Below are 144,179 nucleotides of genomic sequence, written 5' to 3' on the forward strand. Positions count from 1 at the left end.
TACAATAAATAATAAATCAAAAGCTACAAATGATGTACTTCACATCCATGCATTTCACTATATGTAAGCTGAACTACAATTTTTAAAAACCTACACACGATTTAACAATTATCTATTCTTAACAAAAATTGGATATGCAAAAATGAGAGATTAAAATTCCTAAATATTATCATTTATTAAGCATTCCCATTAAATACTTTAAAAATGATGGTCTGATTTCCTTGCAGCGTATGTCATTCTGAAATAATAAATTGAGACATTTGCTTGCAAAATAGCAATTACTGCGATTATTTTCATGGTGAGATTCAGGAATATAAGGACCTTTGTGATGTGGTACTTAACACCTCTCTAACTTCATTTTTCATGCCCTCTTTTGTGCTCCCATGTTACCAATTACATTCTTACATTCATTTATTCTTTTATTCTTTCTATATCATCACATGTCTTAACATCACAAAGGAACTTTCTATGCAATAACCTTGCCTTCCAACACTCACCTTCTAGGCACTCTCCATTCCCACAACTCTACTGAGATTGCAGCCCAACACTCTCTTTCTTGTCGCATTCAGGGGGATCCTTCTCATTCCGTACCTTGTTTTATCCCTCAGCAGAATTCAATGGGAATGGCTTCTCCCTCCTTTGAAAAATATTCATCCCTACTGTGACACCACTTTGTCTTGATTTTCCTTCTGCCCACTCCTTCTCATTCTTTTTTACTAGCTCCTCTACCTCTTCTGTCAGTTTTGGGTGACTTATACTTCCCAGTCATCTGATAGCTTTATCTTGGGACCTCTCTTATCTATTCATGGACTTTGGAGACAGATACCCTGTGTTCAAATTCCAGACTTAGCACTTACTAGCTGTGTGACTTTGGGCAAGTCTCTTCTTCTTTTTGTGTTTCAGTTTTGTCATCTCTAAAATGGGAGTAATAACAGTACCTACTTCATAGAGCTACTGTATTTAGTGAGATAATATAAACAAAATGCTTACAATAGTGCCTGGCACTTAATACTATCTCCATGTTGATAACAACCAAATTTATATTTATATTAAACATTGCACATGGATTTCCAACAAATATTTTAACTGCTAATTTGATATTTCCACTTGTATGTCTAAAAAGCATGTCAAAATTTACATGTACAAAATGAAAATCTTGATATCTTTCTTTCAAAACAATTTCACTCCCTGTTTTGACCTTACCATCATCAGTTCAATTGCTCCAGTAAAAAACCTTGGAGTAATTCTTCATTCTTTACTTTCTCTTACTTTCACATTCATTCCATCAGCAATTCCTATTTGTTCTACCCGAGTAAATAGTTTAAACCCATCCACTTTTCTGAATCTCCATTGTAATCAGCCTAGTCAGGGAGATCATCACTTCTCATCTGGTGTTATGGACTAGCAAGTCCTCCTGTCCCTCTCTTGCTCTTTTGCAATTCATCTTTATCTATTTGCTCAAATAATCCCTCTGAAACATAAACTATGTTACATATAACTTCATGTTGAGCGCACGGTAGCTTTTCAATAAATATTTGTTGAATGAATGAATAGGTATGATATTAATTGGGTGGCATAGAACCTTAGCAGTTTAAGAAAAGCAGATATTGTCTTAAGTTTATGAGCTTACTGTGAATTAAAAGAACAGGGTATTATGAGAGAGAATAACTAGGAAGTGATAGATACACAATACGTAAAACCAGATGGCTAAGGATGTCTACACTGTGTAGGTGTATTTTAAATTGACACTGGTAGACTGAGAAGGAGCTACTATGGTGAAGACTGTGTGCAAAGAATTCCAGACAGAGGATCTCTGGAAAGAAAAAGCTCTTGCCTGTTTCACAAAACTCAGATGGCCTGTGTGTCTAGAGCTTTAAAGGTAGCTGGGAAATTAAGCAGAGAACAGATCTTATTAGACCTTCATCTGATAATGGGTGGTGATTTTTTATTAGCTATAATGAGACGACTGGACAGTTTTAAGCAGGGGCATTATATAACCCAATTTATGTTTGCAAAGATAAGGACAGACTTCTTAGTGGAAGGACTGGAAGGAAATTGTGAAAACAAGGATGCTATTGAAGAAGGCCAGCAGAGAGGATAGTTGCAGTGGAGCTACGTTGTGGGGATAAAATCAGGTACCAAGATGATTTACTGATGAATGGCCACGGAGAATGGGGGAAAGGAAGCAATTAGGATGATTGCCTTTGGCTTGAGCTCCTGGGTGGATACTGATGCCAGTTTATGAACTGGGTGGTGAGATATTATAGATTCGACCCTGGAGTTTAAAAGGGAGGTTTGCATTAGAGATATAAATTTGAAAATAATCAAATGCCATCATTTTGCTGGCACTTATGACCAAGGGAATAATTGCAATGTTCTAGAAAAAAAATATGGAGAAAAATGAAGGGAGGAACTCCGGTTTTTCAAGTTTGACAGAAAGAAGAGGGCTATCAAGGGTGTCACCACATTTGCCATATTATTTTTCTACATCTATTTCTTGCACAGTAACTCCTCCACAATCTGTCTGGCAAGCTTCTATTCATCACCTGTAACATAACACTACCTCTATTTAACCAACATTTATCAAGCAATTATTAAATACCAAATGTACTTTAATATATGTATTGAATGCATTATTCCATTAACCCACATTATAACAGCTTTGAGGTAGATATACTATTTTACAGATGAGAAACCTAAAGTAACTTACAACTGATTACCAATGGAACTGGGAGTTGAGCCCAGACTGTTAGCAGTTATAGCCTATAGATGTAATTTCTACACTGTATTGTTTCATATATATCTAGTATTTTACTTTCACGGTATACTATATTTTACATATACATATAAGTATAACAAATAAAAGTAATCAGGAAGCTAAACAGAAATTTAAATTATATTTTTTTGTCTTTCTCCTTTACTAAAATATGAGCAAGTTGAAAGTAGAATTCATGGATTACTAAATTTGACCGCTTCCAGGCCAACCATAGTGTCTGATGTACAGCAGACCTAAACAAATACTTGTATGATTAAATGAATATAGGTCCTCAATTTTGACAGCCAATTATTATAAACTTTTAAGTTCTACTTATATCTTGTTTGTATATCTATATATTCACTTGCTCAGTGTTAAAGGCAGAATCCAGTTTTCATAAGTAGAATTTTGAATCTAAGCTCTCAGTGAGTTTATTAGACCTAAGCTTTGCTGTGTGCATCTTCTCCCTACCAAAATTACTTTTCCCAAGATTACATCACCAAAATATCATGCTGGTTGTTTATTGAATTATTTTATGTAATTTGTTCTAAGTTGTTATTTCATGCAATTTGTTCAAGCCTATCTCTTTTTTTCTGGATTCCCCACCATTTTGAAGTAGTCTTCTATTACTAAGAATTTAATTTCATGCTGCTCTCAAGTATCTTGAATGGAGACCAAAATGTGTGTGACTTCTGGAATGGTAAAATACTAATTTTGTATAATTCACCAAAGATAACTGTGTTAAATGTTCTTTGCTGTAAAAATGCAGTAGGAAAAAGATAAAGAAATATTCTTTTAAAGTAATATTAATTCAGCAAACTACCTTTTATTGTTAGAATTATGAAAGAATATAGCTTAAAATTGACTAGAATTGAATTAAAAGATAAATTGTCTCTATTTTAACAATGCCTGGGTTTTGCTTCAGAAAAGCTGACATCATTAAAATGTTTCACTTTGTCAGGCAGTTTCCAGTTTCTGTTATTAAGAAGCTTTCATTGCTTTGACACACTTTAAAAAATGCATACGGTTTTTGAAAATAATTGAAAAACACTCTAAAACAAAATGTTTCCATGCAATACAATATCACACAATCACCAGGCTGTATCTATTATTTCAAATGTATAGAGCAAGAACTTTTTCCACTTTATTTGCAGGACAGTTTTTCTTTCCTCCCCTTCCCCAGGTATTCGAAGATCTAAACTGGAATTCACACTTAGAAGGCTATTTTTGGATACAAGGAGAAATCTTTCAAGGCAATTTTATACTCTTTCAAATGGCTTTGATTTGGAAATAAATTTTAAGTTGAATAATCTCCTTATTTTTACCTAGTGTCCATTTTTGATACCTGAGAATATCTATTTGGCAGTCAAACTTCCACATAATCATTCATTCAAAAAACAAATCAACCATAACTTAACCATTTTCTAAGGACACTTTGTACCTGGCAGGAGGTGAGTTACTCCAGATTTTATGTAGCCTCTAAATAACTACACCTCAGCCATTTCTATCACTGGGGATATTGGAAGTCATTAAGTGATTTTACATTTTGCAGTTTAATGTGATTAATTTTTTATCCCACCATGTTGACTCTTTGCTTATCTTTAAACTAACTCTCCTATGCAATGCATAGAGGGCAAATGCCTCTATATTTATTGGTTGCTATCCCAGCTCCTTCATTTCTTTCACTTTTGTAGAACCTATTTCTCATCCTCACTATGAACTTCAGCTTCTCCATTTGCACAATCTGTTGCTCTACTTTTGCTTATCTGGAAACTTTATTATTATCAACTATTCAACAAAACTCAGCATTATAGAGTCTATTATCTCTTCTACCTACTTTATATGTTCATAATTCTTATTATTACCAACATTACCTCAAATAATATCCACCTTCCATGTGTTATACTCCATGTCCAAGGTGGACAGCTGTATTTAAGAATATTATTAACCATATACATAAAGTCTACTACAATGCATATTAGCTAATTTCATCATGATCCACATCAACACAATAACATTTTTATTTCTCAGAAAGTTTTTTATTCCCCATTAAATTTTCCACCACAGTGAACTCAGAAGTTTGTATAACCTTTAAAACCCAAACTTATTCTCGTCATACATAGACTACAAAGTATTTCATCTCCTATTTTTAAAATAAAAGGCACTTGAAGTATATTCTGCCCTATACTATCCTCCATTCACTAATTAGTAATTATTTTTATGTCTCCTTCTTTGTATCCTTTTCTATTGTTGCCCTGGTAAACAGATATTTATTCTGAATCTTGTTCTCAGCCTTCCTCTCTTTTCTTTTAATGCTTGCTACCTTCTCTCTGTATTTTCTCTATGTATAGTTATCATGCCTACATAGTCTCCAAATCACTATCTCCAGATCTAAATGTGATTCTTCAGTTATCTGCTGAATGTATTACTTATTTACTCAAAACCTTTAATTCATTAAAGCATTTAAGGCCTTCCACTATAACTTGAAGCCTATAACTTGAAGGCTATTCACATTTCACAGTAAGTAGCCCCTTTATGCCTTTGACACTCTTAGTTAAATTTAACAATTTTGTCTTTCTCTAAACGAGTCTTTTTCTTTACTTTCTATTTGCTCATACAACATCTTCTCTTTTTTAAACACTGTAGTACTCTTCTGGCTCTTCAAGGGTGAGTTCATGTGCCTCCTACCTTGAATTCTTCCTGAGCAGGATGCAATACCCCTTTCCTCTGAATTTTCAATATTCTTTTAGCTTTTTCATATTTGTGACCTACTTACAATGTCAGATCTCAAGGTTTAAGTAAAGAGAGATTATCAGCTTCACTTGCTGAATTCTATTGATATTTTAGCTATTTGTGTTCAGCCTCTGAACCACTGATTCCTAGAGTCTAGAATAGGAGTTTTTTCTTACCCAAGTTTATATCCCTCCAAAGCATCTGGCACAGTGCTTTTTCATCTCCTATAGAGACATTTAATATAAATATGCAGGATACATAAATATTCAGTTTGCCGCACATGAACTTCTTAGCATTTAGATTAGAAAAATTGAACTTGTTTTCTCTCTTCTCATTCCCACTCAGTGCTCTTTCTACATCTTCCTCCAAACTTGCTGTTCTTTATTCATTCTTTTTCCTCTTAGCAATGAGAATACTGTCAAAAATACATCAACACCTATTATCCTTTCCATTAAAAAATCCTGGGTATAAATACACAGTTAATTGATTGTGTTATCCAATCCCCAAATACATTCTCAACTAACTGCTTTTCACCTACTGAGTTCTGGACAGATATGGGTTATATCTGCACTCTGTTCAGTAGAACAACATAAGGATGGAGATACTATTTCTTTAGGTGAGGGCAGTATCATAATGTTTAATTTAAAGATTTAAAGAGTTTTGGTGAATGATGCCTTTAAACCAATAAATGCTTAAGAAATGTGGAGTTAACCATTATAGGCTACAGTATCAATGAGGCAATGGGAAAATTCCCATAGAGAACAATAATCACAAAGTTTATTATAGGCTTGAAAGAAAGTAATGATATAAGAAAGGACACAAAGAAATGAAAAGATATAGCATTTCTGGTTGAAATGGATATAGTAATAAATCTTCAGAGGAGGAATATTTAGGTCTCATACTGACAGAAATATATGTCTCCAAAGAAAGTGTGTGGAGATGCTTTTATAATTGTGACATGTTCTGTGGAAGGTACCCTTACAAATTTCTGAAGGTTACATGAGAGAAAATGCCAAATAAGCTGGTGTATGTACATTAGATATCAATGATGGAATAATTTTAATCTTAGATAAGTCACAAAGAAGAACTGATTTTTATGAACTTACTCTTGTATTTACCAGTAAGTATGAGCATTGCAATTATTATAAAGTTTATTTGGACTAATGCCTGGAGTCATTTATATTTCACTGAGAAATTAAAATATAATTCAGTGTACTCTTGCTGTGACAAAAACAAATCGTTCTTTATTTTTCCAACTGGATAATTTCTAGGAACTTTGATTATTTTTACATTGATATTATAACAAATATGTTTTATTTTTCTTATGACCCTCAAAGGTGAGGTTATAAAAACTGACAGTATTCTTTGGGATATTGTGCTAAGCACACAGTAGCATAGTAAATTGATGACATAGCTATTTTTAGGAGATTTTATTTCAGGTATTATATTTCCTAATACTTAAATGTTCCTAAGGTCCATTTCTTTCTCTGACCATCACTCTTGTAACATTGAAGGACACTCTGATTATTGCTATTTTGTAGACATGAATAGGGCTCCAGTATGGTACATTTAAATAAAGTCATATATCAAGGGAGTTGGAATGTTCCCTTTCTCCAGGATGAAAGTGTTTTAATGAAATGATTCAGAGTAACCTCCACTCATCATTTCACCTTGTCTGTGTAGATAAGGCCTATGTGAGAAGGTGTTCTAATGTATAAGCCCAGGGCAGTGATTAAGGAGGATAAGTCTATGTAGCATCATTTCTTGGTTCTGTCACTTACTGACTGTTAAGCCTTTTCTTATCTGCACTACTTTTCTTATTTGTACATTTGTAGTAGTGGTACCTACCTCACAGTATTGTTGTCAATGTGTTACTCAATGTGTCTGATACATTCTAGCCACTTGATATTTGTTAACCATGCTTGTTATAATCAAGAGGGAAGTTAATAAAATATTTGATTAATTCCTAATTAAAGAAATATTTATTGTGATTCTTCTTAATACCAGATGCCATTCTAGGCACTGTTCCTACCCTCAAGAAGATCATAGTTTGCAAGAAAAAAATGGCCAAGATAAAGAGTTATACCAAGGTGGAATTAAGTGCTAAATAAAATGTGCTCATCGTATTATGGCAGAACAAAGGAAATTTGACCACAAAAGCACTTACATTAATAGCAACAGGAAATAGACTATAAGATCAGAATTTCGCACAACTGACAAAAATAAATGAAAAAAGAAAGCACCAAAACAATTTTTTAAAGAGTAGTTTTGACAACTTATGTATATTTTCTTGTGAAAAAAACAGAGTAAGGGACTAAAAGTGTATAGCTTAATAATGGCTCTGATTAGTATTAATTTATGTAATATCTACTTTTTATTTACTAAAAGTTTTTAAAGAAATTTTTATAAATACTAAGCAAGTATTTTATATTCAAATCATATACTCCACATTCATACATATAGGAGTATATGTATAGTCATATATTGTGGCAGGTGGATAAAGATTATTCTGTTGAGTTTCTACCTATGGACACATAGCATCATAATGCAGATTTGTTTTTACTTCTTTCAAACACCCTCAAATTCCACGGGGCAGAACAAAACTTTCAGTAGTCATTATTGTACTTTATTTATAACCATTACCATTCACACTGTTTATTTACAGAAGTGATAATAAAGGACAATACATAAATATTAGAGTAGTTAAACATTTCATATTTTTAATAATTTACATTCATTTCTCCTTTCTTGGAAAAATAAACAACATGTCTGTTGTTTCTTAAGATCCTGGATGACTTGTTTCATGAACACACACATGCTGAAATAATCACTTTGATTATTTTTATATACATATATAATAAACACTATATGCATGAATATTTGCAGTCTTCATTAAACTCATTAAAAGGAGGCTAATTCAAAGATAAACAAATCACTTCTACTAGCCATTTCATTCCCTTCAAATATGACATTTGATTGGGGATCCAGCCTAATTATACCTCAATCCAAAATGAGACTCACAATTTTTGTTTTCTGGTTTATGATTGTGAAAAATGATCACAAATTTTGCCTCCCAAAAAACAGATGCCACATTTTGTTCCAGATCCCATTGGTTATTGGTTGTATGGCTTAGTTGTTTAAACTTAATTTTGACTTTAGATTTGGGCTCAGGCTATATTTTGTGGACCCCTGCTGTAGACAACTATCTGGCAAGTTGTTAGGTTTAAAAACAATAGTAGTAATCTTTATAAATTGCAAAAAAAAGTGAAATCATTTAACAGATAGAAAAGATAAATCATGTTTTTGATATTCATTAACTTTGAATAAAAGAATATGATAAGAGAAAACCTTAACGTTAAGAGAAGTGGGACTATCGACCACAAAACAGTACCCAGGAATACCGTTTTTCTTATTGAATTTAGAATAAAAATTAATTTGACAATTTAACATTAAAGTCTCACAGATTAAAGATCAGTAGAGAGACAATGGAATTCTTAAAATAAATGAGACATCTACAAGAGATAAAGGAATTATAACATTAATAAAAGAAAGATTAATGCAATAAAGTAAAATTAATTTTAATTTAGACTAAGTTTTAGGTGTTTAAATATTATATAAATATAAAAAGCTCAAAATGGGTTTTGAGGTGAATATGATAGATTCAAGATGCTAGATTCCTTATCTTTCTGGGGACAGAGTTCAAAGTTTTTTAAGTTAATAGAAATAAACTCTAAAATATTTGGAACTGCTGTCCTAAATATATAAATAGTAGGAGAACTTGAAAAATGGTAGGAAAAAATGAAATAAAGAGGGATAACAATATAAAACAATAGCTATGACGGAAGTGACATAAATGTATCTATTCCACTAAATATAAAGAGACAGTTCTCTTGGAAGAGAAAAATAATTGGCTGAATTGCAAACAAATTCCAGCAATCTTTTGCCTTTAAGGGATACTATTAAAATCAAATGGGAGAAATATTTTAGGATCATCTATTTTACCTATAAAAAATAATGGAGAGGGCTTCCCTGGTGGCGCAGTGGTTGGGAGTCCGCCTGCCGATGCAGGGGACACGGGTTCATGCCCCGGTCCGGGAGGATCCCACGTGCCGTGGAGCGGCTGGGCCCATGAGCCATGGCCACTGAGCCTGCGCGTCGGGAGCCTGTGCTCCGCAATGGGAGAGGCCACAGCAGTGAGAGGCCCGCGTAAGGAAAAAAAAAAAAAAAAAAAAAATGGAGAGAAGGAGTTATATATAATGCTGTATGGTATGGTAGATTTCATTGTTTTGAACATTAAAAGAAATCAAAAGTTGACTATATAATAGAGGTACAAATTAAAAAACCTAGCAATATTGAACTATATATTCCAAATAACAGTAACAAAAGACATAAAAGGAAAAACAAAAAACTACTAGAAGGAAACAGAAATATAATTTTTGAGATCTTTAATCCAAAATCAGTATGTCAGTTTATATAGTTGTAAATATAAGTAGAAACATTATAGAGAGCAGCAAACAAGAAAAATAAAAGCAAATAGTGGAAAATAAACCAAAACATTATGGAAAGAAACCAGACTATTTCTAAGGAATGTCTATATCGCTAAAGGACACCACTAATCACTAGGGAAATGCAAATCAAAACCACAATACGATACCACTTTACACCCAACAGAATAGCTATTACCAAAACAAAGAAAATATCCAGTGTTGGCAAGGATGTGGAGAAAATGGACCGCTTATGCAATGCTGGTGGGAATGTAAAAAAAGTACAGCTTAGATGGAAAACAGTATGATAGTTTCTCAAAATATAAAAAAATAGAATTATCACATGATTCAGCAATTCCACTCCTGGGTACATACATACACAAAAGAATTAAAGCAGACACTCATAAAAATACACACAGAAAAAGATGCCTGTTTCATTAGGTTACTGTAGGAATAAATGAAATAATTTAATATAGTGTTTGGCACATAGAAAATGCTTTACAACAGTTAATTTATTGATATAATAGTCTTTGAAATATCTAGTCCAATATACAGTTTACACATGAAGAGAGTTTAATTAATTGAATAGCTAGTTGTTTGCATTATCAAGACTAGTTCTATGATTATTGATCAAATGTTATTTCCACAGTATAACATGACTTAGCTATATATGAATATGAAAAGACGAAACTGTTAAAAATTTACAAAATACAACCAGAGCTTGCTAAGCTCTTTCTATTTCATGTTCTTACCCCATGTTATTCTCTCTCTTAGAAGGCCTTTTTCACATTTCTCTAGAAATCCAGACAGATTTCTATTCACCTTCCAGGTTTCAGCGTTCAAGTCGACTCAGTCAGTTTTTCTTCTTATATGTCCTTATAACAGGCTGTGATTTTCTTCTACAGCACTTAGTAAAAGCTTAATTACATAATTATTTGCCTAATTAGTTGTTTAATGTCTCTCTCACCCAAAGGTTGTAAGGTCCATTAGAACGCTTATTGTAGCAGTATGTGTAACATGATATGCTCTGAGTGAATACTGCCTAAATAAACGGATTGGGCACAATAAGAACAGATTAAACCAGTCATCTTGGATTCTTTTTGGAATGAAATAAAACAAACAATGGAACTTCTCAATGCACATGAAATGCTATTCTTCCTCTTTACCTTTCTGTTCCAGCCATCCTACTTGTCTTTTAAATCTTCAAATGCATCATATTCCATTGCCTTAATGTATTCAAGTATAGTGTTTTCTCCATCTGTAACCTCAACATCATCCCTGACCTGCCAAGTTCCACTCATTGTCAAGCAGACACTGGTTTTCCAGACTAGATTAAGTCTTCTTCTTATCATCCCATACTTTCTTATTTTAACATCCACAGTTGTATTTATTTAGTGTATGTCTTTTTTCCGCCACTATACTATAAGTCCAAAGGGGTTAGGGACCAAATACATCTTATTCAGTGACTCGTATTCCTAGTGCCTCATACGCTGCTTGGCACAGTTTCTGATGCATCCATTTACCTGGATGTTGAATTAAAGAATACATAAGGAGATGAGAAAGTCATCAGTTCTCAATGAAGTACCTCCTCATAAAAATTTGTAGCAAGAGGAATATAGAGACATTACAGACAAAACCATTAACATCTGAAGAGGTTAAGAGACTAGCCCTGTTAGTTATCTATTATTAACTAATAGAAATAGCTGCTACTAGTTGACAGTTAGTGAAAAAGTTTAGATTGGTCACTACATCATTTTGCACTTGAACCCCAGAAACTGCTTGTTCAAATGCACATTTCTGGCTCCTACACCTGAAGACTCTATCCAGTATGTGGGGCTCATGTACCTATTAGCCTCAAGAGGCACAGGGCCTAGGGCCCACACACTCTTAGGGGCCTATGGAAGTTTTTTTTTAAAAAATCAGAAGAGGGTGGAGCAGTGGTTAAGAGTCCGCCTGCTGATGCAGGGGACACGGGTTCGTGCCCCGGTCCGGGAAGATCCGACATGCCGTGGAGCGGCTGGGCCTGTGAGCCATGGCCGCTGAGCCTGCGCGTCTGGAGCCTGTGCTCCGCAACGGGAGAGGCCACAGCAGTGAGAGGCCCGCGTACCACAAAAAAAAAAAAAAAAAAAAAAATCAGAAGAAAAAGTTATGAACTATTAGGTCAAAGAAAAAGTTTAAAATATATAAATTATATAAAAATATAATATTTTATATATTAAAATATACAATATTAATATAATTATATATTAAAATATATAATATTAATATAATAATATTAATATACTTGTATTTAGACTAACACATAAGTGAAATATAAATTTTAATATTTCCTACGGAGAAAAGTGCCCACGAAGGAAAAAGTGCCTAAAGGCCACTCATGAAGTGGCCCTGTTAGTAAGACTGAGTTGGACATACTTAAGAACCTCCTGAAATGATTTTGAAGAAGGTGCCCCTTAGGACAACATTTGAGAAACTACGCTAGATGCTTCTGCTTTAGTCCTGACCCAAATAGATTTACTGAAGAATTGTTATTTAATTTTCCAAAGGAAAAATATCCTTTTATTAAGGACATTATTTCTGTAAACAGAAAATGATGCTAGTACATAGAAAGGATATATATCTTATCTTGATCACATTTAGAAATAAAAATATTAAATCACATAAAAAGACCAATCCAAAGAAAGCCACAGGTAACTTCACCTGTAAATAGAGATATTAAAATTATAAATAACACTTTAGCTCACTTCAAAGAGTAAAATAGGTTAAATTAAACCATATGTTTCCATTATGACTGAGTAGGATTTAGTGCAGCCAAGAAATTCTGGTATAGCACAGGAGAGGTTATTAATATAATTCATCACATTAGTAGGAAAGATGGTAAAAAATTATATAATTATCTCAATAGATGATAAGAAATGCTAAAATTCTGCATCTATTCTTGATTAAAACACTAAAAACTATGTTTGGAGTATTCCTCTCTTAGCATGACAAAGTACATATTTAAAACCTGGAGCTAACATTATACTTAATGGAAAAACATTATGGTTATTGTTATTCCTTTTAAAAATAGGAATTTACTTAACAACAACCAAAACATACTGAGCCATAGCTATTCAAAAAGGAAAATAGGGCTTCCCTGGTAGCGCAGTGGTTGAGAGTCCGTCTGCCGATGCAGGCGACACGGGTTCGTGCCCCGGTCCGGGAGGATCCCACATGCCGCGAAGAGGCTAGGCTCGTGAGCCATGGCCGCTGAGCCTGCGTGTCTGGAGCCTGTGCTCCGCAACAGGAGAGGCCACAACAGTGAGAGGCTCACGTACCACAAAAAAAAAAAAAAAAAGGAAAATAATTGATATAAATATAGAACAATAAAATATATATAGAGAGAAAAAGCTTCCTGCAAATAAAATTATTACATACCTAAACACAAGAAAATAAAAAATTATCCAAGGCAATAAAATTATAAAATAACAAGAATCTTTATAAACAACTAAATATCATGGTATACATGGAAACCAACAGTTTAGAGGCAGAAATACTGGAAGCTGGTAGCTCCACTTTTTCCTCATCCATTTCAAATTTATGGTGCATTTGTATGATGTACTTTGAACTAAATTCTGAAGCCAAGATACAGCTAATGCATGGGCATCTCCAAATTAACAGCACACAACTCACCATCTATACATGTGCTTTGTGGAAAGAAGGGTGACATTAGTTCCTCCTGAGTGCTCACTCAATCACACAAAAACACATGCATGCACATAAAACATATACATCCACTCACAAGTACACACATACAAACACACACAAACACATACATTTAAATACACATGAACACACACATATACTCATATGTTTGCACATGCACATAAAAAGATACACACACATACAAACACACACACCTGTCCTCTTTCAGAAGAAGAGCTGGCAAAGTCCAAAAGGATTAAAACCAGGATTTTCATAGAAGGTAAAGGGTGAGGTAAGTAGGGTTCATAGCCTGATAGTCTGGCTATGGAGCTCATGTTATTAACCACAGTATTTTGGGGCCACCTCTTTATTTTAAGAGTGAGAATATCTGCCTTAAAGGGGTTTATTGAGGATTACAAGTGATAATATACGAGAAGTGATTAACACAATTCCTAGCACATACTACACACTTATTGAATATTAGAAATTGTAGCTTTATTAATACTTTTTTCCCACAAAATGTCCAAAATCATTTAGGCTGAGTTGTAGTGAAAGAGAGGGTTCCAACATGGTAGTAAAGTTAATAAGTGAAAATGTAGAGGAGCAATTCACCAAAGGGACAGAGAAGAAGGTATTGAATGTAAGATCATAATAAAGGCAGTAGCATTTGCTACATTTGATTTGAGGAGAAGGTGAATGAAGAGGACTTCAAAGATGCTGTAGAGGTACTAAAAACAAGGAAACTATGGTTCTTCAAATAGTGAGGAAAAAATTTGATAAAGTTGTTATTCAAGTGTTGAGGTTGAAGAGACAGCAGTCTATTCAAAATCAATATTATCAAAAAGAATAAAAAACATTTGATATAGTACAACTGATTCACTTTGTTATAAAGCAGAAACTAACACACCATTGTAAAGCAATTATACTCCAATAAAAATGTTAAAAAAAAAGATTTGATATAGTGAAAAAAGTTCTGGACCTTGAATCAGAAGATTTGAGTTTACTGTAGAACATTTCACAAGTCATTTAACTTAAGAGTATCAATTTTCTCAAATTTAAAGTAAATAATTCTTCCTTATCTAAGAGGGTTGTTATAGGTCACAAATGATGTAATGTAGGTAAAATAATCTTAAAGTGTAAAAGCTCTTCAATGTAAGAAATTAATTACCCTCCATTCATATATTTCCATAATTAGACATTTATTACCTGTTTCCCAATTGTATATTGATGATATGGTTATATGTCTCAACAACTTGCCTAGAATCTAGTAAAAACAATAAATATTTGTCAAATGAACAAATGACTATAAAATGTAAAATAAATTTTAAAAATGGATGTTGACTTGTATCTACAGGAAATAAGAAAAACTTTTATAAAATAGTTAGATTTGTGGATGGATAGATGAATAAATAAGTAATTTTTATTACATGTATGCTTATTTTTCTGTCGTTGGTTTTATATTTTTCTTTCACATTCCCAGCCTAACACTTTTGCTTAACTCAAGACTCTTGATTATCAGGTTTACTCAATGTGGCATTATTTTTTATCCCAAGTGCAGTTGTATTAGCCTAATAAGAATGTTGCTGACTCTGTTTATTACCTTGACCTGCTCATTAATGAGACTCATGTGGGTTCCAGTGTGTAATTATCCACCTTAAGGGAGTGAGGTGGTTTCCTGCCTGGAAGTCAATCTGGCTACCTGAATGAAGAGTGGCATCATTTCACCCCAGCAGTTCAATTCTACTTAGATATGATAATATAAATGACCTAATATCATGCTTATAATTTTTAGTGCATTTTATCAACATTAACTGATTTATATTTAACAGTGTTGTTTGCTGATGTGACCATCCAGTCACTAATGTGAAAAAGTTGCTTTTTGACAGTAAAAGCCAGGGAAGTTAGAAGACTGCACTGGAATTAGAAACTGGATGAGGACTAGTGTAAACTATCCATGATGCCGTCTTATTTAAAGGAAACTTAAAAAATTATAGGTAGTTTTTGAATTGCAGTAGAGCTCTGTTATGAAAGTGTGGTTACTAGTCATTTGTAAGGAATCCAGTATTCATTTTCTTGGGAAATCTACTTAAAATGCTGTTTAGGTACTCAGGTCCACCAAAGCACATTTACTGTTTAATGGGCTGGAATGACAGTAATAAACCTACTTCATACAAACTAATTCCAGTTATTTTATGGAAAAATATATTCCAAATTTCAACTTTGATATCAGAATATATGCCACTGAGAAAAGAAACCCATTCCATACCCCCTTAACTCCCATCCAGAGAAGAGAATTATATTCTTTTCTGGTCCCTAGAGAGTAGTAACAGTTCTAGTCAGGAGGGCAAAGGTGTCAAATACTCTAGGGCACAGGTTGGCAAACTTTTTATGTAAAAGGACAGATAGTAAATATCTTGGCTTTGTGAGCCAAGAGGCAAAATGTAGGTACTATTATGTAGGTACTCATAAACAAGAGAAAACAAACTTCCACACTTTTATTGGCAAATATTAAAATATAAATATAAATAAAAATATAGTAATAATGATTGAGTACTTTTTGTAATTCAGGTCTACTAATGAGAAGAATGGAATTCAATTTAGGATATTATTTTGCTTGATTTTCAGTTCAGTTAGTATTCCCTATCACCAATATCAATTGCAAATATTCATCTGTTAAAGCTGATCTTTGAGGAGATTTTACATGTGTCGTCTTAAAAAATATCACCCAGAGAAATTAAGGAAACAATCCCATTTACCATCGCAACAAAAAGAATAAGATACCTAGGAATAAACCTACCTAAGGGGCAAAAGACCTGTACTCAGAAAACTATAAAACACTGATGAAAGAAATCAAAGATTACACAAACAGATGGAGAAATATACCATGTTCTTGGATTAGAAGAATCAATATTGTGAAAAGGACTATACCACCCAAAGCAATCTACAGATTCAATGCAATCACTATCAAATTACCAATGGCATTCTTCACAGAATCAGAAAAAAAAAAAATTTACAATTTGTATGGAAACACCAAAGACCCTGAATAGCCAAAGCAATCTTGAGAAAGAAAAACGGAGCTGGAAGACTCAGGCTTCCTGACTTCAAACTATAGTACAAAGCTACAGTAATCAAGACAGTATGGTACTGGCACAAAAACTGAAATATAGATCAATGGTACAGGATAGAAAGCCCAGAGATAAACCCACGCACTATGGTCACCTAATTCATGACAAAGGAGGCAAGAACATACAATGGAGAAAAGACAGTCTCTTCAATAAGTGGTGCTGGGAAAACTGGACAGCTACATGTAAAAGAATGAAATTTGAACACTCCCTAACACCATACACAAAAATAAACTCAAAATGGATTAAAGACCTAAAGGTAAGACAGGATACTATAAAACTCTTAAAGGAAAACATAGGAAAAACACTCTGACATAAACCACAGCAAGATCTTTTTTGACCCACCGCCTAGAGTAATGAAAATAAAAACAAAAATAAACAGATGGGACCTAATTAAACTTAAAAGCTTTTACACAGCAAAGGAAACCATAAAGAAGACAAAAAGATAACCCTCATAATGGGAGAAAATATTTGCAAACAAAGCAATAGACAAAGGATTAATCTCCAAAATATACAAACCGTTCATGGAGCTCAATAACAAAAAAACAAACAACCCAATCAAAAAATGGGCAGAAGACCTAAATAGACATTTCTCCAAAGAGGAAATACATAAGGCCAAGGGGCACATGAAGGGATGGTCAACATCACTAATTATTAGAGAAATGCAAATCAAAATTACAATGAGGTATCACCTCACACTGGTCAAAATGACCGTCATCAAAAAATCTACAAACAATAAATGCTGAAGAGGGTGTGGAGAAAAGGGAACCCTCTTTCACTATTGGTGGAAATGTAATTTGATACAGCCACTGTGGAGAACAGTATGGAGGTTAAAAAAACTAAAAATAGAACTACCATATGACCCAGCAATCCTACTACTGGGCATATACCCTGAAAAAAACATAATTCAAAAGGACACATGTGCCCCAATGTTCATTGCAGCACTACTTACAATAGCCAGGACATGGAAACAACCTAAATGTCCAATGACAGATGTGGCACGTGAATTGAGGTCTGAAAAATGCTACTGAAACTACAGTTGCATTCATAAAATAGGACCACTAGGGCTTCCCTGGTGGCGCAGTGGTTGAGAGTCCGCCTGCCGATGCAGGGGACGTGGGTTCGTGCCCTGGTCCGGGAGGATCCCACGTGCCGCGGAAAGGCTGGGCCCGTGAGCCACGGCCGCTGAGCCTGCACGTCCAGAGCCTGTGCTCCGCAACGGGAGAGGCCACGGCGGTGAGGGGCCCGCGTACCGCAAAAAATAAAAATATAAAAAAAAATAAAATAGAACCACTAAAATATTTTTTGGAAATGGATAATCTCACACCTTGTTTTAACTTTTGTTATTGCAAGAAGTGTATAAAGCAGCTTGATTTACCTGTAATCCAAATAATGTTAGTTGTCCTTGAATTAATTTTACCATACTATATGTTTCTCATGTAAAAACACTGTTGGCCTTGTAATTTTAAGTTGAATTCTGTAATAAACATTACCAAATCTCCAGCAATAGCTAATTCCAAACTCATTCAGTATTCAGTAACAGTAGTTGAGGGTGGTTCTTCTCATTCAGAAAAATTACATTTTGTCCCTCACCTAAATATATATATATATATATATATATATATATATATATATAAAACACAATAAAACTTTACCACTGCTAAGACATGGAAGCAATATACATTCACAAAAGAAGTGTTTGTGTGGATCTAAACATACAAAACACTTGGTAAATATTTAGGAGTGCAATTTCTGGGTTGTGTAGGAAGTCTATGTTTAATTTATAAGAAACTGCCAAATTGCCTTCTAAAGTGACTGTACTGTTTTCCTTCCTCACTAGAAATGAATGAGAGTTTCTATTGCTCCACATCCTAGTCAGCATTTGTTACTGTCAATTTTTCGGATTTTAGCGATTCTAATAGGTGTGTAGTGGAATCTCACTGTGGTTTTGATTTGCATGTGTATAATGACAGATGATGTTGAGAATCTTTTCATATGCTTATTTGCCATCCTTATATTATTTTCAGTAAAGTGTTCATATAACTTGGCATTTTAAAATTAGTTTTTATTATTAAATTTTTAAAATGTTTTATTATTGAAATTTAAAAGTTTTTATGTATTCTTGATGAAAGTCATTCATCAAGTATATCACTTGCAAATATTTTCTGTCAGTCCATGATCTGTCTTTTCATTTTTTTCATCTGTCTTTCACAGAGCAAAAATATTTAAGCTTGATAAAGTCCAAGAGTTTTTCAATTCAATCAATTATTTTTCTTTCATGAATTGTACTTTAGGTATTGTATCTAAAACTCTATTGCCAAACTCAAGGTCACACAGATTTTCTCCTATATCTTCTTCTAGAAATTTAAAATTTTTACGTTTTAAGTTAGGTCTATGATCTATTTTGATTCAACTTTTATTTAAGTTGTTAAATATGTGTCTATGTTCATTGTTTTTGCATATTCACATCCAATTTTCCCTGCAACATTTGTTGAAAAACTATCTTTAACCACCGAATTACATTTTACCCTTTGCCAAAAATCAATTGACTATATTTTTGTGGGCTCTTTATTCTGTTCCGTTGATTTATGTGTCTATCCTTTTGCCAGTACCACACTGTTTACATTAGTGTAGCCTTTTAATAAGTCTTGAAATCAGGTAATGTGAATATTCCAATTTTGTTCTTTTTCAGAATTGTCTTGGTTGTTTTAGTTCTTTGCTTTTTACTATGAATTTTAGAATCAGCTTATTGATGTCAGCAAAAAAGCTTGCTGGGATTTTGACTGGGGATTACATCGAATCAATAGACAAAATTGGGGAGAACTGCCATCTTAACAATATTGAGCCTTCCAATCTGTGCATGTGCAATATCTCTCCATTTGTTTAGATATTCTATGTTTTTTTTAATAGTGTTTTATAGTTTTCTGTATAGTAGGTGTATACCCAAGTATTTTTTGGGTGGGTGCTATTTTAAGGGTTTTTGGTTTTTAAATTTCAGATTCTAATTGTTCCCTTCTAGCATATAAGAGTAAAATTGACCTTTCATGTTGGTCTTTATTCTGTAACCTTGCTAAATTCATTTATCATATAGTTTTGTAGCTTCTATGAGATTTTCTATATAGACAATCATATCATCTGCAAATAAGGACCATTTTATTCCTTCCTTTCCGGTTTGCATGTCTTTTATTTCTTTTCTTGCATTTTATTCTTGCTAGAACTTCCAGTATGATGTTGATGCCTTATTAATTTGTTATTTATTGATCTAATTCAATAACAAAATAACCCATACTCTAGTATGTCTTAAAAATACAACATAAGAAGTCCACCTTTCTTCTTCTGTTTCAACATAATGCATATATACTGGTAATTTTAAAAAATAGTAAAAGGTCATAGGATGGAGACATTTGTGGCACTTGAAACACTGTGGATTTATAACTGCATCACTGTGATTGGTAGTGTCCTGAGTAGCAGTGTGAAGCGATGAGAGGGCCACATGTGGTCTCTGTAGCAACTACTCAGCTCTCCTGTTGTAGCCCAAACAGCCTTAGATAATCTGAGATAAATGAGTATGGCTGTGTTCCAAGAAAACTATTTATGGACACTAAAATATGAATTTCATACAATTTTAACATATCATGTTAAAATTTTTTCAAATGATTTAAAAATGTACACACCACTCTTAGCTCTCAGACCATATTACAACAGGTGGCAGACCATATTCCACTCATAGGCTGAGGTTTGCTGATTCTTGATCTTAGTGCTATGTAAAATCTAGAGAGGGTGGAAGGAGGAGAGGAATAAATGTTTCATAAAAGGTATAAACCTAGGGCCAGGCTGATATCCTGCCATATGTTCTTCTGAGAGAGAGCAAGTCTGTGTATACTTGTGTATGTGTGTGTGTGTGTGTGTATAGATGGGTGAGTGTACTGTGTACATATTTACGTGTGGTCAAATATATGCATATTTATGTGTGTATCTAGGTGTGTGTGTTAATATGTACATATGTGTGAGTGTGTATATGTGTTTGTTTATGCATGTTTGTGTGTTTATGTGCAATGGAGTAAAAACTCAGGAACAAATCTTGTCTTTTTCCCACAAGCTGTATGAACAAATAGTTGTGTGTTGAAAATTTAGGAGTGCCTTATGTTAGCAATATCTTGACTTCAGGATCTAGTTCAAAATTATGCTTTGTTACCCTAAGAGAGTCTAGATATGTCTCTTTCAACAGCATTATTCTTTTGACCAGCTAGCCAAAAACTGAATTGTCACATAATTATTCAGACAATTACACCACATTTAGTGCCATAATTTAAATGCCTCCAAGGCATTTCTCTATTTACTTACTCCTAGTCTTATTTAAAATCTTATATAAAAAGCTACTGCTCTTCCTGGAAGTTTATGTGACTTACTTTTGTCTTCTAGTTTCAATTTTGTTCTCTCTTTTGAATATGTTATTTAATTTTCTAAGTGTTTGGAGGCACTATGGATAAAGGAGGAAAACATCAAGTGTAAAATGTTTTTTCTCATTCTGTATGACTATATGCAGGGGATCGGGGGGAGGGTAGATAGGTCAGCACACATTTTGTTGCCAATTCCATATGTGAAATTCATGGGATACTCAGAAAATAGTATGTGCCTCAATCTACTCAGCTGGAAAGTTGGATTTCAAAAAATGGCGTGCAGAGAGAATATGGAAGGTATGGTGCCTGGCAATTGAAGTAGACTGTAGGAGATTCCCAACACATTACATCTCTCAAATGATGAACACTCCAAGTAAAATAACAAGGAGAGAAAGGTTATTATCAAACACTGCCTTAGTCAACAAGAGGGTTTCCTGCTGTCTGTGGACACAGAGGGATGAGAAAACACGAAGTCACAGTGAGTACTGTTTGCTCCAATATATTTAGAAGTAATTTTTATCATAAAATTTACTTCTATCCTACAAGCTGCCAAAATCCTCTAAAAAGGAAACAAAGCTTTGGGTAAAGGGAAGGTCCCTGAATCCATCATGTATAAATTGTCTTCTAATGATCCACTTTTCATTAATTCAACAGCTAATTATTTTCTATCTGTGGGCTAGCTTTTTTGGGGGAAACTTTTTGACTTGTTTAGATAAAAATATTTTATTCTTCTATTTTTAATAAATATTCTGATTGATTTTCACCCTTTTTTGAAATTATAGCATTTTTCTTATGCTGTACTTCCAACAATACGTAACAAAAGAAGATATCAGCTTGATAAATAATGTATCAACACTTTAATCTTTCACAAGTGTTATGCCTGGCTCAGAGGACAGATTTGTACCTATAATTAAATATTTAAAAAACTGCTGTTTCCCAAACATACGTATGAGCCTGTCCTCCCCAGGACAGGGAAAGAAGGTCAGCCTTACATAAATTAAGGGTGAATATATAAATTCATATATAAAGATATAATAAATCATTATTTGCAACTCTAAATAACTATAGTGGACACTTCACATTAGATCTTATATGGGAAAGATGGAAAATATAGATGTTCTGCAGTTATGATGTTGGTGAACTGTTTTTTTTTTTTTTTCCTGTTACCATTTTGCTGGTCTTTTATACTAATATTTTCAGTATTATTTGGTTAAGATTCAATGGATTTTGAGGTTTGGGGGGCTGTAAAAATATCAAAATAGTAAGTAAATAACATACTAGAAATGACTTTTTTTCTTGGAAGTTTGAATATTTTTAATAAACTTTTTGAAACCCAGCAAATCAGCTGTTTAGAAAACATTTGTTTTCTTTCTTTATTGAAGTTTGATTGGCACACAACATTATAGTAGTTTCAGATGTACAACATAATGATTCAACATTTGTATACGTTGTGAAATGATCACCACAATAAGTCTAGTTACCATCTGTCACCACACAGAGTTACAATTTTTTTCTTGTGAATGAGAACTTTTAAGATTTATTTTCTTAGTAACTTTCAAATTTGCAATACAATATTATTGACTATAGTTACCATGCTGTACATTACATCCCCATGCTTTATTTTATAGCTGTAAGTTTGTACCTCTTAATTCCCTTCACCTATTTCACCCACCCCCCAATCACCCACCTCTTCAGCAACCACCAATCTATTCTCTGTATCAGTGAGTTTAGTCTGGTTTAGTTAGTTTTGTTTATCAGATTCCACATATAACTGAAATCACACGGTATTTGTCTTTCTTAGTTTAACTTATTTCTCTTAGCATAGTACCCTAAAGATCTATCCATGTTATCACAAATGGCAGGAGTTCATTCTGTTTTATGGCTGAATAGTATTCCAGATGGGCACTTAGGTTGCTTCCATATCTTGGCTATGGTAAATAATGCTGCAATCAACATAGGGTGCATATATATTTCCAAGTTAGTGTTTTCACTTACTTCTGATAAATACCAAGAAGTGAAATTACTGGATCACATGGTAGCTCTATTTTTAATTGTTTTGAGAAACCTCCATACTGTTTTCCATAGTGATGGAACCAATTTACATTCCAAGCAACAGTACACTAGTGTTCTCTCTTTTTTTTTTTCTCACATCTTTATTGGAGTATAATTGCTTTACGTTGTTGTGTTAGTTTCTGCTGTACAACAAAGTTAATCAGCTATATGTATACATATATCTCCATATCCCTTCCCTCTTGAGCCTCCCTCCCACCCCTCTAGGTTGTCACAAAGCACCAAGTTGATGTCCCTGTGCTATGCAGCAGCTTCCCACTAGCCATCCATTTTACATTTGGTAGTGTATATATGTCAATGCTGCTTTCTCACTTCATCCCAGCTTCCCCCTCCTCCGCATGTCCTCAAGTCCGTTCTCTATGTCTGCATCTTTATTCCTGCCCTGGCACTAAGTTCATCAGTACCATTTTTTTTAGATTCCATATATACGTGTTAGCATACGGTATTTGTTTTTCTCTTTCTGACTTACTACACTCTGTATGACAGACTCTAGGTCCATCCACCTCACTACAAATAATGCAATTTCATTCCTTTTTATGGCTGAGTAATATTGTGTTGTATATATGTACCACATCTTCTTTATCCATTCATCTGTTGATGGACACTTAGGTTGCTTCCATGTCCTGGCTATTATAAATAGTGCTACAATGAACACTGTGGTACATGTATCTTTTTGAATTATGGTTTATCAGGATATATGCCCAGTAGTGGGATTGCTGGGTCATATGGTAGACATACAGATTGCCAACAAACACATGAAAAGATGCTCAACATCACTAATCATTAGAGAAATGCAAGTCGAAAATACAACGAGGTATCACCTCATACCGGTCAGAATGGCCATCATCAAAAAATCTAGAAACAATAAATGCTGGAGAGGGTGTGGAGAAAAGGGAATCCTCTTGCACTGTTGGTGGGAATGTAAACTGATACAGCCACTATGGAGAACAGTATGGAAGTTCCTTAAAAAACTAAAAATAGGGTTCTCTTTTCTCTACATCCTAGTCAACACTTGTTATTTCTTATATTTTTGATAATAGCTGTTCTGGGCAGGTGTGAGGTGATATCACACTGTGGTTTTGATTTGTATTTCCCTGATGATTAGTGCTCTTGAGAATCTTTAAATGTGTCTGTTGGCCATCTGTATGTCTTCTTTGAAAAAATGTTTATTCCGATCCTCTGTCCATTTTTAAAATTGGTTGTTTTTTTTTTTGATGTTGAGTTGGGTGAGTTCTTTATACATTTTGGTTATTAATCCTTGATTGGACATGACTTGCAAATTTCTTTTCCTACTCAGTATGTTGTCTTTTTACTTTGTCATTACCAAGAGCAATATCAAGGAGTTTACTGTCTTTTCTTCTGGGAGTTTTGTGGTTTAAGGTCTTACATTCAAGTCTTTAATGCATTTTGAGTTAATTTTTATGTATTGTTTAAGATAGTGGTCCAGTTTTATTCTTTGCATGTGGCTGTCCAGTTTTCCCAACACCGTCTATTGAATAGACTGTCTTTTGCTCAGTGTATATCCTTGCCTACTTTGTCATAAATTAATTGACCATATATACTTGGGTTTATTTCTGGGCTCTCTATTCTGTTCCATTGATCTATATGTCTGTTTTTATTCCAATACCATACTGTTTTGATTACTATAGCTCTGTAATATAGTTTGAAATCAGGCAACATGGTGCCTCCAGCTTTGTTTTTCTTTCTCAGTATTGCTTTGGCTTTTGGGGATCTTTTATGGTTCCACACAGGTTTTAGGATTGTTTGTTCTATTTCTGAGGAAAATGTCCTGGAATTTTGATAGAGATTGCCTATAGATGCCTTGGGTAACATGGACATTTTTATATTAATACTTCCAATCCATGAGCATGGAATATCTTTCCATGGTTGTGTGTCTTCTTCAATTTCTTTCATCAATGTCTTATAGTTTTTAGTGTACAAGTCTTTATCCTTCTTGGTGAAATTTATTCCTAGGTATTTTATTCTTTTTGATGCAATTTTAAATGGGATTGCTTTCTTAATTTCTCTTTCTGATAGTTCACTGTTAGTGTATAGAAATGCTACAGATTTTTGTATATTGATTTTGTACCCTGCAACTTTACTGCATTCATTTATTAGTTCTAACAGCTTTTTGGTGGAGCCTTTAGGGTTATCTATATATAAATTCATGTCAACGGCATAGTTATAGTTTTACTTCTTTCTGTCCCATGTGAATGCCTTTTATTTTTTGTTTCCAGGCTAATTGCTCTGGTTAGGACTTCCAATACTATGTTAAAATAGTGGCAGAGGGGGCATCTTTGCCTTGTTCCTAATCTTGAGGGAAAAGCTTTCAACTTTTCACTACTGAGTATAATATTAACTATGGACTTGTCATACATGGCCTTTATATGTTGAGGTACGTTCCCTCCATACCCATTTTGTTGAGAGTTTTTTTTTATCACAAATGGATATGTTTTGTCAAATGCTTTTTTCTGCATCTATTGAGGTGAGAATATGATTTTTATTCTTCAACTTTTTAATGTGGTGTATTGCAATTGATTTGCAGATGTTGAACTATCCTTCACCCCTGAAATAAATCCCACTTGATTGTGGTATACGAGCCTTTTAATGTATTGTCACATTCTGTCTGCTAATATTTTGTTGAGGATTTCTGCATCTATTTCATCAGAGACATTGGCCTATAATTTTCTCTTTTTTTGTGGTGTCTTTGTCTAGTTTTGGTATCAGCATAACGCTGAACTCATAAAATGAGTCTGAAAGAGTTCCCTTCTCTTCTTCTTTTTGGAAGAGTTTAAGAAGGACTGGTATTCTTTGAATGTTTGGTAGAATTAACCAGTGAAGACATTTGGTCCTGAACTTTTGTTTGTTGGGATTTTTAAATTACTGTTTCAACCTCCTTACTAGTAATCAATCTATTAAGATTTTTGATTTCTTACTGAGTCAGTCTTAGAAGATTGTATATTTCTAGGATTGTATGTTTCTGGGCGGGGCCATGGAAGCAGAACTGCGGAGGCAGGGTGCTCACCCCCTCCCTCATGTTGGGCCTTGTGAGCAGTATGGTGGGCAGGGGTGAACTGTCTTTAAATGTACACAATTTACACTGACCAAAATTATTTCTATGCTAAAATTATCAGTAATATGGGTCTTCACAATTCGTGGAAAACAGATTCTGAATTGCAACTGAAGGTGGATGTTGACTTCTATTCCTATTTAAATCTGAAGCCAATTCTGTTACAGGTCAGGTTTGCAAAGCTAAATGAAGTTAATATATGCTCCATCCAACCAAATTGTTCAAATATCTGTGATTCTATGTGCCTCAGTAGTGTATGAATATTGCACAACTCCAAGTTTTTGTCATGCTTGAGAATGAAAGAAACAGAAGCAGGAGATCCAGACAAAATCTACACAACATAATTAGCTTTTAGGTTGATTGGACATTTGCTCTTCTGAGTGACCTGTGGATAACTTACCCTACCTGTACCTAGATTGGACCTTAGTAATAAGCCTCAGTAATCTATTTCAGAAATGTGCATGACCTATGACTGCATCTCTGTGTCTGTCTCTTTAAATATCTCAGTCTGACCTGAAAAATAGTACAACAAAAATTAAATCAATATATAAATATTTAATGCTTGATCTGAGCTGAACCTAATTATGAGTTTTCTTTCTGTTTACAGATATGGTCATCTTCTCTTAAACTGTTAGATTTTATCATTTGTATGACATACATCTTTTTATTTCTATACTGTGAAAACATCCATATGGATATTCATCATTGCTTTTCAGGTGTCAAAATTTGTTGATAAATATATAGTTTATAAGAAGCATATAAGTGGCAAGTAACCAACTGTGACTATTAAACTAACATGAAATTCAAATAAAAAGTATGTGTGGTCTAATAAATAATGCTAATGGCCCAGGTTCAGATTAGAAATGAACTAGTTCTGTTGGTGAAGTCATTTTACCTAGCTATGCCTATAAGACAATAAAAAAGCAAAAAGCAAAAACTTATTGAAACCTATAAACTACATTTGGTTTTTGATAAATCAGTCCATATCCTTTGTATTGAAATTATCTCTTCTTCCTATACATGACTGTCTCCAGTTCATGTTATGTTCAGGGAGAATGGATTTTCATCACATATAATGGTTTAATTTGATCAATTGTGCTTCTTTCTCAATATACCATCTGTTTGAGTCAGAGTTAAATTGTACATAACTGAAACTACTCTGTCTATTTTAAGCAGGAGAGGATTTAATACAGGAATTAAGTTCATACAAACTTATTGGAAAGCCTGGAGGGCAGACTCCAGTGTCATAGAAGTAAATCACCAGGCAAATCTCTACCTTTGTTATAATTAAGAATCTATGGCACTGTCATTGCAACCATAGGGTCCAGGAATGTATTATTTAGCTGTTGCAATCCTTAGGTTGGAAAATTATGCACTGTTGACTCCAGAGCCACATTATACCTATCTATTGGCATAGGCAAAAATGGATGTCCTGAGCCCTCTCAATCGCACAAATTAATTATGAGACACTGGGATCCTTGCAAATGTTGATTGAGAAGAATCCAGGGCCTTTATGATTGTGATGACCAACAGAAATGTAGACCTGTGATCTCCACTATATTCCTCTTTCCAAATACCACATGAATTTGACTGACTGTCCAAATCTAAACCACATTCTGAGCCCTGTCTTCAAAAGAGACTTAGAAATGTAGATTTTGGCTTCTCAACCTCAGAAGTTTAAGTATACTAGAAAGAGGGTGAATGGTTATTGAGCAGCAATGCACAATAATTCTTGCTGTCCATCTGTTTGTCTGTTCCCTGACCATTCACGCCTATCTTCCCATACATGTTTCCCAAGAGTAGCAAGAGCAACAATTGATTTCCACCCAATAAAATGCAACAATTCCTCCATACAAATAAAAACATATTTACACTGTACCCAGGAGAAGAAACCCAAACTTCTGTTAGTCATAGAATCCTTTCTGAGGTGATTCCCATTTACATACCTTACAAAGTTATCAAAGAAAAATATACAGTACAAAATGAGAGAAATGGAGTAAAAAAAGGAAATATGTTTAAACAGAAATAAATACATAAAGAACAAGAGACTACTGCAGACTTTTTTTCTCCAAAATGTTATAAGACCCTATTTGTGTTTATAGCATCTTTTTTCTACTTTGAATTCCATGCTTTCGTTGGCTTCAGTTGTCTGGCGTTAAATGGTGGGTGGGTTAAAGCAAACCTTCATTCCTGTTGGACCAGAGCCATTGGTAGTCATGCTTGGATTGCTGGAATTGTACATGAACTTTTTGCTTCAGGATATGGGAATATAAGGACACATCTCAAAATATCCCCTCCATTCCAGACACATACATAATCCTCGCTGACAAACTTTTTAAGAGTAGCCCTATGTCCCCTTAAAAATCAAAACTAATCTTCTTATTCAACAGACAAAACTCTTTTTTTCCCCCATGACTTTTAGGTCATAAGGAGCCACAGATGGCCCCATGACAGTTTCAACTTCTACTTCTAGGAACCAGGGTGTCATCTGATAGAAGCATTGCTTTTTTGGATATTAAGGCCTCTAATGCAGGAAAGGTCAAAATGGTGAGAAGAATAAGGAAATTTTTATAAGAGGACTCACCCTCAAATTCCATATTATATATTCTTATCATAGGAGAAAATGTGCCAAAATGAATGCCCTATACCTTAGCTCTCAAGACCTGTGAAGTTGATAACGTAGCACTGAGACCTCTGCTAATGTTGCCACAGAGAAGTCCAATGTCATCATGACCATGCTTGTCAAAAACAAACAAACAAACAACCCCCCCCCCACAAGAAACCAGCAGATACAGTGGAAGCATAGCTCCACCTTGCTTCTGCCTTCAAATCTCATGTGAGTACCTCTGATTATTTGAAACCAGATCACAGCTAGACCTTATTTCGAGAAAGTCTGGAAAATATAATACAGTAGAAGGAATGTGAAATGGATGTTCCAATTAATCCTATCCACCACACCATCTAATTTTACCCCTGTAACGTTCTTTTAAATTCAGGTCATGGGCCATGGGTCGTCCAATTCCAAAAACCAAAATTGATGAATTATTTTTCTGCTTAATTTCAAAATGGCATAAAATCTTTTTCCCCCTTCTTTTCCCAAATTTGCTTCCCATTTATTCAACTGCCTTTATTTCTTGCTTTACTCTAGATCTTTTTTTTTTTTTTGCAGTACGCGGGCCTCTCACTATTGTGGCCTCTCCCGTTGCGGAGCACGGGCTCCACATGCGCAGGCTCAGTAGTTGTAGCTCACGGTCCCAGTTGCTCCGCGGCATATGGGATCTTCCCGGACCGGGGCACGAACCCGTGTCCCCTGCATCGGCAGGCAGACTCTCAACCACTGTGCCACCAGGGAAACCCCTACTCTAGATCTTAATTTTGCTCCTGCCAGCAAAGACTCTGTCATATTTGAATTTCTATATTTGACAACCAAGCTTTTAATATCATTCTGTCTGCAGTGGGTCACCTCAAGTTATCATGCCCCCATGGCCCTTACTTGCATCTTCCTCATTGTTCTCTATAAAAACTGTGCTTGTCTCTCAATTAATAACTTTCCAAATGAAGTTTTCCTAGGCCTACTCTCTGAGAGTTTGGCTACCTAATTCAACGAATAATCCTTTATATTGATAATTATCTTTAGCCAAATGTCGCATATATATTCGGTTCTAATTGGTATATTTTATTAAATATTCTTGACATCTTTATTCTTGAATATTTCATTTATATTAATCTTGTCTCCTTTATGTAAGTATAATAACTTCCCCTTATTTTTTTCATTCAACAATTATGTACTCAGTGCTATCACATGCATAGTCAATTAACTGGATCTATGGGGATAGGAAAATGTATAGCCTGATAAACATAGAACAGCACTCTACGTGTAAAAGTTCTCACAGTTATTATGATTCTCTTATATTATAAAAAAAGTTGCAGTTGAATGTTGGCTACAGAGACACAAATCATACAAACCTAACTCACACACTTATAAATTATACACCACACTGCAGATTGAAGCATAAATTTAAAGAAATAAAGTGAGGTTTTATGGGTTCAAATATATTTTACTTTGCCATCCAAGTATACGACCTTGTAAATGAAAATAAATACCAAATAGGTAAGTATTAAAAAAAAAATTTTCAGCTACTAACAACATTATTATACTTTATGTTGCCAGTTTCATTGTTTAGTTCTTTTGAATTCAAGGATTATTCCACAAAGGAAAAATTAGTTTTTTGGGTTTTTTTTTTTTGCGTTACGCGGGCCTCTCACCGCTGTGGCCTCTCACCGCTGTGGCCTCTCCCGCCGCGGAGCACAGGCTCCGGACGCGCAGGCTCAGCGGCCACGGCCACAGCACACGGGCCCAGCCACTCCACGGCATCTGGGATCCTCCCGGACCAGGGCACGAACCCGTGTCCCCTGCATCGGCAGGCAGACTCTCAACCACTGCGCCACCAGGGAAGCCCAAAAATTAGTTTTTTAAAGACTTTTTAAAAGCACATTTAGGTAGTAATTGATTCCTTTTTTTCTCTTTCCTGCTTAGTGGGCTTCAGGAAGTCAAATCCCTTCATAAAAGGGAGAGAAAAACAAATCATAATGTTACTTCCTTCCTAACACTGCTTCTAAAATATCTAGTAATATTTATTCCAAAATAATTTGAGTGAAAATTCTTTTTGTACATTACTATTTTCTTTATGCCTTTGTTGGTGACTGGGGCCAATCTGGCTCAAGATTTTTAAGAAAGAAACTGTTAGTGGTCCATATAAGATTATGTAGTCTATAAAATAATATATAATGATCAATATGACTATATATAATGTAATACTGTATATATCTAAATAGCCACACACATATGCAAATATGTTATATCTATATATCTATGTATCCACACACACACGCATTAAAATGTGTAGTTTATTTGGGGAAAACACTTTGGAATGTACTAGTTGATTCCTTATTTGCTGCCCACATCTATCCAGTTCTTCAAAGGAGAAATTGCCAGTAACTTCTCTTCTCCCAGAAATTAAATGAATAATTATGTACATACTGAACTGCTTTTTTCTTACTTCTCAGTCATACTTATTCATTTAACTTATCTAGACTGTAAGAAAATTTATTTTAACTTCTGCCAGGATACACATTTAGCCTATGGCTAGATACTGTTTATGTTTTAGGGGAAGTGGAATAGTAGCTGTAGATTTTCAAACTTACTTTAAAATAATTTAGGTCATCAACAGTAAGTATTCAAGCTCAATCTCATTAGAAATCCTGAAACAAAATCAGGATGGTATTAGCATATTCACACATAAATCAATTAACAACATAGAACTGTAAACCTATACTTCTATGTCTCTGCAATTGTCAATTTTTGATACAGGTAACAAGGTATAATTGGACCATTTCATAGTGTGAAGTGGTGATGTCTTCTTTTTTAGGTCCTTGTACCTGTAAAACAAAGGTGAGGTGGCAGGACTGATGAGTGCATTCACACACACTTGGTGTAAGCCTTCACACTACGTTCTATAGAGTCCTGTAATATTTGTCAATTAATATTACTTAAAAACTTTAAACATATTTTGTTTCCTCAAAATTACTTGCAGAAGTTTAGAGTCACAAATAAGAGTCACTTCTCGAGAGTCTTTGCCCATCCCTGTGTTTTAAAACTAATTTCAGAAAGGCCTAAGTACCTTAGTATATGGAGAAGGGAATGGTCTTTATGAAAATTCTTCTGAATTCTGCTCTTTCCTTCAGGTCCAGAGGCTCTGGTTCTCACCGTGGGACCACATGCCTTTCTGCAGCATTTCCTATTAGCTAGCTTATTCTGATCCTTGAGCAATGTGATCAAACTGTAGTTTAGTCTCACAAGATTCTGAACAAATTATGACTCATTTGCACATCCTCATAAAATGGATGTATTCCAGTAACAACCCTTTATCTTCTAGAGTATCAGGATATTTCTCAATGTGCTGAGCATTAATCATCTGTGTTGGCATTACACGACTCATTGGTAAAGATGCAGCTCCTGGACCTTACCCACAGACCTATGTATCAGAACGTCTGGCAGTGGAACTTGGTGATTCTTTCATACTCCACGGTTTGGTAATTACTAACAGAAAAATAAGAGGTGGTTAAAGTGTACATGATAGAATGCATTTAGATAGTGGGTGGGTATCAGTTTGAAGTTGCTGAGTTTGCTATTCATATTCTTTTGGATCTGGACTCTTGGCCCAATGGATGTGCATCTTTGACACAGTGCTCTTGGGTTTCCCAAGTCCAGGGGTTATGGTGCACCCAAGGGATCACTCACAAAATGAAAGCTGCAATAAGTGAGTCCTATTGCGATACCCCACTATCTGACAGTCAAGCTGTATCACTGCATTAAGATTAGAGTCAGACAAAAGATAAATAATATGCTGATGGGTCATGTTTGCAAAAGGAATGGACGCCAAAATAAAGAACATCTTAGGAGGAATAGTGAATGTGTTAGATTCTACATTTATAATGGGTGGCCATAACAGAGAGATGAATTATAGTAGTACTTAATTTTAGGAAGACCTCTAAGTTATATTGAAAAAAAACCACTAGAGAAGATAATTTATACTTGGTTAGATAGAGAATAGGATTAACTAAATGTATTCCAGTGGGAAAAAGATAATGCTCCTCTCCAAACACAAACTATTTTCTCTCTCCTCACTTATAAGATCAAAATTCAATTAATGATGGAATTCTGGTTCTAATTAGATGATAGAATGGCAAATTTCTAACTTTTTAAAAGTGTGAAGATACTTTAATATCTATATTAATTGGATAACAAAATAATATATTAATTTATAGGAAAGGTCTTGAAAGTATAAATGGACTTCTGTTTGGTAGACAAATTGCTAAGCATGGATGTCACTTTGCAATTTATGCCCTGAATATAGAATTACAATGGCATTTTATTTTAATGCTCTGGTAATTAATGCTGTTATGATGATAAAAGTACCAATAGCAGTGAATAGCAAATGAGCAAATACAATAAATAGCAAATGAATCAGTCCTGACAGACAACTTATCAGACTGATAAAGTTATAATTTTTAGTTACTTTGAGATATTCTCTGAATTTTAAAATTTTTACTATAAGCAGCAGCCTTTGAGGTAAGTGTGCAGTATAACTGTTATTACTTTTAAAGAGCCTGAATTTTGTGGTCTACTTCTGAGACACACATTCTCAGGCTAATCAAGATCCATCTTACTCTTTAATTTTTCTTTCTTTTTTTTTTAGTGACTCACAGATTCTTTGCCCTTACTGAATCTACCTCCTCAGAGCTCAGTCTTTCAGAGTGCACAGAATAAATAAAAGTTATTGTTAATCTGCTCATAGGATGAAAATGAACATTATGCCACATTCATTTCTGTAGCCAGTTCTATATTTTGCTCCTTGATTTTAAAACTACACTTGCATTTATTTCTATGTACACAGATCATATTACCTTATTCTTGCTTTATTTTCTTATTATCTAAATTATCTCTTTTGCAATTTCTCTATTTTTTATTTGAAAAACATTTTCTTCAAACACCCTATTTGTTGAAATTATTTCTTCTTAGATTGCCTTGTCTTCATTCACTTATTTTTCATGTAGCATTTATTAACTTCATAGATATCCTACAGAAGCCAGGTCACTGCTAAGAACTAGAGATACAAAATTGTCTAGGCTCATAGTTCCTCAAGCAATATTTGCTTTATTCTTCTTTCTACCTGAATTCAACCTGAGATAGATGCTGATCCTTTGCTATAGACTCAAAAATACAGCAATTAATCTAAAACATATATCATAAGTAGCTTTTTTATGGAAACGGAAGTCCTGTTGGTTGTCCCCTTTTTTTCTGCAGAACTTTTGCCCAGTGCCTCATATGCCATTTGCAGACAGTTATGACACATTTCCTCTCTATCAGCAAAGTATGTTTGAGTCACTGAAAATTCCTCAGGCTCTAATCAATTACCCACCACATATTCTGGCAGTGCTCCTGAGACAGCCCTTCATTTCACCTACAGCCCTCTACAGAGGGCTCCACCATGCTGAGAGCTACATGCATTTTTCTGCTCCTCTCTATCATAGGAAGGACCAGCTAGGACCAAGTTGAGGAACCACTGAACCAGTTCGGGCTGGAGAGGGCCCATAAGGAAGAAGTGAAAGGATGAGGAAGGATACAACCTCTCCTCTTGCCTATGATTAGGTTCATAAAGTCACCAGGTAGACCCTGGAAATCATGCCCTTCAGGGTGCTGAGATCTGCTAGGATAAGTAATTGAAATGACTTGGCCAAACCACAGGGTATGGGTGTGCAGGGACCAAGATCTAAGGGGTAAACTTAAGGGTGGAGAAACCAGGAAAGCCAACAGTGAGACTTAGTGGGACAGAGAAGTGGGAGACAGCATAAAGGAATTCTGGTGCCAAAAACTGGAGTGTCTTCTTGCAGTCCCCCCTGCAGCCTTGCTAGTGGAGGATTAGCTCACTAAAAGAACAGTTTCTTAAAGGCCATGACCATTTTACACATTTCACCGGGGTCCCTAACACAACTTTAAACATTTCATGTTCTACTGTTAGTTATTGATTAGTAAAATTTGGTTCCATTGTCTCCCTTTCTAATCTTATCTCTTGACTGCAAAAGGCTTGAATTTGCAAGAAAAATTCTAGCCAACAAAGGCATGTATTGATTAAGTATATTTCAAATATGGTGGTTTCCAAGTTCTTTTCATATTACAGAGCATTTTGTTATAGTTACATGAGTGGGAAGTACAAAAAGCTCCAAATTGGTAAGACATTTCCACTTTTATTATCAGCATTTTCATTAAAGGAAAACATTAAATGCCTGCTCTTTTTTGAATAATTCATATTCGTTCATTTTGTATTATTAAACTTTTGCTTCTCAGATTGATTTTCATTCACAAAAGCAAATTTATATAATGGCTTGGTTGGTGATATATAGTAATTTCAAAACCACTTTTCATAAGACGTTAAAAAGAGTTAACCAACTTCCCTTTCAAAATATATTTCTCCATGTACAGACTATGTTGACATTAAATGAACATGATAGGGCAGTTTTTCATGTAATATAGTAGTACTAGACAAAACAGTGTTTTATGTAATTAGTACTATATATTAATAACTGCTGCTCATGATGTATCTTTTCATTATTAGTGTCATTGCAAGAGCAGTTTAGACAAGGCTGAAAATCCACAAGATGACATCAGTTAATACAGTGAAGACAGCTGAAAATGTAGAGCATTCATACAGGAGACAATGTATTGTAATGGAGATTTCCGTTTCATCTCTCAGCAGAGAGCAGCCACTATCTTTTGTGTTTAGATAGACATATGGATATATGAAAAATTATAGAATAGGATAGAGGACATGATAATCAAATGAGTGTTCTGACCGAATGTTCTAACCTATGAAATTATCAGTCCATAACTACATGTGCAGAACTTATGAGCGACATTATCCTGCATTATATCAGTAAGTACATTAAAGGAAATAGCTAGAAGAATAAAATTAAGAAAAAAAGATTTTTACTTAAAAAGCTTCTTTTCAGGAATGGTAGGAGTTTTTCCCTAAGCCACCTTAATTTTAAAGAAGCTACATAAACCCAGAGAATGGTTTTAAAAGTAACTAAAAGTCTCTTAAGAGGTACTCACTTTTTGAAGCTTTGCTGAGATTCATGTTAAATTTAATGTGTGCAAAGAAAAATGTAAAGAATTATTTTAATAATCTTGCCTACTTGCTCTGATTTTGACCCTTAGATTTCTTTTTTCTCTCCCTAAGTTCACATTAAAGAAATGTTAAATATTAAACTAAGAAACATTAAAAGGAACACATATTTCACTGAATGTAAACTTTACTCCTATTAAGAAAGCAATAAATCCTAGTATATACTATAACAGTAAGTATTCTCTTTTAGCTTTGTGGTAGCACAGCTTGGGTAAATTAGAATCTACTTATGTTTTAAGGTCTTACAAGAGAGTGTCACACCATTGATTGCTGGATAATGGAGAGAATGTTAGCTACTCAACTGTGTTTACATTCTTTAACAAATTTATGAACATGTAATTATGCTGTATCACCCTCAAAAATTTGTTATTGGTGGATGATCTGTCCAAGTCAGCTGGACAGCAGGAAAATGTTACAAAAAAGAATACATGGATGTAAAATTAGTGGGTGGAAATTATGTAAATTAAAGTCAGTATCATTTTATAAGTATCCTTTAATCTTTCTACTTCTCTATCAACTCAAACCACAGATAAATTGGATTTATCTAGTGCTTTAGAATAACTATGCACAGGACTGACAATAAAGGTGGAATATTTTCTACACACCTGAATATTTGAGTTGGAAGCCTATACCACTCTAATGCCTGTGTAAGGATTAACCTACAAAGAACACACTTTCTAGTTCTCTCTTTTGCACATCTTTCTTTAAGCTTTGCCATTCTTTTAGTTATGCATTGGTTCATTCAATCAGCAGGTATTTTTTTGAGCTCCATGTGCCAGGCATAGGGTGAGGTACTGAGGGTGTCAGACAGATCCTTTTCCCAATATAGCTTCCATTCAGTAGGACAAGGCAGGCAAAGCAAAAGTAAGCAACTAAAGATAGTTTCAAAGAGCCATAGTGCTAAGGAGAAACAAGATAGAAGCCAGACACAGAGAGAAAAATACTGCATGATCTCACTTGTATGTAGAATCTACAAAAGTCAAATTCATAAAAGCAGAGAGTAGTACAGTGGTTACAAGGGGCGGGGAGGTGAGGGAAATGAGATGTTGGTAAAGGAGTACAAAGTTGCAATTATGTAGGAAGAATAAGTTCTAGAGATATAAGGTCCAACATGGTGATTATAGTTAATAACACTGCATTATGTACTGGAAATTTACTAAGAGACTAGATCTCAAGTGCTCTCATCACACAGGGACACACACAAATAGTAACCATGGGAGGAGATGGATATGTTAATTAGCTTGACTGTAGTAATCATTTCACCATGTATATCAAAACACCATGTTGTACACCTTAAATATACATAATTTTAATCTATAAAACAGTAAGATATAAATGATTGGCATAAAATTTTTTGAGAAAAGACTTTGATGTGATACTGGGGACTAAAGAGAAATATCACATCTACAAATCTTGAAATAATGTACTCATAGCAAATATAGTAAAATAACTTTTACTATATTTATTCCTATTTTTTTTTTTTTTTTTTTTTTTGCGGTATGCGGGCCTCTCACTGCCGTGGCCTCTTCCGCCGCGGAGCACAGGCTCCGGATGTGCAAGCTCAGCCGCCACGGCTCACGGGCCCAGCCGCTCCGCAGCACGCGGGATCCTCCCGGACCAGGGCACGAACCCGCGTCCCCTGCATCTGCAGGCGGACCCTCAACCACTGCGCCACCAGGGAAGCCCTTTACTCCTATGTTTTAACGTGAAGTGAATATATCAAAATTACTCCAATAAAACCTTAGTTTGGAACTGTTTTTTTTTTTCTTTAAAGCTAAGCTTACATGGTAGAAAATGTTTTATTTAGGGGAAGGAGTACAGTGGGAGCTTCTTTAGATAAGATGTTAAGGGAACGTCTTTCTTAAGAGGTGATATTTGAGCTGAGAACTGAACGATGAGAAATGGCTGACCATGAGAAAGTCGCAGGGAAGGATGTTCTGGGCAGACAGAACTGCAGGTGCAGAGACATAAGACAGCGGTGAGGAGGGCCCATGCAAGGAAGCAAAACAGTTCGATGAGGCTGGAGCCAAGAGGGCTAAAGAGAAAGAGGTATAAAAAGGGAAGAGAGGCAGACAGGTGACAAAATATCTGCAACTTTGTAGGCCATGGTCAAAGCTTGAATTCTATTTTAAAGCAGTGGAAGCTATTATATAGTTTTAAGCAGGAGAGTGAGGCAGTCTGAGTTATAAGGACCTCTATTTTGTTAATGAAGTATGGGGTTGAGTTGGGGAGGAATGCAGATGGTTTGAGGAGGAGAATACAAAATGGTTCTTTTGGAAACTGTGGAAAATGAGCATGCTCAAGCAAAACTGAAGTCTAGTTGAGACTCATGTGTACAGGATCAAATCACTGTCATTTCAAGCACACTATGAACTGTACTGTAACGAATAATTGTCTTGATCCTTTTGCTGACTCTTATTTTCTATAGTAGTTATTTGTACTACTTTACATTAAAATCTTTAAATGTATTTAACAATTTCTCTCCAATTTTTATAAGTTCCTTGAGGATACAGATGATGTCTTGTACGTCATCATATGCTCTGCTATCCCTAACAATGCCTTTAAATGGAAGGCATTCAATAACTATTTTGGGGAATGATTTATAGTCCAACTGACCTAGGCTCTGTATATAACACATTGCATCTAAGAAATGATAAGATCAATGCCAAAATACAAATTTCTCTTAGTGTCACCTGCAATATTTTCCTAAATAAATAGATGAATATGTATGCACAGATTGGAATGCTGTATTTGTCAGTACATTTTCAAATAAATCCGTAGCAAATTGGTTTCAGGAGGATGTTCCTCTTTGACAAACTCCAGCTTAATAACACATGTTTTGTGTTCAAACTGGAAGCTTTAAAACTCTATCTGTATTCCTTAAATAGATACTTTAATCCTTTCAGATTTACAATCTGACCAATTTCTGGACAGAAGAGATAACTAACCAACACAAGCTCAAAGAGCATATGTAGCTCTTACAGATTCATAAATTCGTGTTTTAACTTCAACATCTTTTTTCCCTCCCATATTTCATTGAGAGAAGGAGGAAAAGGGAGGGATAGGTTATCTTTGTATTTTAGAGTAATCATGGTTTCCTTAAATTGTCAGCTATTATTGACACGATGTTGCTTTTTCAAAGAGTGCAGCAAACCATTTTCTTGGACAGTATTTTTGTGAAACTTGATGTGGTGTCAGAGCATCATTGAAAGTTAGGACAGAAAGGGCCCCTGTTAAAGTCATCTAGCCCCTGCTGAATGACGAAGGATTCTAGTATGTGTGGAATGCATCCAATTAGTCTGAAAAACTACAAATTGAAAATTTTAAGTGTTTTCTTCCTTCCACATATATCAAAGTTCTTATATTCTGCAGTTGGCCTTTCTGCTAAAGTGCTTTCAATTATGTAAACTAGTGTTCTTTATCAATTTAAATCCAATATTTCTGATTATATCATTGCCAGGGAATAAAAATAATTTCCTTCCATCTGAGAAGCATTATTTTATATATTTTATGCTAACAATACATCCATCCCTCTTCCCCTTCAAATTATCTAGACTGCGTATTCAGTTCCCATGCATTCTTACATTCTATTTCCTTTCTCTCTGTTTGTAGTCTTCTTTGTTTACTGATTGGGTTATACAGCTGCATCTATTAGCATTTTGGGCCCAATTATGACTTTAATTTCATAATACTCTGTTGCTTTAGCAGGAAAATAAAATCACTGGCTTCTGATATCACATAAGGACTTCTTCCCAACAATTTCACACCTCCCTTTCCTTTTTGTTAATCCCAAACACGTTCCTGGTTTAGCATGTTTTTTTCCCCACCCCAACCCTGTTCCTCCCACCCTATCATAGATGGATAACAAGAGTAATGAAAAGGAAAGTTGAGTTAATGGAAGATCTGAAAATATCCCCCTAATTCTAGGATAGTTATTTATGGAGTAGTGGTCAAGAAGGTGGGCTCTAGAAGATAACAGACCTGAATCTGACCTCTGGCTCTGCTACTTGTTTCTTCTGCAACCTTGGCAAGTGACTAAACTTTCAAGATATTGGCTTTATTTGTGAAATGTCTGCCCACTGACTATAATTTAACATCAAGTTCTTTCCAAAGGCACGTACTATCTCTCAAGCATCTGATGTCAATTCACCTCCTCGGGTTCACCTCTCTCTTCTGCTCTCGTCCTTATGTTCTATGATACTTAACTTTTTGAACAGCGTGGTACACACAGTGCTGTCTGATGCTTTCGTGTATTACATCACCTACTTTCTCTGCCTGGTTTCCCCTTCCATCTTTGTTTGTCTATGTCTTATCCTCCTTTGAGACTCAAGTCAGACATCATGTGCTTTAAGACACCTTCCTCCCCTGATGCCTTCCTAGATGGGCTAATTGTCCTTCCTTCATGTTCACATTGCCCCCAATGCATCTTTCTATAATTGCACTTAACAGTTAATGTTGGAATTCCAGGTCAAATTCTAATCATCTTTCTATACCTAGTGCCAAGCTCAGAGTGACCTCTACCACTTTTCCTGACATTAGGGAATTGGTAGAAATCCACTTCCTATTAAGTGACAAACAGATTAATATCAAGTCCTTCAGAGATATCCTAGGTATTTTTACCTTTTAGAGTGAAGAATAACTACACCACCATCCACCTGAGAGGGAAATCTCTGTGGCCCCTCAGGGAGATATTCTGAAAGAACTAGTGAAGAAGGTATTAGAGGTCACGAATAAATACTCTTTCTCCTTGGAATGTATACCCTACTTTGTTCATTCTTTCAACTCCACTCAGAACCTACTTACTCTGTCTTCTCATTTGCCATCCCTGATTAGCTGCTCCCTACTCTGTGCTTCCATGGTACTTTGTTCATGCCTCTATTTTAGCCTTTACCATGTTGCATTTTAATGATCTATACATGTCTAACTTCTCCTCTGGAGTGTACCTTTCCTAGGAGCAGAGGGGGCATATCATCCTCATTTACACTTTGCAATTGTTACCATCCCTGGCACATCATAAGCACTCAGTAAATACTGAACAAATGATCCAAGTCAGCCAAGCGTTGTGTTTGGGTGAGGTGACTCAATATTACCCGCTGGTCAGGAGGAATAATAGTGTATCAAGATGCATTAAAGAGCAAATAAAAGACAAGCTCTTCACTGTGCTGAGTGTGTTTTCAGTGCCTTCTTAAATGTCAAAGGGTGAATCAAGTTCACAGTGTTCCTGAGAATCTAAGGTAGAAAAAAAATTCTGTGCATGCCTTAGAGATGCCAGGACTCTTATTTTACTTAGTTTGAATGTAATTTTTTGTAGAGTAAATAGACTCCACTCATCTGGATATAAGACAATTTTCTGAATATACTGGACCCTCCAGCTGCTGGTGGTGATTCTCTTATGACTGTGGTGCTTGCTTTCAGGTTCTTCCCGTTTTCACTTGCATTTTTTTTAAAGTAGAATTCACCTGAAGCCAGTTTTCACACTGCAGAGCTAATTTCTATGCAAAAGTGAATGATGTTTCACATTAAATATTCCTTAGAGCATAAAGCTGACATTAAATGTATAATTTTAAGCAGTTCAAGCAGTATTCACTAAACGGTTGACACAAGAACAAGGATCACAGGAATATGTAGGTGAGAAGGAAACGACAGGCATGCCAAGGCTTTTTCCATCACTTCACTACAGTCATATCTTCATTTATCTTGCTTTTTACATGGGGTTTAATTTTTATTTTTAAAAACTGGGTCAGATCCCTTAGGACAAGCTAAACCTAGGGATATCGAGAGTCATTAACCCTCCGAGGCCACCAGGAAGATGACGTTGTAAAAAGGGCAATAATATAATTTACTAGATGGTATCTTAATTGTCTGAAATCCAAATGATAGTTTTTAATTATAAAGGTGTAAATTTCAAAGTGACCACTTTGTGCTAAAGGTAAAGTTTACGCATCTCATTCTTAAGCAGACCTGTTAGCGAAGAGACATATTTCACACACTGCACTCTCAGGCCTGTGGAGTTCATAAGTGAGTATAACTGTAAGTATGTAGAGCTGGAGGGAATTCCACTTTTGATGGCACAGAAAGGTTAGACATCCTGTACCCAGGACAATTTTGGATTTAGGTCAGGCAAAGGAATGACTTATTTAAAAAGATGGTGTGAGACCGTTGACCTTTTGTTAAGTGTATTCACTGAAGAGTGTGCATTTGGCTAATTTCACAGGCAGCGAGCTATGTAAATGCACAGTGGAATGCAAAGGAAACTATGAATACTTTTAAATTCATATGTAGCACAATATATACATATAGATTGTCCTTTATTTGAAGGTGATGCTGCCATTATCGTCTCTGCTATTTTCTGTGTGTTCAGATCTGGCTGTTTGATTGGCAAGTCCTACTGTGTAGAGTCTGCATATGTGTCAACTAACAACTGCAGCCATTGCCTGGAGGGCTTGATTGCTGGGTTGTTCAATATTTATTAAGCACCCAGGAAGTGCTAGGTGCTGCATTGAACAGTGCAAGTGTAAGACTGCTGCCGTCCTCCAAAAATTCTATTCCAAGGTGACTAGTGGAATGCATATGCTTTTTATGTTTTATGCAAGTTGACTGGAACTATGCAATTAGGAAAGGGACCATCATTCACCAGATGTTGCTCCTCAGTAACATGGAAAGTAGGTGGCTAATGTCTTTCTCCTTCATTTGGAAGTGTTCAGGTTAGAAGGTCATGTTTGACTGAACCTATTATAATGATCTACTAAATGTGAACACCAAGGAAGAATGATGTGAAAATGTAATATTGTTAGGGCAGAAAAAGATGTGAAAACAACTCTGGGTCAGTGGACCTTTGCTTAAAGAAACCGGAGAGAAAAAAATCCAGTAATCTTTTCAAGGTTTGGTCACAGTAAGCTTTTGGGTCAAACTGAGCAACACTATCTTTGGCCACGGCTTACACTGAATTCTGATATAGTTTCTCCACATTTAACCATAGTATTTATGTTAATAATGACGTTATATAAGGTAATAATGGAAACCAGTAGACTCAAACAACAATATTTGTTTTTCAAGTTTGGGTGCACTCGTATTTCTTAAAGTATTTGACACAATTGTAGAGTTTCCTCTTAGTAACAACAGGATTTTTAAATAACTGAAATTAGGAACTAATGTGTAGGGTAGAGGTTTAAGAAGTTAGTTGAAGTCTTATGCGGTGATATCTACAGCCAGTGTTAACCCTAGCATGCCATTGTTAAGAAAAATAAATTACTCCAATGTATAACTAAAATCACTATGATCTTAAATGTACTTCTTAAATTAAACCTGAGAACTTTTATCTTCAGCTGAGTTATTTACAAGTAGCCAATATATTAAGCTGTGAAGTGTTTTTGTAGAAAACATGGTGAAAATTTTTGTGTATATTAAAAAATAATGTGTTGCATTTTCTTTGCAACTGAAGAAAAGAGCATATTTAAGTGTAAAGTTTAGGAATTTTTGTTTTCATACTTTCAAATGACAAAGATGTCATCTACATAACCAAACTAACTGATTTTTGCATTCAAACAATTTTAAGGCATTTAATTTAAAATACTCTTAAGATCTGATAAAGAGAGTGCTAATGCAATGTCTTTTCTCTAGTCATAATTATAACAAAGTGAATGTTATATAAAGAAGAGTTGGTCAGGACATGAGTAATAATATAGTATTGACAGTCAAACTGCTCTCTCTTTTGATGATTTTAATTTTCCAGGATTTAAGTAGAGAAGTGTAAAAATGCCAACACCCACTTTGCTGCTACTCATCTAATAGCTTCTTATCTAATGGAATATGCATTAATTCTTTTACCTGACTTATCCATTATCCCCATTTTAGTATATTATATGGCCGTAACTTATCCTGTAACTGTGTGGGCAAAATTAAGAAAAAGTCAACTGTAGGTTTGCAGAAAATCCAGAACCCAATTAAAGCTGTGATACATGAGCTGCAAAGTTCACTGAAGAAAATAAAGGTGGCAAGAGGAAGAGGGGGTGACTTGAGGGGCTGTGAGTCAGTGGAGAGTCAGAAGATGGTATGGAGGAACTGGTGAAAAATAACATATTAAAAATTTGAATACAGAATGAAATCTTATAACTTAAAATGTCTTCCCCTCAGATGTACAGGGATTCCAAGCACACTACTGTTCTCAGGTAAACTATTCTTGTTTCTTGCTTCACTTGATGGTCTTGTTTCTTTCAGTCAACAATAATGAATGCAAGAATCAGTCTTAGTTCAGAGAGGCATGGGGAATCTCCATATTAGAAATCTATTGGTAGAGAATAATGTATTTTTTTCTCTCCTTTTCTTTCTCCCATTGATAAAGGATTTGATCAAAATGCTATGTGCTTACTGAAATAACCAAAGAGGGCCTTGACTTTGCTAATCATTGTAACACTATCTCTATTAAGCCCATCTTTTGGATATGATTCCCATTTTACACAGGAGGAAATAGATTATATGAAGTTTTCAAAACTATATGGACAATAAATGAAGGAACTGGAGCTAGAATCCAGGAACACAGATCTTTCAATTATTAGTGTGGAGAGCTTTTACTGTCACTCAGCCTTTCTTTGAATTGACTTCCTTAAAAATAGGAATGCATGCCTGGAGATGTTTATTGTTTGGTCTTACCTAACAAATTGAAATATATTGAATTCAGGATTCAATAATTTTGTTTTGTACTTACCTTTTGATTGAGAAGAAAAACAGTGGAGATACTGAAGCTTGAATCTGTACAATGCCTTTTATAGTTTAATGTACTTTAAAATTATCATTCCATTAAAACCGTATACATGAGAAGCTGAATGAAAAGTGGAGAAAAAAACCAGCTCTTTATTTGAATCACCCCCGATATCTAGCTGGTAACATCATGAAGATGAGAATTTTTCAGCTGTGATCAACAGAGCTGTGGGATCTCTGGACTCCCTTTAGTAGCAGCCAGAGGGGAACAGATGAGGGTATAGAGGGTGAGAGGGTGGTGGTCTGCACATTCCTCAATTCCACAAGAGCAACTCGACTTTGATTTGTTTGATATACTGGAGCTTCCCTGGCCTTATTTTGAAGAAAGAGTAGCAGGACTAAATAAATTGGTACAAAGTATTTAGATAATCTTTTTTGCAAGTTTCTGCATATCTGAAATTGAACCAATATATCACATAGTATATTTTGGAGTTATATATAGTTAAGATTTTCATGGGCTCTGTTTTGCAGAGGAGACAACGGCAGCACTGAGAAATAAAGTGCCTTTCCCTGAGTCTCATGAAGAATCAGAGGCCCAGCTGAATATAATTTTCAAGGCCAGGCATTTCTAGCTCAATGCTCTACCCATTAGAGCACACTCACTACCTCTTTGCTTTCACAGTTGTTTATATGTGGTTTTAACAGCAGTTTTCATTAATGCCTCTTAAATGATTGAAATATAGTTTTAAAAACCTGAATTGTTACAACTGCATTGTTACCTTTGTCTTTATTAGTAAAACAATCTTTTTGCTTGTTTACTCTGTTAAGTGCTAATGTAAATACAGCTTTTATTTAGCATATTCTTGCTGACTGTTTTTACACTTTTTTGCTACCTCTAGCCTAACCATATTTGTCTCATTCTTTTGAAAATCTTCTAATTCTAAATTAAATGGAGCTGGGATCTATTCTAAAAGGAATGGTACAGCAGTGTTCCTGTTTTTCAATTCTAATTAAAGCCTTCAACTCCCCTGCACTTATACTTCTGCGAATCCCATCGCTGCTGCACAAATGCTATTGTAGCTCATACACGAGTTATTCTAATATAATTAAAACGATCTAATATCTCACTTGTTTGCTGAGAAACTAAGTGTATTCTCTTTCGACACTCATCAGTTTAACTTCTAGATAATATCAAAGAAAAAAATGTCATCTTTATAATCTCATGGCTGATAGAATATTTATTTTTATTCTTGATACGATCATTTAAATATTTTTTTCTCTAGCACTTCCTGATTGCTTGTTTAAAATTACAATTCAGGTGTTAATAAGCTGTATCGTTCTAAGAAAAGTCACTTAATCTCCTCTAGGCTTTTGTTTCTCTAAAGGAAGACATATTAGAGAAACACTCCTTGTAGTCTAGGGTCCACGGAGGAAGCGAAGGGGGCTTCAACCTTACCAACTCCCTCCATCTGGGTTACAGTCAGTGAGAGTCCCCACTCTTTTCCAGTGAAAGCTTGTACCCAGGCCACATCAGTACTGGAGTGGGGTTGTTTGTGCAGTTGATTTAGCTCACTCAGTGATCCCAGAAAAGTAGGTGTTCAACCATGAACACCCAGCTACTTTGGGCATAAAATTTGGTGTCCATATCTTGGGGCCAATGGTCATTCGGGGCAAAAAAAGAAAAACAAAAACACCTTCATCTGCTCTGTTGATAACAAGGTCTTTAAGTAGTCACAGTTCCAGCATAACTGAAAGGTAGAAGTGTCAGTTCCTGAACATACGACTACCTCCTTTCCTTTTCATAAATGAGAAGCACCCAGATTATTAACCTGAAGTAATAGCTACAAAAACCAAAGGTGAACCAAAGTGAAAATGCAAAGGAGATTGTTTTCCTATTCCCTCAGAAACAGTCGCAGGAACCACTTGAGGTCTGATTTCTCAGCTTCCCCTCAGGGCCTGCTATTTTGGTTCACACACAGGATCTCTCTCACAGGACAGGTGCTTCGTATCCTAAGGCTGGCATAGGAGAAGCTGGCTTTCTGTCATTCCACTGTTGCCATTAAGGACAGGACAGCACCCCATCCCTAGTCAGAGCTTTACTGACATTCCTCCTCTTCTTCGGCTCCTGTCATTTGTTCATTTACTCACAGGAACAGTTAAAAACAAGAGAAACAGGTGTTGAACTCATCAAACTGTGCACTTTTCTTCAGTTGAATCTCATCTAGCTTCAAATGGGAACAAGACGTTCTTTCTGCTATGGATGTTCTTCTACTGCTAATTTCTAATTCTTATGATTTTCTCAGGTCTCAGCTCAATGGTATTAAAAGGCATAAAATCCCCAGTAAACTATGTCTGTTGTAAGGGCATGACCCTGTTTTCATGAAGGAGAAGAGCCTTTAGGAATAAGTACTTATTTTGTAACAGCAATTTTGACTCTCCAGAAATAAAAATAATAGAAACATAGAACTGTATACCAGGAAAGAATCAATAATTTCCCCCAATTTTTTCCCATGAACCTCATTTTCCAGCAACTGCTGTACAGTGTAATTTGATGGATACTATCAATCTTTAGTTTTCTTTCTTACTGGTCTCACAGTTTTTCATGTAGTCATTCTGGTTTTCCTATTCTTTGCATGTCTGATAACCAGAGGAGATGTATTGTTTCCAAATCATGAAAATTTTAGAGCAAGCACCCTAGAGTGCTCTTTCTTATTGTCTAATTCAGTGACGTTATAGGTATTCAAATCTAACAGAAAAAGGAATAATAGGAATGACTATTAAAAAGCATATTCAAGAATGGATAATAGTAGCAATCATTTATTAAACACTAACTATGTGCAGATTCTGGATTAGGCTCACTAAGTCAATAAATATATACGGAAAACAAACTATTTTCTAGGCGTTTTTTATAAACTCTTGGAATATAACAGTGAACAAAAACAGACAAAATTCTCTACTTGCATGATGTGGTAGGCAGCCTCTAAAATGGCCTCCAATGATCCTCACTTCCCTGTGCTCACCTACCTGTGCAAAACCCTTCCCTTGAATGTTGGCTGGACCTAGTGACTTACTTTTAATAGAATATGGCAAAAGTGTCACTTCAGACATTAGGTTACAAACATACTGTGGCTTCCATCTTGGAATTCTTCTTCACTCTTTTGCTTGCACTCTTTGAGGAAAGCCAGCTACCACGTTGTGAGTTGCTTTATGGGAAGGTGTGCATGGCAAGGAACTGAGGGAGGCCTGTGGTCAACAGCCAGCAAAGAACTGAGGCCATCAGTCCAACGGTCCACAAGGAACTGAGTCCTGCTAAGAACCGTGTGCGTGAACTTGGAAATGTATTCTTCCTTGAGCAAACCTTTACAAAAGGCCATAACCGCAGCTATAAGCTTGACTGAATTCTCATGACAGACTTCAAAACACAGGCACCTAGCTAAGCTATGCCAGGAATCCTAACCCACAGAAAATGTGACAAAGTAAAGGTTTGTTGTTTTAAGCCACTATGTTTTGGGGTAAGTTGGTATGGTATACAATAATGGATAATTAATTAAAGAAGAGAGAAGAGAAAATAGGTAAAGAAGAGAGATAGTACTGGAAGGGTGAAGTGAGGAACACATGGCAAATTTAAATAGCAAGGTCACAAAAGGACTCACTCACATCATAAGGTTTAAGCAAAAACCTGAAGGAAGTGGGAGGGTAAACCGTATTAATGTCTGAAGGAAGAAGTTTGCAGGAAAGAGGAACAACAAGTTCAAATGCTCTGAGGTAGAAGTAATTCTGTAATATTAGAGAATGCAAGGTTGCCAGTGTGGCTAAAAAGGAACTAGTGAGAGAGAGAGAAATGGTCAAGAAATTAGATCAAAAAAATATAAGGAGAAGCCGCATATGTGTGTCTGTCTGTTTGTTTTTTTTCTTTTTCTTTTTTTGGAGAAGAGGTAGGTGAAATTTCAAGTGTTCGTGGTTCATTGTAAAGACCAGATTTTTATAAAGAGTGTACCAACTGGGGAAGCCAATCAAAAGCCTAGTTAGGCAAGGAGGTACAATGTATATCAAATATAATTTAATTGACTCCTTAGAACTACCCTGAGAAGCAGATATCACTAACTATACTTTAATTGCAAGGACACAGTTGAGAATAATGAAGTGACATGCCCAAGGCTATACAGCTAATTAAAAGGAGAATCAGAATTGGAACTCATGTGATTCTGTCTCCAAGTTGGAATCCTTATTTCAGAGTATTATCCAACATTACCTGCCCCATCCCCCATATGTAAAATACTGAAAGATACACAAACTGGAAGATAAAAAAGAAAGGACAAGTAAGAAACAGGCTGACATGGATGGGGGCGGGATTATCTAATTATTCCATACACAACAGAAATCGTCAAGAAGTACTTCTTTGACCTCTTTTAAAGCAAGAAACATATATGAAAAGCACAGTCTATGTTAGGTGACTTATCTAAAATCACTGAAGTCAATAGAAGGACCAGAAATAGAACTCAGTTCTCTGAACTCTCAATTTCTTGTTGAACAACCAGAGAACACTCCTTTCCTATTAGTTAACCTTTATAAGGTATTTTGCTGATGAAAAGTGCTATTATTACCTTGGAGCTTTTTTGAAAAAAAACATTAAGACAAAAACATTTCTAAAACAGTTATAATTGATTATGTCACCCTTGTACTTTAAGCTTCTGAAGTTCACCAAATTACAGTGCACTAATAAATGAAGATAGTACTTCATTAAAGACTTTAGGCATTTTCTGAAATGAACTGAAATTAACAAAAGGATCTACAGGGTAAAATGCAAATCTTCTGTAAAATTCTTCTCTACAAAACCGTTCAAAAGCTCAGGTGATTAATACAGCTGTAGATTAGTATGAATTTAAAACAACACATGAGTGAACTTTGAAATCAAACAAATGAAGAGTTTTCACATACTAATTTTTATGTCCAGCCACTGTTAACTTATTACACCATAGATTTTAGCTGATAAATTTATGTCTGTGTAGGAACAGGAAAAATAATCTCTTAGCTCTGCTGGATATATCCTGTTTCTCTAAGAAAATATTATTAGTTGGATGGATACCTTTTGTTTTATTAGATAAGACCTCTGGTCAAATAATAATTCCTAGGAGGTACAGGGACTGTGTATATCTTTCAACATACACTGCTTTTAATTCATGTAAACAATACTAAAAATACCATTAGCCTCATTTAGACAAATGAGGAAACTGGGGATCACAGAAAATTATCACATAATAAATGGGAAAGCAAGGTTTTCTACCCTGATGACTTAGCCTCCTAAATCCATATATTTTAACTAAGGGCTTTAGTTAGAGAACAAGAATTCTGGGTCATTTCCTATTTATTTTGTTTCTCATTTTTTTCTTGTGTGTGTGTGTGTGAGAGAGAGAGAGAGAGCGAGAGAGCGAGAGCGAGAGCGAGAGCGAGAGAGAGAGAGAGAGAGAGAGAGAGAGAGAGAGAGAGAGAGAGAGAGCGAGAGAGCGAGAGAGCGAGAGCGAGAGCGAGAGCGAGAGCGAGAGAGAGAGAGAGAGAGAGAGGGAGAGAGACAGCAAAATGTTTGAATTTTAAATAATTGATTGTTTACATCTTCTCTTTCTCAGTATAAAATATAAAGAAGAAAGCACAAGATGTTGCCTAGAGCTATCTATCTGGATTATTCACATCAGCTCCTTTCATGAAGTTTTGTTGCTGGATAGAAACCTCTTCAAAGTGACCTCCAAGAAAGCCTCCTAGGCAAATAACTTCAAGGTACCAGAAGTTGCATTCATGGCTGCAGATTTTAGCCCCAATCTTAATTGGTGGTGTTGCTTTGTTCACTTTGAAAACATTTACCCTTTAAGAATCTCCTTTTTTAGCGTTAACCTACTGTATTAGTATTATGGTTGCTATTATTTTTAAAATCAAAACAAGGCTATCAACCCAAAGAGAGTGACTCATTGGTTAGCCATGATCCTTGTATGCTGTTTTCTCTTCAAAGACTTCTTAGCATCCCCCAAATGAGCTTTCACTCTAGTCCTAGACACTCTTCTTAACTACATGGCTTCCATCCGAGAGGTGGCTGAATAAAAAGTAAAATCCCAAGTTAATGTTACTTTTAAAAATTAAAAAAGTTAACTTTATCTATAGAGCTCAAAAACTGTTTGCTGAATGAGAAAATGGAGTAATATGACTTTAATGCAAATAAAAAAAACATCAATTTGCTAGGAATCAAGGCTCTGTTTCCTTTGTGAAAATTTTCTCCATACACTAAGCTCAATCTCCCATCACTGGGGAAAAATAATAGAAAAGTGGTGCTTTTTCATATGCTGAGACAACCATCCTCTACATGAAGGTAACTAAACTTTTAAGAAGATTGTTTAATTTGCCTGATATTATATATCATTTCAACCTCTATAATCAAATCAGAATTCCTTTTACAATGCCCTATATCAATGTCCGAAAAAAACTCTATCTACTTACCTATCATCTATCTAACTTTGGCCCATGAAGACAATTCTTTAAAATAATCCCTAAAATTATTAGTTTAAAAAGAAGTTAAATAGTTTGAGATCATTTTTAGAACCAGTTTAAGATCACCAAAATCTTTTTGTACATATAATAAAAGAAAAAGAAGACTGCCTTTTATGGATTTGATGTACTTCAAAACAGGTCTTTTGGAATCTCTCTATTTATAAGTAAATAAACATATATATTTATAATATAAAAAGTTATTGTTTATACAATTAGACATATAATATATAATGTGTAATATATTTATGTATAAAATTATATATATTTTTATATTTACATATATGAAAACTCCTGTTATGTATGTATAACATATGTGTGTTATTATTATATGTATATTTATACATACATTTATATTTATTTATATATATTGAATAAAATATATTCACCTCTTTATGTTTTCTATTACCCAATTCCTATAATTTAATTATCCCCTGAGTACCACCTAGCTGAAAATCTTAATCTCAACATAGAATACAAGAAACCTTATTTTTCAAGTAGTCAGAAAGCTTGCTAGCTTACTCCCTTCTCTATTCACTTCCATGGAGCTGACAGAAAATCAATGTCAAAAGAGACAAGATAGCACCAGAAACTTCTTTTTCTAGCCCTATGGGGATGAACATACATGTATTCATGCATAAATATTTATTTAGCACTTACTATGTTCCAGACCCTGTTATAGGTTTTAGTTGTAAGTTGTCTTATTGTACCATTACTTATAAAGTTATCTAAAATCTTCACCACCAACATCCTCCATCATTGACATTTATTGAGAGCAGGGTGAAACTGGGAGTAGAGTAGGCAATTTAGCTTATAAAATTAAAAAAACCTCTCTCACTCTGAGTTGCGTTTGATTTGAGCCGATTTTAGATTCACATAGTATATTATAAAGCATGTGCAAAGTTATATTCTAAAATTCTGGCACTTAATAGTTTCTTCCTTCTTTTACCTTTTCTCAGAAAGGAAGGGCAATGACTACTTGAATGCCAAGTCCTGGAAAATTAACTCTCCCTGACGTTTGTGAACTTTCCCCCCAAGTTTCTTCTTAGTCTATGGCATTACTTAGATTGATTCTCACGTAGCTACAAACAGTAATCAATCTCTCTTTTCTGTTTACTTTACAAGCTTCAATTCCTGGGAAGAGCAGTCTAGGAAGCCAATAAGCCCTACTACTAGAAGAAAATGGATCCCCAAAGTATATGCTGTCTTGAATGAGTAAGGCTTAACCCAACTGCTACCACATTGGTTACATGGCAATTGTGGATGGACCTAGAGACTGTCATACAGAGTGAAGCAAGTCAGAAAGAGAAAAACAAATATCGTATAATATCGCTTATATGTGGAATCTAGAAACATGATACAGATGGCAACTGTGGTAGGACAGCATGTAAATCCTGAAAGGTTCATACAGATGAATGTAGTACAAGGAAGAGGCAATTAATTCTGTTCCCTGAGAAGACTGTAAGAATTGTTCCTTTTGCCTGACATGTTCACCTGGTGACATCTTTCAATGTCCAACTCATATTGGCTGCTTTTGCAGCCTCTCCTGGCCCTCCTTCAGACTCATTTAATAACCACTGTCTCCTCTGTGCAATCATTCTTCTTTGTAAACATATTATTTATATGTCTGTTATCTCTGATGAACTGTGAACATTCTATTGAAAGAATCTTATGTTATTCAACTTTATCCAGCAGAGGTTTGTGATAGCAAGTGTGAGAAGGATGGAAAGGAAGAGGTACAGAGCACAAAGAGATGAAGAAGGGAAAGAGGAAGGAATGAAAGAATGAGAGAAGGAAGGAAAATATATTGAGATTTGGGTTTAACACTTTGTGTTATCTGTTTGCAGGGCTTTGGGACATGTTTTTATGTGGTTCATCTCTATAGCCACAACAACTAATTAATCTTGGAAGAATATGTATTTCAAAAGGTCCACCTATTTCTCACTGATTCTAATTCACTGATTAAGGATTATTAGAGCTCAAACAAACAAACAAACTTTCTCTTTTTTGTTCTATAATAGCCCTTATATTATGATGGATAATGCCAGCACTGAAAAATGTTAGGTAAATTTTAAAAAAGCCTTTACATTAAAAACTCACAACAACAAATTTGAAAAGTAAAAAATATTGGAATTAGTTGGAGTAAAAATGATGCCTTATGTATCTATACTGGAAATTTACATTGTAAAGTTTATTCTCCCTATTTGGATAGGAGTAAAATATTTTGATCTAACCAGAAATGATTTATCAAATAGTGGCTATAAGGAATGAACATTAATTATTGGTACAGTCATGGGGAGCATGAATCCTTGTCCTTCCATCTATCTATCCATCAACCTATTGGTAATAGATTGACTGCTTAATGGATTCTCTCCTGTTCAGGTGCCCTCATTTTGTTCCAACCTCGGAGTCTGCTTGAGCTTTTAAATCATACTTTTCTCTATCAAGCTCATTAGGTTGCCTCCCCAATCCAGTTACATCCCAATTTATAATCCAATGAAAATGCTATTCATCTAAAGCCTGAACACTAATATTGTAATGTACATTCATTCTGACATGTACCACATTCAAGATATTCACAATCCTTTTAATGCCTGTGCTAATTTTTCTACTAAAAATTTACTTTTATTGTAAAATCTACATTCTATCTATCTTTTTATTAATCAAGTGTATCATTCATGAATTTACTTTTCTTCAAACTAGAATGTGTTATAATCTGTTTCTACTTAATATGTGATGATAATACAGAATGCAGCATTAGATAAAAGAATGAAATGAAGGAGAAACTTGGCAGTTATCCAGATTATTTGATTACTCTGGTCTGTATAATTTAATCTCCACAGTTTTATCTTTGTGAACTTGATTTATATGGTTCAATCATTTGCTAATTGTTAAGCAGATAATCATCCTTTATTTTAAAGCAACTGAGGTTTTCAAAGCACTGAGTTTCATTTTTATGAGGATATATTGTGATAGTTTATAATATTTAAACAGCAACAAAATCATTGAAGGTGTCATAGAAAGAATCAAAGCCCTGGGGAAGCTATTAACAATTTAGATTTTCCAATGCATGTGGGAATATTAATTCTACTTTCCTAAGATAATTTTATAGATGTGTTTAATAATATGAGAATATCTCAGCTGCCAGTGGGCATCTCTGCTGGCTGTTTTTAACCCCACCATCTGACATCATTAACACAAGCACAGGTCTTTCACAAGAAATAGTAAATTGTTCCATCAGTCAGTTTATACAGAGGTTGATTACTTTGATAAAAACAGGCTGAGTAGAAAGAGTTAACACAAAGTCCCATGGAACAGCAAACTTTCAAATTATTTAATGATTCTGAGGGGAAAAAAAAGTGATATAAATTTTAGTTTTAGAAATTTATCTGTTACACTTAAAAAAAAAAACTTTGATTTTGCATAAGACACTTCACATCTCTGGGCCTCAACTTCCTATGTGATTGTGTTGGTTTCTTCTGGGTCTAGCATTATTTGATATATTATATTGTATTGTATCATACCATATTATGCTATATTGACAATCCACTCATTCAGGAAATAATAAGGGCTGTTCTGAACTGTAAATGATTATACTTAAGCAAACTTTGGAATTTCATGTAAGAGCATCAACATGAATTTAACAATATTTAAATAAGCCTCATTGCCAAGACCTTTCTATAATCATCTGATCTGATCCTCTCAAAAATACTTATTAAATATATTCTGCTATTATCCACTTTATTTCGGATAAGGAAACTGCGGCATTGAGAGGTTAGATATCTTTCCCTATTTTGAAAAATGAGGAGCTGTGATTTGAATTCTGGTCTCAGACTTCAAAGTCTTTTTACATTGTCTGCTTATTGGACCACAAGATATAGTTTGAGACAGTTTATTCCTGGAGACCACTGTCTTGAGATCCACCAACCAGGCTGCCATCATTATGAAGGTTGGTAGAACCATCTTTTCCACAGAAAGGATCTCTTCCAGTGACCTTTGTCTAGCCTCATGGTATTGAAGTACTCTTTAATCATGAATACAAATAGGCCAGACCACAGAACAGCAGCTCCTTTTAGATTTCACAAGAGACAAAATTTCAAATCAGCAGACACAGAATATGACTTTGGTGCTCTATCCTACAGAAAAGGTCAAAATAAAGAAAATACATTTTAGTTCCTATGGATAGTTTTTCAAGTTTACATTCTCTCTTTTAGAGTTTTTCATTTAAAAGCCTAAAATTGTGGCTACTTTCCACTTTCAAATACCAGTGCCTTCATTTTTTGATTGCCTTGGAAATATTACACAGCTAATATTTTTACCTCCTTTGAATGTATTCTCAGCATCCCAAATATTTCCTTTCCTGGATTTTGGGTTGGGGTTACATTATAGAGTTTATAAATTACAATTGGGGAGGGGGATTAAAGCTCAGAATTAAATGAAGAAAAACATCACAAAATTTCTTATTTTTGCAATGTTTTCTGTTTTCTGTTAAATAAATTGAGGACTGTATATGGATGATCTAAATATACATGTAATTACTGCTTTAATTGTACATGTGATTGCTGCTTAACGTTGTAATACATTGTTATCATGGAACTGAGAGATTTTAATTTAAAAAGAATTTTTAAATATTAATTTTCCTTCATTTTATGGATTTTTTTAAGCAACCTGTTTAAAGGAAAAAGCCACTTCTATTGTGGCATTGATATATTTGTATATATAATGATCCTTTAGATTCTATTTAATGTTCTTACAATAGTGAAATGTTTTCAGCTGTTTAAAGGAATGTTATAATTTCCAAACTAGATTTAATAATCACCTCTCCTTTAATGTAAACACTGAGAAATAACCGTGCAGTCATATTTTTTTCTATACCATAATGATGTTAGAAAGACAGTCATGTTCAGGTGAACTTATATATGACACATAATTAGTTATATTTTCCAACAAGGTAGTATTCTATGAAGGGTAATTTGCCACTGGACATATTTCAAACTCTCTCATTTTAAAAAAGCTCATTTAAAAGTAGACATCTCCTCCATCCACCATCTGCTTTTCCCACTTCATACGAACCAAATATCTTGTAGAGCTTGTTCTATTAATGAACCTGTATATATAAATAAGTATTTGAAATAACTCCTATTTTCTTTTTTTAAAATAGCTAGTTTTCCTCCCTCAATGATAGACACTAAATTACTGGCCTAACTTCCAAGGTCAAAAGCAAGCAGAAAACCCAGCCTATGAGATCTTGCAGAGGTGGGACACAGACACTACCAGATAATAAGTTCATTTCAGTCCCTGTCCCATAGTTTATATCCTTTAAGTGATTTCCTTTCTCTAACTTACTTCATGTGTATAGTGCAAACATAAGGCTGCAACTGGATTCTGTTACCTTATCTACCAGTCACAGGAGGGAGACTTCCCTCTTTGACTGTAATAGAAAGATGGAGGCTTTAATCACTGTTTCCATTATCCTTATTCTATAACATTCACATTTTTCTTCTCCATTCCTGACTGTTGGCACCTTACTCTCTCTAGGAATACAGGGCTGTCCTTCCTGCTTCTGCCTTTGGCTGCTTTCTTAGTAGAAGATAGAATGAGCGCATACTCCCTGAGGAGGACCGGAGGGGACTCAGCAGGGCGCTTCCTTAGACCCTTCAACCACTGGCAGGGAGTATTCACAAAGGCATCCTGGGAACTAGCTAGCATTGTATTTTGTGATGAGTACTACCTGTGCCTCTGTATTCATGCATAGCCAGCCCAGGGGAAATAATACACAAATATTAATTATCTGGAGATAATAACATGTGTACAGCTCTTGATCTGTGTGTACAACTCCCATTGATATTCCTTAAGAAAACAAAAACACATTCACAGTTACTGTTTGCCCAACTTATTTTTAAAGAAGTGTGGGTGTCTTCTAAGAGGAAAAGTATAAAGAATCACTGCTTAATAAAATCACATGTCTGTGTATAATTTTAATAGTTGAAGTTAGACTATAGCCTTAAGTCTTTTGCATGCTATTAATGGGAAAGAGTGCTAAACTACTACTTTCTCTATGTAAGCAAAATCTAATGAGCAGTTTAATGAGTCAACTTGATCATGGTTTACTTATACATTCTGGATCTGCAAAACAATCAAGAAGTAAGCAAGTGAGTTATAAGGTAATTATCCATATTATTAGAGGCCAAATCAAATGAAGAACGTTTAATATACTTTTTCCAAGGTTGTGGGGTGGCTGTGTTTTCTAAGTGGTGTAGATTATTTTTCATCTCTCCCAGCTTTACTTTGCAGGGATAGTCAATGGGATTTCTACATATAGTGGTGTCATATGGTTTGCCTCTGTTAGCACTGGTAGCACCTTCCCACTAGATAGGTATGTAACAGCTCCATTTCACATCTCCGCTGCAGTACAATTCCCTGCTGACACGTCTTCTCTCTCGAGAGAAGAGTGTGGCCTAGTGGTAGCAGCACACATTCTAAGAGCCAGGAAACACTGAGTTCTGATCTCAACACCAGGTTCCTCAGTGACTTAAGCAAGTCACTTCCTTATCTTTTAGGTTCTAAATCTGTAAGGGAGAGATGACAATGCAATGATAGTATGAAGAATAATTAATGTTGGTAAAGTGTTACAGTAATTCTAAACATTATTATTATTATTTAACACAGTTGGTTTGTATAAGGAACCTCCCATGAATTCAAATATGCTCGTTGATTAGACTATAAATACACATTGTACATGTTTTCTCCAATCAGGTATATGCCAATAGTCTTACAAACTTATAAACAGACCATATTTTAAAAATTTATTGAAAGGTCACTTATTTTTAATTTGGGATAGGTTTTCTTATAGAAACAGTGTCAACAGTCATCTAGGCAAGCCTGTAATGTTATATCTGTCTTGTAATATGCATTTGAAGTAAAAATATTAGAAAATGGTTTTGGTTTTATTGTGGAGATGATAAGTTATCCTTACATTTCACATTTAATAAGAAAAGAATGAGACAATAGCAAAAAGAATATGAAGATTTTTAAGAGGGTAGCCAATGACACTGGTTTAGAAATCATTCATTCAACATTTATTCCTTCATTAGTTATTTAAGAAAAATATTTGAGTATATCTCTGTGTCAGACATTATTCTAGGTACTAGGAACACAACAGTGAATAATAGTAACAACAAAACACTGTACTTGAAGTGGGGAGAAGACAATAAGCAATCAAATACACATTATTTCATATGGACATAAAGTGGTATGAAAAATAACAAAGCAGGACAAGGGTTGGATGATTGAGAGTAGGGGTTGCTATTTTCCATGTGATACTCACAGACGACCTGCAATTAGATGACATTTAATCATAAACCTGAATGAATTTGGAAAGCCAAGCATGTGAATATCTGAAGGTAGAAGATTTCCAGGCAGAGAGAAGAGCAAGTACAAAAGCCCTGAGATGAAAGTGTGTTTGGATATTCGAGGAACAGCAAAGATAGAGGCCGATGTGTCTGGAACACAGTTAATAAAGGATTTGCGGTGTTAGGCAGTGTGGACGAGATTATAGAGGGTCAGATCATGCAGAGCCTTTGGACTATAGTAAACGCTTCATATTTCATGCTGTGTAAAATGTCAAGCAAATGGAAGATTTGGAGCCTATGACTGATTATCAGCTGATTTTTTTTCATTTTGGCAGTTCTTACAGGAATCAATTTTAAGGGAGTGTGATAGTCTCAATAATTGTCTCCCCCCGAAATGTCCATTTCCTAATTTCTAGAATCTCTGAATGTTACTTTATGTGGCAAAAAAAGACTTTGCAGATGTGATTAAACTAAGAATTTTGAGATGGGGAGATTATCCTGCGTATTATCAGGATGGGCTGATGTAACCACAATGGTCCTCATAAGAGGAAGGCAGGAGATCAGAGTGAGTAGTAGATGGTATGAGAAGGGAAACAAGAAGTTGGAGTGATGAGAGGAAAGGGTTACGTAACAAGGAATGCAGGTGACCTCTAGAAACTACAAAAGACAAGGAAACGGATTCTCCTTCCAGAACTTCCAGAAGGAACCAGCCCTGCCAACACCTTAAAGTTAGCCCAATGAGAGCTAATTTTGGACTTCAGACCTCCAAAATTGTAGGGGAATAAACTTATGTTGCTTTAAACCACTAAGTTCACAGCCATTTGTTATAGCAGTTACAGGAAACGAATATAGGGAGCAAAAGTACAACCTGGAAGGCTAGCTGAGAGGCTGGAGTCTGGGGATGGTGATGGCCTGCACAAGAGTGATGATGGGGGATATAGCGAGAAGTAAGATTAGGAATTTGTTTCCAAGGTGGTGCTGATACGATTTGCTGATGAATTGGATATGGAATGTGCAAGGAAAAGAGGAATCAGGGATTACTTTAAAGAATTGGGTTTCAGCAACTGGTAGGATGAAATTTCCATTTGCTGAGATGGCAAAGACTGGGGAGGTCAGGAACACACATTTTTTGAGGGTCTACTAAATTCCAGATGTCACTCTAGGAATGCAGAGGTAAAGATATCCATGCCTTCACAAAATTTATAATCCAGTATAGTGTTTCTCAAGAGTGACCTCTGAAGCACTTGCATCAGAATTATCGGTGTGGACGGCAATGATTAATAACACAAATTTTTAGAACTTAACCAGAGAGAATAAATTAGAATCACTTGGGCTAGGGCCTGAGAATACGCTTTAATAACAAGTTCCTCAGAGCTTCTCATGTTCACTGAGGTTTGTGGAATACTGATTTAGTGGTTCTTTATTATTCTAATTTTATTTCAGAACATGCGGTTTGCCTTTATTAGTATGCAGGCATATCACTAGCTTTTATATTACAAAGTTGCTGTTTAGCTCACAGATGCAATAGAGTTTTTGTTTTGGTTTTTGTATGTTGGAGCAATGGAAGAAGGAAGGGAAATTAAATGATATACAACTACCTGCATGAATGATATTTCTGAGGGTGGAACTATTAGAAATGTGAGCAAAGCAGCATGATTTTGGAGGAAGGAAAGTTATGGGGAAGCTACAGAATATTTGAGTGAAATAGAACAGTTTTTACATGGGGTGATAAAAGGAGAAACATAATGTATGTTTAGGGTATATGTGTAACCTAAATATGTAAAATCTGAGTGTTTTTTTTTTTTTTCCCCTTCAGAGTCAATGTGCTTTTAGTCTATTGCTAAAGTGCGTACTGGCAAATGTCCCTTAGCATATTTTATCTCCACATGAACCGCCTGATACGTCAGTAGGTAGGTGGTAGTGGTAGACAACTAGATGACAGGAATGGGATTGAGGTCATAGGATTATTTATTATCCCTATTTCATAGACAAGCACACTAAAGCTAAATGTTGTAATACATTTATAACATTGCCATTATTTTTAAAAATTGACCTAATATTGTGGTTTAATATAATGTACATGAAACCTACCTTTCATAAGATGACATTTTGTACATTATGCTTCTCTAAACTGAGAGCATCTCACTAGTTTTTTTGTGGCTTTTTTACTGGACAAGAGTATGAAACAGCATGAAAAAGTTGAAACTCAAATTTGATACATTATGTAATGATTTACTCTGGAACATCATGAAAATTTTTCTGTTTGCAGCTAATAAAAAATGAGGGCTTAAAACAGCCACTAGAAAAAATATACATTAATATTTAGGTATCATTTCCAGTGGAAAAAAATGATAAAAACAATGCATTGAGGTGGGAGATTGATTCACAGATAGGTGGTAAGAGTAGTACAAATCAACTTTGTCCCTAACTTGCTGAAAAAAAGCCAATTCTCTATCTCTTTTCTTCGATGCTCCAAACTCTAAACCTGGTTCATAACCTGGATTGTTTTTTAAAGTTTACTAAGTACTTACTATATACTAACCACCATGTTAAGCAATTTATGTGGAATGGCTCACTTAATCCTCATAAAAATTTTACAGTTATAATATGACCACTTTCCTTACTATTGCTGTAGAATTCACAGTACTTGTGTCAATGCATAGTCTCATGAAATTCTCTAGGTAATTAATCTCATGGAATATTAAATACCCAATTAATGTTTAATTAATATGAAGAGACATTCATTCAGTGATTGTATATGAAGTTGGAAGTTCCGCAACTTTATAATGTCAAATTCCAAAATTTGTGTTTGTCTGTTCATTCTTAAAGCCCAAATACATGGGACATCTCTGTGTTTTAGCTACTCATTTCCAACTTGGGTTCCCTGACATTTCTATACTTCCTGTTCTTCCACAGTAGATTTTGTGGAAGACCCTGCAGTGTAGTTATCTGTTCTGATATTTGTGACTCGTATCCTGCAAAATTCACTACAAGGTTGCTGGGAAGGAGGTCCTTATTTCCTTTTTTCATTTTCTTTAGTTATTGGTCACCCTCCCTTCCTGTTACCCAACAAAACAATATGTTTTTTACATTTTCTATCATGTAATGGAGTCATCTCATATTGATATATAGATATGTTTTCAAACAGGACCACTCACAATTCTACTGAAATATGATGGTTATTCTGTGTAACCTGTTCCATTGTACACCATTCCTACAGCATAGAAATTTACGACCCTCTGCAGTACCTTTGAAATAAAATGTACTATTTGACCTATATATTCACAACTTGATATTGGAAGTGTAATCAACTTCAAAGCAGGGCTTTTTTTTGCATTCGAAGCTTTAAATTTTTAATTGTATATTCATTGCAAAACTATTCATAGCTATAAAGATATCACAGAGAGAGAGAGAGAGAATTGATATTACCTAGAAGAATCTATATTATAGCCGATTGTGTTAGTTGGGTACCTAGGCTAACTTTGTTAGACTTATGAACAAATTGGACTTATAAAAGTGCTCTCGGAATGGCACTCGTTCATGTGTAGGGGACTTACTGTATAAGGGATACAGTCTTGGTTGCTGTAGAAAGTGATTCCAAAAGAAACTGGCTTAAGAAAAAAAATACGGAAGTGTTTCAAAGGAGAACTGAAGTCACCCCTGCCCAGATCCACTCCCCAGTGTAATCACTATTAAAAGAAACACTTTTAAAATAAATCTATGGCCTCTGTATCAATCCCAGGGCAGCACAACTGCTTATTGACCAACATCCCCCACCCTTCAAAAAAAGAATATGGCTTAAACAAGATAGAATTTTATTTCTCTCCTTCCGGTAACTAGCCAGGAAAGGTATGACGATTTAATGGTATCAGGGATTCTTATTCTTCGTCTTCTTGCTCTGCTATTGCTAGGGTTTGTTCTCATACATGTGACTGAAATGACTTCCCAAAGTATCTATAGGCAAGTGTGATGGAAAGAAGAGAGAAGAAGATGACGTATTCCTTCCCTTTAGGAGCACATCCCACATGTTGCATATATCATATTATCGTATGTTTAGTTCTTTAGAACTTTAGTAAGTTCTTATCTTACTCGCATGGTGATACATAGATGTTAAAGAGACTACACAATAAATTCTTTAGATAGATTAATCTAGGCTCAGCTAAAGCTTCTACTACTATAGAAAAAGAAAAGAACAGATACTGGCAGAATAACAATTAGTCTCAGCCACAGAGGGAATGACGAGCATTTCTACATCAAATACCATGAGGTTTTATTGCCTTTGTGATTTCACTCTTTCCCCTACTTATAATGTCCTTTATTCACAATCCCATTTGTCAAAATTTGACTCAGTCCTTAAGGCCCAGCTTTCATCTCCCTTCTGAATAATATTTACCAAACATTAAATTTGTTTGTCCATATTTCCCAGCCATCTTGCAATGGTTCGGGGCATGGGGGATGGAGGGAGTTGGGAAGACTTTGATTAGTTTGAACCCATATATATGTATAAATATGTGTGTTTTGCACTTGTCACATTATACTTTTGTGTCTGAGTGGTTCCTGGGAAAATCAGTGAGCTCATCAATGGTGTCTGGTACACAGTAGAGCTCAATGAATGGTGATTGTATAGATATTTTTTTAAAACTGAGTAGAAGCAAGGAGTGGGGAGGTATCAAAGAAGATGAGACATTGAAAGTAAGAAAATATTATGCAGCAAAGTTATGGCATGATAAAATAATTTAGATGCCTATATCTTACTACAAGATATCATTACAATTTATTGGCCTCTGCATATTTTTTTGAATACCTACAGATAAGGTTTTCGTTCTACTACTTCTGATTGCATAAAATGTACTTTTTAAGGTAGCATTTGCTTCTTTTGCAAATTTCAAAATTGCCTTTGTGTTGAAGGATTATAGCAAAATTTATCAGCCTATCTAGTGTTATAAGGATTTACTATGAAATGTATTCTAAAATGATAGACTTATTCTTTCTAATGAGACCAGAGCACATGACATAATATTCCAAATGAAAATTTGTGTATTATCCTGCCTACTACTCACCATGATCCAAGAATTTATGGGTTATCATTATCCCCATTTCACATATCAGAAAATTGAGTGGACTTTAATTCTGCAAACTAAATATTTATATTACTATGCAACCATTCAATATTTTGTTCAATTACTTATTTCATGCAATAATACATAAAGTTACTATAATATAAATTCTAACATTTGAGGTATTATTTCCACTAAGTACTGAATACATTTTAATCATTCATTTACTTTTTCTTTTTCCTCTATCAATAATAAAAATTAAAATTCTCTGTTTCGATTTATCATTTGGAGTGAAATCTGAAACTACTTTCTAAAGGAAGATCAATATATACAATGAAAAGTGCAAGACCAGTGTCTCAAAGTGTTATGCTTAAATTGTTTACCACATTGAAGTAGTTATTCAAGGGTAACCAGAAGAGCTGAAAGAAGTAACCCAAGAAGTTAAAATGATCTTTGTCACAGACATTTAAAAAGAGCAAAGACCTGTAGATTATATCAAAACTTGTTTGAGTTTATCCACTCCATGCACGTAAGTGGGTTTTGTAACTTCTATTTACTCAGATAATGAAGTAGGAAACCCACAGTTTAAGATGATGTTTTATCAGCAACAACACAGTTGTTTAAGGCTAAAATTAAATGAAAGAATTTGGAGCTGCTTTTCAAGTCAGTCGAAGAAAGCATTTTAAGCAACTGAGATGTAATTATTTAAACATAAGCTTGCATAAAAGAGAGATAAATCAGTCATTTCATCTGGTTCCTTTTTCACTTTCAGTTAATGGCACGAGAATTGGCCTTCACCATTATTTACATCTATCCTTTCTATTCTACAAACGTATCCTAGGGTGTTGAAAAATTATTGTTTGTATTATTTCTTCAGAGAAGAAAAGAGGAGAATATTCCACTCAGTACAAGATTTATGCGTGCTGAAGGCAGCAAGAATTGCCTGTGCATATTTTAGAGAAGAATTTGGCTGCCAGCCACAAAAGTTCAAGTGACCACTTAGGACTTCTCATTGAGAACTACTGTATGCAAACACACGAGCTGTGGATTGATTCTTACTTAATTATCAGACCACCAACTTTGCCAGTGCCATTAGCTGCAATACAATCTTGCACAATGTGCAAAACCATCATGATTTTTCCTTCTGATCTCTCCGGTATGTTTCAGACCATCTATGGAAGGCTCAAAAGAAGTACATGTAATTTCACACTTATGTGTCAGGTTGATGGAAAAAGTAGGCATGCTACAATGCTTTCAGAGTTACAATTCAAGTGAGAAACCCAACTGCATATTAAATTCATGGATGAACAATGGAAACTGAAAGCCATAATTTCAAGTTTTATTTCTGCAGGTATTGGCATATGACATCAAATTATTAAATCTAGCACAATACAAAAGTGAACATGAGAGATTTACATAGGAATAAGAGAGCACTGTGGAGTTTGGGAATATGTAAAACCTGTAGAATACTTTCATAATAGTAAATTTTATGAAACATAAACGGAACAATAGTTTAAATACAACCCCCACCTAATTTCTATGGTAACCTACATATGTGTAATCCTCACACAAGTGTGCAAGAAAATACTGAAATGCAGAAACAATGTGAGGTAGCAGGTAGACACTTGTTACCTTTGGTTGCTTATGCATATGGATAGCTAATAATCCAACACAAATCCTTGTATGTATCTTTAGCGTACAAGGTTTTCTGGGTAAAAGAGGTGGTGATGGATTTTTATAACTAATACTCTGCCCAGAAATTTTCTTTACATCTCAAACTAGGAAAGTATATAAATCAATTTCCCTATAATGACAGCAGTGAAGAGAGAAAGTGTGTCACTGGAATGAAATATTTCTGCACTTTTGTAAGATGGCAGGGCAGGCACATTTGCAAGAGCAAATAGGAAAAAAAAATCTGCTACACAAATATAGTTGACAAAGACTTTAAAGCATGGATCAGAAGGTTGAATAGTGTTAAGATGGTGGTATTTCCCAAACTGATTTACAGATTCAATGCAATCCCTATCAAAATCCCAGCTGACTTCTTTGTAGAAATTGACAAGCTGATTCTAAAATTCATATGGAATTGTAAGAGATGCAGACTAGCCAAAACAATACAGATAAAGAACAAAGTATGTGGTCTCACAATTCCCAATTTCAAGACTTACTACAGAGCAATTGTAATCATGACAGTGTAGCACTGGCTCAAGGATAGATATATAAATCAATGTAACAGAATTGAGAGTTTGGAAATAAACCCATATGTCTATTGTAAACTGATTTTTGACAGGTATGCCAGGAATATTCAATAGGGAAAAAACTGTCTTTTCAACAAATGGTGTTGAGACAACTGTACATCTAAATGTGAAAGAATGAAGTTGGATCCTTACCTCACACCATATAAAAATTAACTCAAAAAAAAAAAATCAAAATCCCAAGCGTAAGAGTTAAAATGATCAAACTTTTAGGAGAAATTACAGGGGTAAATAGTCAATACCTTGACTTGGCAAAGGATTCTTAGATATGAAAAAAAAAGCATGAGCAACAAATGAAAAAAAGGATAAATTGAACTTCATCAAAATTAAAAAGTTTTGTGCTTTCAAAGGACACCACCAAGAAAGTGAAAAGACATTGCAGAAAATAGGGGAAATATCTGCAAAAAAATATTTGATATGGGACTGTATCTAGAATATATATAAGACCCTTACAATTGAATAATAAAAGACAAAAATCCTAACAAAAATGGGCAAAGGTCTCAATAGGTACTTCTCCAAGGAATATATAAAATGGCCAAAAGCACATGAAAGATACTCAACATCATTAGCAAGCAAGGGAAGCAAATCAAAACCACAATGAGAAACTATTTCATACCTACCAGGATAGCTAGAATCAAAAAGTCAGATATTAACTAGTGCTTATGAGAATACGGAGAAATCAGAGTTCTCAAGCTCTGTTGGCAGGAATGTAAAATGGTGCAGAAGCTTTGGATAACAGTCTAGTAGTTCCTCAAACATACATAGAGTTACCATATAACCAAGCAATTCCACTCCTAGATACAAACCCAAAAGAAATGGAAACATATATCTACACTAAAACTTATATATAAGAATGTTTATAGCAGCATTATTCATAACAGCCAAAAGATGGAAACAACCTAAATGTCCATCGACAGAAGAAATGTAATATATACATGCAGTGGAGTACTTTTTAGCCATAGAAAGAAATGAAGTACTGATACATGTGCCTGTTTGGATGAACTTTGAAAACATTACCCTAAGTGAAAGATGCCCATCACAAAAGCCCACATATTATATGATTCCATTAATATGGAAGTCCAGAATTAGGAAATCTAGAGAGAAAGAAAGCAGATTAGTGGTTGCTTAGTGCTGTGGGTAGAGGTGAATGAAGACGGGATGCAGTGCGGGTAATAGTTAAAGGGTTTAGAGTTTCTTTCTGAGGTGATGAAAGTGTTCTAATTGACTGGGGTGATGGTTACATATATCTGTGAATATACTAAAGTCCACTGAATTGTATAATTTAAATGGGAGAATTATAGCAAGTGAATTATATCTCAATAAAACTTTTTTAAAAACAAGAGAGGGCTTCCCTGGTGGCACAGTGGTTAAGAATCCGTCTGCCAGTGCAGGGGACACAGGATCAAGCCCTGGTCCAGGAAGGTCCCACATGCCGTGGAGCAACTAAGTCCGTGTGCCACAACTACTGAGCCTGTGCTCTAGAGCCCGCAAGCCACAACTACTGAGCCCACCTGCCACAACTACTGAAGCCCGCGCGCCTAGAGCCTGTGCTCCACAACAAGAGAAGCCACCACAGTGAGAAGCCTGCACGCTGCAATGAAGAGTAGCCCCCGCTCACCGCAACTAGAGAAAGCCCGCATGCAGCAATGAAGACCCAACAGAGCCAAAAATAAATAAATAAATAAATAAATAAAAACAAGGGAACTTTGGTAGGTTTAACTCATGCTGTACATCTAACTCTAAAGCTACATAGCAACTACACAACAGATGAATAATATGAATTCTGAAAAAAAAAGACATATGGTGATGTGTCAAATCCTAAAGAACTGAATATTCAGTTCTTATAAATGAAGAAGGATATAAAATATTCAGCTTCTTTTATATTGAAGCAAATTATTCTCCAATATTAAATAAATGCAGTAGGAATACTAACAGCCAACGATTAGAGTTCTATTGAGAAAAGTAATTATAAGCTGGAGGCTATCATGAATCCTTAGTTACTTATGCTGAAATTCAGGAGAGCTATCAGAGATGGCCTCTGAAATATTTCTTTCAGAAAAAATTCTCTAGAGAAGGAAAATAAAGAGAAAAAAAGAGAGACCAGAGAGTGGGTTCAAGACAGAAAAGAAAATGTGCCTGAGATATATGTACTATGCAACCACTGAGATATTTTTTTCAAGTGGTTATTGTTGATTGTTCTAACAAAGTAGACCAGAAGACCAAGTATATGTACTGTAACTGAGGAAAAAAAATTTAAAACTTAATGCTTTCCAAGTCAATACATAAGCCTGAAAATAAAGAGATACAGTCAACACTATCAGGTTCAATGCAGTAAAAGTTACTTGTTGCCTAAAAATCTTAAGTTACTTAGTCAATGTCACCCAGAGGAATGACTGAGGTACTTCCAGGTAGGGTACTGGGTATTTTAGGGGGAGGTTCAGGTCCTATTCAGAGGACAGGACTTTATTACTAGGATAAAGGTTGGCCTATATTTAAGAGTGTGCTTTTAAAGAAGCACAGAAGTACATTTTAAAGCTCTTTACGAGTAAAACAGAGAAACCTGAAATGCTAATATATTTTGGGTAATAATCCAAATTTATATTGGAACATGTTTTTATCTGGAGTGATACAAAGAAAAATGAAAGCAGAAAAAAACAGCTTTTAGTTTTCATTATAAAACCAATATCAAAATGTATATATAATCAAACAAAATTGGTGAAGGTTATATTGAACAGAGTGAATAGAGGTAAAAAGTCTATAAAATGTAGTATAAAGTAGTATAAAGAGAAGGACCAATGCAGGAATGAAAGCCAATACATACTGCTCCACTATAATTTATATGATTACATTTTCTTAAGAATTTAACCTAATCCTAATAAATTGAGGCTGGGTAAGTGTTCAATAAATATAAATTGAATGAATGAATCTCAGTTAATATACTAGAGACATACTCTATAAAAATTCCACAATCTTTCTCGTTCCTTATCTTCCCTCTCTCCAGCAGTGTGTAACAGAAAGTGTGCTTGCTTTGCATCAGGCAGGCCTGGATCTAAATTTCAACACTGACTTACTAGCTCTGTGATCTTAATGATCTGATTAAAGAATTATTTCAGCATGGTTACTTGCCTACTTTCTCTCTGCTGTAAATATGACAGAGGTAGAGGTGACATGAGGATCAAGGATAAAAGGCGAGGGAAAGATGACAGGTTAGATGGAGTTAGAGAGAGTAGTAAGACATGACCCTAGGTTAACTAAGAGTTCTGATGTTTGCGGGGACTCAGCTAATTCAAGTCTTCTGCAGTGCTTTATTTATGTTGACTCCATATGCTCAGGACTCCTCATTGCAGTGGTCAATTCAGGCCTTTCCTTTCCTCCCCTCTCCACACATGAGCTCCATGGTCTTTGTGGGAATGCTTTCCTTACTTCCTGTAATCCACAGACCCTCTGGCTCACCCTTATAACGTAATATGCTAAGCCACTGTGTTCATGATCAAAAAGCTATAGGCTATCCCTCCCCACAGTTGTTATGTGGGCATATCTTAATAGTGGACATCTAGGGACAATATGTATGCCTCTGCTTTCTATCTCTGGAAATAATTTCAGATGAGGGTGATGGCAGGTTCCTGGAAGGATGAAACAGCTATTTTGCTTCTGATGGGGATTTTGCTGGCATCGCATAATCATATAATTTAGGGGCTACACTACTCTGATCTTTTTTTGGAGAATACAACATAGATGATGTTTCTATTAAAGGATCTAGAGATATGCAAACGCCAAACTTCTTGCTTGGACTTATGAACATTTCTTTTCAATCCTCTGCAGGTCAGAGACCAAGTGAAAATAGAAAGCACTGATACCACTTAGAATATGAAGAGGCACCTGTGAATGTCCTATGAATTATTTCTCCAATTTCTCTAATCAAAGCATTGTTTGATAAGAGCTAGTTGATAGTCAAGTAAGCCTTTTATAAATGTTACTTAAATCAAGAAAGTTGACTTGGAAAGCCCGGGTTATAACACTATTGAAGTGATTAATAGTATTATATACCTGCTCTATCAAAATTCACTTCTGTGACAAAGGGCTATTCATGTAATATCTTGTTTCACTTTTAACAAAATGCTTTAACAAAAATGTAGAATTCCAGCTTCATGTCATTTTCACATGGTGTGATTTTTTTGTTTGGGCTTTCAGTTTCCATTATTAAAAAAAAGATTTAGTAGATGGTAAACCCCAATATAATATATACACAATCTAAAAACAAGTTTCCTGAAATTGAGTTTTCTCTAAGTAAAGAAATAAAAGGAGAGTTATTCCTGTATTAATGACAAAGCAAAATTCTGATGTTCATGCAAGACTTGAAATTAGATCAAAATTACAGCTGTTAATGTAATTCCATTAGAAGTGTATGTATTTATACAATATAATTCAATTAACTTTAAAAGACAAACTGATTTTTTTCTAGTTTTATTTAGGGTTGTCAGATCAAATAAGGACCCAGTTAAATTAGAATCTCAGATTAAAAAGAAAATTTTTTTTAGTCTAATATTGCATAGACAAAATATTCCTGTATTTTGTGGATTATACTTATACTAATATATTTAAAATTTATCTTGCATTCATTGGTATAGCCACTATGGAAAACAGTATGAAAATTCCTCAGAAAAATAAAAGTAGAGTTGTCAAATGATCCAGCAATCCCATTCCTGGGCAAATATATGGACAAAACTATAATTTGAAAAGATACATGCACCCCTATGTTCACAGCAGCACTATTTACAATAGCCAAGACATGGAATCAACCTAAATGTCCATTGACAGATGAATGGATAAAGAAGATGTGTGTGTGTGTGTGTGTGTGTGTGTGTGTGTGTGTATCTATGTATATATAAAATGGAATACTACTCAGCCATAAAAAAGAAATAATGCCATTTGCAGCAACATGGATGGACCTAGAGATTATCATACTAAGTAAATCAGAAAGACAAGTACCATGTGACATCATTTATATGTGGAATCTAAAATATGAAATAAATGAACTTATCTACAAAACAGAAACAGACTCACAGATATAGAGAACAGACTTGTGGTTGCCAAGGGGGAGGGGTGGGGGGGGGAGGAACGGATTGGGAGATTGGGATTAGCAGATGCACACTATTATATATAGAATGGATAAACAAGTCCCACTGTATAGCACAGGGAACTATATTCAGTATCTTATAACAAACCATAAAGGAAAAGAATATGAAGAAGAATATATGTATATGTTAACTGAATCACTGCTGTACAGCAGAAATTAACACAACATTGTAAATCAACAATACTTAATAAAATAAATTTTTAAAAATCGAAAAATAAAATTTATCTTACATTCAAATTCAATTGAGTGCCCTATATTTTATTTGGAAGATATAGTTAGTCTTGAAGCCTTTTTCCTTCCTTCGCCAGTCCAATCTATGAACAGAAAACAAATCCTAAAATAAAATTTCTGCTCTAGTTTAAATAGGTGCTTCTTTCTCCACTAATCATCATATACATATTTCTGTGCTTATGCGTATGTTCATTTTCTTCTTTCCTTTCCATTTTCTGCCATCTTTCCTTTCACTTCTTCCCTCTTCCTCTTTCCCTTCTTTCATTTCCCTACTGATAGTAATTTTATTCTTTCCTCCACTCATAAAACCTATGCCTTTTAATAGATAATTAGTTCCAGACACACATCCTCTATAGTATTTTTTCCCCCAGATCTTTATTATGAATTCATTAATTGGGGAGAAATGTTGACCTTATTAAACTTTACCATACATTTCATTAAAAAAAGAACCCACGAGGACTTCCCTGGTGGTCCAGTGGTTAAGACTCTGCACTCCCAATGATGGGGGCCTGGGTTCAATCCTTCGTCAGGGAACTAGATCCCGCATGCCACAACTAAGAGTCCACATACCACAAGTAAAGATCCGGCATGCAGCAATGAAGATCCCACACGTGGCAACGAAGATCCCGCGTGCCACAACTAAGACCTGGCACAGCCAAATAAATAACTGAATATATATAAAAAAAGGAACTCACTATAAGATGTAAAGGAAATAAGGTAATTTTGAGAATTAGAAAAACCCAAACATGTATTTTAAGACCCAACCTTTAAAAAGATAAAATTAGAAACAAAATAGATCTAGCTTCTGTCAACTTATAAAATGCTATTCATGAATAAAAAGGGATAGTCAATTTCCCTTTTTATAAAAAAACATTTATTTGGGGGAAGGAGATGGATGATTATGAACTGTGAGCTTGGATTCAACCCTGCTTTAAAGCTGATTTCAAGCAGGACAAAAAAAAAGTCTCTTGATATACTCTCAAATTGCAGGAAAGGGCAGTTCACAGTATTAAGACTTTTTTGTCATTGCACCTCCTTTGTTGCTTTTGCTTGGGTGAGACCCCAGTCCTTCTTAAGTATTAAAGAGACTCTCATCCGTGTGATTCTTTCCTCACACAACTTAAGGGTTACCTTGGACCTCTAAATCTTTTCTACCTTACTTTCAAACTTAAGATGACAGTACATTTCAAACAACAAATCTGAGTCCAAACTCATGAATTCAAGCAGCCCCCTCTAACAATCCCACCTACCCCATAAATGGTAGGAAGGAGTTAAAACAGACCAAGAGAACAGTTGCTGGCTGCATCTACTACAATGAACCCAGTTTGCTCCCACATTGCTCCCGTTCAGCCTCATACTTCTAGGACAGCATGCAGGTTTGGGCTGCAAGATAATTTTCTGTAGACTACCCATTTAACTTTGACTATATTGTTTCATGATTAATTTACCTGTAGCTACCAATTATCTGTAATTAGATATATGACCTAAGTAAATTATAAATGAATGAACTTATTCATATTCAGCATCAGTATAATTTTTAGCTGGCATAGTTTTGCAGTTTAAAAGATGAAGTTTTCCTTTTGATGGCATAGGAGTATTGCATAGGAAGTAGGTGTAATTCTTTCTGCCATGTCTGACACTAGAGTTGACCAATTTTAGTAACTTTTTGGAGCTCAAATTTATTAGAGGTTGCTGTTAGAAAAGCAAAAAAACTCTTCAAGAATCTCATGTATAAAAATATCATACAGTATGAGAATGGAAAACATTGACAGTTATTTTAAAACTGTCAAGAATTTAAGAGGAATATATATTATAAGTTAAGAGACTGAAGGAACAATCATACAATTTAAAACAGTTTAAAGTTGTTTATGCATTATGATACTATATTGACACAATTCAATATTTAGGCTTCTGTTATTTGAATTTTCAGCTAGATTCACATGAGGTTGGGGACTGATGTTTATCCAGAACAATCCTTGTGCTAACAAATTTACATATTTTCTAATAACTCTGTGAGATAATTTTTTATGTCTACACTGTAGATAAAAAAATTGAGGCCAAGAGAGTTTAGTTAATTTCTCCAGGGTCACAGAGTTATTAAACAGCAAGCTGGACTTGAATTCAGATTGGGCATGTGCTTTTTCTGCTATATAATGCAAATTCTGAGTTTCAGAAATAGAGTGGAGTGAGGAACTATAAAAAAAAGTAGAAGCAATTACTAATGCTATCATTCAAAAATTTCTTAAACTTCTTCTGGAATTTTTCAGAAACTTGAATTTTTTGTGCTTGTGTCTATGCGAAATATCTGGTAACTCAGTATAGGCACTGTATTTTTTTTTTTTTTTTTTTGCGGTATGCGGGCCTCTCACCGCTGTGGCCTCTCCCGTTGTGGAGCACAGGCTCCAGACGCGCAGGCCCAGCGGCCATGGCTCATGGGCCCAGCCGCTCCGCGGCATGTGGGATCCTCCCGGACCGGGGCACGAACCCGCGCCCCCGCATCAGCAGGCAGACTCTCAACCACTGCGCCACCAGGGAAGCCCCAAGGCACTGTATTTGTTAAAAAGGAAAGATGAAAGAAGTAAAGAGAAAGAAGGCAAGGAAATATAAAAGTGAAACACAGGGAAAATATCATTCTTCCCTTTTTATATGATTAATTATGGTGGAATGGAATATAAAAAACCTGAAAACCTGCAGGCTCTAGGTCTATATTCCTGTGGTCATATGACTTAGAAACTGAACTTTCCTTCTGTTATGCTAAATAATTAGGAAAAACCAGTAATTGTTAATAGTTTCATCCACCTGATGGGTAGGCAGAGGATGTAACTAGTGAGTTGGGGAGTCAGGAGGGTAACAAAGGCCCATGAGAAAGGCAAAGGGATCTTCTTGAACGCTTAACACAGTACTCATGCTAAGGGTCTCTGAACATCAGGAAATATGTTCCCTGGCTGGGACTGATACTGTGTCTCTCACTCTGCAAAGATCTGTTGGCATCTTTCTGTCAAACTCATTGCCCAGTTGTGACAACTGCACAGGACCACATAGGACGGTGCCAAAGTCAATGAAGAAAGAAACTCTAAATGTAAGAAAACATTCAATAATAGGCTCAACTGTTGGCTACCTCACTCTCAAAGGTCATCTATGATCTTCTCACTACCAGTCAACCCATTTTCTTATTTCCCATTCTTCCTGTCTGTAACATCTGATATTCTTCCTTGAAAAACATTTTTCCATGTTTCCACAAACAATGCTGTCTTCATTCTCCATCTACTTCTTTGAGTCCTTCTGCTTCATTTTTGTACTCAAGGCTGTGGATGTTTTTCAAGAATAAGTCTTTGGCTCTTTGCTCTTTTCTTTTTATGCACTTAATAAAATATTCACGCTCATGGCTTTAAGTATTCCTGCTCTGTGCTAAAACTAAATTCACATTTCCTTTTCTGACCTCTCTCCCAAGACCACAAGAATATCTCCACATATTTATTAGTCACTTCCTCTCCATCATCCTACTTTTACATCCAAGTCTACATGTCTAAAACCAAAATTAATATATACTCCAATAAAAAATGTCAAGGCATAAACAGGAAATGCACAAAATGCAAAATAACTAACAAACATAACATGTTCACAATCACTAGTTATCACAGAAATGCAAATCAAAACAAAAAAGACATACCATTTACAACCTATCAAGTTGTCAAAGACTGTTTTAAAAATTATAATACAGAGTACTGGCAAGAGTGTAAGGAAATGGTCACTCATATACTGCTGACAGAAGAGTAACTTGACAAAACTTTTCTTAAATGAAATTTGGCAATATGTGACAAAAGCCTTAATATACTGCAGTGAATATAACCCAGTAATTTCATTTCTCAGTATATATTTTAGGGTAAGAAATGTATGATTTATATCACATATATATATTCACAGTATTGTTTTTATAAATGAAAATCAAGAATAATGTAATTGTGTCACAGAAGAGAATTATTTAAAAATTATGGCAAATCCATACAATAAAATATTATATAGCCAAATAAATGCAGTTACAGAACTCTGAAGTGAAAAGATGTTCTTGATACATTTATAGTCAAGGTAGGTTTGTGTTAAGTTTATATTATGTTGAATAAAAAATGTAGGCAATGATACAGTATATAGAATGTAACACAATATTTTTATATATATATATATATATAAAAAATTATATATATATATGGAGTGAGAGAGAAAGAGACACAGAGGCCTGGGATAGTATACACCATAGGATAAAGAATAGTTCTTGGCAATTTTTCTACTTTCTCTTTATTGTATTTTCCATTTATTTTCATAATGAGCGTATGTGCTTGATTTTACAGTAAGAAAATATTTTAAAAACAAATAAATTTAAAAAACAATAAATACATAAAAATAAAAACAAATACATTTATTTTCCTTCCAAAATTTGGACTTTTTCTGAATTTCTAATTGTGTCAATGGCATCCTCATTCTTGGTCATCCATACTCAAAGCTATTTTATGTGTCTCTGATATTTATATAACTTTATCCAAATATTTAGTTTGTCAATTTGTTTCTGATCTGCACCCCACTGACAGATTCCTTTGTTAAATATTATTTTTGTAAATGAATTTCCATGCTTAAAACTTGCCCCATGTAGAAGGAGAAATTTGGGGTTCTGATTTGCATGCTGTTTAGACAGTAGAGGTATGCTCATTTGTGAAAATTTATCAAGTTGTATACCTATGATTTGTGCAATATTGAGGGTATTTATACATTGATAAAAAATAAATAAAAAATCTGCCCTTTACCTACAAGATAAAGTTAAAAATCCTTAGCTTAACATTATATCCTTCTATAATCTGATCTTAATCCTTCTTAACCAGGATCATCTCCAATATTAGCATGATAAAATTTGCTAATAGCATTGGTTATGCAGTCTCTGCAAGAAATTGTTCAGCACTTTATATCATTTGTCTTATTTGATTATCCCAACCCTCTAAAGTATGTACTAATATTATTCCCATTAAACTAATGAAGAAACAGAGACTTAGTAAGAATAAGTTATAAGTTATATTTGTAGTTCTGGAAATTTACTAGCTTTGCCACCCAGTACTCATTCCCTATCTTCTGGTATTAGCTCCCCAACTTTGTATCCTAGAAGGTCTAACATTCAAGGTGATTTACCCTCTTCAGCAAAAGGATGGAGCAAGACTTTTCAGATACTCTTCCTGAATAAAAATTTTGAGAGTAATAATAAAGAGATTGATGATGGCAGCAGATGAAAAGAATATTTATTAGTGATTAGTTCCTGTTACAGACCCACCAGAGATTCCAGGTTCCTGCCATTGGAGCAAGATTCCATTTCAATACTTTAGTTACTACCTCACTTCTGTGGATAAATTCATTTCCTCCCTTCCCTTCCCTTCCCTTCCTTTTCCTTCCCTTCCCTTCCTTTCTCTCTTTCTCTCTCTCTATCTCTCCTTCCACTTCTCTCCTTCCTCCACCGCCTCCCTTCCCACTTTTCTTCCTTTCTCTTTTCCTTCCTTCCCTCCCTCTTTCTCCTTTCCTTTCCTCCCTCCTTCTCCTTTCCTTTCCTTCCTTTCTTTATGTTTTGCATAAATCAGTGGAAGTACATTTCTTTTGCTGAGGGTTATTCAGCAACAGCATGTGTTAGTGCTGAAATTTGAACTCAAGTCTAGATGACTTCAAAGCTTGTGTTCTTAACCATTATGTTTTAGAGTGTGACTGCAAACTCAAGCCCACCTCTGGTTCTCATTGCTTAAATGCATACTTGGTCTTTGGGATCAAATTTTGCGCAAGCCACTTCCCCTTCTAAGATATTTTTCCTTTGCTTTCCATTTTCTCCCAATTCTACTGAAACTTTCCCACTGACCATCATAATACCCACTTTCTCTAAAATAGTCATTAAACTCTTTAAATCACAGAGACACTCTTTTCATGACACTTCTTATTTGCTGGTGGAATCTGAGACAGAAAGATAAAAGCCAAGAATAACTCTTCACCTTGAAAAACCACCACTGGTTCCCTGTGACTTACAGATAAAATCTAAACCTCAGAAAAGTCACATGCAAGGCATTTAAAAATTTTTTTGAGCCTTATTTTTTTAACATCTTTATTGGAGTATAATTGCTTTACAAAGGTGTGTTAGTTTCTGCTTTATAACAAAGTCAATCAGTTATACTTGTATCCCCATATCTCTTCCCTCTTGCATCTCCCTCCCTCCCACCCTCCCTATCCCACCCCTCTAGGTGGTCACAAAGCACCGAGCTGATCTCCCTGTGCTATGCGGCTGCTTCCCACTAGCTATCTATTTTACATTTGGTAGTGTATATATGTCCATGCCACTCTCTCACTTCATCCCAGTTTACCCCTTCTCCCTCCCCATGTCCTCAAGCCCAAGGGATTTTTTAGTCTGGTTCAAATCTATTTCTCTAGTTACATCCTGTGCTACTTTCTCCCTTTCTCCTTCTCACCAGCACGTCCTCCCTCCCCCATCCTTCCTCTTTCCTCTCCAGCCACACAGATCAACTCCTCCTCTCCTCGTCAGGTGAAAATTCGGCAGTGGTCTACACAAAATGCCTGAACAAACTTTACTGTGTTCATACGGGCACCATTCATTTGTTGTAAAACTTCCTTGTGACAATTTTTCATTGTATTGTATTTTTTGAGATTCACTTTTATCTGTGGTATAGAGGAAAACACACTGTTCAGGCAGTGAAAAGACTGAATTAGTTCACCTCTTCTGCTCTGAAGGGTTTAGATCAGCAGTGCCCAACATTTTGGGCACCAGGGACTGGTTCCATGGAAGACAATTTTTCCATGGATGGGAGGAGGAGGTGGGTGGTTTCGGGATGATTCAAGAGCATTACATTTATTGTGCACTTTATTTCTATTATTTTTACATTGTAAAATATAATGAAATAATTATACAGCTCACCATAACGCAGAATCAGTGGGAGCCCTGAGCTTGTTTTCCTGCAACTAAATGGTCCCATCTGGAGGTGATGGGAGACAATGACATCTGAAGTGTGTTGCTTATGTCCAGTCTACTCCGTAAGATGCAACTAATTGTCACTTGCCACTCACTGACAGGGTTTTGATATGAGTCTGCAAGCAACTGATTTATTATGGTCTCTGTGCAGTCAAACCTGTCTGCTAATGATAATCTGTATTTGCAGCCACTCCCCAGCGCTAGCATCACTGCCTCAGCTCCACCTCAGATCATCAGGCATTAGATTCTCGTAAGGAGTGCGCAACCTAGATCACTCGCATGCGCAGTTCACAGTAGGGTTCATGCTCCTGTGAGAATCTAATGCTGACGCTGATCTGACAGGAGGCAGAGCTCAGGCAGTAATGCAAGTGATGGGGAGCAGCTGTAAATACAGACGAAACTTCGCTCACTTGCCCACCACTCACCTCCTGCTGTGTGGTCCGGTTCCTTACAGGCCATGGACCGGTAGCAGATAGATAATGTATTGCTCTACACTATCCTTCCTTATTTTTTTAATTTATCTGTTCATTTTCTATGTGGAAAATGTAGGGGGAGAATGTTAATATGATAAATCTGAGTTACACTCACAGTGTATTTATTTATACTATAAAGAAATTGCATTACACCATTGTTTAAATCCATGAAGAAATATTGTAACAGAAAAAGTATAAAACTTTATATATGTTTTTGACATTTTCTTGAAACATTGCAGGACTTTATGTCATTATTACTGATATTTTGCCTCCAGGGTTTTTGCCTCTTTGAATACAAAATCATGTTGTACAAAATAAGATGAAATGTTTTTCCTGTAGGTTAGAAGGAGCATATTGTACACTGCTGGAAATAAATCACCTGAGAATAAATATATTAGAAGATGCAAAATGCCTTTTTTATGCTCATAAGGAGAGATGACATCAGATGCCTAGAGTTTGACATTAAAGACTTGTATACTAAATGCAATACCTCAACTTGTCTTTGAAGCACAATGGCTTTTTACATGAGATTCCAACAGTCAGCATAGCCTCTTTTCTCTACTCTAAGAGAAGTTGAAACAAGTTTTGCTGTCTTCTTAGTTTGGTACCACTTTAAATATTGGCGTATTTTGGGTTTCTAGATTATTTTGGGCATGGGGGTTGAACAAGGGACTTCTTTGTAACAGCATCCCCAGATGTTATGACTTTTTCACTCTGCATAGAAATGTGAATATATTTATATATTGGAGTGACACTTCTACAGGAAGCCTAGAGACCTGTTTACTACATGTCACCAAAGTTAAAGTGCAAGTGTGGTAAATTTCACTACTTGTTTAGACTTCATGAATATAATTACTCAATGTTAGACAATAAGAAATGGAAAACACTTAAGTGGCTTTCTTATACCTGGATCTGTTGATTTTGTCAATGAGGGCTTTCATTAAGAGCCACTGAAGGTTAGTCCCTCTCAATTGATGTCGTGGTAACAATTTACTCTCTCCTGCCATAGTAAAGATAGAATGAAAAGAACCTGTCCTTCAATCTGTTTGTGGTAGAGATTTTTTGGTTTTTTTTTAGTATAAACATTGAATTCCTCTGCTTGCTTGGAGATGGAAGGTCATTAACAGGGCACTTGAGCAGATTGGAATTACAGTCAATTGAGACGTTGAAACATCCTAAATGGCCTAATGCAGCAACTAAGTGCTTCTTGAATTCCAAAACTTTTACTCGAACACAACAATCATGAATTTCCACTGCCTTTGGTAAATGCTGTTTTTTACAGTTTTGTGTAAAGAAGCAACACAAATTTAAATTACTGTATTTATATTTTTTACTTAGCAACATTAATTTGTCAAGATGTAAATGTAAAATTGAGCCTAACTTAATTAGATGTGGTTAAATATTAAAATTAGTAGAAAAATTAGTGAAAAGTAAACTTGGCGATACAGCTAATGCCAATGCGATTTATTTTAACTGTTTGAGTCTATATTAATTTGTACTATTATAGTCATAGGTGTGAAAAATGGCCATTTGTAGGCATCAATCAAGGCTAAGATGTTCTGTCTTTCTTTATGCACACATATTTATAAAGTATATGGAGTATATATGTAAAGAGAGAGTACATATATTTAAATATGCATATATATGTATATGTAGTGTATTTATATATATATATATATGTATACACACACACACACATATAGTAGGCTTACAATCTCTTAAATGTTGGTTTAATTCCTAGAAAGAGAAATTCATTTCCAGAACACACAGATAAAAAGATTTTTGTGGTTTAAGGTAGAGAATAGACTACAGAATGAAAAGAAACAAAAGCCAACGTAATACATCCCAACATGAACAGTTCATAGTTATCAGATTTGTAATTGCCGATGAACAAACATTAGGAAATGTGCTAGAGAATTCTCTAAGAGCCACTGATGGAAGAATCTGAGGCCAAAGGACAAATAAAGTATTGTTTTTTAACATCTTTATTGGAGTATAATTGCTTTACGATGGTGTGTTAGTTTCTGCTTTATAAAAAAGTGAATCAGCTATACATATACATATATCCCCATATCCCCTCCTTCTTGTGTCTCCCTCCTACCCTCCCTATCCCACCCCTCTAGGCGGTCACAAAGCACCTTTTGATTTAACAAGAACATAAGTTTCCCCATTTTTTCGTCAAACGTTCTACTTGTATTTATTCCTATTTTTCATTTTCTGATGCTCTCCAAATATATTTTAAAATATATCTTACATTTTTTCTTCATTGCATCTTTGATCACACTGTGTCTTCCCCATGCCATAAAAGCAAGGAAAATTTGAGTGGGGAGTCCAGACTCAAGAAAGCATGGTGGAAGTGTCATCAGGAATCAAAGTTATCTTAGGCCATATAAAATACAATATATGAAAAGAATGTATATCTAAAGTTTTGTGATGAATAACTATAGTAGATACAACAATGAAGTACTAGGAAGAGCTGATTTTAGACCTGGTATTTTCATTCATCAATAATAGAATAAAGGTCACTTTTTTTTTTTGCCTTAGCTTTCCACATCTGTTCAATGAAAGGATCTCATTAAATGACCTGTGAGGTATGTACAACTCCAAAATTCTATGATGTTAGGTGCCCTTATAAATTGCTATTTTTTGTCATTTATTCAATGATTCCAAGTTACTAATGAACATAAGTTAATAGAAAATTTGGATAATTTTCACAGTGTGAATTAGAGAATGCAGGCTCTGTTAAAATCAATGGGAGAATAAGAAGGCAGGGAGAAGGGCAGATTGTGAGGCAGGCATATTGAATCTTACAAAACAAACTCGAGATAGTATGGTGGTAGGCACTCTGCTGGTAATTAGTTCAGTGCTGTGAGATCTTGAAAGGCTGAACTTTAGGAGATGGAAACTAACTGTGAACTGGAAATAGGATGCCCATGTACAGGTGTAGACATCTTTCTGAGATCAGTTGAAGGGGAGGCAGGAAATGAGGTGGCAATTAAGTAATCGACTGCTGTCAAGATTAGATTTTTTTCAAGAAGACAGTCTAGGGCAAGGTCAAAGGTAAATGTAGGGTTGAACCAAACAGGAATCAGGGTTTTCATTACTTAGATAAATATATCTGAAAAATGTCTATAGAGTTTATACTGGGGCAGCAATGCATATTTTGTAAACACACGAACTCTCAAGCCTCATACCAGTAAATAACATGCTTGAGGCGCGCTTGTAAATACCTGGCATGGCCCCGAACAGCACTGAGAAAACAATACCTCTTTTATCATGCTTTAGTATAAAGTCTACCAAATGATAATAATATGCATTTTTGAAATGACTAAATATATACTTACAGAGCGCACTATTCAAAGCCATTACAGACTTGTAAGCAAGTTAATAAATGTTCAAAAGTCCGAAACTACACATTCATGTAATACACAGCTATCACCTTCAATAGATTAAATAATGCAACTTCTCAACCTTGGTCCTTTAACCAATATCTATAAAAGCCTAAATAGATATTTTTAAACCTAATCTTGAATATATGCAGAAAAGAAGTCTTTACCTTACTTATGTAGAAGTCATTGTGATTCTCAGCTATTGTTTATAAAATATTTTCATTTTGAATTCTATTGTTTAAAATATTCTTTTATTGCATATAAAATATTTAATTTAATAATTAAATTGATCATAAAATAAATTTTTTTTTTTTTTTTTTTGCAGTACGCAGGCCTCTCACTGTCGCGGCCTCTCCCGTTGCAGAGCACAGGCTCCGGACGCACAGGCTCAGCGGCCATGGCTCACGGGCACAGCCGCCCCGCGGCATGTGGGATCCTCCCGGACCGGGGTACGAACCTGTGTCCCCTGCATCGGCAGGCGGATGCCCAACCACTGCGCCACCAGGGAAGCCTGATCATAAAATAAATTTTTGAAGAGCTCAGGAAAACCATCACTTTAATGTCTTCATTAATACTTAGTGGGGATTTATTTAAAGCAAAATTGTTTTTGCTGATATTATGAACTTTACCCACTACCTACCAGTAGGTATAAAATAAGAATTTACCTTTCAACAGAGCAGAGGATATCAGTGTGGTTACTATATTCAAGAATTCTAGAGGATGCATTTCCAGCAAAATTTTCATGGGTAATACAGTATTTAAATCTTAGAATATTTTTAAGAAATTCATTTTATCATTTCATTCTTAGAATTGGTGAATAACTCTAATTACTCATTTTTCATGATAGAAAGTCAAAAGGTCAAGCTGCTTTTTTGTAATTTTAAAAGTCTCTCTTAATGCTCCGGTAGTCAGTTGAACATTTCTTAGTGCTCTCTCTGGAGGTAAAATAATTGTATTCATTGCATTATCTTATCTGAAACACTGTGTAGTAAAGGTGACATGGAAAGGATAAGTCATCTTCAATGCCCTCTTCACCATTCTGTCATTTTTGTCTTACTACCATTTCAGGCATAACCCTGGGTTACTGTTCTCGGTTGTTCATGGCTTGGCAGTTCATGGTTTATGCCTGGTGTAAACATAATAAAATCCAGCATTTATTTATTTATTTAAACATCTTTATTGGAGTATAATTGCTTTACAATGGTGTGTTAGTTTCTGCTTCATAACAAAGTGAATCAGCTATACATATACATATGTTCCCATATCTCCTCCCTCTTGGGTCTCCCACCCATCCTCCCTATCCCACCCCTCTAGGTGGTCACAAAGCACCAAGCTGATCTCCCTGTGCTATGCAGCTGAAACCCAGCATTTAATAAAGCCCATCTGTCTGATGCATCTCTATCAGAGCAGTCCCTCTAGCTTTGCTATGTCTTTGCTATCTGGAGTTTGGTTAATTTAACTCTGCATTTAAAAACATAGGAAAAGTCGATTATTATGTTAGAAAATGCTTTTAATTTGTCCTAATCAGAAACTTTCCCAATACCAATATTATATAGCAAAAGACTTTGCCCCTATTTTAGGGAGATAATTAAAGCTATTGGGAATGATTTATCTCAACTACCCATTCGTCCTCTGAACATCTGCTTTCTTTCTCCTAGTCTCTTAGCCTCTTTCTCTCTAGTGGTTTCTTTCCATAGTCTAAAAACGTTTCCAATTCCCTTGAACTAAAACTATTCCCTTAATCATATATCTTTTGGCAAACTCTGTCCCTTTTCTCTTTCCCTCTCATGCACACTTAATGAACAATTGGTTTCATCTCAGATGACTATTATTCATTCCACATTAATCCTCCAACGCCCTGCAACCTAGCTTTTGTCCCCATCACTCTACAGAGACTATTCTTGGTGAGCTCAATAGTGATCAAACCCAATGAATCCCTCAGTCTTTATCTTACCAGATAATTCTTTTCAGTGAATATTAATGATCATTTTCTCTCTTAACGCTTTTCTATTCCCTTATCTTCCATGACACTACACTCACTTCGTTCTTCTTGTTCCTCTTTTTCTTTCTTTCTCTGTCTCTCATTTAGTTTGGCCCTTATGTAACTCTTATTAAGCATTACATCACGTCTGGTGAGATTTCATCCAGGATCATGATTTCAAGCATACCCAACCTACATGTGGGTTATTTCCAAGTCTCTATCTCCAGCCCAGACTTGTAACTGCACTTCAGACTATATATTCTCAATTACACAAGAGCATCAAACACAAGTCTGAAATGAAATGTACCATTTTTACCCTAAACGAGCTCATACCCTATATTTTCTGCCTAATTTACCTATATCAATTTCTATTCCATCACTTAAGACGGAAGACCTTCTTTGTTCATTCTCTTTTCTTCTCCAAACTTAAGCCTGCCAAGTACTGTTTTTCATCGATTACAGATGCAGATTTCACATTTTAACAGCTCTGAAATCAGGATACATCTCAACAAGCAACAATCGATGTAGTGTTATAGTTTGATTAGCAGAGATTTCATTCCCTCTTAGTGGTACAAAAAGAAGTGTTGTGTCCTATGGTCTGGTTTACGGGGTCTTACATTAGAAGAAATACAGTACTTCATAAATCTATGTCAATCTCTCCACTTCACTACCACTCCGGTAATACAAGAGTCTTTCTATCTTCTGTCTAACCATTTTTATCCATTATTCCTCAACACGTGAGAGTCTTGCATTTGCAATGCAATCGGATTATGGAATTGTTCTGCTTTAAACTTTCAGTTCTTCCTCATCACTTATGGAATAAAGCACAATGTTATTTACATGGGATTCAAGGCTGCTCGTGCTCTAATCCGTGACTTGCCCCATAAGTCTTCTAACATCCCTTCCAGGCTTGAATTTCCAGCAATACCAATGTGACTGATTCTCTCCTCAAGATCTTTTCTCTTGTGTTCCCTTTTCCTGAAAGCTTTCCTTCACATACACAACCAGAATTCCTCTTTACGACTCAGCATCTAGGAAAGGAGACACTTTGCCTCTAAGCAGGGTTAGATGCCCCACAATAACCTCTGCACATCCTTCATTGTGCTTACCTCATGTACCATAAATTTTATCAAATCTGTGTGGTTCTCCAACCTGGCTGTTTTCTTTTTGAGGACAGAGTCTATATTCAGTAATTTTTACATCCTTAGCACCAAACATAGGACCTGGTACCTGGAAGAATTTTAGTAACTACTTATTGAATAAATGTTGAATGGGATATATCAGTGGACAACTGATAGTTAAAACATTCTTGAAGAATATGATTGCTCATGAAATCACATGGAGGGAAAAGAAATGAAGGCTGAATTCCTGAGAACATCACTATTTAAGGGGTATGCAGAAGAAGACATTCCTGCAAAGGAGACTGAGAAATACAGAGTAGAGACCTACAACTTTGATTGACCAGTGGTGACATGGAAGCTCCTGTTCCCTCGGTCATGGCTGGCCTTCCCTACCAAACTCCCACAATCACCTCCTCCCCATTCCTTATCTACCTGCCCTGATGAGGGGATGCCTGAGCTAGGATCTGAAGGATGTTAATTAGATTCAGAGTGAAGGGAAGAATATTTCAGACAAATAATCTGGCATGTGTAAAGTTTCTGTGGGAGAGATCATAAAAACTGACCCACACATGGCAGAAGCAGAAAGGTGTGGTGTGAGTGGGCATAAGATGAGCCTGAAGAGTAATATATATTGGGGCTTGAAAATGCAAGGCCTCATGGATCGCGTTATGGAGTTTTCCCTTTAACCTTGGCATGATGGAAAGTCAGAGGAGGTTTTAAGTCCCGGACCAGGTCATATGATGAGATATGCATTTTCTAAAGGTCGTTCTGTCTTGAGTGGAGGGGAACTAGAGTAAACAGAGAACAGTTAAATTTCTTGCACAAATTAGGGAAATCAATAAGGTGTAGGAAAAAAACATGGAATTTATAGCTGAACAGGCATGAGATAGACCCAGATTCCAGCATTTCTATGACATTGTGAGGACTGAATGAGAGATCTTGTAAAAACCTTGACAAACATTAGCCCTCTTCCACCTCTCCCAAACCAGGTTCTCATTAAACATTTACCAAAAAACTATGTGTTATGCATAAAGGTACATTCACTTTCAAATTTTAAAATCCACCTGAAGCTTATATTTAAGACTTATAGTCTTATTATATTGTTCTGAATAGCTATATTATTAGTATCTACCTTTATACTTTTTATTCTTGACTTCTTGTTATTTATTTAATATAAAAAGTAAATTCCGATCTTATGAATAAAAACAAAAATGTGGAAAACTTGTTATATTGACTTAATAAGTAGGTTGAGGTAAGTAGAGAAGATCATAATTTGGACCAACCAACATCAACTCTAACCCCCTGAACAATGCCTTCTTTTATGTACTGCACTTCATATGGGTATCAGAGGAGAACTGTGTAATGACAGCCTTAATAGCTACCAGTCATAAAGAAACAACAGAAGAACAAATGTTGAGACTTGAAAGTTGGAAGGATCAATAGATAGATAGCATTTGTTATATGAGAGCTGAAATTAGATCTTCAAAGAAATACTGCCGAGAGCAAAATAAATTAGGTAATTTAGTATGTTCAAAAAACAACTTATTTTAAGGTCTGAATCCCAACATACACTATATATTTCTTTCACTGCTCATCTGGCTTAAAGGATTTATCCAATCCAACCTTTGTGTATCCTCTCTGGCTATTTTACAGTCCAGGCTACCCTTTCTGGTGTAATTTTTATAAAATACCCTCTTTTTTTGAGGGTGTGGGTGATTTTCATGTTCTGTGGGCATGTTTCTTAAAGGCAGATATTATTTATCTTTTTATCTCTAGCATCTGGAAAAATCACATGAAATATGGCAAATACTTAAAGATATTGTTGGTCGGGTGGCGAATTAATGTGAAGGGTCTCTGCTCAAATACTACCTCCTCAGAGAGCCCCTTACTATCTACTTTCATCTTTCCTTTATGTTTCTTCATGACACTTATTGCTGTCTACATTTATATTATTTATAGTCCGTCTCCCTCACTAGAACATATGTTCCATGAGGGTGGGGACTTTGTCTTCCCTACTTCTATTTCCCCCAGGCCTGGAAGAGACTTTGGCACTGAATAGATGATCAAATATTTTTGATAACTGAAGGATCAATATTTTTAGTGTTTTCACTTTATATTTGTTAGTACTTGATAATAGTATTATGCTGGGAAACTATTATCCTATAAATGTTGGGATATATTAGTCAGGGCTCTCCAGAGAAACAAAACTAATAGAGAGGGAGATTTATTTTAAGAAATTGACTTATGTAATCATGGGGGTTAGAAAGTCTGAGATCTGCAGAGCAGACCAGCAAGACTTGATGTTGCAGTTTTGAGTTGGAAGGCAGTCTGGAGGCATAATTCCTTCCTTTCTAAGGGACTTCAGTTTTTTCTCTTAAGACTCTCAACTGATTGGATGAGGCCCACCCACATTATAGATAGTAATCTGCTTTACTCAAGTCCACTGATTTAAATGTTAATCACATCTGAAAAAATACCTTTACAGCAAAATGGAGATTGGTGTTTGAGCAAAAATTGGGCACCATGGCCTAGACAAGTTGACACATAAAATTAACATAAAAGAAGATCTTTTTTATAAACCCTAATCCTTAAATCTTGTTTCTCTTCCGTGGATTGACAACTGGAAGATTTAACCGCTTGTATGCTTCCTTCACAGCTGCTGCCAGCAGAGGGCGCCCTCAAGCACCAGTTCTGAGGGTCTCAACTTCATGCCAGGTCTACTGAAAGTGAGGTCTGCAGGCCTCCAGGATCTGTACCACCTAGGACCTTGTTAGAAGTGCAGAATCTCAGACCCTATCTTAAATATACTGAATTAGAATCTGCATGTTAGCAAGATCACCAGGGAATTCCTATAGACCTTAGGTAGTTGCAGTGCTCTTCCCAGGGAATTTGCGGCAAAGAAATTCCACACCCTCCTCTTTTCAGATCCACTTTTCTGCACTTTTAATTTCCATTATGGGTGGTCATCTAACTTGTTTGAGGGTAGAAATGAGTCTTATGTTATTTGGCTCTTTCTGCTTTTCTCTGTTTGGAAAGAACACGGGGGGCGGGTAATAAAGAGCAGCATTATGTTACAAGCTCTATAAAAAAAGAGAAGTAGGCATAGCCTTCACTTTAATATAGGCCATCAAGGAAAAGGCAGCAAGGTAGAAGGTGGATTGCACTGCCTATTGGGAGACAAAGGTTCTTGATGTGAGTGCAACAGTTTATAGCCATGTGGCCTTGAAAAATATTTTGCCTTCTGCTACAGTTTCCTATCTGTATATTGAAAAGCTTGGATTAGTTCATCATCTTTAATCTGATTCCAATCTCTGATATTCTGCTATCAAATGAGATAATATATATGAAAGTACTCATAACCTGTGAAAGAAGTAAGGCAATGATGCAGAGGACTATTTAGTATAGCATCAGAATGTTCTCATGAAAGAGATACAAGACCAAATCCTGAAATTCTGTTTTTGAAGATTATGAAAAATTCAGCCTTTTAAAATATATATGAATAAATTAAATAAGGGTCTTTTTTGTCTGGGTACAGAATGGAGAAGGAATCTACATGCTTTGAGTTAGATGGAAGAAGAATGAGAATTTTTGGTTGATATATAATAGCCCAGAACTTAGATTTATGGAACCCCTAAATCATGGTTTGCCTGGTACAATCCATGCACACAATTATATATAAAAGAAGGTGCCAGGGTGTTGGGGTGAGTGGTGTGGGATAAACCAAGATATATGAGTCTGCTGAAAGATGAGCAAGCACACTGGTCTTTATAGAGTCTCAGATATAACTAAATCCAAATTCTTATATGATCTTAGGTTCTTATTGGGATTGGAAACACAAGAAACTTGGATAGAATTGTTCTAATTAAATCTAAAATTGAAAGCTTCTAGAAGGACTGGACCAAAGATTTGATTGGTCATGAGTTGAAGCAACATTATTTATACATTGACACCTGTCTTGTCACTCCCTCCTTCTCCCCACTGGAAACCACTAGTTTGTTCTCTGTTATCTCACATGACTCCATTTAAAAATTTTCCATTGAACTTAGAATATAACTAAAGTTCTTTCTGTGGCATATCCTCTCTCACACCTCACTTATTTTGATTTCCTAATCATTCAACATCTTTCAGACACATTGACCCCTGTCATCTCCCACATACCAGATTCTCCTCTGCCCACGTTTCCCTGCATGTTAGCATCTGCCCAAAACATTCTCTGCCATTCTCCACATGGTGAGCTGCTTCTTATCCTTCAGTTGCAGAGAGGCCACCTTATAGCAATTTGGGTCCAATCATGATAAAAACACACAGTAGGTTAAATAGGGGGTGCTTAATTTAAAGACCTATTAACTATGATAAAAGAATAACTGTGCTATATAAAGAAGTTCTACATGGTGCGCTAGGGCCGAAGAAGGGTACTTAAGAAAGGAAATACTTGGAAGTGGTTCAGACTTCACTGGAAGAAGTATGGTTTGACCACCAGACAGCAGAGAATTTTGCTGCTGTATCCAGACTATAGTGGGTGTGGACTTGCTAGGTGAACAAAACGCAACCCTCTGGAATATAGAAGGGGGAAGATGGTTAGCAATGGGTGACTGAACATGGAATAGGAGTATGGCAGTCAGCAATGACAGAAGGCCTTCAGAGCCGGAGGGCCATGAAGAGTTGGGGGGAAGGTTTACAGAGGAATGACTGATAGGTGTGTGATGCTCGGGTGCCTGAAAACTATTTAACGGGGAGACAAACCATTGTGATGTTTAGTCTCATGAGGGATCCAGTCCAGACAGCTGAGGAAAGGTTATTGCCAGCCAAGGCTGTAAGGTCACAGAGACACAGTTTTCTGGATCTTTAACTGGGGCAAGCTCTATGAGATACCCTCACACTGTCACAATCTAACCACCAGCCATCTCTCCCCTGCCGCACCCGCAACCTCCTGCCAAAAATTAGAGGAAGACTCTTCTTTCTGCAGTATCTCCCCAGCACCCTCCGCTGGGAAAGCTTAACATCCTGCTCAATTTAAAGGGAAAATTCTTAAAGGAATTCTGTTGCTTAGCAAAGAGAATCTACTGAAGTGTTCATCCAGACTTATAAGGCAGTAAATTAATAACTGACACACTGTTTTTGTGCCCTGAACTTAAGTAACCCTGCAAGCTTAACCCACTATTCTCTATCTGATCCCTCTGTTTCTTGAGTAGCACTTATTATAATTTTCTCTTTAATTTTATTTGGTAACTTTTTTTTTTTTTTTTTTTTGTGGTACGCGGGCCTCTCACTGTTGTGGCCTCTCCCGTTGCGGAGCACAGGCTCCGGACGCGCAGGCTCAGCAGCCATGGTTCACAGGCCCAGTCGCTCCGCGGCATGTGGGATCCTCCCGGACCGGGGCACGAACCCGTGTCCCCTGCATCGGCAGGTGGACTCTCAACCACTGCGCCACCAGGGAAGCCTATTTGGTAACTTTTATTTTTCCGATTCTCTAATTAGAATGTAAGCCAATTAAAACAGCGACAACACTTACTATGTTCACTGTAATCCTCAAGCCAGGAAAGGATGCTTAAGGATGGACCTAGAGTCTGTCATACAGAGGGAAGTAAGTCAGAAAGAGAAAAACAAATACCGTATGCTAACACATATATATGGAATATACAAAAAAAAATTGGTACTGATGAACCTAGTGGCAGGGCAGGAATAAAGACATAGAGAATGGACTTAAGGACATGGGGTGGGGCGGGGGAAGCTGGGGAGAAGTGAGAGTAGCATCGACATATATACACTACCAAATGTAAAATAGTTAGCTATGGGAAGCAGCTGCATAGCACAGGGAGATCAGCTCAGTGTTTTACAATGACCTAGAGGGGTGGGATAGGGAGGGTGGGAGGGAGGCTCAAGAGGGAGGGGATATGGGGATATATGTATGCATATAGCTGATTCACTTTGTTGTACAACAGAAACTAACACAGTATTGTGAAGCAATTATACTCCAATAAAGATCTATTAAAAAAATAAATTAATGTTGAATGAATTTCCAGAATTGACTATGAAGAGGTGATCTCTCTTAGACTAGCAATAATAAGATCCCAACTCCAAGTCTGATAGGAAGATAGGAGTGGGAGAAGAAATGGGAATAAGTAAGATGGATCTTGCAGACCTGCCTCAGCTTACTGTCTCTCGTATTTCTTTCATTTTTATAAAAAGAAGAGAGGAAAGACACCATTATAATACTCATATTTTTTAGTACATTTAACCCCTCAGTACACTGCTGATATTCCTATTCAAGTATTACACTGATTCTTCATTGACTTATGCATATAAACCCCTGGTTTTGAGTTACATGAAAACTGCATATGGCCATCAGCAGGTGGAATTCGTGTTGAGGATCTGCAAAGTACTTTGTGATTCCATCTTTACCGAGAGTTATGTCACAGGAAATATTGTGCTTTAAGGCATCAAAATTACCTATTACTGGAAAGCATTTAATCTTACCATCCAAACATATCTTGAGTAAACAGTAAGATAATATAATTTGATTCCAAGTTTTTTCAATGTCCCCCCTCTAGGCCTTGCCATTTATTTGGATATCTCTGAAGTATAATTCCTAAAATGTTCCTTTGCGTGCACTCATTTCAGTCATGAAAACTGAAAATCACCAATGTTTTTACATTATATACTCTCATATACTGAGACTGCTGTGTTCTCAAAATAGTTTATAAAATCCTGCAACGCATGGAAATTAATAGGGAAAGAGACTATTATGATGTTCACTCAATTGACTGGGTTCTTTTTTCTCTAAAATATCTCTAATGAATTTTCTAAAACTGTTTTCCCTCCAAGTTACAGTAAGTGCTATGAATGAAAAGAATGGGGAATGGGCGTGGTAGGATGAACCTGATTTATGTTGGTTTCAAGGAAAGTCTTTCTGAGTGACATTTAAGTTTAGACTTAAAGTTTGAAACGGAGTCAGCTAAGGAAAAAGAAAAGAGTGTTTCAGGAAGAAGAAAAGAGCACACCTGAAAACACTGAGGGAAGAAGGAGTTTGGCATTTTCTGGAAACTGAAAGGTGGTGTGGATGGTAAACAGTGAACATAGGAGGTGAGGGCTAGTTGGAGATGAGACCAGGCAGGGGCAGATGACGTGCTGCTTCAGAGGTCATGTTAGGAAGTTCCACTGGTCGAGTTAGGCTGTGAGTGGCACAATCATATTTACTTTTTAAAAACCCCACTAAATATATTCATTATTCTACGCAGATATAAATATGTAAATGAACTTGATCTGATCTTTCATAATATAATAATTTATTAGACATCAAAAACTTCTGATAATTAAAATTTCTTCTTCAATTTTTATTGAAGATTATCTTTTAGTCAAGCAATGCATGTAAAAAGGCTGGAAAAATAAAGAAAATAATATCCACACACCCAACATATTTGATATACCCATCTTTGCTGTCATTACAGCACCTGTCTTTTTCTATGTGTTTCCTGATTTTTTTCCGTTAACATTTTAACATAGTAACTTTTCTGGGTTAAAAAAAAATCCTCCTTTTTATTAAAACACTGCATAATAACTTATTATATGACTACATAATTCTTTACTGTAAATACCACCATATTTTTGGACATTTAGTTTGTTTAGTTAGGTTCCTAGAAATGGAATTACTAAGTCAAATACCACAGGTGCTTTTATAATCTTTGTTACACTGGTATTTGAGCAGGCCTATTATACCATCCCACTGCAAGTGTTAAATATTATATCTATTTTGAATATTTATAATTAAATAGGTAGTTTTTAAGTATCTTGTGTACCTTATTGCTGTTTTAATTTGTATTTCTTTATTACTTGAAAATTTGAACATTTTATATTTCTTAGCCATTTATATTGTCTCCTTTCTGAATTATTTATTCATGCCCTCTGTCCATTACACTATAAGGGCTTAATGTTTTATTTACTAATTTGCACTTTTATTATATATATTTAAAATTTTTTTGCCTTGTTAATTTTGTTCATAAAGTTTTGTAACTTTTAAGAGGGACAGAAAAGCAGCCATCACAATTTTTTGTTTTTTGTTTTGAATAGAGTAACTCACTACTGAAGAACAATTTGTGTTTCTGAGATTTCTCTATTGTTTCTGTAGCTCACTACCCCTCCCCAGGACAGAAAGTGCATTTTCCTCTATGTGTTGTGTTGTACCAAGAATACTGCTGTTGTTCAGTGAATAGTAAATAATAATTATAGCAACAATTATTCTAGCGCCCTAAATGAGGCTGATATAGGGCAATGGAAATATGCAAAGAAAAAAGTCAAAGGACTTATAGTACCTTTTGTTTATTGATATCATATACCTATGTTACCTTATTAAATCTCACAATATCTTTTAAAGGTTTTGTTATTTTCATCTACAATCTGGAGGAAGTAACTGAAACACAGAGGGGCAAAACAATTGTCTTCTACTTGAATGGGAAATTAGATGAAAATCCAACATCCACATGATCTCGAAAACACATTAACCTCATGCTTTAGTATCTATTTACACATACATCTGTGAGATCTTTCTTTCAAATAAACAAGAAATATAACCAAGAATAAACAAAATAAATATTTTTGTTTTTAAAGAGCTTTCAATTTTTAAAATAAAATATCTTAGTATATTTATTAACCAGTGGAGAAAAAAGTTTTTAAAAATTTAGTAGTCTAAGGATCAGAATAGGAGATAAAATAATCCTGGGATGATTCCAGTACCTTTTGTTTATCCATGGGTGGATTATCTGCTTTGTGAATTATTCATGACTAATTTTGAATCTTAGAGCTGTAGTGCCCCACTGCTTGGTTAGCTCTGAGGCCCCTTCCTCCCACTACCCAGCTGGTGTGTGCTCAGGGGAGACAAACTCTTTTTAATATGAATCCAAGCAAAACACAATTAGGAAAGCAAATGTGCTGGAAAAATAATAATATCATGGATTACAAAGCCAAATATGAAAGAATTGAATATCACCTACCCTTTTGAAATAGCCAACAACTGTTTCTATGCGATGCTTAGGTAATTGAGGTGGGCCAATCATGCTACAGACATTTAATCTATGAAAGGTCTCCCTTATTTGGTTTGATCAAAATAACTGAATTGCAAGGGTTGACTATGTCAGAGCAGTAGCTGCAAGCCTGACTCCTTTCCGATCGTCTCCAGGTTCTCCCAGAAGAAGAATCATCAGCAAGAACCATGGCCATAACTTAAGACCACATTCCTCTTCCGAGCTGAAAACAGCCAGAGCTAAAAAGAAGCTCATGCCTACATCTGAAGGGCTGCAGAGCTCTCAACCACACACACAAACACACACACTCTTCTCAGAAATTCTGGCACCTAAAAAATTTCACTATAGATTTTGTGGATTGGGTAGGTTATCTAGAGCAGCAGTCCCCAACCTTTTGGGCACCAGGGACTGGTTTCGTGGAAGACAATTTTTCCACGGCCAGGGGTTGGGGGGTGGGCATGGGGGATGGTTCAGGCGGTAACGCCAGCGATGGGGAGTGATGGGGAGCGGCAGATGAAGCTTCGCTCGCTCGCCCACCGCTCACCTCCTGCTGTGCGGCCCGGTTCCTAACAGGCAGCGGACCAGTACCAGTCCATGGCCCGGGGTTTGCGGACACCTTATATAGAACACATAAATACTATTATTCTATTAATTAAATAAAATTCCGTCATATTCATGAACATTGTGTCCATTTCCAAATGACAGAAAGCTTTTAACAAAGTTGTATCCAAATGATTCACTTTCAAAAAATTCATGACCTGCACATACAGGTACGTTGATAATATATATTTTCCATAAGGTTTTCATTATGCAAAAGGAGCAACATTTAAAATGCTTTTTACAAACTAGGAAAACAATGCATGCTCATTGCTAAAAATTAAACTCTGAACTCTACTGTAATCTGATTAATTTGTATTGTAATCTAAATCCACTACATTATTTTTCTAAATAAATAGACTCAGATGAAAATGCTTAAAACATCCATTGATAATTTTAGAATATGTTTAAATAAGCAATCACTCTTTATATTACAGTCTTTCTTTTCAAACAAGGTTTGTAATACCATTTAGTGTTCGTATTTAAGGTAATGTTTATTAACAAATTACCATTATCTGTTACAAGTAGGGTTTCATTAAATGACTCTCATAATGTAAGGGATTTGAATTAAAGCATGTACTGCACTTCTTTATGTATTTTCTTTCTTTTTTTGCAATAACATGCCTGAAGATTAGCATAATTTATTTTCAAGGAATTAATGTTCTTCTTCAGAATAATAATTATTCTCATTTTGACCTGCTGAACTAGCTTCATATTTACAAAAAATAATTAAGTGTTGATCAGAATGTGGCATCTTCTGAGGCTTTCTAATCACCAGCTCTACCAATCCAGGGTGCTTCTTTGCTGACCCAACATAAATATACTTAACTAATGAGTTGTGGACCTTTAAGAGCCTTCTCTTTCTGCACTAAGCTCTCCTAAGAATTACTTCAAATATCTTCTTCGTTGTATAGATTCTTTCTTATTGTTCTATCTCAATCTTTGATTATGCTCATTGCTCAAGGAACTACCTGGTATTTTTTAATAATTCAAATTAACAATAAAAATTGCAACGAACTCCATCAAGGTTAGAGAAGTATGCCCACTTCATTTACCTGAATTAGAAAACTTCTGTTCCAATTGTAATTTTCTAACAGGAAATATTTCTTTACAGTGCTTTGCAAAATTTCATGTCATGTTTAACAGTATCAAAGCATATAATGTAAGAAATGGAAAGAACCCAAGATATCATCAAATTTAACCCCATCTTGTTTGTAGATATGCTGATCGAGGCTCAGAGAAGTGAAGAAATATTCACAAAGTCACACAGCTAGTTAGTGCTAGATGGTATGCTATTTTATATAGGTTTTAGAAAAATATTTCCTGTATTTGTTAATCACTTTAAAGTTATTTGTATATATACACACATATATGTGCATCAATGTGTTTTACTAACTTTGTCAAATAAAAATGACTGTTATCTTCTGCAATGTTGTATCCTGGGTACAATCCAGACCAGAAAGAGGAAATTAATGGAAAAACAGGAGAAATCTGAAGAAAGTCTAGAGGTTAGTTAATAGTTATATACCAATGTTCATTTCTTAGTTTTGGTAACCATGCCACGGTAATGTGAGATGTTAACGTTAGAGATGTTAAAAACATGACAACAGTACAAAAATGGAGTTGCTTATGCTAAGCTCCACATCCCCAAACTAAGACTTAATTACAGTTTTGGCTATCCCAGAAATGGAATCTTAAACTAGTTAGTCAGGAATTGCCTGATCAACACTCGATAGGCCATCTGCCTGAAAGATCCCTGCTACCCCCTAAAGGAAAGTAACTTTGCAATAACTGACCCACTTTTTTCAACTTCCTTCTCCCTCCTGCCTGTAAAATCTCTTTTATTTTGTACAGTTCCTTGGTGTTCCTTTCTATCTGCTAGATTGGATGCTTCCTGATTCAAATAGATTTTTTGCTCAAATGCCTCAGTTTAGATTTTAACAGAGAAAACTAAGTGAAAAGTATACAGGAATTCCATACTATTTTTGCAACTTCTTTAGAAAACTAAAATTAATTCAATGCTTATTTAATATAATTTTATATTAAAAGTGTTATTTGTGAGAAATCAAATAAGAATTACAAATAAGGCCATTCATCTTAGGCAATTAAAAAGAATAAGGATTCAGACTGGGGAGCTTCCAAACTAGGATCACAGTTCAAAACGGAGGCAAGGCCTTTGTACCCGCCACGTTTCATGAGTCACTGGAAGTGGGCTACTTTGGGCGGGGGGGCATATTTTGAGCAGGCAGTGGTCTTCAGTTGGGTGCAGTTCCTGGGGAGGGACTAAGCTGTGAACTCTCAGCAGGGAAAACCCCTGGCAACTGGAGGAATGAATACCCGAGTCCTAAAAGGGGATCTGGCTGCTGTGCCACGGCAGCCACTGAAATGAAGCTAACCCTTCAGCACAATAATTGGCCATAGAATGAATGTGAAATTGGCAAGGAAGAAATTTTGTTAGGCACTGGTAGTTAAAGCCATGCAAGTTTTGCTCAAATTTTTCTTGTTCCAAGTAGTTTTTCGCTTGAATTTGTCTTTATGTTTGTACCTGTAATTATATATTTTATAATATCCATCCGAAAATATCAGCTATTTGAGTTGAAGAGGAAATCTGGAATAAGTTAAAAAGTATACTCTTTTGTACCTTTAAGGGATGTGTTTTTAGGTGTGGGAAATACGTGCAGAATGTTCACTGAGTTTGCCCATACAAGGGCATGGTAAATCCTCATCCCACCCCACCTTCCACAGTTGTCCAAATGAAGTCATCTTCATTTTCGTTAGACATGGCTAAGTTATGTTGCGGTAACAAATCAATCCCCAAATCTCAGTGGCTTAACGCATCAATCTTACATGTCCAGTGTGGATTAGCAAGAGTACGTAGAAGGCTCTGTCATCTTGTAGTGGCTGCACTGGAAAATATAGACTCTAAGGTCACTGCAGACATAGAGAAGAATGGAGGAGGCATACTTGTTCCTAAATGCCTAGAACCAGAACTGATCTTTCTGCTGACAGTCTATAGCCTAAAACTTGTCACATGTTTCCAACCTAACTGCAAAGGAAGCCGGGAAATGTAGAGGCATGCATGGAGTAGTAACAGACTCTGCTCAAACTGGCCAGTGAACCTTCTGGAATATTCTGATACATAGCTCCAACCCAGTAAGAAAGACTTAATTTATATGCCAATCTCCTTTATGTTTTTACTAGCTAGAGTCTTATCCATCAGTATAGCTTCGCTGAGCAAAGAATAAGGCCAATCTTTGTGCCATATATATTTTTAATAACCAATATACTGGTCAGTGAAGCAACAACTTGAACATTCAGACAATAAACATGTTTAAGGACACACATAAAATGCTTTGGTAAGTTGCATAATTATGAGAAGACAGAAATTTCATTTAAAATATTTTGAATTATTTTAATTTCATTTAAAAATATTTTGAATTATAAGGCTAATTAAGGAAATTAGCCTTATAATTCTAAGCCCTAGACTTGAAATATCTAGGCAGGGATAATTTATGTTCTGATTGTTTTATAAGGACCCACAATGTATTAGGACAAATAGGATATGCAAAAGTTGTCGGCAAATATCCAAACAGAACATCAGTAAACAGCACCAGAGGGGGAGGCTTTAGTGCAAAGGCATGTATTCCCTGACCATATGGTCTCAGTTTTTCAGTTAAAATGTTTTTCCTTCTGAAAAAATTGCCTCTCTATTCTGTTAATCGCACTGCAGACCTGTTTCATAAATTAGAATTACCATTTGTCATGAATACTAGTCACAGGGATATGTCTTTCTGTTACTAATGCATAAAGTAATGACTGAAAATCTGGGCCCTGGAGTCAGATTCCCTGGGTGCAGTTCTTGGCTCTGCCACTTACTATGCCCTTGGGTAATCAATTAACCTCTCTGTGGCTCAGTTTCTTCATCTGTAAAATGGACATAATAACATTATCTACCTAACTGGATTGATGTGAGAACAAAAGGCTTAGTATTTGTAAAATGTTAAATAAAATGCCCAGCACACAGTAAACTCTGTGTGTTTGTTGTTGGTGGTGGTAGTGGTGGTGGTGCTGTAGTCACTTTTGTTCAGCCACTTACAAATAAATTAGTTTTATAAGAGGAAGGCTTTAAGATGGAGAAGTTAAGCCCAATGTAAAACTTTTAAGTTAATGGTGCTGACATAAAATTTCAAATACCAGAGTAATTTTTGCCAACATTATTCATTCTTTTCTTTTTCCTGTTCCATAACTTTCTAAAATCAGAAATTTGGTTCTAAGGGAAAATATGTTAGCATGTTCCATTTATTAACTAATATATTTTTTCATGTGATTTCAGTTCAAGAAAGCAGTTAAGGAATGAACAAAAGAAAAGAAGATCTTTCTTCTCTCCACAGACTGAATTTTGCATGACCCTGCCCTACTCTCACACACCAACATGGCCACTGTCCCACAGTGATACGCTTGTTGGCACTCTGAATGGAAAGAAAAAGGAAAAGCATCGTGGAAAGAAGGGTCTAGGAAAAAAAAAGGTGAAGGACGTGGAGAATTTCATGCTCAGAGACTCTTTGTAGTCAATGGGAAATGTGGGATTCGAATTGAAGCTATGAAAGGGTAATCCAAACTTCTGACCATTCCTCTCATGCCCTGCAATGTTCTCTTCTCTCAGGGAAAGGAAAGGATTGTATCAAAGCATTTATAGGTTTAGAATCTTCCAGATGAACTTCCCTTTCACTGATATCTGTGAATAGGACTTCTTTTGGTCCTACCCATATGTAAGCAGGAGAGTCCCACCTTTGACTGTTTCAGGGCATTGCCAAGATCCTGGCTATAAGCCTCCTAACTTCAGAACACATATGGGCTGAATTGTGTTCCCCCAAATACATATCTTGAAGCCCTAGTACTTTATTTTTTTTTAATATTTATTTATTTGGCTGCATTGGGTCTTAGTTGTGGCACGCAGGCTCCAGAGCGCACAGGCTTAGTGCCCCGCAGCATGTGGGATCTTAAGATCCCCAACCGGGGATTGAACCCACGTTCCCTGAATTGGAAGGCGGATTCTTAACCACTGGACCACCAGGGAAGTCCCTGAAGCCTGAGTATTTTAGAATTTAACTATTTTTGGATACAAGGCCTTTAAAGAGGCAATTAAGTTAAAATGAACCCATTAGAATGGGCCTAATCCAATCTGACTAGTGTCCTTATAAGAAGAAATTTAGACACACAAAGAAACACCAGGGATTCATGTACACAGAGGAAAGACCAGGCGAGGACATGGCAAGAAGACTGCTGTCTGCAAGCCAAAGAGAGAGGCTTCAGAAGATATCAAACCTTGATCTTAGACTTCTGGCCTCCAGAACTGTGAAAAAATAAATTTCTGTTTTTTAATCCACCCAGTCTGTGGTATTTTTTATGGCAGTCCTAGTACACTAGTACAACATATTTTGGGATTCAGTAAAGCTGCTTCCTAACCACTCTTTGCCAGACAATCTTTTAATATATGATATGCCTTGTCTCACTTTCTTTATTTTTTTAATTGAAGTATAATTGATTTATGATGTTGTGTTACTTTGTCTCATTTAATATTAAAACCTTTGTTAGAGAAAATAAACTAAGTGAACAATTATATACTTTACTGGTACATTTCAGAAAAAAATATTTTGAAAACTTGGGGTGGTAATAAACAGTTACATTTATGTTACTTAAACTCTATCACACATTTATCCATAAAAATTTTTAGTTTTGGAAGCAGTAATGTCTAAATTGTCTTCAAATTATCATTCTTTGCCCCCTCTATTGTACTCCCCCGAGCTAAGTTTATTAATATCAAAGATTTCTATTCATTCTATGTAAATTTACTGAAGTCTGTTAAATCTCTTGATTGCTGACATTTTAGAGTTTTATACACTTTTTGCCTCTCTTTTGACAAATCACACGCATATCTTTAGGGACTCTTATTACAGAGCTAAGTACATTGTCTGACAAAAGCTGAAGAATTTTAATAGATAAATGACAAATTTTAACAAAGAGCTCTACTGAGTTAATTTCTGAAATCGTTTACTGTATGTATAGAAAACTGGCAGAAGTAATTTGATGAAGTGCAGGTTTTCTATACATAATAAAAGAGAAAATTATTAGTAGATATATTCAATAAAATCCGTCTATTGGATGGATACCACAAAAATAATCTACCAATACAAATATGTCTTCTTGCTTTCTCATTAGGTTATTTTTTCCCTGGACTTAAAAAATAATGTCACCAGTTATTAGTATCTATAAATTCCATCATTTAGATTGCTGCCTTAGAATGAATCCAGAAAGTTCAAGTTCAAATGAGAGAAGGAAGCAATTCTACTACTGCAAAATCAATGACATCTTAGACTTCAAAAACAAACAAGCTTTATAATTTAAATATATATCCCTGGATAGTTACACTTTTCTTTGAATACTTAGTTTACATTGTGTGGAGTTGGTGGGGACAGTGGTATGAAGGAATGTGCTTGATGGGATCACTGCATAATCTGTTCTCTGCAGGTGCTAGGAAAGGTCAAACAGAGAGTGTCATCATCACAAAGTAAAGTGATTTTCTTCTTTATAAACTCCTGATGTAAACAGACTGATGAACACAACACGATCCTTACTCACTCGCATGACATCATACACAATCACAGCTAAATGTTTCTGTCTGTCAAAGTCTGGAGAGTCACTACCAGATTATTGCCTGATTGGCATATAACCCAAAATGGTATTTCTTTGGTTTTAATTAGCCAGTGCTTATTTTTGCGAGATTACTGGGCTCTGTAGGGGCAGGTCAAAGAGAGTGAGCACCGAGGCAAGGTTAGAGTTTAGCCAGCTCAGAAAAGGAGTAGGCTGTATTGGTAATAGAGCAGCAACATTATTGAATATTTGTTGACTTAAGAGCAATAAATAAAGACATTTCTTATTTTAAAATCAGAAATTACACATCACATTGCTTGGAAAGAGAAGGTTTATAAGCACGTGGCACTTAATCTTTATTCATAATTTATGCTCATGTTCAAGACATTTTTAAAAATTATTTTCTAACAGGCTCTAATTTTGTTGCTACATTTACTGCCACTTAAGCAGCAGCTTTTAGTGTATGGAGGCCCCACTGAAAATACACCTTCTGAGTTTTTCCACCCAAGACATTTAAGTCAGAATCTGGACCCAATCTGCCACATCACAGCTAGCAGCAAGTGAGGAGGACTCAAAGATCCTGCTGGTATAAACATATTCCTCGAGGGAGCAGCCAAAAAGAAGCTTGGATTTTTTCTTTTAAGGAAAAAAAACAACCCTGGGTAAAGAATGTTCTAGAGTATCTTGAAAAAGCTTTGTATACTTTCTGGGAATGATAGTTTTTTAAAATTATAAATGCAAGTATGAAATGATGCAATGTGTAAAATACAAAAAAAGTCAGATCAGAAGGAAATGGGAGACAAAGTTTCCTATAACTTAGGAGAGTATTTTCTTCTAATAATTAGATCTTAATCTTGTGCAACCTCTTACTATGTGTAAGAGCTATGAGCAGTAGGGCAGATTCTTATTTTTTAAGACGTTGTGGCAAAGTAAGATGGAAAATTTCAGGAGCTGAGTTATATAGTCCACTCCAAAAATGTGCCAAATCTTTGTTTTGGTGTCACTATCACTAACTAACCACTAAAATATAGGCAAGCAAAAGAAAAAAGTGCAAAAATACACATCATATGTGAATATGAATGGATTAAAACACCATACATACTATTTGCTATTAAAAACAAAACAGACTAGCAATATTTTTTTCTTCTGTATTCTCACTGCCAAATAAGAGTTATCCATCATATTTGAAGGAACACTGCGTGATTCTATCATAATCTATGGTCACATCAGATATGATGGGTATCTTTAAAAAAATGTTTTAATGGTAGTTTTCTCAGTACATAGATTTTCACTTAATAGCAAGCTGCATCAGTTTCCCGGAGTCAAAGAGCAGTTTTCAGTAGTCTGAACTTTTGATTGATCTGAGCCATGTTTAGCTTTAATCTATCCTTGCACATGACTAGGTAAAGAGATGTTCTATTGGATTTTGTCCTTGTAGCTTCGTCTTTCTCTGTGTGCATCTGGAGTGGGAAAAGTTTTCAAATCCAAGTAGGGTCAGCATTTAACCTTTATTTGGACTTTATTGTGACTGACTTAGGGAGGACTTACAACCTCCACAAAAGAATGGGTCAAGACCTAGGGGAAAATACAGAGGGTTTAGATGGGGTTGTGACTCCTGGCTCAAGCAAATACAGAGTTAATGGCTTGGAAATGGATTTCAGCTTAATCTGGTATGAGGAACTCAGTGCTGAGTCACAGAAGAACCAGAGCTGACAACTCCAAACCAGGATGGGTTGGGAGCAGGGCAGAAAGGAAGTCGATGCTAAGTGGAGAACAGGAGGAGCTTGATGCAGGGCTGGAAGAGAAAGACAGAGTGTGTTATGAGTTGGGGGAAGAGCAGATGGGCTGTGACTGCCAGCCTACTGGCTAATTAGAAAATACTGCTTTGTTAATCCTGAGCTCTAGAAGTCCTTAATGTGTACAATCTGACCAAAAGGACAATTGATTATTTTTTTTTCATATGAACACATCTGACTTACTCCATAACACTACTTTTATTTATGAATTATATGTTTCTTTGACTTGAAATAACAAGAAATGCCATTTCCTCTAAGCAAGGAAAATCCCTTCAGAAAATTTTCAAAATTCACAGACTTGAGTGTTCATTTTACCAGTTAGGAATATCTTCTAGGTAATTGTATTTAAAATGTCTAACTGTTGAAACAATTGTCCAACAATTGTTGTTGGTCCAATTTTGAATCAGAATTAAAAAGCATTTTATTAACTCCTTTTAGGCTATACTAGATATATTTTAAAGTTTCTTGCAATGCTGCCAATTTTTACATTTTTCTTTAGAGATGGCTTAAGGCAGTAGTTTTTAAAAAATAATTTATTAAGAAAATATTGAGCATCGGGAGATGAAAATATTTTCCTGTTACTGGCAAATATCCAAAATAACAGCCTAAAAATATTAGCATATTCTATCAGGTAATGAAAAATGTCACCTGACCTCTGAAACTGAAAAATTAGTTCTGGGAGGGGGGAATCGCTAATGTCCAATTATTTTTTCTCTCTCATCTTTCATTACAATGGAAGGGAATGAAATGAACCAGGAATTTAGGGTTTGACAAAATGGAGGACATAAAAGAGCTCAAACTCATGATAAAAATGTGAAAAATGTTTAGATAGAAGGAATCTCAGATTATATGGATCAAGTTCTGCATTTTATTAATGAGGAACCTGAGGCTCCAACTAAATGTCTTGCTTTCACCACTTCTCCACTTAATTCTCTTCTCAGCCTCTCCAATAGGCTTTCATCCATACTATGCCACTGAAACCTTATCCAGGACATTATTGACACCTATCATTTACCAAATCCAATGACCAGTCCTCCTCATACCTGATCTCTTGGCAGCGTGTGACAGAGTTGACCACTGCCTCATTATTGGCGTACTCTTATTTACTCAGTTTATGAGACATCACACTGGTTCCTTTACTTCTTCCTTAATGATTGTCTGCCTTTGCAGGCTCCTCATCTTTATGTTAGAGAGCCCTGAATCAGTTTTGGTATTTTCTTTTCTGTCTACAGTCACTCTCTACACAATCTCTTCTAGTGTCATGACCTTAAATATATCATCTAAATGCTGCTGATGTCTAAATTTTTCCACCAGTACAGACTTCTCCCTTGGGCTCTAGATTTTTATATTCAGTTACCTACTCAACATTCCCTTTCTGTTGTCTAATACACATCACAAATTTAATCTAAATTAGAACTTTTTTTTCACCTTCCCCTGCCCCTCCCCACAACGTGTTCCTCTCTAGTTTTCCTCACCTCAGCAAATAACGCTACTATTCATCCATTTGCTCAGACCAAAATCCTTGGAGTCATTTAAAAATTTAAACCTGTTTAATATCTCTTCTCTACATAGAAATCTCTAATGGTTTCTCATCAAGATAAAAGTCAAACCCATTGCCATGCATAATATGGCTCTTGCCTAATTTTCTATCAATTTCCACTCATTCAATGCTTAATTCTCACCCTAGCAAAGTGAACTTTTTGCTTTAATGCTAGAAACCAGATTTATTTTGATTTTAGGTCCTTTGTATTCACTCTTTCTTGAAAATTCTTCCTGAGAGCTCTACATGGTTCACTGCCTAACTTCTACATTTCTGTTCATATTCCATCTCCTTAGATCAGTCTTCACTAATCATCCAGAGAAATTAAGGAAACAATCACATTTACCATTCCATCAAAAAGAATAAAATACCTAGGAATAAACCTACCTAAGGAGGCAAAAGATCTGTAATGTGGAAACTAAAAGATGCTGATAAAAGAAATCAAAGATGACACAAACAGATGGAAAGATATACCATGTTCTTGGATTGGAAGAATCAATATTGTCAACATGACTATACTACCCAAGACAATCTACAAATTCAATGCAATTCCTATTGGATTACCAAAGGCATTTTTCACAGAACTAGAACAAAAAAAATTAAAATTTGTATGGAAACACAAAAGACCCCAAATAGCCAAAGCAATCTTGAGGAAAACAAAACAAAACAGAGCTGGAGGCATCAGGCTCTCTGACTTCAAACTATACTACGAAGCTACAGTCATCAAAACAGTATGGTACTGGCACAAAACCAGAAACATAGATCAATGGAAAAGGAATAGAAAGCCCAGAAATAAACCCATGCACCTATGGTCAATTAATCTATGACAAAGGTGTTAAGAATATACAATGAAGAAAAGACAGTCTCTTCAATAGTGGTGCTGGGAAAACTAGTCAGCTACATGTAAAACAATGAAATTAGAACATTCTCTAACACCATACACAAAACTAAACTCAAAATGGATTAAAGACCTAAATTTAAGACTGGATACTATAAAACTCTGAGAGGAAAACAGAACACTCTTTGACATAAATTGCAGCAATATCTTTTTGAATCCACCTCCAAGAGTAAAGAAAATAAAAACAAAAATAAACAAATGGACCTAATTAAACTTAAAAGCTTTTGTACAGCAAAGAAAACCATAAACAAAATGAAAAGACAAGCCACAGAATGGGAGGAAATATTTGCAAATGATGTGACCAACAAGGGATTGATCTCCAAAATATATAAACAGCTCATGCAACTCAATATAAAAAAAAAAAACCCCAATCAAAAAATGGGCAGATCTGAATAGACATTTTTCTAAAGAAGACGTACTGATGGCCAAAAAGCATATGAAAAGATGTTCAACATCACTAATTATTAGAGAAATGCAAATCAAAACTACGATGAGGTATCATCTCACACTAGTCAGAATGGCCATCATCAAAAAGTCTACAAACAATATATGCTGGAGAGGGTTTGGAGAAAAGGGAACCCTCCTACACTTTTGGTGGGAATGTAAATTGGTACAACCACTATGGAGAACAGTATGGAGGTTTCTTAAAAAACTAAAAATAGAGCTACCATATGATCCAGCAATCCCACTGCTGGGCAAATATCCAGAGTAAACCATAATACAAAAATTACCTGCACCCTAATGTTCATTGCAGCACTATTTACTATAGCCAGGACATGGAAGCAACGTAAAGGTACATCAACAGAGGAATGGATAAAGAAGATGTGGTACATATTACTCAGCCATAAGTAATATTACTCAGCCATAAGAAAAGAATGAAATAATGCCACTTGAAGCAACACAGATGGACGTGGAAATGATCATACTAAGTGAAGTAAGTCAGACAGAGAAAGACAAATATCATATGATATTACTTATATGTGGAATATAAAAAGATAGAAATGTTTTAGGAGGTTGGGATTAACATATACACAGTACTATATATAAAATAGATAATCAACAAGGACACACACAGGGAGAGCACAGGGAGCTCTACCCAATATTCTGTAATAACCTATATGGGAAAAGAATCTGAAAAAGAATGGGTATATTTATATGGATAAGTAAACCACTTTGCTGTACACCTGAAACTAACATGACATCGTAAATCAACTATACCCCAAAGTAAAATAAAAATTAAATTAAAAACAATTTTTTTAAAAGAAATAATGTCCACCTCCCTCACCACATATTGTCAGTATCTATGCCCTTTGTTATCTTTTCTTATGTTTCTTAATAGCATTAGTCACTGCTCGAAATACATTGTGTATTTACTTATTTACTATCTGTTTCCCAACTAGATTGTAAGCTTCAAGAGGGCAAGGTCTTCATCTTGTTCAGCACTATATTCACAACACTACAAGAATGTCTTGAACATAGTTTGTTCTCAATAAATATTTGTGAAATGAATGAATAGATGCAGTATATTGCTTGAATGTTCTACTTGACTATTCAGCAATTAGGTTTGAAAGCATAGGTGTTTCCCAGACAGTGTGGGGAATTTGTAGTCACTGTGTTTGTAATCAACACTCTTTAGGAAATGGCTCATCACTTTTATCACTACTTTCTCCTCCCTCCTCCTTACATACCCTCTTATCTACACAGGGTCAAGATAATCCCTGCCTCTCTTCACCAACCCTCTAATACCACTTCTTTAGCTATGTAAACACATGGAAGAGTAGAATAAAGCTGTCCTTGTTTAGCTGTGAATGGTGGTGGTATGACAGACTACATGGAAAGACTTTAGTTCAGAACTCTGTCGTCCCTGTCCTACATGATAGATTTTGTTGGCCCACCTACAGTGTTTCTCAACTTCTCTGTGCCTGGCCAAAACAAGTACTGCATCTCAGTCTCTGTGAGTTCACCCTCTCTCTTTCCTTTCCAAAGTTTCTGATTTTTTTTTTTGCCACTGCCGCTGCTGCACATTTCTTTAAAAAACTCATAACAGAAAAACTGAGTTCCCAAACAAAATCCCATACCATATGTAAAAGAGAGTGTCCCTCTCTCAACTGGAGGTGTATTTTGAAATAAGAAAGTAACAGCTCAGCAGTCATTTGCCATAGCTTGCTGAGTAAGCCGGGCTCAGGTTAAAAGGGGGTTATAGGCTGCCAGCCAAAACACTGACAGCATTGCTGAAATCAGAGATTCAGAAACCCTATATGTCCCAAGGATTCTGTGTGGATGCCATTAATTACACTCCTTTCTACTCTGTCTCAATTCAGTTCCCTCACGTGGATCAAAACAGATATGAATTTTAACTTCAGAACCTGTTAACTTTAGTTGAAAGAAATATTTAGCATTAGCAAAAAGATCATGGATGAGTATTGCCATTAGAGTGAAATGAAATCAGAAATGGACATAATCACATGTGTTTTGCATCAAATCTCTCATCAATTTGGATGGAAGGTGAAATATACTGATTATGTGGGTCATAGTTGACCCAGTAGTAACTCTTGATGATGTTAGAGATATGGTTATTAGGAGTCATAATATAATTAAAATAAATCAGAGGCATATATTGTATACATGACAAAGTTACTAAGTATGGTCAACACCAGGAGCTTAAATTGTTATTTTCTACTCCATAAATTTTTATACAGAGTCTTGCAACCGATAAGGAGCTCTTGAGGGCTCTGTAATTCCAAGGGAACATTTAGATAATGAGTTTGTGTTACTCATAATAATGATGCCATTCATCGCCATGTGTGATTCTATGAGTAGCAAAGCCCTTTGCTTTTGAAATTATCCTACTTATTTCTTGGAAAACTTTTGATGACAACAATTTTTCAGGTTTTTCCCCCCGACAATAAATCAATGCAGTAAACTTTGACAGGTTAAAAGTGAAGTTTCATTTTGTAGGAGCTTTTAAGCTGTCTCCAACCTGTAATTTGGAGACATTCAATCAGCATTTACATTTTTGAAGTTCTTATATTCTAAGAAAATATTTTGCCTTCATGTATTTAAAGAGTATCCAGATGTAGGGTTATTTTCTATTAGAAACAACATTTAAAAGGATAATTGAGAAGAAAGTTTGCCTTGTGAATAAACACTTTTGTGATCTTTATCTAAGATATTTAAAAAGTAAATGTTCAATTTGTTATCATTATAATGGAGTAGACAATTTTTTTCCACAAGGTTACATCTGTTTACGCTATTTTATTATCTGTTGAATGGTATGATATGAAGTCTCTTTATTGCAGTTTAGCTAAAGAAGTACCATGCCTGTGATGGAGCTGTCAATCAGCATTTAGTCATACAGTATCTATTTCTATCCCTGTTCTTCTTAGCACAGAAGGGCTATTATAGTCTACATTACGGCATAGCTACTTTGGATATAGATATGCTTGAGGGGCAGGATTTATTTTGAAAGAAGATACTCAACATAACATGACACATCATTTAGACATCTTTAAAAGTACACATGCAGGTATTTCAAAGCAAAATATAGCAAAGGCTAATTTTAAACATTTAATTTAACATTTTGTGAATGCATTTCTTTTTTTTTTTTCTTACTTTAATAGCACTGGAAAAGACCAAATGGGGTCATGTGACTCTTCTGCAATTGAAAATGTCTATTTAAAGCAATCCCTGTGCAAACCTTCATTGCATTATCACCTATGAAGGACTATCCTTTGTAAGATAATATACATGTCAAAATTAGCAAGAGAAAATCATTTAAGGTGAAAGAGAAAGAAGGATAGTGCTGAAATGCATTTATAAACACCTGAAAAGTCAATTTTTCCAGATGTCCAATAATATATATTTCCAAGTACACCAATATATATGGAATATGACTAAAAATTAACGAGACTGATTACTAACCACAAACATGAAAATCAGTCATGCAGCTGTATACCACACTGGATGTGCTTCCAGATGTGATGATAAAAATGGATACAACCTTTTAAAGCATGAGCTTTGGATATGCTGTACATATGGAACTCATTAGCTAAGCAAATGGATGTTAATCTTTATGACAGTCGATTGCTGTGCTGCATTCCTATCGAGAACTTATCAGCTGGTCTGACCTGATCATCAAGAGCATCATGACTTAATTTACAGGAGAACTATTTTTCCTTCCCCTGCAATTCTATGAATTTAAAATGCACAAGAAAGTTTTCCAAAATAAATTGCTGAAATATTTAAACTTCCCTACTCCCCATAGCTTTACAGTAAATAGGTAATGGCATAAAAGATTTACAGTCACAGATTCCATTAGGAATTCAGCAAGATAGAGTATCTAATTTCTCATGTTCAGGACTGAGAAATTAACCTCATTTTCCCAACTGACTTAATTTCCACTGAATACCTAAAGATGCTCATATAAGAAAAGACTTAGTTTTTTAAAAGTACAGCCATTTTCAATCCATAGCATAGAAACGGCATCTTCAGTAGATAGTTAGAAGGGAAATGTCATGTCATAGCTCAGGAAGAAACAGAAGCATCTCTAGTGTCCTAACATTGCTTCTCTTAGAAACGTTATCATACTACCATATCTGCCTACATAATCACGGTATTACCATCAGGAAACTTGTTGCTTTGGGTTATCTTGAGTTAGCTCAAAGGCGTGATAGACCACACCTACCCCTATGAAACTAAGAGCTTGACACACTAGACATACTGCAGGAAGAGGCAATTCAAACTTCTCAGGGAACTCTGCCAGCACACATCAACCTATTCGACAGTAACTTCTGTTTCTTAGGCAATTTTAGCTGAAGACAACCATTTTGTCAATATTTTCTCTTCGTGATATGCTTCATTGTCCCCCCGGGGGGGGGGGGCAGATACAAATAAGCCGCATCAGTGTTCTAATAATAACAGACAGAAACCGAAGATGGTCTCTTCAGAAAGAGACTGAATCATCTCTATTTTCGGTAAAAAAAGCCTAGAGCACTTAATTAATGTGTTCATGAAAGTAAGTAAACCGCTTCCTTACGGAGTTTTAGGTGCTTTGGGAGTAAGTTTAACTCATTCAGTTCAGTATAGAACTGCTTAATATCCTGAAATTTATACTACGCTTTTTTGGTGGCCTGGATTAAGAACTTTTTCAAAATGTCTGACACTTTCATGGATAAGGTCATGAATAATACCTTGATCATTAAATATTAATGAAAACACCCTAAATTTCACAAATAGTAAGGTATTACTCTTTTAATTAATCTGTAAAGAAAATTCAATCCAAAATTGTGAATCCAAAATATTCATTATTTATGGCCAGAGTAGATCATGATCGGCACCATGGAAAAATAAAAGATGAATGAGACAGACTGCTCTCTCTTAAGAAGATGTGGTATATATATACAAAGGAATATTACTCAGCCATTAAAAGGAATGAAACTAGGTAATTTGCAGAGACATGGATGGACCTACAGACTGTCATACAGAGTGAAGTCAGAAAGAGTAAAACAAATATCGTATGTTAACACATATATGTGGAATCTACAAAAATGGTATAGATGATCTTATCTGCAACACAGAAATAGAGACACAGACGTAGAGAACAAATGTCTGGATACCAAGGGGGGGAAGGGGGGTATGGGAGGAATTCGGAGATTGGGATTGACACATATATACTATTGATACTATGTATAAAATAGACAACGAATGAGAACATACTGTATAGCACAGGGAACTCTACTTAATACACCGTAGTGACCTAAATGGGAAGAAACTCCAAAAAAGAGGGGATATATGTACATGTATAGCTGATTCATCTTGCTCAACAGCAGAAACTAACACAACATTGTAAAGCAACTATAGTCCAATAAGAATTAATTTAAAAAAAAGAAAAGAAACGATGCTATGTTAAATGGACTGTGATGCGTGGTAGAATGAGAGCCTTAGAGGACTGAGGTAGGAGGTTTGGTCCTATTGATGAGGGGCATGGAGGAACAACTTTAGCAACTCCAGCACAGCTTTTGCCAAAGTATATTCTACAGAATACATGATTAAATACTGGATTCTTAAAGACATTTCCTAGAGCCTTTCATGTGCTAGTATTCATTATGATTCGTTGCAAACAGGCACTAAGATGTAGCATTACTCAAATATTTTTGATCCTTGAGATTTTTTCTTCAGGGAATAGCTCTTGATATGAATCTTCTATAAGAAATTTATCTTGGGAAAGTGAAGTTCTACTGACCTTAGTTTGGAGATGCAAGGCTGATGGCCAGAAAAATAAATAAATAACCTTTACATTAGATTACTGAGATCTAAGCTACAGTAGGGATGCTGGGGAAAAAGTTACAAAGACTCCAGAGGTATTTTAAGGGGTAGAATAAATGGACTTTGGTGAGTAATTAGAAAGACATTCATATGGCAATGTTCAGAAGGCAGGGCTGTAAGTGAAATTTGGGAATCATTCACATAGAAATAAATATATGATGTTGCCAAGGTCGATGAGGTTTCAGAGACAGTCTGTGCAGTGTGAGAAGAGAAGGGAATTCTATCTTCAACTTTGGAGGTCTGCCTACTTGGAAGGGCCAGACAAAGGGAAAAGAGATTTCCTAGCAAAGTAAAAAGTAGATAGAGTATAATAGGCATACAAGGAAAAATTACGGCAATGGGGAAAGTTTCAAGGGACCGTTTGGCTAGAATGGGATAGGAGAAAAACTAAAAGACATCATGAGTTTAGGAGGTTGGACATTAACATTGTTGGGAACAGAAACCCGTTGGCAAAATTTCAAGGAATGAAAAAGGGATAATGAAAACATACTATTTTTTTCAGAGCAGATTTAAAATTCTTGAGAAAAATAGTGGATTGAAAAATAAGGTTTTATTGACCCTCTGTTTTTATTTCTGATTTTCAACTGAGGGTAGGATTTACTGGGTTTATATATTATCAACATCTCCTTTTGAAAGGGAGATGTTGGGTATACGAAGACGTAGAATAGCTGTAAAAATGTTATTAAAATTCTGATTGATGATTGATAATAATTTTTATATTTGGTGAATACAGACAACCTATATATGGAAATTAACAATAACTATTGTATTGGATATCTACTATACGCAAGAAAGAGTAGATTTGAAAATCATTTTTGTTTATTTACAAGTTAACTAAGCCCTTTCTAATTTTTGGATGTTTAATGGCCAATCAGTATAACCTATTCATCTGTAATATGAAAATATAACACCTATGTTGTCTAATTATGGTTAATTATTACAAAGCAAAAAATAGATTTTGAAAGCTCCATAGCAGGAGAAAGATAGTAGGTATCATGGAAAATACCACAAAGTTTCATCTATTTAATTAAACAGCTATTATTTTTTAAGCATTTATTATGTGTAAGTACTCTGCTACATGACGTGAAAGATACAAATAGTTATAAAACCAGATCCACACTCAAAGATCTTATAATATGGTGAGACAAATCAGACCAAAAAGCATATATAATATCATTATGCATCTGGCACTTAGAAGAATGCCAGCCTCTATTTTTTGGAACATAGCTTTGAATCAACAGGCGGTTAAAAAAAAATTTTGTGTAGGAAAAATATCTACCACAGATCCCAAGTATTTTACTTCATAAGAAAGAATCTTGGACCTTGTTAGTTTTATTATTACTTTGCCAAGAAGTCTACATAATTAGACTTCTTTATTTGTATGGGTGCATAAAATTTAGAATTTTGAAGTCTTTATGGACTTATTGCAAAATTTCTTTATTTCTAGCAATACTACTGGTTTTAAAGTCTACTTTGTTTAATATAAATATAATTAGACCAGTTGTACTTCCTTTTGGTGTTTACATGGTATATCTTTTTACACCCTTTCTCTTTCAATTTTTCTGCAACCTTACATTTAATGTGTGTCTTCTGTAAGCCGCACATATTTTAAAAATCTAGTTTAATTGCTGTATTTTAATTGGAGTATTTAGTTCACTTAAATTTTATATAACTACTGACAAATTTGGGTTTAATCTACTATTTGTTTTCTGTTTGTTCCAACTGTTCTGGGTTCCTTTTATTTTTCCTTTTTTGCCTTCTTTTGGGTAATTCAAGTACTTTTAATTATTCACTTTCTCCCATGCTATTACTCATATCCATTTTTCACTACTCTTTTAATGGGTATTCTAAAGATTACAATATTCATCTTAACTTATAGAAGACTAATGTATATTGATACTTCTACTTGCCAGACAAAGCAAGGACTTTAGAACATTTGAAACATTTTAAGACCATTTATCATTTTCTGCTTCTTTGCTCTTGCTATCATGAAATTCTACATATATTTTAGTCTTTAAAAGAACTTATTGTAACTTGTATGATAATATAAAAGTGCTTCTTATAAAAAGTTCCATCACTATAGAAGTATACAATATTGGAAATGTATCCCTGAGAGGGAATCACTGCAAACAACTTGGTTTCAGATAGATTTTTTTTTCACATTTTTAATATGGTTAAAAATAGTTTTGCAGTGCTTCTCCCCGCACCCACCCAGATAATACATTTTTTCCACTTTACCCTGCTTTTATTGGCCTTGTGGAGGAAGTCTTATGGTGGGATATGGAATAGATGGAGTAGGAAAATTATTACTATCTCCATGCCCATCTTCACATTGAATTGTTCATTCTGGCCTCATCTTGTCTGCCTCTCTTTCTTCTATAAGCTTAAATTTGGGGTTTGTAGACACAAAGAGGTGATTTATTGCTTTATGCATTCCAGCGCCAGAGCTACTGGAAAGCATGACCAATTCTGCTTATGTATTCATGTCACTCAGTTGTTCCAAGTTACACTGATATCAACTCCATCTTTATTGCCCTGAAGCCCCTTCCAGTTTTTTTTATTGTTGGTATGTATGTGTGTTCATATGTGTATATATATATATATATATATATATCTCACTCTACCTAGCTAGCTAGCTAGCTATAATCTATATATCAATCTGTTCATGTATATATGTCTTCTGGTGGACATCAGCACACATTTTCTGTTGGGTATACATACACATAGGAGTGGAATTTTTGGATGATAGACTAGGTGCATATTTAGTTTCAGTAGATACTGCCATATAGATTTCAAACGTGTTAGTACCAACCAATATTCCCACCAATGATGTGTTAATTTACAATTGATCCATTCTTCCCATTATTTGATATTGCACATTCTTCTTCTTTAGCCATTCTTGTGGGTATATTGTGGCATAATATTGTGGGTTTAGTTTCCCTGCTTAATGATGTTAAGTATGTTTTTATATGTTTATTGTCCATTTGGAGAGCTTTGTGTTTGTGAAATTGCCTGTTGAGTTTTTTTGCTCGTTTTAAAATTGAGTCTTTTTTTTTTTTGGTTGGAATTCCATATACATCACAAATTCGAGCCCTTTCTTGGACAGAGACATTGCAAATACCTTTCCCTAGTTTCTGACTTGCCTTGCACTCTCTTAACAATATATTTTGATGAACAGATGTTATATATTGTAATTAAATCTAATTTATCTAATTCTTATTTAATGGTTAGGTTTTTTATATCCCACATAAGAAACATTTGCGTATCTCAAAGTCATAAATATAGTTTCCTCTGTTTCCTTCTGGATGATTTAGACTTTCAGTTTTCACATTTTGCTATGATCCATTCACTTTGAACTAATCTTTGTCTACAGTGTAAAGTAGGGAAGAATTTATGTTTTCCATGCATTAACTGGACAAATTAATTATCCAATTAATTTACCACAATTTATTTAGAAAGACTATACTTCCCACCCTGAATTGTAGTGATGCCTTTGTGCCAATCCTTGTGCCAATACCACACTATCTAATTATTCTAACTTTATAATAAGTCTTGGTATCTGGTAGTGTACATTCTCTAGCTTTCTTCTTCTTCTTCAAGGTTGCTTTTTTTAAGATTTTATGTCTTTCCATAGAAACATTAAAATCAGTTTTTAAATTTCCACACACAAAAAATCTTCTGGAATTTTTATTGGGATTCTACTGAATTTTATACGCCTTGAGTAACAACTGACATAACAATAATGAGTCTTCTAATTGCTAAAGATGGCATATTCCTCTGTTTGATTGTCTTCTTTAATTTCTTTCAATGGTGTTTTGTAATTTTTAGTGTTGAGGCCTTATATCTTGTGTTAGATAAATGTATTTTTTAACTCTGAGGGATATTAGCATTATTGATTTAGATAGTCAATAGCCATTTGGATTTACCCACATTTTTACCCTTTTTATTTTATATTTCTGTAGACCCTTGCTTATGTCTTTCTGAAGAACTTATTGAGATATTTTTTTAATATGGGTCTGCTCAGTTTATGAAACTGTCTCTAACCTTTATAAGGAGTATCTTCTATGTTGATAGAATCTAGATTGGCCCACTGAAAAAGATGTCATTTCACTGTTCTCTGGCTTCCACTATAACTATTGAGAATAGGTTATTAGTCTTACTATTACTGCTTTGAATATAATATATCAGAATCTCTGGATACTTTAAGACATTTTCTTTGTCTTCGATTTTCAGCAGTTAGACTATGATATATCATAGTGTGCTTTTCTTAGTATTTATTCTCTTTGAGGTTGATAGTACAAATTCTTTTTTGTTTCAGTGTCATTGTTTAGTTTTGGAACATTCTCTTTTATTGACTCTTTGAATATTCCTTTTCCTTATTCCTGTTTCTCTCTTTTTCTGATACTACATATACACATGATTTAGACATTTAGTCACATCCCATATGGCTATTATATTGTTTTCTGTATTTTACATTCTTCATTCTCTCTGTGCTTCAGTTTGGATATTTTCTCCTGACTTAAATTTCTCTTTACTAATCCTCTTTTCTACAGAAGCTATGTCCTGCTGAAGAAATCTTTGCCCAACTCTGGCTAAATTATCACTCTACAGAAGGTAAAACAGTTACATTTCTCTGCCATAAAACTCATCTATTGAGTTCTGAATAAATTGTTATTTTTCTGCTTTAGCATATATATTTGCTTATTTTACACAGACCAGTTTCCTACTGAAAATTTCAAGAATATGTCTTACTTTCTTGAAAATGTTATTTACATTTGTTTAAAAACCTGTCTGTTAACTCCAGTATCTGGATCACCTGTGGATCTAATTGTATTGTCTATTTTTTCTCTTAGTTTTGGGCTCTTTGGTTTTTGTGCCCTGGTATACCAGACAACTTTTTGTTAAATGTCAGACATTGTGTATGAAAATCAGTAGAGACAATTTGTGGCTCAGACTCTGACTTACATACTCTTTCCCCAGAGAATATTTACTTCTGATTCTGGTAGGCAGCCAGGCCATGGGCAGATTGCCCTAACTCAACCCAGTTATTGACCCCTCAACTCTGTGAGACTGCTTCTTGGTCTAAGTCTAGAGAAAGAACATCAGACTTCATCAGTTAGGATCCTAATATCAGTGGATTCAGCTGATCTGTGGCTGGATTTCAGTTTTGTGAGAGTTAGTTTAGCTCTGGTGTGTCCTTAATTCTTGAGTATAAACCTTCAGAGTTCCAACTGGAAGACTAGAGGTGAGAGTCCTTCCTCTCTGGTGGGCTTTCAATGTCAATATTTAAGAGCTTAGATATATCTACCTATGCAACCAAAAAGCCCTAAATTCGAAGGATATAGAGAAAATGTAAGTGGATTAGTTTGTTACTCTGAAACAGTAGATGAAGGAGTTATTATAAGAAACTTTGTACCTGACAGCATGTGATTATATGAAAATATGTGATTAGGACAGGTATTTGAATCATGTTGACATATGACAAGAGGAAAATATGGTAAGTGAGCATAATCAAGAAGAGTTCTGAAGGGGAGATGACCACTGATATGGGGAATAAAGTACAGGAGAAGTTGGACAGGTAAGAAAAATATGAAATTTATACTTGCTTGAAATCTTTTATTTTTCTAAAAAGAAAAGAATCATTTCAATATTTCAAAACATTATGTCTATAAGAGTTTGAGGTTTAAATTACTGTACAGCAGTTAAACTTAAAATCTTAGACTTTATCTTTTTCAATGATTAGTCAAATTTGTCACTTTCTCTAATTTTCATTTCTGTTCTGACCTGAATATAAGACTGAATTTAACTGCACTCAGCTTAATTGCTTCTTGATTTTTGACTCATTATTTGAGTTGAATACGTCAAAATGTTAGAAGTGGGCAGGGAGTTCTAATAAGTGAAACTCCTGGCTACCATGCTGAATTGGAGAGTCAGAATTAACTGAGTTCAAATTTGGCTCTATAGGAAAGACATATGAAAATAATTTTTTTCTTGAATCTATTCTCCTCACTGTTTATCACAGTGGGGCAAACATCATATTGACATCTGACCAGAGGTAGATGTATGAGTGCTGATGGAGAATGTGCACCATCAACATGTAAATATGTGTCTGTTACTAAAAAATATAAGTGAGACTTCCAAATCCCTCATCAGTTTCTAGATTTTTTTCCTGTGTCAATGTTCATGAGTTAGAGGAAAGCAAGGGAATGTATTTATGATTATATGATTAGTAAGAGAATAACTGATTTTATATATAACTGCAAAAGAACCAAGGGACAATTTCATAAGGCAATTCACTAATGTAACTGGTTGCCATAGGCAGAACAACCATCAGTTAATCTTCACATCCAATGGGATGAATGACTGGACTGGAATTAACTGCTGAAAAATTAGAATAATTACTAAAAGTACTTCCTGATGAAGTAATCTGTAACACTTGGGAGATTATCTATAAATTTATCTAAAACTACTTAGGATCTTGTAGAAAGAATTAAAGAACTGCCTTAGTGAAACTTGTACAGATTACTAGCCTAAAAGAAATGTGGAATCCACATATTTTAAATCATTTTTCTCTGTGTGAACACTCAAACATTTCTAAAGACAGACGCTTGTGAGTGTGTTTGTGTGTGTGTTAGCTTATTCAAATGGAGAGCAATTTGACAAGATTAAAAGTTTATATGAAACCAAGATTTTCATTGATAAATAAGAGACAACAATGCACAAATTTGAAGTTGCTTTTCACAAATCAGAATATTTTGTTGCTGTTGCTATTCTTATGAATTAATACCTATGGTAAAAATTTATTCCATTTCTAATATTTTCCCGCCCTTGGTATGCTTTACTCCAAAGAACAGAATTAACTTTTTCTTTCCTTTTGAAATACTTATCTTTAGATTGGTCATGCCTATCACATGAAGCATTGTTCATATGAGAATCATGGTATCAATTCTCTTCAAAAACCCCTTTTATCCCACTGGCAGTGGATAACACAGTGTGGAATCTGTGCAAACGAAAACTCCAGAAACCAAATTCTCCCGGATGCTAACAATGCTTCCCCGGGGCATAGTGAGAAGGGTCTCAATTCACCTCCTCTCCAAGTTCTAACTAGACACAGGAAGCCCTTTAGCCATCAGCAATAGAGTTTCATTAAAGCCACCTCACTTTAGGTGTAACAAAGCTCCTTCCAGGAAGCAAACCAGAAACTCTAGTCCAACTGTAGAATTGCCCAAACATTTGGGTCCCTGCTTTCACACGGCACAAAACTGTGTAATGGCATCAGCAGCTCCTTAGCAAGCTAATGACCCTATGAAGCAATAAAGACTGAGTGAAAAATCATGAAGTTTTTGACTGAAGCTGAAGTTGAATTGCCATTTCAACTCTTCCCTCAAGAAAAATATCCAATTAATCTGCATGGAGCTTTTTTGAAAATAATTCCTGTTATTCAAATGATTGCTAGGGAGGATGAATGAATGATGAATCATTAATTTTTTTTTTTTTTTTTACTAAACCTGATGCATTTAAAAATTTTACTTCTCAGGCCCATCAGGGCTGGAAATCCCTAGAAGGGGTATTTCTCAGGCTTTTTATTAGTACCTACTGGTGTTCAAATAAAGCCATAAAGAATCCCTTAGAGCCAGCAAAACCTGAGGGATGATTGTTCAAGAAATAACATAAGTCAGAGACCTGCCCCAAAGAGGCCCTTCCTTCTCTTAATCAGACTTTAAAATCAGCTCCACTGCAGAGAATGTCAGCACAAATTTCATTTACCTAAAATTTCCTGTTTCTTGTCAAGTCCCCTCCAGGAAGCGCAGGGGCTAAATGATAACCAGCGTGAGTTAAGTCAGCAGGACTGATACCTTCTGTAGATTAGGGACTCAGACTAGTCATATAAGCAAGGAAGCCAGCCAGTACTTCACTTTTATTAATAAAAAAAGAAAGAAAAAGAGATCTGATTGCAGCAGCACTTTCTATGGGAGCTTTTACAGCATATTGCAAAATATCTAATATCCTTGTGCCTCCCTTCAATTCTTTCATGCATAGAGAGACAATTTACCTCCTCTTCCTGGGGAGTCAAGTGCTTAGTTGCTATCAGTTCCTCACCCCTCCTTGTTGCTTGGGTCAGATTGTAATATATGGTTTGGATTTTATTTTGTTTGTTTGTTTTACTTTTTAGGTAAGGGAAGAAAAGTAAAAGTATTATGATCCAGAGGACATACATATGAATCGTTGTTTGCATGAGCATGTAAAAATGACATGAACCTTAATCTGAAATTTCATATGCAGTTGACATAATACACACTCCATGTTCCTGTCTAGGTTTTCTTCCTCATTTAGTCTGTATCCAACATCTGAAAATTGATACTAACATTTCAGGAAAAAAAAACTGCCTACTTTTGACTTCTAGGAACTGCTCCACTTGTAAAACTCTTTTGTGTTCTACTCTGAAATATTTGCTTATGTAGAGAATTGTGGTAATGAAAGGATATATTGTTTAAGTATGTATTAAGACATTTAAGTATGCATTAAGACAGTTATACATAGTGTTATGAAATTTACATTCTAGTGGAATATACAATTGTTGTGCAATTATAAACAGAAGTGTAACACTATGTTCCAGTTACGGGATTGACAACTCCGCATACTTACACAATGAATAAAAGGCAAAAGATATTTCTAAAATATTTTAGTAGATAAATATTTAGATTTTAATAGTTCTATATTTCTGAGAACAGAAGATAGGTATTAAATCATAAACATATTTCATTAATGGAAACTTAGAAATAAGATTAAAAGAAAATATATAATTTAGTATACTACATATTATGAGTATTTTATTGTAAAGAGCAAGTAATCAATAATCACACCATTCTACCTAAGAAAGGAAAAGAGCTTGTGTGTTCTATTTGAAGAACTAAGGTGATAAGACGCGACAGATTTGCTGAAGGTGATGTACTTCAACCAGAGTGGGAACCTGTCTTCTGCTTTGCTGCTTCAAGACACAAAATGATCCTACCTGCTTTCTGTGTTTGACATACTTGTGTCTGTCACTGCCCTTCTCCTGGACATCTGCCATATGTATCAAAATTCCTGATCAGCTAAAATTGCTGTGTTGATACCTCATGACTTTGGAGCAATTAGAAATAAACGACTGCTTATAACCATTCTTTTCTCATGGTATTAAAATGCAAAGATATTAGAGATGTTTTTTCATAATAAGAGTTTTTTTTTTTCTGGATCAGATACAGTAAACAAGGATCAAACACATGCAGAAATATGTAATTTAAAATTTTATGTTGCATTTCATTGAAATGTTAACTGAATAATATTGCTTTGGCACATATGTTATATTCATGTCAATATGTTTCATATGCTAAAAAGATCTGTGCACGAGTGCCTAGCCTTCCCTGTTTACAAAAGAACTAAACAGCTGTGTAAGTTCATAGAAGAGAGGGATTGAATTAAGAAAGTGCTAGGACCAGTTCAGATTATTCAACCATACTGATCTAATGAATTCTGTGATTTACTATAGAAAATAAAATATACTTATGACAATAATATTCACTGGATACCCCAGTTGAGAAGGGTCATTTAGTTGAACTAAATGTCAGAGGCTCCTTCCCTTTCTTTTTCTTTTCTTTTTTTTTAAAACTATGTAAAATCTATTCCATTCAGGATCTTTGTTGACGCTATTTTACCAATAGGTTAAATATATAATTATACACACACACACATACACACACACACACAGAGTCACTAAGTTATAGTGAAAGTTATAAAATGAGTATTAATATATAACATTTGACTGTAGGAAGAATTCTGAGGCTTTCTATCATACTATATTTGAGCCCAGATTCTTAAATCAGTTAATTCTTCAATCAGTTTAAGACCGTATGAATAGCCACAACGATGGAGGAAGTCAGCTTGGAATGTTAATTCCCTGGTAACTTCTTACAGAAGTTACTGTTTTGAATAGTTCCAGATCCAAATATGGCAGTCTAATATCCTAAATTTTTCATAGCCATACTTGCCTAATTTGACCAAAACACCTTTTCTTCTCTTTCTCTCTCATCCTGGAAAATTAATTCTCTGTCAATTCCACAACAAAAAGATCCACAGCAGAGAGGGCAGCTCAGCCACAAATCATCCAGAAAAGTTTGGCATTTTGCTCCATCAAAATGGCTTCCACATGGCTGATGTAGTTCTTGTAACTTATAATAACTCATCAAATATTTTATTACAAAGATTTTTAAAAGTCTTCTATACTATCAGAAATCAGACATTCAGTAACATCTGTTTGTGTCTAAATAATGTAAAGATAAAATTGTTTGCAATGTAAATCATATTTGTTTTCAGCAATTTACCTCAAATATGTGAATGAAATAAAGTTTATGTTGTAGTCACATTATGAGCATTGTTTGCTCTTTTTTCCTGAGGAGTCAAAGAAATGTTGGATAATTACCTTTTTCATAAGTACTCTTGAATATGTAAAATGTATACTGCTATTTGAGGAGTGTCTTTGTAAATAAAACCTATTCAGACATATTGGAAGGAAAAAGCAGTACCCCATATCTTTTAATCTGAATAGCCATTTCTTTTTTGTGATCCTACAGGATAGAATTTCCTAGCTGTTAAGTGCTGTTCTATTTCTATGAGGTAATCTTGGAAATGGAGTGTTTGAGATTTTTAGTTTATCTTGATATAAGCCAACCCATTCCTGCTTAGAATACTTTAGTTTTATATCTAAGATCTTAATTACTACGTCCTTGAATAGAAGTTGTGTTACCAAATTCTAAAAACTGATGACAAGATAATTCTAAATGGGACTTTATTTGATCTTATTATCTGTATATCTCAGAAATTACTCACTTTACTAAGAAGTTTAGATTGGGGGAACTAAAAACTAAATGATTTACTGAGTAATGTTAATGGGATATGGACATTCCTCATCATTTTTGTCAACATCAAATATTGAGAAGCTAATACATTGATAGCAATATGATATGCATACATGGATAGTGATTCTTGTGCTCTGGAATAAATACTCCAAATATAGTCATATAGTTTGTTTCTAAGTTTTCAGACATGAATTGGTGATAGCACAGATACATTGTTTTTATTTGCAGTAAAGAATTACATTCTATAAAAATGACTGATAGAAATCAATTAATCACTTTTAAACTTGTAGAGGAAAATACTGCCACAAACAGTGATTGGGACTTATTATGAAAGTAAATTACTTCGGTGACAGGGGAGAAAGCCCCAGCGAGGAAATCATGAGTTGAAAACAGACAACACTCCTTTACAACAATGAAAAACCTTTTAAGCATGAAGAAACTGTAATATATGTGGCACTTGTAGGTACATTAAGATAAAACATCCAGGAGCCAGTAAATTTTTTCATGCTGTCAGAGTATTCAACGGTACATATGAGCTGTCGTACTTCAGTCATCAACATCCACAAAACCTTAGCATTTTAGAAAACAACTTTCCAACAGAAACAATTCAACTTCATACTAACCGGCATATGGATACTAACAGATTAAGTAAAAGAGCAATTTTCAGTCTCTGAATCTTTACTATCTTTCTTCCACCTCCTTTTTGACCAGAGCCCTATAGATTATATATCAATATCCTCTTTTTCTTTTTGCTAAGACAGGGAGAGGGAAAAGGAGAGGGAAAACGGAGTGAGAGCAAGAGGGAGAAGGAATCAGAAAAGTCAAGAAATACTAAAGGCAACAGGGAGTGTGGGTCTCAGAATTCCCTGTGATCAAGTTGGTTTCTGTTAGCAATGGGATTTACTGTTGGTCTCTGTGGGGGAAAAGAAGCAGAAAAGGGAACTATTGAGAAAGTATGTACACTCATCATGTACCCCAAGTTATGCCTTAATTTAAAGGATGTTCTGGAATCACGATTCACATAGAACATTAATACAGATTTCATCTTTTGTGTGGAAAGTCAAAAGAATCCAGGAATTTATTAAATTAGAAAAAGAAAGCTCTATCAGGTGGACTATGCTAACCTCTTTCATACCCCTCCACAGAAAAGTTCTGATACACAAGATTTTGGTTTCCCTAAGGCATAAATTCTGTTTTGCAATTCTGATTTGAAAACTAGGAAAAATACTAGATTGGTTGAGCTACAATTTATTAATTCTATGATCCTTTATATTTTATAGGTTTCTATATTCTTAAAATATAATGGTATATACAGGTAAAAATAATTAATGCTTCAATATGTCACCAATTATATCTTCCTTCTAAGACAAGACTTTTCATACTTATTACTTACTTTTCATTGCAGTGTACCTTTACAATACTAGCGTTTAGGGATAAAGCACTCAGCTAGGATTCCTCCATAGGAGTCCCAATACCAATGTTTCAAAGCCAGAACCATATATAAATATATATATATATATTTAAATCTAATATGTTTGATATATTTATCTCACATAGGAATACATTTGTTTTTCTAGCTCTTGTTCTGTATTTATAGAAAACTTTATATTCTCTCAGGGGACAGAGAATGATTAGAACACTCATGTAATAAATGCATCACTGAAATATATTCACTATGTTTTACTGTGTAGCAGAGATAAGCAAGAACACAGTTCTTGTCTTCAAGGAACATACAGTTTTTAGGGAAGAGAGACAAAAATTTAATTACTTACTATTCAAAATGTGATCTTAAGACCAGCACATGGGCATCATCTGGCAGCTCGTTAAAACTGTAGAATCTCAGGCCAGACCTACTGAAGTGGAATGTGCATTTCACAGAATCCCCAGGTGATTTGTATGCACATTAGAATTCGAGAAACACCATTCTAATTCAAACATGAGCAGGGTTACTGTCATAAAACCTAGAAGAAACAAAGAGATGGAGAAGTTTGACGATAAGAAGGTAGTGAGATGGGATGGAAAGACCTTAATGCCTGCACTTTGCTCTTCAAATAGAGGAGAGACCACCAGTCTGGCACCTTTTACTGGCATTAAAATAAATGTTTATAAAGGAATATTTGTTTTTGAATGTTTCTGATTTACGTATCATTTAGAAAAACAGTCACATCACTGTTGACAATGTCAGTCTAACAGAAATATAATCATATAAACCCACATCAAAGGGAAGTTTTACTTTTATCTATCCTATGATTTACAGAGAAATGAGTGATCATGGTAGCTTGTAAGAATAGTTTTGTCAGTTACTGCAGTTATTCAGTTATGAGTGCAGGAAAGTTTTCTACCTCAAGATCTCAACCCAGACCACACCAGTGGAACCAGTTCATATAAAGATGATCATTTTGAAACTGAAGCATTTAAAATCATTTTCATGTTGTTTGCAAAGCTTCAAATAGTTACAGGAACTAAGAAGGTCACAGCAGTACTTGTCCGTATCAATACCTTGCTTGGCCACTCTCCCTCTGCCTCTTCCCATTGTCTTCTCCATTCAGGATACTGTGAACATGTTGATTGTGGCCGGGAGAGAGTCAGGGAAGAAGCATATTCTCCACTTTGCCTTTACGTGTTATACTGGTGTGTTTGAATGTTCTCTCTTCCACATGAAAGACCAAATAAGGGATACCTTATGAAATATTTTTTCTGATTGTGTCTGTATATACATATAAATGACATGTAAGAATCACATATAAAGGCTGACAAAGTGTATGGCATATTAATTCATGATTCCATAGGTAAGACACGGATACAAACGTAAAAGCAGAGCCAGTACTTTTCAGGGCACGTGGAGGCATTAAATTATTGAAAAATAATTCTTCCTAACGCTTACCACATTTACATTGTGACATACCTCAAAAGGCAAAGATCTTTGTGATATAACAGTTATTATCTGGAGCCAAATTAGGAAAATAACAAATAGTTACAAAGGAAAAAGCTCTATTTCTGGAACTTGATCCAGTTATTTTATTAGTAATTATTTGATTTAATTAGGCATAGACGTTTTAGTTTTTGCATGTCTTTTTTAGTCTTTATATATCAGTTTTCAAATCTAGTTATAGTTAGATAAGAGTTCATTGTCATTGCTTATGTTTTATATCAGTTCAATTGAGGTTTTCTTCCTAGGATGAAAAAATTCAGGGGGAAATGCTTGGACACAAAATCTGACTTTAGAAATTAGAAAAGGTAAATAAGATTGTATATGCCATATAAGAATATCTTACAAAGGACTCAGTTGTTTTTCTTAATAAGTTTTACATGTCTCAAGTATTTCTAAATTAATCCCCTTCTGAACTGCAATCTCATTATTAGGAACTTTTTTGTGGGATTATTCCAAACAGTAACTTGCATTATAAATATGAATAGATTTATCCCCATTATACCATAGCCTTCATAAATCCTCTTCTGCAACTGCCAGTGATAGATTAGTTGTACTTAAAATCTTCCTATTTATATTTAGCTGAGAACTGATGCTTGTTCAACTGGGGCCTATCCAGCAAAACATAATCCACTTCAATAGTTTATAAGAAGGGGAATTTAATGCAGGGAATTAATTGCACAAGTGATGGACTAGCTGAGAACAATAACTGGTAACAATAGGGATAGAGTAACTTATAGATTAACACCTGTGTGCCTCTTGGGCTGGATGATAGACCATGGTGGGCCTGGATGGTGGCAGCTGGAGTCACAGAAGAGACAAGCTGCTCCCAGTGAAACTGCTTAAGACAGGGCTGTTCTAGCTGCCTCCCTCATCCTGCCCTCCATCCCTCATCTTTACTACCCAGTAGTGAAGTCAGCTAGCAGGGGAGCCAAGAAAATCAGCCTTCAGGGGTCAGAAGGGGAGGAATCGACCTGCTGGCAAACAGTCCCAGGACCTTCAAAATAATCTTCCAGGTTTTTATAAACAAATGTAAAAACTAAGGTTTTAAAAGCAATTTGTGACAGTAAAGATAGGGATGCACACATCGCCCTCCAGCTTAGCCCTCCTGAGAATTCTAGCACCTGCATTTGTCACTCCTCAAAGAGGGCAGAGAATAGCAAGAGAAATCATAGCAGAAAGAGAATTATATTAATCAAAGCAATTTCTGGTGAAAGGAGGCATGAAAATCTCTAAGCAAGTTACAGGAAGACAGCTATACTCTTCAAACCACTGAATTGAAAACAAAGCTTCAGATGATAACTATATGATTTGACAAAGACATTTCAAATTGCTCAGGAAAATCTCTTCCTTTACAGTAATGTTTCGGGCTATTTAAAACAGACTCTCAGTCGAGGAACTAAACAAAGATGCTGGGATTGGACACAGAAGACAGATGAATTTGGCTGTTAGCCATGTAAGAATAGAAGCCAAAATTATGCTGACTAAAAATGGAGCCAAGCGATGTCATATAGATTTGAACACGATGTTGTGACAAAGAAGATGTTAATGGTTTCAATTTGCAGGTTTAGTAAGGGTCATAAGCTGTTTGATTTCTTAATCTAGTCTATGTATCCTAAATATCTATGCAACTTTGCTAGCCACCTTCCCTTTTTTTTAAATTCTCGATTTGACAGTTTGGTCTAGATTCCAAACCTGATGAGATGGGTGGCATGCTCCAGTATTTTGGTTCATTGAGGTATATACCCTGTTGATTTGTGTTGCATGACTCATCAAATGCTACTAATTCAATGGAGTAAAGATATTTAACAATTATTTATAACTCTTGCTTAGAATACCAACTAAGTCAGTCACACCCTTGAAGGAGATATACTGGGACTTTACTGGAGGTGAAGGGCTCAGGGATGTTTCCTGCTTTCTCTTCTTGTGCCCTATAACCGTGATAAAGAACAAGGATCATCTTCATTTAGTGTAATGATACAGAGTAACAAGACCAAAAATTATATGGTGAAATCATCTGCGAGGACGAAATCTGTAAGCATATTTTTGAACATGTTCAAAAGCTCGTGTGTTCATGTATATTTCAACATTTGAGGCCTGTTAACATTTCCTAATATTTTAAATCTCTGTGGTGATTATTATTACATTTGGTAACCTCAGATAAACAATGAAGTTTAACTGGAAAGAAGATCTTTCATAAACCTTTTCAAGGTTGCCATTATTTTCTTTGTAAATCTATGGATGATAGCTAAAATAATCAAAATCTTCCAGAAGATAAACCTCATAATGTCAAATGGCACTTGTACATTTGTACCACTACTTTGTTCCAGAAAGGATTTCCAGGGAGTTGTAAAGGTATATAAAATGGAATAAAGTAGCACAAGCTAAAAAACAGCATGACAAAAATTAAGTGAGTAGGATGAGAAAAATATGTGTGTGGGTGTGGGTGGGTGTGCACTGTGGGTTGTTTTTATTGTTAACAGGATACAAAACAACCCAAGCAGTACCATTAAATGTTCAAGTTATATAAGGCAGTGATAATGATAATAATATATGCCAACATATTTTGTAAATACTATAGAATAATACACATGTGAGATATTATTAAAATCATCTCATTTGAGCCTAAAAACACCCGAAAGAAGGAAAAACATATTTGACTCTACTATTTGTTTTCAGTGGTTTTAAAATCAGAAAAATCTGTACCATTTAAAAAACAGAACTTTAAACCTTATCTTCCTCTTCCCCAACTCCCAGTTGTTGATGTGGCTTTCTTACTATACTATAATTTCATAGAATTAGAGACACTTCTCAGTGATTGCGCCCCCAATCTAAGAACCTAGAATCTACCTCAAAGTTTTAAATTACCATCTGAACAATATCTCCTAATCCCTGCTCCTTATCAGCTCTCAGGTGCATAAACTTCATCGGTCTGCATTCCTGGATCCCTCACACAGTTTGCTTTTCCTGCTTTTGCTTCCAGATCTCAGGATATTGTTGGTAAGGTCTGTGGTCCTAGTTTCTTGTCCTGCTCATCTTCTCTCTCACCCTGTACATCATTTACACATCAATGCTCCCAGCTCTCACTTGCTGCAGCTTCTAAGTTCCTGCTGAATTCTACTTTGGGTCAATTGTATGAACACACCACTAGCAAGCTTCTTGGCATTTTGTCACTCTCTGTTGCCCCACCTGGCTGAGCTGCTCTAATTTCTCCCTCACTTTTGCCCTCATCCCTCAAGGCCCTTTCAGGATTTTAATACATATTCCCTCTCATCTCCCTGTCATCACCTTCTAGTTAGGATATTTTATTCCAATTCCTTTTCCTTCTTCTCCTATCGTAGTTCTGTAAGAGCAACTTTCAAATTACGAGAGTAAGTAAAAGCATCTTCAAAAAGAAGCACTTTATTCATTAATCCACTTATTTTCTTTGCTTTGTAAACATAGATACTGCCTTGTGGAGTTCACAATCCAGCAGGGTGAGAAATAAATAGTTATGATGTAGTAAGTTTTGTGATGGCAGAATGTTTCAAATCCTACAGGAGCCCAGAGGAATTTGGAGGGGGGCAGGGGGAGAATAGTAACTTTGCCAGGAACATGTGACATTTCAACTAGATATTGAGGGATAAACAGGGAAATGTGGCAAAGGGCTTTAGAGGAGAGGGAACAGCAAGGATACAAGCTTGGAAGGCATGAAAAACTTGACATAGAGAAGGGTGTCAAATACCTAGATGTAACCAGAGTGTAGGCTTGGAAGACAAGTGGTTAGAAATGGCACTGGTCATGTAGGTTGGGGCCTCTTGCAGAATTCAAGTATATCTGAATCTAAAACCTGTGCTCTTAACTGTTCTACATTATGCTTCCAGGACAGCCTGTTAAACATCATCTATAATAAATCCATAATCTAGTTCAGAAGCTAGTTTACTCAAAGACTCAGGAGTGTGCACTACCAGATGTTATAATGCAGGCTTTGCAAATTCAGCTATGTACAAAGATCAGACAGCAACATAAATCAGTAGCTCAATGATACTCTGTGATACAGTAGCTTTATGATGCATATGGAGCTTGTGAAATCCAGAGTACAATGTACCACTTAAAATTTTTTTTTATCGGAGTACAGTTGCTTTAAAATGTTGTGTTATTTTCTGCTGTACAGCAAAGTGGATCAGCTATATGCATACATATATCCCCTCCTTTTTGGATTTCCTTCCCATTTAGGTTACCACAGAGCACTCAGTAGAGTTCCCTGTGCTGTACAGTAGGTTCTCAGTAGTTATCTATTTTATACATAGTAGTGTATATATGTCATTCCCAATCTCCGAATTCATCCCACCACCCCCCTTCCCTCCTTGGTGTCCATACATTTGTTCTCTACATCTGTGTCTTTGTTTCTGCTTTGCAAATAGGTTCATCTGTACCATTTTTCTAGATTCCACATATACACGTTAATAAACGATATTTGTTTTTCTCTTTCTGACTTACTTCACTCTGTATGAAGTGATCTCTAGATCCATCCACGTCTCTACAAATGACACAATTTCATTCCTTCTTATGGCTGAGTAATAGTCCATTGTATATATGTACCACATCTTCTTTAACCATTCCTCTGTTGATGGACATTTAGGTTGCTTCCATGTCCTGGCTATTGTAAATAGTGCTGCAATGAGCATTGGGGTGTACGATTTAAATATGACTGCCTCTTATCAGGTCTACTACAGATTGATGTCATGAGAAATGCCAACCTAACACTGTCTGATATTCTCCTTTCCCAGAAATCCTGGAAATCCAGATGTTAGCTAACAACTAATTTAAACTTTTAAAAGTGGGCCAATCCATTGGGAACCAAACAGGTCTGTGGTCCCTATTTGGCTCTCCAGCAGTCAGGTGAACAGCCTTTCTTAGAAGACCAGAAGAGCTTTTTCTCTGAAGCTAGCCAAAGAGCTTAGCCTATAACTGAAATGTATCAACAACAGCAGGAAAGAAAAAAACCCTAATGCTGTTTAAAATCCTTCAATGGCTCTGAATTCTGATTGGCATGAAATCCAGTGTTTTTCATAGCCTGCAAGGCCACATGTGATCTGTCAACTTCCCAAATCTCAGGCTCCGTCATGCCACCTTCCTTTCTGCTTGCGCAGTCTACCCTCAACAGTCTTCTAGTTCCTCAGAAGTGCTAAGCTCCTCCCCCTCAGATATTTGCACATGTTATTGTCTCGACTTAGAATGTGTTTCCTTCTATTTTCAACTGATAAATTCTCATCCATCATTTTCATCTCAGATTAAATGTCACTGTCAGGCAATGACCTCCACAAGATGACATTAAATCCCCGCTTAAACTTCTGCCTCATGGCACTCTGCCCTTTTCCTCTAGAACTTTTCATTATTGCAATTAAATAACTATTTGAATTTTGGTTTATTTGGGTATCTGTCTGTCCCACTATTCTATAAGCTCCATAATGGCACAGACTGTCATCATCAAGCAGAGTGCCTTTCACACAGTAGGCAATCATTATTAGTTGAATAAATAGATGAAATATCTGTCTATTCACAAATCCTGTACCACATTTAGCATTTCCTGTGAGATTTAAATAAGTTAATCCAATGCAATATGTTTAGCACAGTGCTAGGAATATAGTAGTTGCTCAATTAAGATGTGAGCTATTCTTAGATATATCTTAGAATATCTGTTTTCATGGTTAGAAACAGAAAAGAAAAAGAATACAAAAGCAAAACTTATATTTTCTAATGCAATTCCTCCATATGTCTTATATTGGGTTTCCTCAAAAGCAGACCCAGGTTTAGGTGCAAGGTCATAACTTTGGAGGTAAACCTGGGATGTATGGTAAAGTCATGGGAAGGTAAGACAGGGAAGGGAGAAAAGCCAGTAAAGAGTTTTTAAGTTAATGAATGACCACTGGTCTCAATCCTGCTGGAGATCCTCTGAAAGGCTGTATTAAACATAACCTCAGGGTTGTCCCACCAATGGGCAAGGCTTACTCATATACAAACTTCTGTTCCTCATTAGCTAGAGATTCACTTAAGTGCAACTCCTGCCACTAAGAAGTGTCAAAAGAAAATCCTGAGGCTTTTCTTACTGAATGATTTTGTCCTGTTTTGTTTTTGTTTTTCTGCTATGACCTCTCAAGATCTTTCTTTTTAAGAATCACATGTGCTTTCTTCATAATAAGTGTTTGTTTTTGCTAGCGTTATACTAAATTGGTACAATATTTCTGTAAGGAAATTTGGTAATGTGTAGCAAACAAATGCATGCCCTTTGGCCCACATGAGTCTACCTCAAGATGCTTTTCCTAATGCAATAATTATGAATATGTGCTAATATTTTTCTTATTTTACAGATCTATTCATTTTTGTAGAAATTTAGAAAACACTTGAAAATATGTAGAAAATAAGTTAGCAGCACTGCCACAACAGACTATTTATATTATATATGAAATATTTATATATTAAAAAAAATAAAATTACACTACTTGTACTGGAATTCTCTCTCTATATTTTTTAATTAATTAATTAATTTATTTTTGGCTGCATTAGGTCTTTGTTGCTGCACATGGGCTTTCTCTAGTTGCAGTGAGCAGGGGCAATATCTCTTCATTGCAGTGTGTGGGCTTCTCATTGCGGTGGCTTCTCTTGTTGCACGGCATGGGCTCTAGGTGCATGGGCTTCAGTAGTTGTGGCACATGGGCTCAGTAGTTGTGGCTCGCGGGCTCTAGAGCACAGGCTCAGTTGTGGCACATGGGCTTAGTTGCTCTGCGGCATGTGGGATCTTCCCGGACCAGGGCTTGAACCCGTGTCCCCTGTATTGGCAGGCGGATTCCCAACCACTGTGCCACCAGGGAAACCTTCTATATTTTTATAATAAACATTTGCCCATGGTTTTAAAATGATTTCATATGACTCATTTGTAATAATGGTATTAACCTAAAACACTCTGAAGCATATTTAAACAGAACATAATTTTTTAACAATTATATAACAGTCCCACAATGTTCTATCTAAGCTAGATGCACAGTAAATACCCAATAACTGGGAAAAAAAATTAATGGCAACTAAAAAAGAAAGGAGTTAATGTCAAACCAAAATATTTATTTCCCAAATGAATAGCTCAGGTTAATTGTAGATATTTCTGTTATAATATAATGTTGTTGGTGTCAAGCATGCACCATTATACTTCAGTGTCTTTACTGTGATGTACTTCCCTCTCCTCCTCCCTCTTTATACCCCATTTTTGTGTTCCCTGCATACTAATACTAATTCTTAGCATAGGGTCCAGAGGCACCTATACTTATGTTGTTTTATTTCACACCTTTAACTCTTTACATTTCCAACCTCCACTCTTCTCACCCTTCCATCTATGGCTAATTATCCCACCTCTGCTCTGGTTCCCTTCCCTTTCTGCTTCTGTAGGAGCAATGATGCTCTCCAATCAGCATTTAAACTTGCTAAGTTTCTTCCATCTTAAAACAAAACAAACAAATAAACAAAAATTCTCTCCTTGTATCCTAGTTCTCTAATTACTGACCCATCGTGTTTCTGTGCACAATAGAATGTTTTGAAAGAGAGGCATCCTTTTACTGTCCTCGGTCCTCATCTCTCCCTCACTCTTCAGCCCCCTACAATCTGTCTGCTCCAGTGACCTATTCTTAGCAAGGTCATTGGCAACTCCTTCATTCTGAAATTCAGCCATAGCTGATAGCATTTGTCATCCTTCTTGGCTGCCGTGATACCACATTTACTGTTTTTTGTTTGTTTGCTTGTCTTATTTTGTTTGGTTTTGTTTATTTTTGTTTTCTGTATGGCCTGGCTACTAAGTTCTCTCTGTGGCCTCTCCAGTTCCATATATTTTATGCTTTCTTCCTCTGCCTGCCCCTTAAATCTGTCTGGTTCTCAGAGATCTGGGCAAGGCCCCTTTTAAGTCTTATTCTACACAATTTTCTATAGTTCCAAAACTTTTTATTTACTTGTTAATGACCACAAAAGTTCAAAGCTTTATTCCACATGGTTCTCCCGAGCTTGATAAACACCCACTCATTTAAAAAAAGTCTTCAATGGGTGCCTAATTTGTGTTAAACAAATTGCTACATGCTGAGAATACAATGATAAGCAAGGGACAAGAGCTTAAATGTTGGTGATGAATATAGACAACAAATAAACCAGCAAATAAAAAATTTAAATGCAGTTTCTATGGTTATAAGGACTAGAATGGGACTCAGAAAATGATGTGATTGAATAATCAGAGAGATGGTGGATTAGTTTGGAGAAAGTAGCCTTGAAGCTGAAAAAAGATGAAATCAGGCAAAAATACCTGTTGGACAGCTAGCCAGAAGGGGGTCTGGAAAAAAGTCTGGACCTGCCTAAGAGGCAAGAGACCATTGTTTCGGGGTGCACAAGGAGAGGGGATTCAGAGCACCGCCTAAACAAGCTCCAGAGACAGCTGCGAGCCGCGGCTATCAGCGTGGACAAAGAGACGGGCATGAAACGCTAAGGCGTCTTCTGTAGCCACCAAGAATCTTTTGTGCAAGCACAGGTCACTCTCCACACCTCCCCTCCCGGGAGCCTGTGCAGTCCGCCACTGCCAGGGTCCCGTGATCCAGGGAAAACTTCCCCAGGAGAACACACGGCGCACCTCAGGCTGGTGCAACGTCACTACGGCCTCCGCCGTCGCAGGCTCACCCCACATTCCATACCCCTCTCTCCCCCCTGCTTGAGTGAGCCAGAGCCCCCTAATCAGCTGCAACTTTAACCCCATCCTCTCTGGCTGAAGAAGAGACTCCTTCAGGCAACCTACATGCAGAGGCGGGGCCAAATCTAAAGCTGAACCCCAGGAGCTGCGGGAACAAAGAAGAGAAAGGGAAATCTCTCCCAGCAGACTCAGGAGCAGTGGATTAAATCTCCACAATCAACTTGATGTACCCTGCATCTGTGGAATACCTGAATAGACAACGAATCATCCCAAAATTGAGGCGATGGACTTGTGTGATTTTGTCTGTATAGCTTTGCTTTTACCATTTGTCCTAGGGTTCTGTCTGTCCGTTTTTTTTTCGTTTTTTTGGTTGTTTTAGTATACTTTTTTAGCACTTGTTATCATTGGCAGATTTGTTTTTTGGTTTGGCTGCTCTCTTCTTTCTTTCTTTTTTTTAAATTACTTTTTGATATTTTTAATTTTTATTTTAATAACTTTATATTTCTTTACTTTTTTCTTTCTTTTTTTCTCCCATTTCTTCTGAGCCATGTGGCTGACAGGGTCTTGGTACTCCAGCCAGGTGTCAGGCCTGTGCCTCTGAGGTGGGAGAGCCAAGTTGAGAACATTGGTCCATCAAGACCTCATGGCTCCACGAAATATCAAAGGGCGAAAGCTCTCGCAGAGATCTCCATCTCAATGTTAAGACCCAGCTCTACTCAATGAACAGCAAGCTACAGTGCTGGACACCCTACACCAAACAACTAGCTAGACAGGAACACAACCCCACCCATTAGCAGAGAAGCTGCCTAAAATCATAATAAGGTCACAGACACCCCAAAACACACCACCAGACGTGGTCCTGCCCACCAGAAAGAGAAGATCCAGCCTCATCCACTAGAACACAGGCACTAGTCCCTTCCACCAGGAAGCCTACACAACCTACTGAACCAACCATAACCACTGGGGGCAGACACCGAAAACAGCAGGAACTATGAACCTGCAGCTTGCAAAAAGGAGACCCCAAACACAGTAAGTTAAGTAAAATGAGAAGACAGACAAACACACAGCAGATGAAGGAGCAGGGTAAAAACTCACCAGACCAAACAAATGAAGATAGACAGTCTACCTGAAATAGACAGTCTACCTGAAAAAGGGAAAAACCTACAGCCAAGATTACTCTCCCAGCAAGGATCTCATTCAGAATCGGTGGAGAAATTAAAACCTTTACAGGCAAGCAAAAGCTAAGAGAATTCAGCAGCACCAAACCAGCTTTACAGCAAATGCTAAAGGAACTTCTCTAGGCAGGAAAAACAAGAGAAGGAAAACACCTACAATAACAAACCCAAAACAATTATGAAAACAGTAATAGGAACATACATATCGATAATTACCTTAAATATAAATGGATTAAATGCTCCCACCAAAAGACACAGACTGGCTGAATGGATACAAAAACAAGACCCATATATATGCTGTCTATGAGAGACCCACTTCAGACCTAGGGACACATACAGACTGAAAGTGAGGGGATGGAAAAAGATATTCCATGCAAATGGAAATCAAAAGAAAGGTGGAGTAGGAATTCTCATATCAGACAAAATAGACTTTAAAATAAAGACTATTACAAGAGACAAAGAAGGGCACTACATAATGATCAAGGGATCAATCCAAGAAGAATATATAACAATTGTAAATATTTATGCACCCAATATAGGAGCACCTCAATACATAAGGCAAATGCTAACAGCCATAAAACGGGAAATCAACAGGAACACAAGCATAGTAGGGGACTTTAACACCCCACTTTCACCAATGGACAGATCATCCAAAATAAAAATAAATAAGGAAACACAAGCTTTAAATGACACATTAGACAAAATGGATTAAATTGATATTTACAAGACACTTCATCCAAAAACAACAAAATACACTTTCTTCTCAAGTGCTTATGGAACATTTTCTAGGATAGATCATATCTTGGGTCACAGATTAAGCCTTGGTAAATTTAAGAAAATTGACATTGTATCAAGTATCTTTTCCAACCACAACGCTATGAGACTAGATATCAATTACAGGAAAAAATCTGTAAAAAACAGAAACACATGGAGCTAAACAATACACTACTAAATAACCAAGAGATCACTGAAGATATCAAAGAGGAAATCAAAAAATACCTAGAAACAACTGACAGTGAAAACACGACACCCAAAACCTATGGGATGCAGCAAAAGCACTTCTAACAGGGAAGTTTAGAGCAATACAATCTTACCTCAAGAAACAAGAAACATCTCAAATAAACAACATAACGTTACAGCTAATGCAAGTAGAGAAAGAAGAACAAAAAACCCCAAAGTTAGCACATGGAAAGAAATCAAAAAGATCACATCTGAAACAAATGAAAAAGAAATGAAGGAAACAATAGAAAATATCAATAAAACTAAAAGCTGGTTCTTTGAGAAGATAAACAAAATTGATAAACCATTAGCTAGACTCACCAAGACAAAAAGGGAGAAGACTCAAATCAATAGAATTAGAAATGAAAAAGGAGAAGTAACAACTGACACTGCAGAAATACAAAGGATCATGAGAGATTACTACAAGCAACTATATGCCAATAAAATGGACAACCTGGAAGAAATGGACAAATTCTTAGAAAAGCACGACCTTCCGAGACTGAACCAGGAAGAAATAGAAAATCTAAACAGACCAATCACAAGCACTGCAATTGAGACTGTGACTAAAAATCTTCCAAAAAAGCAGAAGCCCAGGACCAGATGGCTTCACAGGCGAATTCTATCAAACATTTACAGAAGAGCTAACACCTGTGCTTCTCAAACTCTTCCAAAATATAGCAGAGGGAGGAACACTCCCAAACTCATTCTACGAGACCACCATCACCCTGATGCCAAAACCAGACAAAGATGTCACAAAAAAAGAAAACTACAGGCCAATATCACTGATGAAAATAGACGCAAGAATCCTCAACAAAATACTAGCAAACAGAATCCAACAGCACCTTAAAAGGATCATACACCATGATCAAGTGGGGTTTATCCCAGGAATGCAAGGATTCTTCAATATACGCAAACTAATCAATGTGATACACCATATTAACTAATTGAAGAAGAAAAACCATATGATCATCTCAACAGATGCAGAAATAACTTTTGACAAAATTCAACACCCATTTATGATAAAACCCTCCAGAAAGTAGGCATAGAGGGAACTTTCCTCAACATAATAAAGGCCATATATGACAAACCCACAGCCAAAATCGTTCTCAGTGGTGAAAACTGAAACCATTTCCTCTAAGATCAGGAACCAGACAAGGTTGTCCACTCTCACCACTATTATTCAACATAGTTTTGGAAGTTTCAGCCACAGCAATCAGAGAAGAAAAAGAAATAAAAGGAATCCAAATCGGAAAAGAAGTAAAACTGTGACTGTTTGCAAATAACAATGATACTATACATAGAGAATCCTAAAGATGCTACCAGAAAACTATTAAAGCTAATCAATGAATTTGGTAAAGTAGCAGGATACAAAATTAATGCACAGAAATCTCTTACATTCCTATACACTAATGATGAAAAATCTGAAACAGAAATTAAGGAAACACTCCTATTTACCACTGCAACAAAAAGAATAAAATACCTAGGAATAAACCTACCTAAGGAGACCAAGACCTGTACGCAGAAAACTATAAGACACTGATGAGAGAAAATTAAAGATGATACAAACAGATGGAGAGATATACCATGTTCTTGGATTGGAAGAATCAACATTGTGAAAATGACTATACTACCCAAGGAAATCTACAGATTCAATGCAATCCCTATCAAACTACCACTGGCATTTTTCACAGAACTAGAACAAAAAATTTCACAATTTCTATGGAAACACAAAAGACCCCGAATAGCCAAAGCAATCCTGAGAAAGAAAAACGGAGCTGGAGGAATCAGGCTCCCAGACTTCAGACTATACTACAAAGCTACAGTAATCAAGACAGTTTGGTACTGGCACAAAAACAGAAATATAGATCAATGGAACAGGATAGAAAGACCAGAGATAAACTCACACACATATGGTCACCTTATTTTTGATAAAGAAGTCAAGGATATACAATGGAGGGGGGACCTTGAACATGGCGGAAGAGTAAGACACAGAGATCACCTTCCTCCTCACAGATACACCAGAAATACATCTACATGTGGAACAACTCCTACAGAACACCTACTGAAGGCTGGCAGAAGTCCTCAGACCTCCAAAAAGGCAAGAAACTCCCCATGTACCTGGGTAGGGCAAAAGAAAAAAAGAAAAAACAGAGACAAAAGAATAGGGATGGCACCTACACCAGTGGGAGGGAGCTGTGAAGGAGGAAAAGTTTCAACACACAAGGAAGCTCCTTCACGGGCGGAGACTGCAGGAGGCGGAGGGGGGAAGCTTCGGAGCCGCGGAGGAGTGCACAGCAACAGGGATGCGGACGGCAAAGCGGGTAGATTCCCACGCAGAAGAACGGTGCCAACCGGCACTCACCAGCCTGAGATGCTTGTCTGCTCACCCGCCGGGGCGGGCGGGGCGGCGAGCTGAGGCTCGGGGTTCAGTTGGAGCACAGGGAGAGGACTGGGGTTGGCACTTGAACATAGCCTGAAGGGGGTAGTACACCACGGCTAGCCGGGAGGTAGTCCTGGGAAAAGTCTGGACCTGCCGAAGAAGCAGAGACTTGTTCTTCCCTCTTTGTTTCCTGGTGCGCGAGGAGAGGGGTTTAAGAGCGCTGCTTAAAGGAATTCCAAAGACGGGTGCGAGCCGCGGCTAAAAGCGCGGACCCCAGGGACGGGCGGGAGAGGCTAAGGCTGCTGCTGCTGCCACCAAGAAGCCTGTGTGCGAGCACAGGTCACTCTCCACACCCCTCTTCCGGGGAGCCTGTGCAGCCCGCCACTGCCAGGTTCCCGGGATCCAGGGACAACTTACCCGGGAGAAAGCACGGCGCGCCTCAGGCTGGTGCAACGTCACGCTGGCCTCTGCCGCCGCAGGCCAGCCCCTCACGCAGTGCCCCTCCCTCCCCCCGGCCTGAGTGCGCCAGAGCCCCCGAATCAGCGGCTCCTTTAACCCCATCCTGTCTGAGGAAAAAACAGACGCCCTCCAGTGACCTACACGCAGAGGCGGGGCCAAATCCAAAGCTGAGCCCCTGTGAGCTGTGAGAACAAAGAAGAGAAAGGGAAATCTCTCTCAGCAGTCTCAGAAACAGCGGATTAAAGCTCCACAATCAACTTGATGTACCCTGCATCTGTGGAATACGTGAATACACAACGAATCATCCCAAATTGAGGAGGTGGGCTTCGAGAGCAAGATCTATGATTTTTTCCCCTTTTCCTCTTTTTGTGAATGTGTATGTGTATGCTTCTGTGTGAGATCTTGTCTGTATACCTTTGCTTCCACCATTTGTCCTAGGGTTCTATCCGTCCATGGTTTTTTTAAAATTTTTTTTCTTAATAATTAATTTTAATAACTTTATTATACTCTTCCTTCCTTCCTTCCTTCCCCTCCTTTAGACAATGAATCATCCCAAATTGAGGAGGTGGGCTTCGAGAGCAAGATCTATGATTTTTTCCCCTTTTCCTCTTTTTGTGAATGTGTATGTGTATGCTTCTGTGTAAGATTTTGTCTGTATAGCTTTGCTTCCAACATTTGTCCTAAGGTTCTATCCGTCCTTTTTTTTTAAATAATTATTTTTTAATTCAATAACTTTATTATACTTTATTTTATTTTATTGTATCTTCTTTCTTTTTTCCTTCCTTCCCTCCTTCCTTCCTTCCTCCCTCCCTCCTTTATTTCCTTGCCTTCTTTCCTTCTTTGCTTCTTTCTTTCTTTCTTCCTATCTTCCTTCCTTCCCTCCTTTCTTTCTTTCTTTTTTTCTTCATACTTCTACTAATTCTCTCTACTTTTTCTCCCTTTTATTCTGAGCCGTGTGGATGAAAGGCTCTTGGTGCTCCAGCCAGGAGTCAGGGCTCTGCCTCTGAGGTGGGAGAGCCAACTTCAGGACACTGGTCAACAAGAGACCTCCCAGTTCCACATAATATCAAAAAGCGAAAATCTCCCAGAGACCTCCATCTTAACACCAGCACCCAGCTTCACTCAACAACCAGCAAGCTACAGTGTTGGACAACCTATGCCAAACAACTAGCAAAACAGGAACACAACCCCACCCATTAGCAGAGAGGCTGCCTAAAATTATAATAAGTCCACAGACACCCAAAAACACACCACCAGACGTGAACCTGCCCACTAGAGAGACAAGATCCAGCCTCATCCACCACAACACAGGCACTAGTCCCCTCCACGAGGAAACCTACACAACCCACTGAACCAACCTTAGCCACTGGAGACAGACATCAAAAACAGCGGGAACTACGAACCTGCAGCCTGCAAAAAGGAGACCCCAAACACAGTAAGATAAGCAAAATGAGAAGACAGAAAAACAGCAGATAAAGGAGCAAGATAAAAATGCACCAGACCTAACAAATGAAGAGGAAATAGGCAGTCTACCTGAAAAAGAATTCAGAATAATGATAGTAAGGATGATCCAAAATCTTGGAAATAGAATGGACAAAATGCAAGAAACAGTTAACAAGGACCTAGAAGAAATAAAGATGAAACAAGCAACGATGAACAACACAATAAATGAAATTAAAAGTACTCTAGATGGGATCAACAGCAGAATAACTGAGGCAGAAGAACGGATAAGTGACCTGGAAGATAAAATAGTGGAAATAACTACTGCAGAGCAGAATAAAGAAAAAAGAATGAAAAGAACTGAGGACAGTCTCAGAGACCTCTGGGACAACATTAAACGCACCAACATTCGAATTATAGGGGTTCCAGAAGAAGAAGAGAAAAAGAAAGGGACTGAAAAAATATTTGAAGAGATTATAGTTGAAAACTTCCCTAATATGGGAAAGGAAATAGTTAATCAAGTCCAGGAAGCACAGGGAGTCCCATACAGGATAAATCCAAGGGGAAATACGCCAAGACACATATTAATCAAACTGTCAAAAATTAAATACAAAGAAAGCATATTAAAAGCAGCAAGGGAAAAACAACAAATAACACACAAGGGAATCCCCATAAGGTTAACAGCTGATCTCTCAGCAGAACCCTGCAAGCCAGAAGGGAGTTGCAGGACATACTGAAAGTGATGAAGGAGAAAAACCTGCAACCAAGACTACTCTACCCAGCAAGGATCTCATTCAGATTTGATGGAGAAATTAAAACCTTTACAGACAAGCAAAAGCTGAGAGAGTTCAGCACCACCAAACCAGCATTACAACAAATGCTAAAGGAACTTCTCTAGACAAGAAACACAAGAGGAGGAAAAGACCTATAATAACGAACCCAAAACAATTTAGAAAATGGGAATAGGAACATACATATCAATAATTACCTTAAATGTAAATGGAATGAACGCTCCCATCAAAAGACACAGACTGGCTGAATGGATACAAAAACAAGACCCTTATATATGCTGTCTACAAGAGACCCACTTCAGACCTAGAGACACATACAGACTGAAAGTAAGGGGATGGAAAAAAAGATTCCATGCAAATGGAAACCAAAAGAAAGCTGGAGTAGCAATTCTCATATCAGACAAAATAGACTTTAAAACAAAGAGCATTAGAAGAGACAAAGAAGGACACTACATAATGATCAAGGGATCGATCCAAGAAGAAGATATAACAATTGTAAATATTTATGCACCCAACATAGGAGCACCTCAATACATAAGGCAAATACTAACAGCCATAAAAGGGGAAATCGACAGTAACACATTCATAGTAGGGGACTTTAACACCCCTCTTTCACCCATGGACAGATCATCCAAAATGAAAATAAATAAGGAAACACAAGCTTTAAATGATACATTAAACAAGATGGACTTAATTGATATTTATAGGACACTCCATCCAAAAACAACAGAATACACATTTTTCTCAAGTACTCATGGAACATTCTCCAGGATAGATCATATCTTGGGTCACAAATCAAGCCTTGGTAAATTTAAGAAAATTGAAATTGTATCAAGTATCTTTTCCGAACACAACGCCATGAGACTAGATATCAATTACAGGAAAAGATCTGTAAAAAGTACAAACACATGGAGGCTAAACAATACACTACTTAATAATGAAGTGATCACTGAAGAAATCAAAGAGGAAATAAAAAAATACCTAGAAATAAATGACAATGGAGACACAACGACCCAAAACCTATGGGATGCAGCAAAAGCAGTTCTAAGGGGGAAGTTTATAGCAATACAAGCCCACCTTAAGAAGCAGGAAACATCTCAAATAAACAACCTAACCTTGCACCTCAAGCAATTAGAGAAAGAATAACAAAAAAACCCCAAAGTTAGCAGAAGGAAAGAAATCATAAAGATCAGATCAGAAATAAATGAAGAAGAAATGAAGGAAACAATAGCAAAGATCCATAAAACTAAAAGCTGTTTCTTTGAGAAGATAAACAAAATAGATAAACCACTAGCCAGACTCATCAAGAAAAAAAGGGAGAAGACTCAAATCAATAGACTTAGAAATGAAAAAGGAGAAGTAACAACTGACACTGCAGAAATACAAAGGATCATGAGAGATTACTACAAGCAACTATATGCCAATAAAATGGACAACCTGGAAGAAATGGACAAATTCTTAGAAAAGCACGACCTTCCGAGACTGAACCAGGAAGAAATAGAAAATCTAAACAGACCAATCACAAGCATTGAAATTGAAACTGTGATTAAAAATCTTCCAACAAACAAAAGCCCAGGACCAGATGGCTTCACAGGCGAATTTTATCAAACATTTAGAGAAGAGCTAACACCTATCCTTCTCAAACTCTTCCAAAATATAGCAGAGGGAGGAACACTCCCAAATTCCTTCTATGAGGCCACCATCACCTTGATACCAAAACCAGACAAGGATGTCACAAAGAAAGAAAACTACAGGCCAATATCACTGATGAACATAGATGCAAAAATCTGCAACAAAATACTAGGAAACAGAATCCAACAGCACATTAAAAGGATCATACACCATGATCAAGTGGGGTTTATTCCAGGAATGCAAGGATTCTTCAATATATGCAAATCTATCAATGTGATAAACCATATTAACAAATTGAAGGAGAAAAACCGTATGATCATCTCAATAGATGCAGAGAAAGCTTTTGACAAAATTCAACACCCATTTATGATAAAAACCCTGCAGAAAGGTATAGAGGGAACTTTCCTAAACATAATAAAGGCCATATATGACAAGCCCACAGCCAACATCATCCTCAATGGTGAAAAACTGAAAGCATTTCCACTAAGATCAGGAACAAGACAAGGTTGCCCACTCTCACCACTCTTATTCAACATAGTTTTGGAAGTTTTAGCCACAGCAATCAGAGAAGAAAAGGAAATCAAAGGAATCCAAATCGGAAAAGAAGAAGTAAAGCTGTCACTGTTTGCAGATGACATGATACTATACATAGAGAATCCTAAAGATGCTACCA

The sequence above is a fragment of the Globicephala melas genome, chromosome 2, assembly GCF_963455315.2.
Source record: "Globicephala melas chromosome 2, mGloMel1.2, whole genome shotgun sequence".
Classification (NCBI taxonomy): domain Eukaryota; kingdom Metazoa; phylum Chordata; class Mammalia; order Artiodactyla; family Delphinidae; genus Globicephala; species Globicephala melas.